Raw genomic sequence first — 144,179 nt, forward strand, 5'->3', positions numbered from 1 at the left:
ATGTCTTGCTTCTGGGTCAGATATCCCTATTTGTACAGCCTTAGTTAATCTTTGTAAAAAGTCACTAAAGGGTTCTCTCTGACTCTGTTTAACTCTGACAAATGATTCCATTCTCTGTCCTGGGTCTTGTACCCTGTCCCAAGCCCTTAAGGCTGCTGTAGTACACGTGGAGAGTGTGTTTTCATCCAAATTAGCTTGTTCCTGAGGGTCAGAAAAGAGCCCTTCACCTAGAATTTTATCTAGGGAAATGTCAATTCCCTTTGCTTTTTCCTGCTGTTCTAAGAGTCTAGCCTCTTGCCTGAATAAGCATTTCCATTTCAATTGTGGTCCACTCTCGAGTACCGCAGAGCTCAGCTGGACCCAGTCCGAGGGGGTTGCTTTGCTTGTCGTGGCCCAAGATCTTAGCATCTCTTTAACAACAGAGGCTTGCATCCCAAAAGTCATGACAGCCTGTTTTATTTCCTTGAGATCATTCATACGGACAGGCTCCCATGTATCCTTCTTGATGACCCTAGGGTTTTTGGAACCAATCACCTTCTCTGTTGTTATTACTGGAAAGGCAGGTAGAGCTGTAGGTAGAGCTTTGTGGAAATTGTCCCGGAGAGATTTACCCACAGATGTAGTTAAAATTTGCCTTTCTACACTTTGCTCTTCTTCATCAGAATTTAGAAATTCCTCAATCTTTTCAGTTCTATTCACCATTGCCTTCTGCAATGTCCGAATCTCCTGTCCAGAATTATGTTCCAAAGCCTTCATTGAGGATTCTAAAGTATGAAGTTTGTCCGTTAGAGATAACATCTCATCTTTGGACATACTTTTTATGGCATAAACTGTGCCTTCTTGTATTGACAATCTTTCCGTCAATCTGTCATAAGCTTTAGACAAAATCCGATTGTCACATTCAGCAGTTTTGATTCTCTCAGTTAATGTTTCATTTCCTACAGAAAGGGACTGAAGCTTACCATCCAGGTCAGCTGTTCCCTCTTCCATAGTAATGAATTTCTCCTTAACATCAGCCTGGAGAACTTCAAACTGATTCTTGAGAAGATTGTTGTCATTCTCAATTGTTTTTAAGCGTTCAATCTCTGCCTTAAGAATCCTGGATTCGTCTCGTAAAGACTTTATCATATTTCTATTATCAAACCATTTAGTGCCAATGAAAACTACGAATCCCAGAAGGATCCATAGATGTGGGGAGATAGATACCTCTTGTAAAATCTCCCACATGGTGCAATTAAAAAAACTGTTAAATTCTTGAATACTAATGTGTTCAGACATTTTATTTATAAAAGAAAATTTTTTTACCTGCAATGATCGGTTCCTGCCAGTGGTGGTCTCTGTGTTTTTGGTGCCTGTCCTAGAACTAGCTCTTGTAGACCAGGCTGGCCTCGAACTCACAGAGATCTGCCTTTCTCTGCCTCCTGAGGCGTGCACCACTACCGCCTGGCTGGTCTCAAACTCACAGAGATCCGCCTGCCCTTGCCTCCCAAGTGCTGGTATCAAAAGCGTGCGCCACCACTGCCTGGCCAAGTCACTTTGTATCAGACCAAATCTAACACTGTGGCAGCTTTTGTTGCAAAACCGCAGGTACTTGAGCTTCTGCTAATTCAGGCAGTGGGGTTCCACTGCAAAACCTAGCCAAGGCAGGCAGAATGGGCCTGTGTCACCAAGTATGTCTCGGACTCGGCACTGGGGCCGGAGTCTCGAACTGAAAAACAGCACCCGGGTGCTGTGTTAGCTAGTGGGCTATCCGCTTGAGTCAGGGGCAAAATAGCCCTACGTTGGACGCCAAAATGTAGCGGCGTAAACGAATGCAGACAGATTGTAAAAATATATATAGTTTTAATGTAGAAATAGACTTACAGAACCACCGTTCCTGCGGAGACCAGGAAAGCAGAAGAGACAGCTCAAGCATGCTCGCCAAATTTATAGGCAGACATTAGCCTGAGGCGAACACGGCCCCCTAAGGGGCGGGACTTATCCCTACACTAAGCCTATCTGGGGCAGCATTTTTCCTGGCCTGCAGCTCCCACTGAGATACTCCCTGCACACACTATAGCTCGCCTGTGCTCAGCACTTAGGAATAGTAATGTCTTCCTACCGTTGTACTTTTACATTGGGGATTCCTCTTTGGCTGTTCTCTTAATTTTGCTCAGAATATTGTAGGTAGACCCTGTCTGTTCATTTCAGTTACCAACTTGGTTGTATTAAGGCATTAGTGAGGCAGCCATTTGGGTATGACTGCGAGGGTGTTTCCAGAGATCAACTGAGAGGGTTAGACTTGCCATGAATATGGAAGGCACTATCTTGGGGATTAGGGTCCTGGAGTGAATGACACCAGAAAAATAAAAAGTAAGCAGAAAGACAGTATTCCCCTTTCTCTTGTTTCTAGTCAGCTCCCTGAACCAAAACAATGTGATACCTTCCCTGCCAGGGTGAACTGAATTCCTTTGGCCTGTGGGCCAAATGCAACCCTTTCTAACTTAAGTTGCTTCTTGTCACCTATCGGCTGTGGCAGCAAGAATATTAATGAATATAGTCCATAATTAAAGCCTCTTTAATTGAGCTACATGGGTGAATTTTTTCCTGTTAGGATCTGCCTAACACAAACTGACAACATCCCTCATCTTGGCCATGTACCTCAAGGGAGAGCCAGAGTCTGCTCTGCTGTGGGGAAGTGATTTTGCCTGGTTGATTAGTACAGCAGTCCTCACTGCTGAGTTAGTGTCCCTGTCTAGGCTTTCTTTAAGAATAGTTTATCTCTTTCAACTGTGAAATCATCCTCAAGTCAAAGACATGCTCTATGTCTTACTCTGACATATATGGTACAAGAAACCAGTAAGGCTCTTTATACCGTCTTTTAGTAAAACGTGAGGGAAACTGCTTTTTAACATCTCTGCTGGTATCTAGATCAATTGCTTCTAAAAGGGAGTTAAAACAGCTTCTGCTTTCAACTCACAGTATTAGAAGCACGTGTGAGTCTAGCTTATAAGGTTTCAGTCTGGATAGGAAACCATGACACCAACTTTCAGTATGGCTTTTTATAGTTGTCTTTTGAGAAGCGATTTCCAAATATCTTTTCTTACCACCCAAAGACTCTGTACCTACTAACATTTTTTCTTCTGAGAATTACAGAATAAACTAAATTTTTATAATTGACTCTACACCAGGTTGACCCAAAGCTTTTTAAAGAAACAAAAATACTTGTTTTTGTTTTTTACATTTTAACTGTACATTCCTTGCAAAGTATTAGCTACAGAATACAAACTGGATCAATGTGGGTTACTGGAGCAATGACATTAGAAAATGGGAAATGTCTAAGTATGGGAGTCAAGACACACTAGGACCCTTGATTTGTTTCTTATCTTTCTAGTATTTGGTTGTAATATTTCAAATTACCTATGTAATAATTAAATGAATAATTGAGTAGGTGCTCTACCTATAAAAGTGGTGATTATTAATAACGTTATTTGTATATATAATAAATTAACAATTGTTAAGACTGACTTGTAAATACAACATAAATCTTTATAGTTTACAAAGTAAACTCATGCATCATTTTTCACTAATCCTCATAATCATGTGAGATGAATGTTATTAATTGCAACTTTACAAATGTGGCAACTGGAGCTGAATTATCTGCTCAATGTACGATATGTAAGATTTCAAATCGTTGGTAGGATCAAGGACAGTGTAGCATTTGCGGTTGATTGGAGGGGCCTGCAACACGCTAAATCAAGAGCTTGGCAAATTGAATTACCTGCAGAGAATGGTCTCAGCAAGAAAGTTTTCACAGGCTTATCCTAGCAGCTAGCAGGCTTCTAGTCAAAATCAACATGAAGGAAGAGAACATTCCTGCAGATAAATAACAACCAGCAAGAGAAATAAATACTCAGCTATTCTGCAGTGGTTGGCAGAGTCCCAAGAAGCAGCTCTGTGTCATTGAATAAGTCAAGACAGGAAAAGTGAAATGCCCATTAGTGCTGTTAATGCTAATTTCCACCTGTGGTGGTGCCTAGGCTTCTGCTGCGTTCTGCTTTTGTCCCACAATTGACTCTGTGCATGGAGACTTTCGGTGGATGACAGGGATAATGAAGGTGAGACATTAGACATTGTTGAGCTGAAAGAAACACTTCTTTGTCCTTTGTTTCACTTTCTGTAATACCTCGTTACCAATTATGACTTTCTTAGGTAGGGCAGAAAATAAAAGGAGAGATAAAAATATAATACCAACTGGTATATAGAAGATGGATATAAGTAAGAAAGATGCTGGGCAGTGGTGGCGCATGCCTTTAATCCCAGAACTTGGGAAGAAGAGGCAGACAGATCTCTTTGAGTTCAAGACCAGCCTGATCTACAGAAGGTAGTTCCAGGACAGCCAGGGCTGTTACACAGAGAAACCCTGTCTTGAAAAAAGAAAAAAGAAAGAAAAAGAAAAAAATTAAGAAATATTTTATGCAGCAAATGAATTTGTAGCTTCTTTTAGAAGGAAATGAAACACATAACCTTATAACGGCTGTTAACCATAGCACATTTAATTAGTAATATCAATAATATATTTTACCATCTCCAAGGGAGTTAGTTTGGCCAGCTTTCCTCCAATATCTTCTCTTCTATCAATTCTTCATTTCAAATGCTAAAAGGAATGGTCCTAATCTCCCATTTTCCATAAAAGCAAAACTTCTTTAGAATTGCAGTATGCATTATGGTTGTGATTAACCACTATGGCTATAAAATATTGAAACACAGCTTTCTGCTACCTGAGATTACTGTAGGAAAAGACTTAATATGAAACAAGTTTTTGCTATTAACTTAATGCTGATTACAAGTTGAGGTCACACTATTTTGAACACATTGGATTAAATCAAATATTGAAATTAATCCTGACTCTTTCTTTACTTTTTAAAATGAGACTGCAACTATGGGTATTTCAAATCATGTGTGTGGCTCACATCATATTTCTGTTGGAGAACACTTCCTTCTGGAGGAGCACGAGGTTCCTTTCAGCCTTTTCCAAATGATTCTCTCCCTACTAGGCCAGTTTGAACATGTCAAATGATGCAGATTTTGTAGATGGAAGGAAGGCTGCAAGTCATTTGGAAATTAGGTGATGAAACCGCAACGGGAACATAACTCTAGCACTGCAATTTCCTTTTCTGAGCCTCTATTATTCCAAATGGAATAGGCTCTGCTCTGTTCTCTCCTCTAGATAATTTGCATCTTATTTTCCTTCTGTCAGAAGTGTCATTTCCTGTGATTGATTAAACCATCTTTGCTAAGTGCAAAAACAAGGCCACCACATTATTCAAACTGGATCCACTACAAATATTTTCATCCTCTTGCTTGGGAAGAATTCATGTAGTTGCTTAGAAACCCCTTTTAAAAACCACAGTGTTTGGTTACTTTCAGAAATTAAAGTCAAGACTACAGGAACAAAAATATTACTACTCTCCCAAATGTTACAAAATGGACACACTGGGAGAACAATGTGTTTTTAATCCCAACACACACACACACACACACACACACACAGATTCAGAATTCACTATTCTAAATATATTTTGTTATTTTTAAAATTATTTATATTTGTGCAGCAGGATATGTGTGTAGGTGTGTGCAGGTGCCCTCAGAGTCCAGAAGAGGGTGACTGATCCCCTGAAACTAAAATTAAGGTTGTTGTGAGCTTCACAATATGGTTGCTGGAAATGGAACTTCTGTCCCTCTACGAGAGCAGTGTGTCCTCTGAACTATCCAATCATCTTTGAATCCATTAATTGGTTGTTTTTTATTTTTAAGTATTTTAGTGCCATCTTGATGGCTTTCTACCAAATTAATTACATTGACTATGCAATATAACACATTTAATCCACTTAGAAAAGAATTGATTCCATTTTAGAAATGATTTTCACAAGTCTTTAGTCTTCATTTTGTGAACAGCTCTGAGTTAGTAACAGCAATCGTAGAACTTTATCATAATTATTAATTAAGCATATCAATCACACACTAAACAAAAAGAAACAGACCTGTTCCCTTTAAGAGACAGCTGGGACCAATTATGTTGTCACATTTGCTCCTATGATATCTCATTCTTGCTTTAGTTTCCTTTTATTGTATTTTAATTTAGTTTTCTATAATGTTGTGATGTAGTATAGAAGAGTTTGATACATTTATTAACATATCAGTTTAGATTTGCTAATTATTGCTTTTTATTATTGTAAGTCACAAACAGTAAGGTTAGCTTAAATTTTAACAAGTGAGTAGATTTTGTGGCTACTTTTAGCAGGATATAGAACACTCCTTGGAATTCCATTAGCTTCCTTTTCACAGGCCGACATTCTTTCTACCCTCATCAATGGAAAGCACTGGCCTGTTCTCTTTCCTTATAATGTTGCCTTTCAACAAATGTCATGTGAGTGGAATCAGAGTGTGCAGTCTTTTGAGATGGTTTCTTTTACTTGGTGTTTTAGTTAAGTTCCTTGGAGGAAAGAAGCAAGAGGAAAGCCAGGAAAGCAAGATGGACTTCCTTTTAACATGCTTTTCTATCTGGACTGCGATCAGCAGGTGCTAACCACAGGCGGGGTGGCCCTTTCCACATCAACTGAAGCAACCAGGACAGTTTTTCTGGTGAGTCTCATCGCTCAGGTGACTCTAGCCCTGGCAAGTTGACATTTAAACCAGCCATAATGCTTAGCATAATGTGCCTTTGAGATTTATTCACAACATTACATTTGCCATAGGCATCGGTGCAGCTGTCATTTTGGTTGCTGGCCACCACAGTATGTTTATACACTCACTTACCGAAAGTCAGGTGTGTTGCTTCTTGGTTTTTCTGGCTACAGATAATGGTGCTATAAATGCTCATGTACAAGATTGTGTGATGGTGTGAATGTAAGTCATGCTTACTGAAACAGGTAACTAGTAGAGGAGTTGCTGGGTCATATACTAAGTGCATGATTAAATTGATAAGAAATTGAAAACCTATTAATTGAGGGAAGACAGCATTTGGGGAACACATGAAAGGTCCAATTGCTCCTCTGAAAATTTATTCTTTATCTCTTTCTGTCTCTGTGTGTCTCTCTATGCATCTGTGTATCTCTTTCTCTGCCTCTGTCTCCCTCCATGTGTGTCTCTCTCTCTTCCCTCCCACCCTCCCTCCTTTCTTCTGCCTCCATGCCTGCCTACTTGCCTCCCTCCTTCTCCTTCCTTTCTGTTTCTCCTTCCTTCCTGCCTCTCTGTCTCCGGCCCTGCCTGCCTGCCTCCCTGCCTCCCTCCCTTGTAGTGTCATTTCATTTGTATTTTGATGAATAAAGCTTGCCTGAAGGTCAGAAAATTAAAACAGCCACACTGGCTAGCCTTACAGACCAGGTAGTGGTAACACACACCTTTAATCCCAGTAGCCATAGAAACCAGGTGGTAGTGGTGCACTCCTTTAATCCCAGAACTAGAGAGGATTATAAAACAGGAGGAGACAGCTCTCAGTCACAGTCTCAATCTGAAATTCCTGGAGAAAGGATCACCATTTCAAACTGAGGTAGAGGTAAGAGCTGGCTGTTTTGCTTTTCTGACCTTCAGGTTGAACCCCAATATCTGTCTCTGAGTTTTTATTAATCGTGCTTTACTCCCTCCCTCCCTCCCTTCCTCCCTCCCTCTCTCCCCTTCCTTCCTTCCTTTTTTCCTTCCTTCCATCCTTCCTTCCTTCCTTCCTTTCTACCATCCTTCCTTCCTTCCTACCATCCTCCCTCCTCCCCTTCCTTCCTTCCTTCCTTCCTTCCTTCCTTCCTTTTTTCCTTCCTTCCTTCCTTCCTTCCTACCATCCTTCCTTCCTTCCTTCCTTCCTTCCTACCATCCTCCCTCCTTCCCTTCCTTTCTCCCTTTTTTCCTTCCTCTCTTTCTCTACTTGTCTCCAGGATCAGTATCTCATCTTGTAGATTAGGCTAATCCAAACTCACTCGAAAATTTGCAGCAGCTTCCCAAGTGTTTGGGATTATAGCCCTACACCACCACAGCCAGAATCAGTGTTTTTCTAAGACATTATGATAGAGGCATAACAGCATGTCATTGTGGTTTTAAATGCTAGTAATCTTTAGCATTTTGTTGTATCACTTATTTGTTATTGTGTATGTTCTTTGATAGAATAGCCATTAAAATCTTTTAACTAGTAATAAAAGTTGGGCTATTTTCTTATCAGTTCAATATTTTTCAGATACATAATTTTCTAATATTTCCTTTAGTCTGTGGTTTGCCTTTTCACTCATTGTGTCCTTCAAAGAGCAAAAGTACTTTGACATTGTAATCCCTTATATAGATTATACTTTTGATGTCATATTTAAGAAATCTTTGCCTGCCTTATGGTCACAAGGAGTTTTATGTACATGCTTCTAATGGTTTTAGCATTTGATCAATTTTTAAATGATATTAGTATGCAGTATGAGATACATGGAAAGGTTTTCCATATGAGCAACCAATCTGTGGCATTATTGGTTGAAAACTGTTATTTTTCTCTTGAATTTCCTTTCCATCTTTGTAAGAAATCAATTGAGCACATTTATATAGATCTAGAATCATCTTTTTTTCCTTTGGTCTATGTGTCTGTCTATCTGGCCAATTTTACCCTTTTCTGTTTATTATAGCTTCCAACAGTGTCAACACTAGGTAATGTGAGTCCTTCAACTTTGTTCTCATTTACAGTAAACACTGGACTATTCCAGCTCATATTTAATTTTTAAAGCTTTTAGAATCAACATGCAAAAATGTCTTGATACAATTTTCACTGGGCTTGCCAAAAATAGATCAATTATGGAAGAATTAGCATCTTAAATACACTAAGTCAAGCAATACATGAACATGGTAGTTTTTCCATTTACTTAGGTCTTTGAAATTTTCTCATTTGAAATTTTTTCATGTAGAGATCATATATTTTTATATCCATTTAGCTGCTTAATATGGTTATAAATGCCATTTTCCACTAAACATCACATCTTAATAGTTTATTACTTGTGTATGGAGACATAGTCGTCTTTTGTATGTCGATCTTCTGTAATGTTACTTTGTGATTTTGAAAGAGATTCTGGGGCAAGGTGGTGGTGGCTGGAGAGACATCTCAGAGGTTAAGAGTACTGGCTATTCTTTATATATTTTGGAGATCGGTCCTCTGTCTGATGTGAGGTTGGTAAAGATTTTTTCCTATTCTGTAGGCTACTATTTTGTCTTGTTGACTGTGTCCTTTGCTTTACAGAAGCTTTTTGGTTGTTGCTCTCAGTGTCTGTGCTACTGGGGTTATATTTGGAAAGTGGTTTCCTGTGCCAATGCGTTCAAGTGTACTTCTCACTTTCTCTTCTATGTGGTTCAGTGTGGTTGGTTTTATGACGTCAAAAGAACAAATAATCCAATAAAAAAATGGGGTACAAACCTAAAGAGAGAACTCTCAACAGATAAATCTCAGATGGCTGAAAGACACCCAAGGAAATGCTCCACATCCTTAGCCATCAGAGAAATGCAAATCAAAACAACTCTGAGATTCCATCTCATATCTGTCAGAATAGCCAAGATCAAAATCACTGATGACAGCTTATGCTGGAGAGGATGTGGCTTAAAGGGAACACTCCTCCATTGCTGGTGGGAGTGCAAGCTGGTATAGCTGCTTTGGAAATCTGTATGGCAATTTCTCAGAAAATTAGGAAAAAAATCTACCTCAAGACCCAGCAATACCACTTTTGGGTCTATATGCAGAGGAAGCTCAATCACACCACAAGGACATGTGCTCAACTATGTTCATAGCAGCATTATTTGTAATAGCCAGGGCCTGGAAACAACCTAGATAGCCCTCAACTGAAGAATGGATAAAGAAAATATGGTACATTTATACATTGGAGGACTACACAGTGGTAAAAACAAACAAACAATGACATCTTAAAATTTGAGGGCAAATGGATGGATCTAGAAAAATCCATACTGAGTGAGGTAACCCAGACCCAGAAAGACAAATATAATATGTACTCACTCATAAGTGGCCTTTAGACATAAAGCAAAGAAAAAACAGCCTACAATTCACAACCCCAGAGAACCTAGACAACGAAGAGACCCCTAAGAGAGACTGTTATGCCCAGGTTAATTATTCTTAAAAAGAAATGAGAGACACAAGATTTAATTAAGCCTCAATTTTACAGGGATTCTGTTTTCCCTAAAGACCACCTGGTAAATAACCAAGCCTTGACCCTGGCTCCAGAAACATACAGCAATAGTGAAATCTGAACACAAACCCTAAAACCAGCCAATTAAGTTGTTAGGGAGCAGGGCCATAAAATTTAACGAGGTCCAGATGTTCTTGGGAGGCATCCTGTCCTTGAAGACACCTTGTCAGTTACTAATGGCTCTTCATGAGGGTTTTCATGCTCAAAAACTGACCAATGGCTTCAGAAACTACCTTATCTTATGTACTCGTCATGCAATTACAAGACTACAGGACATGAACTTCCCTGATTACAGCATTTCCCCTTTAGAAGTTTGCCCCTTCCCCTGGCTTGGGGCTGCACTTCCCTCTCCCACTGCATTGGCATGGTGGAGGTATACTGCAAACTTGAGTTTGAATATTATTAAAAACTCTTATGCTTTACATCAGAATATGGTTCTGTGGAGTTTCTTTTTGGGGATAATTAACCTGGGTATATCAAGACATACATGGATCTAAATAAGAAGGAGAAAAAGACAAGATCTCCTAAGTAAACTGAGAGTGTAAGGGTCATGGGAGAGGAAGGAAAGGGAGAGGGGAGGAAGGGAGGGGAGCAGAGAAAAATGTATAGTACAATAAAAAACAATAAAAAGGTAATTTAAAAAGAATTATGGAATAAAAGGGGAAAAAAGAGCACTGGCTGTTCTTCCAGTAGACCTGGGTTAAATTCCTAACATCCACATGGCAGGTGACATCCATCTGTAACTTCAAGTCAAGGTGATCTGATGCCTTCTGCTGCCTCCTGTGAGCACCAAATGCATGCAGAGCACAGACATACATGCAAACAAAACACCCAGACTCAAAATAAAATACAAAAGTCATAAAAAGTAGATTCTTTTAAATTTGTTGGTTTTAATCATATGCATTATAGTTTATTTCTTTCTTTATAATCTACTACATTTGTTCTTTATTATGTCTTTTTGTTCCACCCAGAATTAAATCACTTTGCTTTGCTTTTGACCTTGGGGGAAAGCACCCACATTTAAGACCATTATTAAGTGTAATATTACCTCCAGATCTTTTAATAGACATTCTTTATTGAGCTGAGAAACTTATCTTAAATATCTACTTTGATAAGAGTTTTTAAAATCACAAATCAGCACTACACTTGTCCAGTGTTCTTTTCTGTATCAATTATTATGATCATGTGGCTTTTCTTATTTATCTTGCAGTTTTGATGGACTATATTGTTTGAATTTTCACAAGGATTAAAGCGACATTGCATGACAGGAATAAATTCCATTTGGTTCTGGCATATTATCTTTTTTATTTATCCTTGGACTCAACTTCCCAATATTTTATTGCGATTTGCATCTCCGTTTACAACACATGCTGTTCTGGAGTTTTCTTTTCCAGAATGTCTTCACTTCTTCAGGGTTATGGTAATTCTGACCCTAGAGAATGAGTTGGAAATTATTCCCTCTGATGCCATTTTGTGAAAAATCTTGTGGAGAATGTTGGAGACCAGCTTTGACAAAAATACCACTTACCAGGGTAGGGACATGGGGATCAGAAAATAAGTAACACACTAAATAAATACTCACTTTTTCTAAATGGTGTACCTATCCATCTCTGTCTCTCACCTGCCTTGGCTCCTCGTGGGACCAGCTGCCCCACCCAGGTCTCTCACCTGTGGTACAACTCCCTCATGGCCTGCTGTCTACTGCTTCCCCTGGGACTCACTGCCCCTCGTGGCCCACTGAGCCTTTCATGGAGCCACAGTGTTTTACCTAAACCATTGCAGTATCCTTTGATAAAATTAAGGTTTTTCTTTTTTAGCCTGTTGACAAAATGGCTTACATTAGCTAATTTTTAAAAATGTTGGTCTGGTCTTTTGTAACTGGAATCTATCACACACACACACACACATGGGCACTGTTTATGATTCCTTTCTGTTGAGTTTTTCCCACCTATGTTTATGAAAGAGCTCCCATAGTTTTTCTTCCTTGTGATGTCTTACTTTAATATTAGGGTCATACAGGCCTGATATAGTGAATTAGCAAGTGTTTCTTCTATTTTTATTTTTTTGGAAGAAAGTGGAAAATTGGAATGATTTCTTTCTTAAATATTAGATAAAAATTGTCAGTAAAACTCTCTGGGCCTATTGTTTTCTTTAAAAAGTTAATAATTGTTGATTCAATTCTTTAATAGGATTATTTGGCAAATATGCTCATCTTTCTGGGTGTTTAAGAAGTCTGTGTTTTTTGAGGAGTTGGTCCATTTTTATCCATGTTATCAGTATGTGGCCATGGCTTTATTTAGTGTCTCTTTATTGGCCTTTTAAAGCCTGAAAGATCAAGGATGATGGCCTGCATTGCGTTTCTGACACAAGTAATGCATTCTCTCACATTTTCTTCTCTTGGTTAACCTGACTAGATAGTTTATTCTTTGTATTCTCAAAATAGAAACTTAGGTTATTGATTTTAGATATTTATCCACTTCTAATATATGCATTTTAATGCAATAAAATTTCCTGTATAAAATTATCTTATTGTATCCAACAAATTTGGGTAAGTTATACTTTCATATATATTTATATATGTATTATATGTAGATCCTGAATATATATTGTTAAATGTATGCTTGAATATGAGGAGGCTAAATAACCCAGAAATTCAAGCATGGCATGTATTCACCTATAAGTAGATATTAGACATAAAGAGAAGGATAAGCAGGCTACAATCCACAACTCCTGAGAAGCTAGATAACGAAAAGGACACTAAGAGAGACACGCATGGATGCTTCCAGGAAGGGGAAATAGATCAGGTTTTCTGAGTAAATGTGGGGGAGAAGTTGAAGGGGAGTAGGGAGGAGAATGTGAGGAAATGGGATGGTTGTGTTGGGGGAGGAACAGACAGGGAGAGCAAAAAAGAGAGATAGTTTGATAGAGGGAGCCGTTATAGAGTTAGGGAGAAATCTGGTGTTAGGGAAACTCCCAGGAATCCACAACGATGTCCCTAGCTAAGACTCCTAGCAATAGTGGAGAGGGCACCTGAACTGGCCTTCTGCTATAATCAGATTAATGACTACCCTAATTGTCATCATAAAACTTTCATCTAGTAACTGATGGTAGCTGATGCAGAGATCCACAGCTAAGTCCTGGGCCAAGCTCCCAGAGTCCAGTCAAAGAGAAGGATTATATGAGCAAAGGAGTCAAGATCATGATGTTGGGAAACCCACAATCACAGCTGACCCAAGCTAATGGGAGCTCACTGACTCTGGACTGACAGCTGGGAAACCTGCTTAGGCCTGAACTAGGCCCTTTGGATGTGGGTGACAGTAATATGTCTTGAGAATTCTGTGGGGCCACTGGCAGTGAGACTAGGATATACCCTCAGTGCATGAACTGGCTTTTTGGAGTCCATTCCCTATGGAGGGACGCCTTACTCAACTGCAATACAGGGAGGACGGGCTTGGTCCTGCCTCGACTTGATATTCCAGACTTTGTAGACTTGCTTTGGCTGAGGGTAAGGTAGCAGTGGAAGGGGGGAGAGCAGGAGGAGGGGAGAGGGAGGTATGTAAAATGAAAAAAAATTATTTAAATAAAATTTTATTTTCTTCATTCTTGTCTCTTTGTGGTGGTGGTGGTGGTGGTGGTGGTGGTGGTGGTGGTGGTGGTGGTGGTGGTGTGTGTGAGAGAGAGAGAGAGAGGAGGGGGGGAAGAAGGAAAAGGGAGAAAGAGGATCACTGAGTTTAGCCAAAACCATCTGTGTATCTGTGCAACTATGGGTTTGTATTTGTATACTGAAGCTTGTTGGTCTCATCAATGGGTAGCAAGTAAAGACAAGTGACTCTCACTCCCATAATACACCAGTCAATAGTTCAGCAGGGAGAGGTGATGCACTCAGAGCCCCTCCATGATCCACGATTGACTGCAGACAGGTCAGTTTTCTGCAAATCCATCATGAACAGGCACAGCTGTTATAAGATCATGACTATTTTGCTTATATCATACCCAGAAGGTAATATTTCCTATCCTTATTCCTTATCTTCCATCTCTTACATTCTTTCTGTCCCTTCTTACACAGTGTCCTCTGAGCCTGATCCCCCCTAAAAGTGGAGATGTCTGATAGAAGGGACTTTGAGGGACTGGGTAGGTACTCTATCAGTTATGAGGTAATACTTGAATTCCACAATGCTTATGGAATACCACGCCCACAGTTTCGTGAATGAACCTGCTGAAAGTTCCTGGAAGGTAAAGGATACCTCTAATATTAACATGGTTCTATGGATAATAAAGAACTATGGCTCTTTTATACCCATCACTCAGGATTGCAGAAGCCAATGCTCAGTTTGTAGATCATTCTAGAATAAATGACTTAATTTATGCTGTTCAAATTTGTAGTTAGGATTAGGGTTTGGTAAACTCAGTTGTATGAAGTGTTGATGGAAGAAGGTCATTGGCTAATAAAGAAACTTGCCTTGGCCCATTTGATAGGCCAGCCTTTAGGTGGGTAAAGTAAACAGAACAGAATGCTGGGAGGAAGAGGAAGTGAGCTCAGAAGCCATGCCTCTCCTCTTCAGGGCAGACACAATGAACCTCATACCCAGGATGGACATAGACTAGAATCTTCCTGGTAAGCGCACCTTGTGGTGCTACACACATTAATATAAATGGGCCAAGCAGTGTTTATATGAATACAGTTTGTGTGTCGTTATTTTGGGGCATAAGCTAGCCAGACAGCAGGGAGCTGGGTAGCAGGAACACGGCCCTGCAGCTCCTTCAACAAAGTGTGGTCCTCTGAGCATTTCTGTAGTCCCTCTAAATACCAAAGTCCCTTAACCAGTTTACATTAGAGGTCTCAGCACCCAATACATCACAGAAATCACCTGTAGTAACCACATGTGTGATTTGAAACTTATTTCTGCCCATAAGAAATGCAGTCTGATCCATACCCTAGCAGTCAATCTCAGACTTGTTTGTCATTTCAAGATGGTAGCAGTGTCCATAATCACGAAGAAGGCTTCCTAGAACAGATAGCTATAGTAGCTAAGTTTCCTTTCCTGTGAATGCTCAGGTACTGGGAATTCTGTTGCTTGGTAACAAGAACTCAAAAGTCCCCTGTTCTTTTTGTTTCCTTTTTGGTTCAGCTCTTTTAAACAGAATTATCCAGAACTGCAGTTTTCTCTGTTTCTTATTTGTCTTCTTTACTTTTTCTCTACATAGTTTGCAGTGATGACGAAAGTGGCTAAAGTTTTATAGGAAGGTCACAATAAATACATGAAAAGGTGATTGCAACAGGGTTGGGGTGCAACCCAGTTGGTAAGGTGCTTGCCTAGTGTGCACAAAGCCCTGAGTATCCTGGAAAAACAGGCACGATACTTCTAATCCCAGTACTTAAGAGGTAAAGACAGGAGGATCACAGTCCAAGGTCATCCTTGGCTACTTGCAAGTTCAGGCCAGCCTACATCACTATCTCAAAAACAAGTGAATCCAAGAGAAAATAAACCAAATGACTGTAAGAACATATAGCTAATGAATCTGTGAAGTTGTGCTGTGATATGCTAATGTCCAGAGGAACATCTGGAGAGGAGCAAATAACTGTGAAATATAAAGGTGCTAAGCCTTTATTCTATGTTCCTAGCAACTGTCAGAAAGTTGACCTAATAGAAAATAAAGGTTTAATATTACAGAAAGTTCCTGACCCCTCGATTTGCAGGTGGTTTGTACTCAAGAATCCATCACAGAGACGCTTACAGCATTTTACTCTGGCAGGTAGTGATTCACTTAGAGAGGTGCATATAAATATTATGACTGTTTTAAGGATTAACAAGACATTAATGCTGAGAATGCCAGACCCTTTCCATATTCCATTACTTAATACTGAAAATATATGCTCCTGGGTAGCTTGCTAGCTATTAAAATGTTTTAATTATTATTATTATTAGTAGTAGTATTTTAATAACTGGTAACCCCTCACAGGCTTCACTGTTTCTACTAGTAGATGTGACTCACATGATGTACTGTAGAAATATGGTACAGATGTAGACATGTTTTTCTTTCTTTCTTTTCTGTTTGTTGCTGTGGTGATGGTGGTAGTGGTGGTGATGATTTTGTTTGTTTTTCAAGACATGGTTTCCCTATGTAGCTCTGGTTTTCCTGGAACTCTCTTTGTAGACCAAGCTGACCTTAAAGTCAGAGATCTGCCTCCCTCTGCCACCCTAGTACTTGGATTAAAGGCATACACCACCACACCTGGCAGACATGTTTTGCATATACAGCAATTCCCTCTTATCTGTGGGAGAGTATCTTCCAAAATTCCCAGTGAAGGATATAAATTGCAGATAGTAATTGAACCATATATACACTATGTCTTTTCTTATGAACCTTATAATATTGCCACTGAATGAAAGTATTAATTTGTTTGTCCATGGTTTATGCCCCGGTATCTCCTTTCCATCACAGCCCTTGCTCTTTGAGCCCACTATTATGTAGTTAAATAGGAATTCTTTGAACATGATCACTATAGTAATAAAATAATAGATCTGATAACAAGGATGGTGGCTATGTTACTAAAGGAGGGGCACCGTATATAACATGGATACTCTAGAAAAGGGGATGATTTATATCCCAAGTGAGACAGAGTGAGATGGAGAGAGATTTTTGCCATATCAATAGAATTTAGACAATTTAAATTTTAGACAATTGAGACCATTTAAATCATATCATTTATATTTGAAATTTTCCATTTAATGTTTTTGGTCTGTAGTTGAATATAGGTAACTAAAACTTAAAACCATAGCCAGGACAACTGCACATAAGGAAGGGGGTTGCAGTATTTCCATTTAGCCATTCAAGGCTGCATTCTTCTAAATTCCAAGTTCCCTTTATATATCTCCTCCTCTTCAAAATAGTCTGGGCCTAGTCAGTGTACTGTTTGCTCATGCTCCTAGAAACCATGATACTTAATTGTTGAACACACTTTCTGGACACTGGAGAGACTTATACAATGAGGAATTTACTAGATTCTGGAAACATATTCCATCATCCCATTTAGGCAAAACACACCATTATCACAATGTGGTTGTTCATATTTCATGCATATTTATAATCTTGTTTTCAGTGTTCATATTGATATAATTAGGATCAGGACTGTTTATCCATCCAATTATCTAATATAGCTTCCACTGTGATTCTATTTTATTATTTAAGGATACATGGTCTGGAAACTAGACATAGTTTACTACTAAACTTTCATAACACTATATATACATAGTCTTGGAGCTTCTGGCTATCTTCTAAGGGAAGAGTACCACTTTCAAGGAGATCCCAAAGTGATTACAATATTTTTATTCCTAGAAATAGAGAAAAAACTTCAAATATATATAATGCTAGGTAGTATAAATTCAATATATGTAGGTTGAAAAGGATTTTGATGCCCAGCAAGGTGGCATAGTTCATACACTATTATATTTATGGATAAATATGCCAAGGTCCAAATATTTAATTGACTTAAATATAATATGTAGAACACAGAATGCATCCTTTGTGGAGGTTTTATTGGAAATGACCACAACCTTGGTCACTTAAAACAACAAATGTTTATTCTTTTATAGTTCTCAAAGTCAGATATACAAATTTAATTTTTATGACACAAAACAAAGATATTGTCAGAATTATGCCCTGGTCTCTCTAGAAGTTCTATGTGTGAATCTATTCCTTGTCTCTTCCAACTTTAGGGGACTGCCAACATTCCTTGGTTCATAGACACATCAGTTCAAACTATGCCTCTGCAGTCACAAGGCCTTCACTTCTTATAGGTGGGTCAAATCCCTTTGACTGTCTTATATATGACACTCTCCAATAACACAGGATAAAGGCCTCATATAAAGATCAATAACCTAATCTTATCTGCAAAGTCTTTACCATATAAAGTCACACTCATGGGTTCTTGGAATCAGACAGTGGCTATGGTTCTCAGAGCCATTATTTAGCCTACCACAAGTAACTAAACTACAATTCAAGTGGAATATGTAATGCATATGTTCCACTTCTCTTTTACTTATTTGAAGAGGCTCACCACATCACTGAGAAAGACTTACCATAAAAATGTCAACTGAGAGTGCCATGGGAGCCACATGTCCCAACTGTACGTGGAGGAAGAGGTGCATTTCTAAGCTCCCAAACTGATAGCCCTGCTTTCTAGGCTAGCTCTGGGGGCACATCCCACGCCCCCACCCCCATCTACTGCAGCCCCAGTGACCAGGCAGCAGCATCTTCCTGCCCTCTACATAACAATTTGCCCCACATCAGAAAGTATGGGAGCCGCATGCTTCACCTCACCTGGAGGGAGAGTGACCACCTTAGGCACAGTTTCCACCTATACTCATTCAAGGAAGATGACAGTATAAGAATACATTCAATAACATAAAGAGCAATATGGCAACATCAGAGACAAGTGATTCTACAACAGTAAGAACTGAACATCCAGTGCAAATGAAACAGAAGGAAATGACCTTAAAACAACTTCATGAAGATGACAGAGGCCCTTAAAAATTTCTCTTAAAGAAATGGAGGAATAGACAAGCAAAATGGAAACAAATCAATAAATTCTTTAAAGAAAGCCAAGAAAACCAAAGCAAACAAACAAACAAAAAACAAAAAAAGCAATCAAACAAGTGAAGAAAACAGTCCAAAACTTGAAAATTGAAATAGAGGCAATAAAGCAAACACAAACTGAAAGAAATCAGGAAATTAAAAATCTGAGTAAACAAACAGTAACTACACATGCAAGCATTACTAACAGACCACAACAGATGGAAGAAAGAATCTCAGGCATTGAAGATACAATAGAGGTAATAGATTTATCAGTCAAAGAAAATGTTAAATCCAACAAATTCTTAACACAAAACATCCAGGAAATCTGGGACACCATGAAAAGACTGAACCTAAAAATAATAGGGATAGGAGGAGAAATCCAGCTCAAAGACACAGACAATATCTTCAACAAAATCACAGAAGAAAATTTTCCCAACCTAAAGAAAAGTATGCCTATGAAGGTACAAGAATCTTACAAAACACCAAATAGCCTGAACCAAAAGAAAGTCCCTTCGCTATATGATAATCAAAACACTAAACATGCAGAATTAAGAAAGAATATTAAGAAGTGCAAAGGAAAAATGCCAAGTAACATATAAAGGCAGACCTATCAGAATTACACCTGAATTAAATCTGAAAGTCAGAAGGTCCTGGATAGATGTTCTGCAGACACTAATAGACCACAGATGCCAGCCCAGACTAATATACCCAGCAAAGATTTCAATCACCATAGACAGAGAAAACAAGACATTCCATGAGAAAACTAGATTTAAATAACTATGCATAAATCTAGCCCTACTAGAAGGAAAACTCTAACCAAAGGAAGTTAGTTGCACCCACAAAAACAGAGGCAACTGATGACTTCACACCAGCATACCACAAATAAGGAAAATACATGAACACTACCACATCACAAATAAACCACAAATATAACAGGAATTAACAATCACTGGTCATTAATATCTCTTAATATCAATGGGTTCAATTCACCTATAAAAAAGACACAGACTAGGGGGTGAGTTTCTGACCCGCGGCAGCAGCCCAGGACACGGAACTCAGATGTTCCTCATCCCCCCTATACTTCCTGGTCTTCCTGCAGGGCCTATACTCTCCGCATATTGCCTCTCTCTTCCTATCCCACCCAGCTTGCATCCAGAAATCTCCCCCCTTCTGCCTCCCTTCTCTCTTTGGGCACATAACATCACCCAGCTCAGCCTGTCTGGGCGCTGGGGCCGAATCCTGAGGGCAACCGGGTGGGTGGGAGTTCCTTTGTCTCAATAGCCTGCCTGCAGCAAGCAAGGTAGGCACTTTGTTTACGAGCTACCCAACCAGCACGGAGATCTGATCTAGGCACCAGGAGAGCCATCACTGGGGCACACAAAGAGCCATCACGGGAGAGTGCCATCACTGGGAAGATACCTCAGTGGGCAAGGAGATCTGATCGTATAAAAGAAGATCCATAGGGGAGCATTCGGAGGAAGAGATGGGCAGGCGCCAATCCAAGAATTCACCCAACAATCTGAAAAACAACATGAAACCACCAGAACCCAGCAACCTCACAACAGGAGGACATGAACACGTTAATCAAGAAGAAGTAGAAAAAGTTGACTTTATGAAAGTGATTGACGCCCTTAAGCAGCATGTAAAAAATGCCCTTATAGAAATGGATGAGAAGTATAACAGAAAGTTTGAAGAATTGAATAAATCAGTGAATGACACCCTAGGAAACCAAGGAAAAACAATCAAACAGATAATGGAAACAGTTCAAGACTTGAAAACTGAAATGGAGGCAAGGAAGAAAACACAAACAGAGGGCTGGCTGGACATGGAAAAATCTAGGTAAACGAATAGAGACTACAGAAACAAGTATAACCAACAGAATACAAGAGATAGAAGAAATAATCTCAGATTCTGAAGATACCATAGAGAAAATAAACACACTGATCAAAGAAAATAGCAAATGCAACAAACTCTCATCACAAAACTTTCAGGAAATATGGGACACAATAAAAGGACCAAACCTAAGAATAATAGGATTAGAAGAAGGAGAAGTGCAGCTCAACGTTCCAGAAAATATATTTAATAAAATCATAGAAGAACACTTTCCCAACCTAAAGAAAGATATACCTATAAAGTTTCAAGAAGCATACAGAACACCGAATAGGCTGGATCAAAAAAAAATCCCTTTGCCATATAATAAACAAAACACAAAGCATACAGAATAAAGAATATTAAGAGCTGCAAAGGAAAAAGGCCAAGTTACTTATAAAGGTAAACCTATCAGACTTAAACCTGACTTCTCTATGGAAACCATGAAAGCCAGAAGGTCCTGGATAGATGTACTGCAGAAACTAAGAGACCATGGATGCAAGCCCAGACTAATATACCCAGCCAAGCTTTTGTTCACTATCAGTGGAGAAAACAAAATTTTCCAGGATAAAAACAAATTTAAATAATACGTAGCCACAAATCCAGCCTTACAGAAAGTAATAGAAGGAAAATCACTAACCAAGGAGTCCAACAATGACCACAATAACTCAGACATCTAGAGACCCTTCACCAGAACAACTCAAAGAAGGGAAACACATAAACTCTACTACTAAAAAAGTGACCAGAGTTAACAACCACTGGTCATTAATATCACTTAATATCAGTGGACTCAACTCACCTATAAAAAGGCACAGGCTAAGAGATTGGATAAGAAAACAGGATCCAAAATTCTGCTGTTTACAAGAAACACACCTCAACCACAAAGACAGGCACCTACTCAGAGTAAAGGGCTGGGAAAAGTCTTATCAAGCAAATGGACCTAAGAAACAAGCAGGTGTGGCCATACTAATTTCTAACAAAGTTGACTTCAAACTTAAATCAATCAGAAGAGATGGAGATAGACATTTTATACTCATAACAGGAACAAGTCACCAGGATGAAGTCTCAATCCTGAATATCTATGCCCCTAATATAAAAGCACCCACATACGTAAAAGAAATATTACTAAAACTCAAGGCAGCCATCAAACCGCACACACTAATAGGAGACGTCAACACTCCTGTCTCACCAATGGACAGGTCAATCAAACAGAAACCTAATGGAGAAATAACAGAATTAATGGAGGTAATGAATCAAAGGGACTTAACAGATGTAGTAATAAGGATGCCGGGGCTGCATCCCCAGCACCCCAGCCACCCGCACGGCTAGCTTTACCCGAAATAAGAACACACAAACTGTATTCATTTAAACACTGCTTGGCCCTTTAGCTCTAGCCCTTACTGGCTAATTCTGATATCCCGATCAGCCCATCTCTAATAATCTGTGAGAACCGGTCTTACTGGGAAGATTCTAGCCTAGTCCATCCTGGGTTGGAGCTTCATGGTGTGTGTCTGCCCAGGAGCGGGGCATGGTGTCTCTCTCAGGCGTCTGCTCCCGAGAGGAGAGCTGTCGAGTCTGACCTCACTTCCTCTTCCTCCCAGCATTTTGTTCTGTTTACTCCACCCACAGGGCCAAGCAGTTTCTTTATTGCTTAACCAATGAAATCAACAGATTGATATATGACACTCCCACATCAAACAGACATCAACAGAACATTCCACCCAAATAGGAAAGAATATACCTTCTTCTCTGCAGCTCATGGAACCTTCTCGAAAATTGACCACATAGTCGGTAACAAAGCAGACTTCCACAGTTACAAAAAATATTAATAACCTCTTGTGTCTTATCAGATCACCATGGACTAAAGTTAGAATTCAACAACAATGCTACCCCCAGAAAGCCTACAAACTCATGGTACTGAACCATACCTGGATCAAGGAAGAAATAAAGAAAGAAATTAAAGTCTTCCTTGAATTCAATGAAAATGAAGAAACAACCTACTCAAACTTATGGGACACTATGAAGGCAGTCCTGAGAGGAAAGTTCATAGCACTAAGTGCCCTCTTAAAGAAAACAGAGAAAGCACATATTGGAGACTTAACATCCCACCTGAAAGCTCTAGAAAAAAAAAGAAGCAGACTCACCTAGGAGGAGTAGAAGACTGGAAATAATCAAACTGAGGGCTGAAATCAACAAAATAGAAACACAGAAAACAATCCAAAGAATCAATGAAACAAAAAGCTGGTTCCTGGAGAAAATCAACAAGATTGATAAACCCCTATCCAAACTAATCAAATGGAGCAGAGAGAATATGCAAATTAATAAGATCAGAAATGAAAAAGGGGACATAACCACAGACACAGAGGAAATTCAGAGAATCATTAGATCTTACTACAAAAGCCTGTATGCCACAAAACTGGAAAATGTAAAAGAAATGGACACTTTTTTAGATAAATACAACATACCAAAGTTAAACCAGGATCAGTTGAACAATCTAAACAGACCTGTTAGTGAGAAGAATTAGAAGCTGTTACCAAAAACCTACCATCCAAAAAAAAATAAAATAAAATAAAAAGCCCAGGACCAGATGGTTTCAATGTGGAATTCTACCAGAACTTCCAAGAAGACCTAATACCTATACTCCTTAATGTATTTCCCAATATAGAAACAGAAGAGTCATTGTCAAATTCCTTTTATGAAGCTACAGTTACACTGATACCAAAACCACACAAAGATGCAATCAAGAAAGAGAATTACAGGCCAATCTCACTCATGAATATCGACGCAAAAATCCTCAACAAAATACTGGCAAACCGAATCCAAGAACACATTAGAAAAATTATCCCTTATGATCAAGAAGGCTTCATCCCAGAGATGCAGGGCTGGTTCAACATATGAAAATCTATCAATGTAATCCATCATATAAATAAACTGAAAGAAAAAAACCATATGATCATTTCATTAGATGCTGAAAAAGCATTTGACAAAATTCAACATCTCTTTATGATAAAAGTCTTGGAGAGATTAGGGATACAAGGGTCATACTTAATACAATATAAGCTATTTACAACAAGCTGACAGCTAACATCAAATTAAAAAGAGAGAAACTCAAATCCATCCCACTAAATCTGTCCACTTTCTCCATACCTCTTCAATATAGTGCTTGAAGTTTTAGCAATAGCAAGAAGACAACATAATGGGATCAAGGGGATTCGAATTGGAAAGGAAGAAGTTAAACTTTCGTTATTTGCCGATGATATGAAAGTGTACATAAGTGCCCCCAAACACTCCACCAAAGAACTCCTACAGCTGAAAAACAGCTTCAGTAATGTGGCAGGATACAAGATCAACTCCAAAAAATCAGTCGCACTCTTATACACAAAGGATATGGAAGCAGAGAGGGAAATCAGAGAAGCTTCACCTTTCACGATAGCCACAAACAGCATAAAATATCTTGTGGTAACTCTAACCAAGGAAGTGAAAGACCTATTTGACAAGAACTTTAAGGCATTGAAGAAAGAAATTGAAGAGGATACCAGAAAATGGAAGGACCTCCCGTGCTCTTGGATAGGGAGGATCAACATAGTAAAAATTGCAATTCTACCAAAGGCAATTTATAGATTCAATGCAATCCCCATCAAGGTCCCATCAAAATTCTTCACAGACCTTGAGAGGACAATAATCAACTTTATATGGAAAAACAAAAAACCCAGGATAGCCAAAACAACCTCATACAATAAAGGAACTTCTGGAGGCATTACCATTTCTGACTTCAAACTCTATTACAGAGCTACAGTAATGAAAACAGTGTGGTATTGACATAGAAACAGAGAAGTCGACCAATCGAATCATATAGAAGACCGGGTTTTTAACCCACAAACCTATGAACACCTCATTTTTGATAAACGAGCTAAAAGTATACAATGGAAGAAAGAAAGCATCTTCAACAAATGGTGCTGGCACAACTGGATGTCAACCTGTAGAAGAATAAAATAGACCCATATCTACCACCATGCACAAAACTCAAGTCCAAATGGATCAAGGACCTCAATATCAATCTGAACACACTGAACCTGATAGAAGAGAAAGTGGGAAGTACCCTACAACAGATGGGCACAGGAGATCGCTTCCTAGGTATAACCCCAGCAGCACACACATTAAGGGCAACATTGAATAAATGGGACCTACTGAAACTGAGAAGCTTCTGTATAGCAAAGGACACTGTCACTAAGACAAAAAGGCAAACTACTGACTGGGAGAAGAGCTGCACCAACCCCGCAAAAGACAAAGGTCTGATCTCCAAAATATATAAAGAACTCAAGAAACTAGACTTTAAAATGCTAATTAACTCAATTAAAAAATGGGGCACTGAACTGAACAGAGAATTCTTAACAGAAAAATTTCAAATGGCCAAAAGACACTTAAGGTCATGCTCAACCTCGTTAGTGATCAGGGAAATGCAAATGAAAACAACTTTGAGATATCATCTTACACCTGTCAGAATGGGTAAAATCAAAAATACCAATGATAGCCTTTGCTGGAGAGGTTGTGGAAGATGGGGTACCCTCATCCATTCCTGGTTGGAATGCAAACTTGTGCAACCACTTTGGAAATCAGTGTGGTGGTTTCTCAGGAAATTCGGGATCGACCTACCCCTGGACCCAGCAATACCACTCTTGGGAATATACCCAAGAGAGGCCCTATCATATGACAAAAGCATTTGTTCAACTATGTCCATAGCAGCATTATTTGTAATAGCCAGAACCTGGAAACAACCTAGATGTCCTTCAATGGAAGAATGGATCAAGAAAGTGTGGAATATATACACATTAGAATACTACACAGTGGTAAAAAACAATGACTTCCCGAATTTTGCATGCAAATGGATGGAAATAGAAAACACTATCCTGAGTGAGTTAACCCAGACCCAAAAAGATGAACATGGGATGTACTCACTCATAATTGGTTTCTAGCCATAAATAAAGGTCACTGAGTCTATAACTTGTGATCCTAAAGAAGCTAAATAAAAAGGTGAACCCAAAGAAAAACATATAGTTATCCTCCTGGATATGGGAAGTAGACAAGATTGTCGGGCAAAAAATTGGGATCTTGGGGGTGGGTTGGGATGTGAGTAAGGGGAGATGGGGAGAGTAAAGTGTGAAGGGGAGGATGGGGGGAACTTGGGGAAACCAGATTATTGGGATAAAGGAAGGTTGGATAAGGGTGCAGGGAAGCACATATATCGTAAATAAGGGAGCCATCTTAGGGTTGGCAGGAGACTTGAACCTATAGGGGCTCCCAGGTGCCCAGGGCGATGTCCCCAGTTAGTTTCTTGGGCAGCTAAAGATAGGGAACCTGAAATGACCCTATCCTATAGCCATATTGATGAATATCTTGCATATCACCATAGAACCTTCATCTGGCGATGGATGGAGATAGAGACAGTGACCCACACTGGAGCACAGGACTCTGCTCCCAAGGTCCCAATGAGGAGCAGAAGAAGGGAGAACATGAGCAAGGAAATCAGGACCACGAAGGGTGCACCCACCCACTGAGACAGTGGGGCTGATATAATGGGAGGACACCAAGACCAGCTGGACTGTGATTGAAAAAGCATGGGATAAAACCAGACTCTCTGAACATGGTGGACAATGAGGGCTGATGAGAAGCCAAGGACAATGGCACGGGGTTTTGATCTTTCTTCATCTTCTGGCTTTGAGGGAGCCTAGTCAGTTTGGATGTTCACCTTCCTAGACCTGGGTGGAGGGGGGAGGACCTTGGACTTTCCACAGGGCAGGGAACCCTGACTGCTCTTTGTACTGGAGAAGGAGGGGGAGAGTAGTGGGAGGAGGGGGGAGGAGTGGAAGGAGGGGGAGGGAAATGGGAGGCTGCGAGGAAGCAGAATTTTTTTTCACTAAAAAATAATAAAAGAAGACACAGACTAATAGCTAATCTAATATCTAACAAAGTAAACTTCAAACTAAAATTTATGAAGGGATGGAAGAGTACATTTCATAGTCCATCAAGATCAAGTCTCAATTCTGAACTTCTATACTCTAAATACAACATCACCGACATTTGTTAAAGACGCGTTACTAAAACTTAAATCACACATTAAACTCCACATACTAATGGTGGGAGCCTTTCATACCCCACTCTCACCAATGGACAGGTCTATCAGATAAAAACGTAACAGAGAAATAAAGGAACTAACAGATGTTATTACTCAAATGGACCTAATAGACATCTATAGAACATTCTACCCAAACACAAAAGAATTTTCAATCTTCTCAGCACCAATGGAGCCTTCTCTAATATCTACCACATACTCAGTAACACAGCAAATTTCAACAGATACAAAAAATATTGGAATAATCCTTGCATCTTAACGGATCACCATGGCTTAAAGTTAGAATTTAACAACAACCTTAACTGCAGAAAGCCTGCAAATTCATGTAAATTGAACAATGCTCAACTGAATCATCACTGGGTCAAGGAAAAAAATAAAGAAATTAAAGACTTCTCGGAATTCAATAAAAATGAAAACAAAACATACCCAAAGTTATCGTACACTGTGAAAACAGTGCTAAGAGACAAAGTTCATAGTAATAAATGCCTACATTAATAACACAGAGAAATTTTTCACTAGCATCTTAATAGCACATCTGAATGTTCTAGAACAGAAAGAAGCAGAATTGCCCAGGAGAAGTAGGTATCAGGATATAATCAAACTGAGGGCTGAAATCAATAAATAGAAACAAAGAGAACAATACAAAGAATCAATGAAACAAAAGAGCTGATTCTTGGAGAAAATCAACAAGGTAGACAAACTCTTATCAAAAATAATCAAAATAGTGAAGAAATGAAGAAGGAATACCCAAATTTGCAAAATCAGAAAGGAAAGGGGCGACATAACATCAGACACTGAGGAAATCCAGAGAATCATTAAATCATACTTTGAAATCAAGTACGCAACAAAATTGGAAAACACAAAAGAAATGGACAATTTTCTGGATAGGTACCATATACCAAAATTAAATCAAGACAAGATAAACAATTTAAATAACCCTGAAGGAAACAGAAACAGTCATCAAAAGTTTCCCAATTAAAAAAAGCCCAGGGCCAGATGGTTTCACTGTAGAATGCTACAAGAATTTCAAAGAAGATCAAATACCGATACTCCTCAAATTGGTCCACATAATAGAAACAGAAGGAGCACTACCAAACTCTCTTTTGCAAGGTTACAGTTACTCTAATAGCAAAACCAACAAAGATACAATTAAGAAAAAGATTTACAGACCAATCTCCCTCATGAACATTGATGTAAAAAAATATTCAATAGGATACTGGCAAACTAAATCTAAGAACACATTAAGAAATAAAATCATCCACGAAGATCTGGTAGGCTTCATCCCAGAGATTCAGGGATGGTTCAACATATGAAAATCTGTCAATGTAATCCATCACATAAATAAACTCAAAAAATATATGATTTCCTCAGATGTTGAATAAGCCTTTGACAAAATCTAACACTCCTTCATGATAAAGGTCTTGAAGAAAGCAGGGATACAAGGAACATACCTAAACATAATTAATGCTATATACTACAAGTCTACAGACAACATCAAACTAAATGGAGGCAAACTCAAAGTGATCCCACTAAAATTAGGAACAAGACAAAGCTGTCTACTCTCTCCATATCTATTCAATAACTATATTTGAAGTTTTAGTTAGTGCAAAAAGACAACAAAAGGAAATCAAGGGAAACTGGAAGGAAAGAAATCAAGCTTGCACTATTTGCAGATGATATGATAGTATACAAGAGTGCCTTCCAAAATTCTACCAGGGAACACCTATAGCTGATAAGTACCTTCAGTAATGTTGCATGATGCAAGAATAACTCAAAAATGCCTTATACACAAAAGATAAATGTGCTGAGAAAGAAATCAGAGAAATGTCACTCTTTACAATAGCCACAAATAAAATATCTTGGGGTAACTCTAACCAAACAAATGAAAGACCTGCAAGACAAGACCTTTAAGTCTTTAAAAAAAAAGAAACTGAAGAAGATATCAGAAAATGGAAAGATCTCTTATATTCTTGAATAGTTAAGATCAACAAAGTAAAAATGGCAGTACTACCAAAAGCATTCTACAGATTCAATGTAATACATATCAAAACCTCATCACAATTCTTTACAGACCTCCAAAAAACAACAATCAACTTCATATGGAAAAACAAAGAAACAAACAACAGAAAAAGAACAGGATAGTCAAAATGATCCTGTACAATAAAGGAACTTCTGGAGGCATCACCATCCTGACTTCAAGTTCTACTATAGAGTTGTAATAATAAAAACAGCTTTATATTGGCATACAAATAGACATGTGGATAAATGGAATCAAATTGAAGACTCTGATATTAATCTAAACCCCTATGAATACATGATTTTTGACAATGAAGCCAAACATGTACATTAAAAAAAGAAAGCCTCTTCAACAAATGGTGTTGGTATAACTGGATGTCAATCAGTAGAAGAATGAAAATAGATCCATATCTATCACCATGCATAAAACTCAAGTCCAAGTGGATCAAAGACCTCAACATAATTCCAGTTACACTGAACCTGATAGAATATAAAGTGGGAAGTAGCATTGAACACAATAGTACAGGAAACCATTTTCTAAATATAATATCAGTAACACAGACACTGAAAGCATCACTTAGTAAATAGGACCACCTAAAACTAGAAACTTCTGTACGGCAAAGGACATGGTAAATAAGACAAAATGGCAGCCTCCAGAATGAGAAAAGATCTTCACCAACTCCACATCTGACAGAGTATGATCTCCAAAATATATAAAGAACTAAAGAAACTAGGTATCAAAATACCAAATAATCCAATTAAAAATGGGATACAGATCTAAACAGAGAATTATCAACAGAAGAAACACAAATAACTAAATGATATTTAAGGAATTGTTCAACATCCTTAGCCATCAGGGAAATGCAAATCAAAATGACTTTGAGATACCATATTATACCTATAAGAATGGTTAATATCGAAAACACTGATGACAGATGATGCTGGAGAGGACGTAGAGTAAGGGGAACACTCCTCTACTGCTGGTGGGAGTGCAAACTTGTACAGCCACTTTGGAAATCAGTACTGTTTCTCAGAAAATTGAGAATCAATATACCTCAAGACCCAACATGCCACTCTTGGGCATATACCCAAAGAATGTACATTCATACCACAAGGACATTTGCTCAACTATGTTCATAGAAGCCTTATTCATAATAACAAGGTCCTGGAAACAGCCTAGATGCCCCTCTACTGAAGAAGGGATAAAGAAGATATGGTACATTATGCAATGGAGTACTACTAAGCGGTAAAAAGCAATGAAAAATTTGAAATTTTGAAAAGAAATTTTGAAATTTGCAGGCAAATGGATGGAACTAGAAAAAAAAACATCCTAAATGTTGTACCTAAGACCCAGAAAGAGAAATGTGATATGTACTCACTCAGAAGTGGATATTAGATGTAAAACAAAGGGTAGCCAGATTCCAATCCACGACCCCAGAGAAGCTAGGTAAAAAGTAGGACTTTAAGAGGGACACACATGGAGGGCCAGGAAGGGGAAATAGTTAAGATCTCGGTTACTAGGAGGAGGATGTAGAAGGGTGGGCATGGGTCATGGGACCATGAGGGATCAAGTAGGCTGATTTGGGGGAGCGATGGAGTGGGAGAGAATCAAAGAGAGATCTTGATAGAAGGAGCCATTATGGGTGGAGGAACTTGGTGCTATGAAAATTCCCAGGAATCCAGAAACATGACCCTAGCTAAGACTTCAAGCCATAGTGGAGAGGGTGTCTGAACTGACTTCCCCCTCTAATCAGATTGGTGACTACCCTAATTGTATCGTAGAGCTTTCATCCAGTAATTGATGGAAGCAGATGCAGTGACCCACAGTGAAACACTGGGCTGAGCTCCTGGAGTTCAGCTGAAGGGAGGGAGGAGGAATCAAATGAGCAAACGGGGGAGGGGGGCGGGTCAGGACTTATCCCAGGTACATGAACTGCCTTTTAGAGCCCATTCCCTATGGCAGGAGACCTTGCTAAGCTGTGATACAGGGGGAGGGACTTTGTTCTGTCTCAACTTGGTATGCCAGACTTTATTGACTCCCCAAAGGAAGCTTGCCCCCCTCTGAGGAATGGATTGTGGTTGGGAAGGGGGAAGTTGGAGGGGAGAGGAGAAGGCAAGGGAGGAGGAACTGGGTTTGGCAGAAGAATGAAAAATAATTAAATAAAAAAACATGTCAACTGAATGGAAATGTAAGTGAAAAGTGAAATGGCATCCAACAGGAAGATACTGGTAACGCCACCATGTGGTCTAGACAGAAAGCTGATCAGCGATGGCTGTTGAAAAACATTGGAAGGAACTGCAAGACACTTTTGGTAGCTCTGGAAATAATTTCTTCTTTTAAACAACTCCAGCAAGCAATAAATCTACAGTGAAATCTACAAAGTGTTTGGAAAAAGTAACTGCTCTATGGGCGTTACTCGCTTTCTTCCTGCTTTCACTTCCAGCACAGCAGAATGTGTTGCAGAAGCACATTTTGAATTCATGGTTCATAAAAGGGTCTTTTGTCAGTATAATGCAAACTACACTGGGGGAAAATAAATAATAAAATGCAGAATCAGCGCTCCCAATTGCAATGGCTGGAAGCAGGGCGGGGCAGTAAAAAATTGAAATGACACTTAAAAATAAATGCTTGAGTGCCTTCCAGCCCATCTGATCCCTATTTCTTCAAGCACTGATCATTTGCTGTCCCAGCTGAAATGGATGGCTTTTGTCTTGCTGGAGCTCACACACATGTACATTTGTTGATTCTCTGAAGGCAATTCTTCATCATGAGGTATTGGAAACAGATACTCCAGGGAAAACATCTGTTTGGCTGCAATGCTAGCATCTGCCCCATAAGGTGTGTTAAAGAAAATAACTTTATCCTGGTGGCTCAGAGACCAGAACTCTCCAAGTAGACATGGTACCAAAGGCACACTGTGTTTAGAGTACCAGAGTAGCAAACTGAGAATAAATTGCCCCAGAACCACTGATTTTCAGAGGATAAACAGCTGCTACCCCGAGACTTAGTTATCTGAGGTTACTTGCCCTGCCTTTTGCCCCAGGAGATCAACACTTTGTTTCAGTGCATGTCCGTCAGCTTGCCTTCAATTGGTAGCTCTGTATCTGTTTTACTTGAGGCCTTCCCCTGGCTTCCATTTGAGCAGCCTTGGCCAGTTTTAGTAGGGAATTACACCTGTGTTAGGTTTCTGTCACTTTGAAAAAATACTTGACACAAGCAACTTAAAAGCAAGGAGAATTGATTTTGTTTCAGTGTTTCAAAGATCTCTGTCCATGGACGGTTGACCTGTTGCTTTTATGGGCCAATGTGAAGCAGTGTATCACATGTGGTAGAATGAAGCTTAGAAAATGGCAGTCAGTAAGTGAAAGTGAGAGAGAACTGACCAGGAGTCTTCTCTTCTCTTCAATAACATGCCCCCAGTGATCTCATTTTCTTGCAGAACACTCCCCACCTACTAAAAGCTCTTCTTACTCTTACCAATTCCACAGTCTTTTAAGCCAAGCCTTGACCATTTAGGTCTTTGGAGAATGTTCAAAGTGCAGACCTGAACAATGTTTCTTGCTTTGGCAGTTCTCATGTAAGGGCTGGAGGGAGAAACCACTGTTCATAAACACCAGCAACCTTTCCCCTAGGCTTGGATAATTGCAGGGGCATGGTATGCTGGGTCCTGGAATTTGGTTGAGTAATGTGCCACCTCCATTAGCTTTCCGTACTCTGTGCTGGCATCCCTGTCTTCCATAGTTACAAAGGCTTCCAACTTGCCTATAAGATTTACATGGCGGAGGCATGTATTTTAGGAATAAATTCATTTCGTGATGGCATGTTCGGAGAAATGCATCATTAGTTGATTTCTTTGTTGTGTGGATAGCATTGGTCTCTGGTTTAGTGTTGTGATGCTATAGGCATTTTCCTGAGCTGTTTTAAGAAAAATTGCCTGAACCTGACCTTGTACCAATAGAAATCTGCAGTAATTAAAACTGATTGTTGTGGAGATGTATTTGTCCACGGGTTTCTTTTGAAAAGAACTCCAGATCTCATTCAAATTTTGATATTCAATATATCACATCATCTAGTTTTATTTTCCTATTACAGAAGTATCTTTTAATAGTAACGGAAATGTAATTAATTGTACAGATATTGTACTTCAACTTCTCCACGATGTGTTTTCACTTGGTATGTGCCTCCCTTTCTTGGTTCCCCTTTTTGATTTGGGCAGTTCTAGTCATCCTTTGTCTTCATTTAAATAAGCAAACCACGAATCTCCAAGTGGAGGAAAAGATAAATATTTTCTCTGATAATAGTTTTCACTGCATGCAAACAAAATGGCCTTATGTGAAAAACTGCTGTAAGGAACGGCTGCTTATTGGTGCTTGTTTAAAACATCTCCAGATGTTGGCTTCTTTTTAAAAAAGACTTGAAGCTACTAACTTCATTGTTTTTTAAAAATCTCTTCTCAAAACACTGGGACAACAGACTAAAGGTGAAGTCAGCAAGTTTACAAATGAAGGGTAATAAGCTTGAGAGAAGTTTTAAAACGAACAGGTTTTAATGCACATAAGCCCTGGGCAGCTGAAATGTTTGAACCTCAGAACTACCTGGAAATAGCCGAGCAGCTCGTTCCCTGGAGAAGAAATTACATTTTTGACCTTTTAAAAATGCACTGCCCACATTGATGACTTTTTTCTTAAGAGAATGCAGGAAATTATGACAAGTAAATAGGCTATTTCGAGTTTGCTAAAGAAGAGGGCAGCTGACCATGGAAAAGCTTGCTCAAGTTACACAACTAAGAGAGGGCTGCTTTGCTCCTTCTCAAAGCAGCAGACTAGCTTTAAATTCTTAGTGCTGTTTCTTTACAAAATTCTATCAAGAAATCTTTATTGAAAATTCCTGAGATCTTCAAAATGAAGTAGATAATCCTTGCTTCCATTTATTCATTTATTGTCAAAAACACCATTTACTAGAAAAATATGAACGGAGTTTATATTAATATAACTAGATAGTGCGTTAACTTTAATCTTTAATAAAAACTTTCAGAGTGTAACAACAGGCAAGTGATAATGTTTGAACTGAATGCTCATTTCTCTTTCTCTATAGCAGAAAATAAAGCATGTTTTTCTGAACAGGTGATTGTTTGCTGACATGTGGATTTATATGCGATTTTAAATGAGCTTGGAAAGCACAAAACCTTGGGAACAAATATCATATAAGAAAATTAAACTGAAATATTTTGTGTTGGAGTAAGATCCTGGAATTAAGGAATTGAGTGACCCAAAGATGAAGACTAACATTGTGTCTGCTTCTGAAGGCTGAAAAAAATTCCTTCATTTAGAGTTCATCAAATGTACAGGTGCAAATAGGTTTCCAGTTGAGGTTATGAATTGAATTTGAAGAGCCAAAATACCTTATAAATAACTTTTAGATATTTTATTACTTTTAGCAACAATCAGTTCAGATATAACCAAAAGATAAAGGAAACCCATAGTGTTTCTTTGCTGCAAAAGTGATTTCACATGACTTTTTTCCCTACTAGACTAACCTACTAACAGAATGCCTCTGCCAATAATCTTACCGTGGTTTCCTACATTTCCTACTTCGGGTGTAAGGACATGACACATCTTCTCAGTCAGTCTCAGGAATGGTGGGACTGATAGCCTATGATAATCAAATAATTCATAGAGCACTTGGCAGTGCATTATGCTGCATTCTTACACAGATCTGTTTAATTGGGTTGCGTGTTCTTAGTAAGACTGTGACATCTAAACTTGACCTTTCAGAGTGGGGCTATGGGTGCTAGCTTGCATGTGTATAATAAAAGGCCATGCCAGTGAAGCACGGAAAGCTGGCAAGAGAAAATGGTTCAGAAAGAACTGGTGATTCCAACCATCTGGATTCCCAATTTTTGGCTGTAGATTTAAGAGTAGCAGGACTCATCTAGCCACCTAGCAAAAGCGCTGAGATAGCAGGCAGGATCACCGTTCTCCACTGTCTGTTACCTTACCAGGATCAGTGCGTTAATCAGAATTCTCCTGAATTTGGGCTCTAAACACAAGGCTCTTGGGGGCCATTCTATATTCAGTGGCACAAGAAGGGAGACTTAACAACCTCTCAGAGTAATGCACATTCTTTTATGTAGTAGCCTGGCTTCATTGTTTCTGTGATGATATTTTACAGGGGAGCTAGTGTACATTTCTTTGCACAAAGAAGACCATCTTGCCTGACTGTGAGAGATGGAGGCTGCAGGGAATTGAATGGACAGCTTAAGCTTGATTTTCCACAGGACTCTGGTTTTGAAGTCGTGAATGAGGAAGAAAGGCTTCTTTCTGGTCAATACTCAACACAAAAATCTCACTTCATTTTAAGTAGGCTCTTAAGAGCATTTGAACCATCACAAGTGTCTGAATGGGATTTTGTCACTGTGTGCCACTTCTCAGAAGGTTTGTGAAGAAGGGAAAATGAGCAGGAAAGCTAAACACACCTGTGCCCTAGTCTTTGGCAGATGGCAGTGATAAGCACCCATCTTTTCAGTAGCCCCTGGAGAGAATGGCAGGGTGGGGATGGAGAGAGCTCTGTGTTCTTGTCATCAGCTTTGCTCCTCTGTTGAATGCCATGCCCCAGTCTCCAATAGAGCAGCAAAGTTGGGACGAGTTTGAGCATAGAAAACGGCCTTCAGGGAAGTGGTGGCGGCGGGGTGGGTTGTCTGGGAGATTTACTCACAGCTCCCGTAGTCAAGTAAATCTGTTTGTAAAGAGCAATTGATTTTTGAGCTAGTGTGGCATACCACTATTCAAGGCATTTCCAGACACAAAATGGATAAGAGCTTAAATAAGTCAAATATACATGAATCTTGTTCCACTATAAATTTAAGCCTTTTGATACTAAACACATCAATACCTGTGTTTGCTGAGAGGTATTCTGTCCACAACACTATGATCGATGACATTTTTATAATACTACCTAGCCTGGCCAGTGTCTTCCATATTTCTTGGGGAGCTGAATTGCTAAACAGTAGAAACTGTACCCAAATGGCAAATGGTGTGTATGGTGGCCCTCATGACAAGGCTCCAAGTTCTGTTTATCCCCAGGATCAGACAAGATAAAGTACTTTTGCCTCACCAAACTCTGAAAATACTGTCAAAGTATAATTTTAATATGAACACATGTTGAAGATTTATTAACTTATTAATAAGAGAATCTGTAACGTGGTAAAAATGGGCTGAAAAGCCTTTTGCAGGCTTTAGTATTTATAGGTCTTTTAAAAGGATATTAAAATAAATTTCTACTAGGTATAAAATTGATTTATGTCCTATAGGAAAACTATAACATTGGGGATTAAAAAACTGGCTAGGAATAAATTTTCTTTGTTACCTGAAAAGATCCGCAAGGCGACAGATAACTTCAGACAATCTGAGCCAATAATTACTAGTAAATAGCAACTCTAAACAAAGCTATATTTCTGTAGATAATTAATCCTTAGTGAAATTTTTCCAACATTATATTGAAAGGACTTTTTTAAAGTGTGTGCGGTTTGATTTCTTCTCTGGGGAGATCCTCCTACAATAATCCATATTTTGGAACTTACAAATTAAAAAGTTGAGCTTTCGCCTCATGAAACGAATAAGCCCCCTGTGTGCCCTAACTCAGACCTGTAAAATAAAAAATAATGTCCATAAAACCCACATAGACCCTAAGATATTTTTCAATTGAAATGTAAAACTTTTCGGCTGAAACATAGATAGTAGCAAAATATATAATTAGTGGTATAAATGCAATTTGTGGTATATTGTAAATAGTAGTATTGAAATGTAAAATATTTATCTCACCTTTTTGAATTAACCTGAATGCTACCTAAATCTCACAGTGGCCTTCCACCAACCCCCACCTATTGAAACAATACAGGTAAAAGCTCATCGTCACCAGAGAGAAATTTTACATCTTCGTCTTGTTGAACTTCTTGGTCCATTCTGCTCTTTTGTTCAAATGTTTTGTATTTTAATGCTTAGAGGAATTTTATGCATCACTGTATTCTTCTTCTTCTATATAACAAAATATACAAAAATTGGCATTGTTATTTTATTTTCTCTGACTACAAGTCTTGAAGTACTTACAATATCTTCTGAATTGAGTAATTGTTACCAAAAAAATGAGTTGTTCTGAACTGATTATAATGATAAAAGTATACTAGAAATTTTGATATTCATCAGGAAGAAAATTGAAAACACATTTTAGTAATGATGCATGCATCTTTAGCTAAATATCTTTATTGCCGGAATGAAAGACTGCTTATGATGACTATATTCTATTTTTAAATTGATGTGAACCACAAATAAGAAGATAAAGGGAAGGTATTTATTATCTCAGTTTCTCTTTGCTTGAATTACTTCCAAGTTACATACTGAATACCCACCCAGGAATCTGTTTTCATTGATAATCATTTGATTACCCATAATCTGAATAAAAGATCTGACCACCCAACTTGCAAGATTTTTGAGAGTCCTTCACTTTTCCAATACCAATCCTGCATAGTTGAAGGTTGAACCTTCATTTATCATCGTAGAGCCTTTCAAATCCTGCGGTAATGCACTCGAGAAAGATTCAGCAATGAAAGAGGTACCTATTTCTTTTGTAAAGCAAGGAGAAGTGATGTTTTGAGGAGAAGTAGGAGAGAGATTAGTTCTATTACTGGCTTGTTATGAAGTATATCATATTTTTCAAAACGAGGTTTCAGTTGTTGTTCCTCTGGTCCTGTGTCTCATGAATTATGTTCATGGTAGCCCAAAATATGTCCCAGTTTGAAGGCTACCGTGCCTGTTAGGTACAGTTACCTCTAGATTTAGAGATTAAAGTCCCAGACATTTAAATCTGATTTCACATACACAATAAATGCACAATTAGGATGTCTCATGAAATAACTCTGATATACATGCATCAAAAAAGTATTCATGGTTTATACGAAATTCAAATTTAATTGGGTATTCTGTATTTTACATGGCAACTCTACTTTCCCTTCTAGGGAAAATTGTTCCTAGGGCTCTTGGGAGGTGGCCTCTTTCTTTCAGATGATGAAACTCCACAAAAGCATTTCATATCTAACTCATCTTTTCAGTTTCAAGGAACACCTGCTAGATCAGTGGGTACTCACCAGGTGTTTCACAGGTGATTACTGAGGGATGAGAAATGACCTAACCTAGTCTTGGCTTCTGGACACTGTTGTAAGAGGAGCGGTGGGGCTGCGTTCCCAGCACCCCGGTTGCCTGCTAGCTTATGCCCGAAATAACAACACACAAACTGTATTCATTTAGACACTGCTTGGCCCATTTCTATCTAGCCTCTTCTAGGCTAATTCTCGTACCTGGACTAGCCCATTTCTAATCATCTGTGTGTAGCATCCCAAGGTGCGCTTACTGGGAAGATTCTAGCCCACGTCCATCCTGGGTCAGAGCTTCATCGCGTGTGTCTGCCCAGGAGAGGAGAGGATGGCGTCTCTGCTCCAGAGCAGAGCTGTCGAGTCTGAGCTCACTTCCTCTTCCTCCCAGCGTTCTGTTCTGTTTACTCCACCCACCTATGTTCTAACCAATAAAATGGGCCAAGGCAGTTTCTTTATTAGCCAATGACCTTCCTCCATCAGGACACTAGATTTCTAGGGTGGTCTTTCAATAACATTTGGCGTCCTCCATGAAAGCAACCAATTGTTCTTGACTCTTCTATTCATCTAGACTTCTGCTTGTGCACTTAATTGCAACATTCCTTTTTAAAACTTTCTCTTTATTTATTCTTTGTTTCTTTCCTCCTGAACCCACCTATCCTCTCCCCCCCAAAAAAACAAAACAAAACAAAACAAAATTTAAGAAAAAGGAGAGGAGGAAAATTCTTGACATGGAAGCTGCAGTGTGACACAGTGTTTCATGCAGTAAACCCCTTTATCCAATACATATTTATGTGCAGATGTTCATCACAAAGAATCATTGGTCTGGTTCGAGGCCCCTGGCCTCTGCTATTCCATCGACACTGGACCTTCATTAGGACTCTTCCTGTTGCTACTGAGTCATGAGGTCCTGTAGCCCCGGGTCCACAGGACCAACCTCACCCCACTTCCATGCTCCAGCAGATCACAGATGGGGTGGATGTTGGGGTGGGCCAACACATAATCTCGTTCTGGGCCTGGATTATTACAGAGTTGGTCAGCAGGCCAGCTCTCCCATCTTCACCACCAGGGTGAGCTCTCCAGCATTGCCCTGGCCAGTTCACCCCTTGAAGCAATGAGCAAGGGGCGGGGCCGGTTCTCCTACTTTCACATACTCAGGGTTGGTTCTCCTACACCTACATCTTCAGGGCCAGGTCTGCTGTGCTGCATAGGCGAAATGTAGGGCTCACTCCCGAGTGCTGCAGCTGATGAAGGGCAGGGATAAGCTCTCCCACCTGCCTCAGGCATTGGTGGGCATAGGGGTATGTCCCCGTGCCCATGCTGCCACATAACAGATAAGTAATGAAGACAGCTCTCCCGTGGTCACAAACATCGGGGCTGGCTCACCTACACCTACGCCAACAGGGTTGGCTCTACTGCGCTGCCCAGGTGAAGTACAGGGTTCATTATGGGACAGGTGGTAGGCACAAAGGGGGAACTTTTTTAAAAGATTTATTTATTTATTATCTACACATCTACATGTATGTCTGCTTGCCAGAAGAAGGCACCAGATCTCATTTCAGATAGTTGTGGGCCACCATGTGGTTGCTGGGAATTGATCTCAGGATCTCTGGAAGAGCAGCCAGTGCTCTTAACATCTGAGCCACCTCTCCAGCCTCTGCATATATTCTTATGCTCACATATTTTTTTACTTAAGTCTATGTAACTAGAGATAGTTATTTCACTTGATTTCATGCCCTTGCATATGGAGGAACTTGCCAGAGCCTTTCAAGCTCAGTCTGTATAAAATTTAGATTGTTTGCAACAGCGGACAAGGCTGTGGTAATCTCGCTGAAGTCGGCTCACTCCATCCTTACTTCCGCTCTCGCCACACTGATTTGCGCCTCAACATTTGCATTAGCTATTCCTTAGAACCTAAATATTTGCACAAGGTCTTCCATACAGTTCTTTGTCTATATGCTGTTTCCTTGGGGAGACTTTTTTTTAACATCCTAATGGGAATAGTTTCTATCCCTCCCAAGTTCCACGGAGTGTCTTGGATTCTTTTGATTCTGACCAAACAATGGCATTTTTTTGCTGCACATGCTTGGGGAAAAATTCAGTGACTCTCCATCTGAGCTTGGCAGCTGACGCAGCAGGGGGCTCAAAAGCATAGCTTTCCTTTTATTTCTTCCTTTTAAATGCCATTTGAATAGTGACAATGTAACACTTAAATCCTAGCTGCAAGAAAGTCTGTGAAATGTAGGTAGATTTTCCCACTTCAGTTAAAGTAATCAAGATAGTGTTCCTACAGGCATGTCCATGGCGTACTGCCCAGGTGATTCTAAATTTTGTACAATTGTCAGCTACCACTAACCATCACACCTGCTTAGTCCTCTTTGAACATACCTGCAGGGACACTCAGAGGTGCATTGTGCTGACCTTCTAGGTGCTTCTCAATCCAACGAAGTTGGCAATCAAAATTAATCATAACAACTATAATCAATAAGAGTTTAGATTCTCAAATTCAATTGCCTCGACACAAATCCAGGCTACCTTACTAATTATAACTATATGACTATGTCTGATAATTTTGTTTTGTTTTTTCAAGACAAATTTTCTCTGTGCGACAGCCCAGGCTGTCCTGTAACTCATTCTGTAGACCAGGCTAGCCTTGAACTCACAGACATCACCTGCCTCTGCCCCCTGACTGCTGGGATTAAAGGTGTGCGCCACCACCACAGGACCATTTTTTTCAAGTCTACAGCTGAGGCAAAGGTTGTGTGTACGTCTAAAGAGATGTAAACAAGTATTTGCTTACCTCTCCAATGACAGCCCAAAGGAACAATTCCACTAAGGTACAGCTTGCTAAATCAGTGAATCTATTTGGCCTACTTCCAGAAACATAGAAGACTATAAGAGCCATGTCACAGAAGTCTCAACCCGATATGGAACTTCCCAGCAGCTCTCTGAGAATAGCAAAGTAGAGGCCTTCTTTCTACTTAAACACGTGACTTTGTGCCCAGTGTCTGCTAGGTTGTGGACTAAATGTGGAACCAGTAAAAGTTGAAACTTTCCTTTGTCTTCATATTAACTTGTTCCATCTAAGTCTTTTCATTTTTTAAGCCACAGAAAAGAATCTCTGTCACCAGAGCTGTTTGTTGGTAAAAGCCTAAAGGGAGGAAAGACACTGTTATTCTCACCATCATGCTGATGATTTAATTAAACATGTATGGCCCAAGAAAATCTCAGAGATTAGCGATGCTTAAAAAAAAGGTCTTGCAATTTTCTCTGCCCTTCAGTTTGCCTTGTTAGGGATTTCTTATTGTTTACTTCCAACATAGGTTGTGAGAGCTGAGAATTAAGACTACTTTTTGACAGAAAAGAAGTACACTTCTCATAGTGGAAGCGATATGGTAATAATGGATGCCAAGAGAACCAGGTATCAAATAGACTTATTGAGTCCTATTGTACTTCTTAGGCAACACCCCGTGGCTACACAGAAGAGCCAGAATATGCAATTAGTAGCAGCATATGATGTCTGCCCATCCCTGGACCTCATTGTTACTAATTTGGTGCATATAACTCTTACCCCTCCATCATTAATCGACACTTATACACCGTTGTCAGAGGTCTTCATCTGGCTATTAGAGGTTGGTGGTCAGCATGTAAGGCAGTGTGGACATGCTGGGGAACTCACATTCCCTAGCAACAGCCATCAGCCACTATTGATAGAATCTGGATCTCTTTGTCTGGTCCTGGAGGTCCTCATTGGAAGTTGAAGTCCCAGCTGCCCACAATAGTAAATATCTTGATCATAAGCCTCTGATTGGCTGCCAATATCTTTCCTGTTTGCATTTCCTACTCCCTTGTGGATATTTTCAAAATCCATTTCCCACATAAATGATTGCCACTCTGGCCATGAACTTTTCTTCTAGAGAGCTGGAGCTAAGATTCAGTCTGTTGGGAGAGGAAATTGCATTAGCAAGTGAAGAAGGCTACAAGAAGACACAATAAGCTTCCAACTACAATCTTTCTGCATAATTTCTCTTTGTCGTATCCAGGATCCTCTGTGATGAAGAAGGGATATTAACAATAAATTGACTTGCTACAGAAGCAGAGAGCTATTATATGGTGGATTCAATAACCTCGGGTACTTACTAACTTGATATGTTAAGGTTTTTGTTAGCTTTAAAAATGAAAAAGATCCTAAATAAAAAAATTGTGACTGTTTTCCAAACTGTCGATGGCCATTACAAAAGTGCTCTCTTGTGTTAATAGTAAAAATCCTCCCAGTTCTGTATTTGTGTAAAATCTGAACTGTATGGTTGTGGGTATATTCCCTAAAATCCCTTAAGTTTATTTTTGCTTATTGATTTTATGAACATCAGTGATTGTCTCAAATTGAGCCCTGTTCATTCTCTGCAACATCCCTTGGCATAGAGAAATTCCTAGTGGCTGGACCCAGAGGAAGTAGGCGCTAAGAACATCTGTGGTAAAGTGCACTAAAAATCTGACTGAACTTAAACTTGCCAGGCCATTCAGCTGTCATGGACTGGCATCTCATTCTCCTCTCTCTCCTCTGGAGGAAAGTATTAGTCTCAGGGTTCCACTAGGTACTGGGAAAGAAAAAAAAAACACTGACTTTGAACCTCTATTTCTTGTCTTGTCTCATTGTAATCAGTTATATGGCAGCTTCACGGCATGTTCAGAGAAACAGTAAGGATCCAACACCAATAGTGTGTTGGTGTTGTTTCATTCGCCATGTTCCTCTTAGAGTTTTCCTTTCTGACTAAGAGTTGTTGATGAAGTACATTTTTTACAGGAAAAGTCATAGACATTTGAATGTAACAGATTTTGAGTAATGAGAACCCTGGCTTGGACCAGAGCCTGTTGGCATTGCAGAAAATAATATGATTTCTGAAATCATTGTTTAAGAAATGAATAATTTTTTTTAAATGAGGACTCTACTTGTTATAAAAAGAGAGTGGAGGATTTGTGCCAGGAAATGAATGGCTAGTGAGGGAAATTAATGGTGAATATGTATTCTTAAGAAGCCACATCTAACAGTGGGCATAAAGCTGGCCTTGGAGGAGAGCCAGCTCAGAAGAAGGAACTGACTGTACTCTTCGCCAGTTCCAGTGGGCAGAGCTCATGGAAGAGAAGCTGAGAGAGGGCAGTTGGGGAGGAGAAAAGTAGACAGAAAGGAGACTATTAATTCAAAGTCTTTAAGAATAATTTGTGCTTTCACGCTGCAGCTGTTATTTAAGTTAAGGGAACCAAAGAACGGAAAAGAAAGGACAGAACGACAAGTCAGCTTCCAGAAGCGTTAGTAATAAAGAGCACAGATCTTCCTGTGGCGTTTCATTATGAAGCGTTACTTGTCCATGGAATGATTTAGTTCTGGCCCTTGTTTCTCTAAGAGCATATCTGATGCATCAAGCTATACTGCTGTGTTCTTGGGTCATGGACAGGTAGTGTCTTTGTGTTTGAAAGGAAGCCTTGACTTGAAGAGCTTTTTCATCACAGGGGGTAGAAAACAATTAGCTACCAGGCTTTCTATCTCCTCTCCTGTTAGAGATGTGACAGTTTCCAGTTAAAAAACTGCTTTTTTAAATCTATATTTCTGTTAAACTGATCATCATCTTGTAAAAACACATGGATTATAAATGCTGCTTTGTGGGAGCCTAGGCAATTTGAATGCTCACCTTACGAGACCTGGATAGAGGTGGGCAGTCCTTGGGCTTCCCACAGGCCAGGGAACCCTGATTGCTCTTCGAGCAGATGGGGGGGGGACTTGATCGGGGGAGGGGGAGGGAAATGGGAAGCGGTTGTGGGGACGAGGCAGAAATCCTTAATAAATAAATAAATTAAAAAAAAATAAAATAAAAAATAAATGCAAAATATTAGAAAAGTATGAGTAAGTGACACAGGAAAAGATGCAAGAGAGAACAGCAGAGGCAATATGAGGTTTTGGACACCTTCATCTGAACAAGCTCCATGCTTGGGTAAAGGTATCTTAAGAGGTTGCTGGTTTTAGTGGAGCATGATGGTACAGGCTGGCAAACCCAGCACTGAGAGACAGAGACAGGAGGATTCCAAGTTTAAGACCAGAATGGACTACATTGTGTGACAATGTGAGACCCCATCTTAAAAACAAAGCAAAACAAAACAAGAAGAAAAATTTACAAAGCAGCTGCAAGCTTGGGGAGTGTATAAAATTTGAATTGATTGTCAACTGAAGATCTAATGAGAAAGTTGTTCAGTTCTTGTAGGAATTTTCTAGGATGCAATTGGGATGTCCTGGAAATTCCCTGTGCTTGTGGTGCTTTGTCATGTGACCACCTAACATAACTTATACTTCCTGGTACTAAGCAAGGCACAAGGGACACCAAATTTAAGTGTGAGGTGAGCATTTTTATTTAAGATGCTTTTAGATAGTTCTACATTGCTAATATAACTTCTGTAACACTGGGGATACACTAGAGCTGTGCTTTTCAATAGATACCCACTAGCGAAATGTTTTTGAGCACATGGAATGAGGCTAGGTTAACTGAAGATGGAATTTAGATTTCATCTGATTTAAATTTAAATTGCCATATATGCCTATAGGCTACTGTGCTACCCAGTACTGAAGTAGACCTTGGAAAATAGCAAAATAAAATAATTGACAATATTTATCTTTAACTTGAAAGAGAAGTCCATTAACTTAGGGTCATCCACTATTCCTTTATAGCTCTTATCCCATTGGTGGAGTTACCTTGTCTTTTTTCTCAGCCTCCAGACAGTAGGCCTCAATTCCCAAAGCTTTATCTTTGCTTTGGATAATAGTGAGTACCTGGAGTTTATCCAAATAACAAAAGATTTCCTTGAAAAGAAGACATTCTCTAGACACTGGTGCATAAATAAGACTGAGTTGCTTAAGCAGCAATAACAGCAGCCTTTCCTTCAGCTCTCCCTGGAAATGGCGGCACTAGTGGTTGGAATATATTAAATGTCACATCATTCTGTCCACACTCCAGGCAAACCATATACATATATTTAATTCTTTGTCTTTGGTCAATAGCAGAAGGGAACTGGAATGATATCCCATGTGAGCATCCTTAGAATTTAAAGCCCACTTTCCTGAGACAGGATTAGGCAAGATAAAGGCAAAAGCAAGAAAATGAGCACAAACACAATTAGACCAGACCAGCCCTTGAGTCAAGTCATGTGTAATTTCCAATAGAAAAAGATTTAATTATGCCATCATGACTAAAATCGCTTATTAAGTGCCCATTTACATGTGTTGCTGGACTGGGAAGATATACAGAAAAAGCCAGACTTGGTCTCAGCCCACTAGACAGAAAATAATGAAACAGAGGGATATTCAGGATGAGAATTAAATACATTAATGAATATTTACATTCAGTGAAAATGCAATCCCCACAGAGCAATCTTGAAATTCAAATTCCAGAGAACAAAGCTCTGGACTGTTCTTCTTTAGATATACTGGATTCAGAGAGTAGAGGGAGGATGAAGAAGGCTCTTTGGATCTGTTTTCTCTCTATGCTGAATGTGAAAATAACACATATGGGACAAGTGTGTGCATTTTGAGAGCTGTGGGACAGGAGAAGAGGCTACAGGTTATACAGTCTGAAAGCCATTCCAGAAAAACCCAGTTCAGTGTGTATTTCTCTCTGCAGCATGCATTAATATAGGTCACAAGGGGTGTGTGGAAGGGGAAGGGAAATAAAATGACCAAGGCAAGCAGCACATATGCATCATCAGAATCTCAGCTGGGAGTGGCCAAGGGTTTTCCTAAGTAACAGTATAGAAATGTATGATGAAACATAATAGGAAAGGGAAATATGAGGCTGAAGCTAAAAGAATGAATCCAAAATTTTGCCTAAAGCAAAGGGATTAAGAGTACAGGGTACCTACGAAGTATAGAATCAAGTATCAAGAAGCTAGGCAGCTGGGCAGTGGTGTGCACATCTTTAATCCCAGCACTCAGAAGGCAGAGGCAGGTGGATCTCTGTGAGTTTGAGGCCAGCCTGGTCTATGGAGAGAGTTCCACTACAACCAGGGCTACCCAGAGAATCGCTGTCTCATAAAACAAAAACAAAAGACAACAAACAAACAAAAAGAAGAAACTACGTAGATGGGAGAAATAAAGGTTGAACAAAAATGGAGAGCTGTTTGGATTCACAGTATAGAGCAGCTTCAGCAGTTTGAAGTTCGTATTTAAGGTGTCATGTGCACGGCTGCACAGATAGAATCTGGGAATAGTAGCTGGTGAGACAAAAACTGCTGACCACGTGACAGCAAAGAAACCGGTAGTAAAGAAAGAGTTAAGCTTATAGAAGCAAAGAAGTGAGTGGTAGCTGCAGTGACTGGGAGACAAGGCAATGTGGAACTGCTTCTTTATAGTTAGGAACCTCAGTTTTGGAAGAGGAGAGAGTTCCAGAGATCAGTACAATACGATGTCTACAGTGATACCACTGGCTTGTATACTTCAAAATTTTAAGAAAGTGAATCTCAAATAATCTTTAAAAAGTTGAGCAAAGAAATAAGAAGATGAACCCAAAGAAAAACATATAGTCATCCTTCTGGATATTAACCTTCATCAGGCAATGAAAGGAGACAGAGTCCCACATTGGAGCACCGGACTGAAAACCCAAGGTCCAAATCAGGAGCAGAAGGAGAGAGCGCACGAACAAGGAACTCAGGACCACAAGGGGTGCACCCACCCACTGTGACAATGGGGATGTTCTATCGGGAACTCACCAAGGCCAGCTGGCCTGGGTCTGAAAAAGCATGGGATAAAACCGGACTCACTGAACATAGCGGACAATGAGGACTACTGAGAACTCAAGAACAATGGCACTGGGTTTTGATCCTACTGCACGTACTGACTTTGTGGGAGCCTAGGCTGTTTGGACGCTCACCTTACTAGACCTGGATGGAGGTGGGGGTTCCTTGGACTCCCCACATGGCAGGGAACCCTGATTGCTCTTTGGGCTGATGAGAGAGGGGGAGTTGATTGGGGGAGGGGGAGGGAAATGGGATGCGGTGGCAGGAAGGAGACAGAAGTCTTTAATAAATAAATAAATAAATAATAAGTTGAGCAAAGATTAATGAGTGATATAGAGCACTTCATAATACAGATATATGGAAGCACTAAGTGTGAGAGTTTCTCAAAATGGAATTAATTTTACGACTATGATCATGAACATACAGAAGCTCTGGCACCAATTGGAGATCTGCACACATAAGACAGGAATATAGGCAGGGAAGCATGGGTCTGTATGCATGGGATACATGGAGTATGGATAAAATAGGGTAAGAGGGTAAATGTGATTGCAGTTCTTTGAAATATATATATATATACATATATATATAATATTGTCAGAATTAAACATGTGTGCACGCATGTGCACACACATACACACATATTCTATAGGTCATAAAATGTGATAATTATCTTTCTTTCCTCCAAAGTTATACCCCTGTAGACTCATTTCAAATATTTTGTTTTGCTCTCATTTTAATCAATTCTTTTATAATTTTATACAGTGTATTTTAATAGTATTCATTACACTCCCCAACTGCCTCCAGATTCCTTCCTTCCTTCACTACCTGCTCAACTTTGGATCCTCTTTTAAAAATTATATATATATATATATATATATATTAGTTAAAATATAATAAAATAATTTTCCCCCTTCTCCTTTCTCCCACTTTGTGTAAGTACTCTCCCACACCTTCTCAAATCATGGCCTTTTTCTTCATTATTATTGCATATTGTATAAATGCATACATGTGTAAATTTGATAAATTTGACCTGTTGAGTCCACTTAATATTGCTTCTATATATGTATGACTTCAGCGATGCCATATATATATATATATATATATATATATATATACATACATACATACATACAAACACATATACAATTGGAACTATGAGACCAATTGGGAGGTCTCATATTTGGATTTGGGGATGATGAATTCTCTCTCCCACCACCATCCCCAGCAGTTTTTAGCAACCTGTAACCCCATTAGAATTCTCCCTTCCATGTTAGCAAGTCTATAAGTGTTCAGGTCCTGTTTAGGGACCCATATTGTTAAGTATCAGGAGTACAGAAGTATAGCTTCCCTGTCTTTTCTAGGAACAAGATACCACATTGGACTTCCTGTTCCTCTGGCTCTCAAAATCTTTCTGACCCCTTTTCAGATATGTGTCCTGAGCCTAGATGTAGAAGCTGTGTTGTAGATTAATCTAGTTACCTCTGATTAACTCTTTATATTTTGACCAGTTGTGGTGTTTTGCAATAGCTCACAAAAGCTGGGAAGTGAGAGTATACTGAACAGCCTGGAGGCAGCTCAACAAGTTCAAGTTTTCCTTCTAGTGCCTTAAAGACGATATGAGTAAATCTGTTAATGAAATCTCTGGAAAAAAAACTCAGACAAACAGTGGAATGAAGTGAAAAAAAAAGCTGATTAAGACCAGGAAGTAGAAACAGAATCAATGTAGAAATCCAAACAGGGGGAAAATTGGAAATGAAAAATTTAGGAACTTAAAGAGGAACCTCAAAGGGCTTATCAATAGAATGCAAGTGATAGAAGATAGAATCTCAGGCACTGAAGACAAGATAGAGAAATGGTTAACTCAATCAAATAAAATATTGAATAAAAATCCAGGCATAAAACATCGAGGAAATCTGGGACACTATGAAAAGACCAAATCTAAGAATAATATGAATCAAGGAAGGAGAAGAAACTCAGGTCAAAGGCACAGAAAATATAACCTAAAGAAGGAGATGCCTATCAACTACAAGAAGAATACAGAGCAGCAAAATAGACTAAACCAGAAAAGAAATTCCCCATGACACATAATCATCAAAACACTACATATACAGAACCAAGAAAGACTGCTAAAAGTTGCAATGGAAAAGACCAAGTAGCTTTGAAGATACAGATATAAAATATACATGATATCTCAGCGGAGAACCTAGAATCCAGAAGGATCTGGATAAATGTTCTACTCTAAGACACCACAGATATCAGCCCAGACTAATAGCCCAAGCAAAACTTTCAATCACAATACATGGAGAAAATAAGATATTCCATTAAAAACAAATTCAAGCAATATCTATAAGTTCAACTCAACAGAAGGCACTAGAAGGTAAACTTCAACTTAAAGAGGTTAGCCACACCCAAGAAAACAAAAGGAATAAATAATCCCAGATCAGTAAATTAAAAGGGTGGTGGTGGGGGAATCCACAACACAACAATGACATAATGGAAATCAGCAATCCTTGTTCATTGATATTTCTCAACATCAATGGGCTCAATTGTCCAATAAAAAGGCACAGACTAACAGATAGGATGTGAAAACAGGATCCATCATTCTACTACATTCAATATTAACATCACAGATAGACATCACCTCAGGGTAAAAGAATGGAAAAAGATATCCCAAGCAAATACACCCAAGAAATAAGCCAGTGTAGTCATTTTATTATCTGACAAAATAGACTTCAAACCAAAACTAATCCAAAGAAATAAAGTCGCACTAAGTATTCACCAAAGGAAAAATCCACCAAGAGGATATTGCAATTTTAAACATTTATTCACCAAAAGAGGGTACCCACATTCATAAAGGAAACACTACTACAGCTTAAATCATATATTAATAGTCACACACTAATTAATGGTGGGAGATTTCAGTTCCCTATTCTCACCAACAGACAGATCATACGAACAGAAACTAAACATTAAACTTCAGGACTTAACAAAATGACATAAAGCAAATGGACCTAACAGAAATTTATAGAATATTTTACCCAAACACAAAAGAATATACCTTCTTCTCAGCACCTCATGGAACTTTATGCAGAATTGAATATGTATTTGGATAAAAAGCAAGTCTCACCAGATACAAGATAATTGAAATAATACCCTGTATTTTACTACCTTGTATCCAACCACCACAGATTAAAGCTGGGCATAAGAAACAACAGAAACAACAGAAAGCATACAAACTCATGGACTGAACAGTTCTCTACTGAATGAAAAATATAGCTGGATATGAAATTAAGAGACAGAAATTAGTAGCTTTCCTTTATATAAAGAACAAATGGACTGAAATCAGGAAAATAACACCTTGCACAATGGCCTCAAATAATATAACATACCTTGGGCTAATTCTAAGCAAGCAAGTGAAAGGCTTATATGATGAAATTTTAAGAGATTAAAGAAAAAAATCAGGTGATGGAAAGATTCCCCCATGCTCAAGAATCGATAGAATTAATATAGTGAAATGTCCATCCCATCAAAAACAATCTACAGATTCAATGCAATCACCATCAAAATTCCAACAAAATTCTTTATAGATCTTGAAAGGAAAATTTTCAGTTTCATATGAAAACACAAAAAGTCCTATGATAGCCAAAATATTCTGCATAATGAACGAACTGCTAGAGGTACCATCATCCCTGATTTCAAGTTGTACCACAGAGATAGAGTAACTAAAACAACATGATATTGACACAAAACAGACACATTGGTCAATGGAATAAAACTGAAGACACAGACATAAATCCACACATCTATGAACACCTGATTTTTGATTTAAAACAGCCAGAAATATACTCTGGGAAAAAGACAACATCTTCAACAAATGGTCCTGGACAAACCAGATATCTGTGTGTAGAAAAATCCCAATAGAACCCTGCATATCACCTTGCACAAAACTCAACTCCAAGTGGATCAAAGACTTCAACTTTAAACCAGATAGACTGAATCTGATAGAAAAGAAAGTGGAAAATAGCCTTGAACTCATTGGTACAAGAGAAAAATTCCTAGACAGAACACTGTTAACATCAGGCACTAGGAACAATAATTAACAAATGGGACCTCATGAAATTAAAAAAAAGATTCTGCATGGCAAAGGGCATAGTTATTTGAACACAGCAGCAGGCCACAAAATAAGAAAAGATTTTTACCAACTACACATTTGATATACAAAATCCGTAAAGAAATAAGTAAAACTAGATATCAAGAAAACAAATAACTTAAAAATGGGATACAGATCTAAACATAGAATTCTCAAAAGAGCAAACTCAAAGATCTGAGAAACACGTGTTCAACATCCTTAGTCATCAGGGAAATGCAAATCAAAACTACTTTGAGACTTTAGCTTATACCAGTCGTAATGGTTAGATCAATAACACAAGTGACAGCTCATGCTGGTGAATATACTGACTGAAAGGAACACTCATCCATTGCCGGTGGGAGAGTAATCTTGTCCAGCTGCTATGGAAATTATTGTGGCAACTCCTGTGGAAGATGGGACTTGATCTACCTGGAGATCCAGCATTATACTTCTTAGCATATACTCAAAGGTCACTTCATCCTACCCTACCACAGAAGCACTTGTTTAAATAGTTTCATTTGCTGTGCTAGTCAAGATAACCAGAAATTGGAAACAACTTACATGTCTCTCAATTGATGAGTGGAAAAAGAAAAGATGGAACATTAAAAATAAAATCATGAATTTTTCATATAAATGAATACAACTACAAAAAAATTCATCACAAGTGAGGTATCCCAGACCCAGAAAGACAATATGGTTTGTATTTGCTTGTATGTGAATATTAGCTGTTAAATCAATGATATCCAAGCTCTAATCCAGAGAACCACAGAAGGTAGGTATAGAGTAAGGGACTAGAGGGACCAGATAGATCTCCTTAGGAAAGGAAAATAGAATAGATCATTGCACATGGATGGAGGAGGACTGGAACAAAAGAATCAAGTGAGGAGGGGCAAGTAAGAGAATATGGGCTGAGCTGGCTAAAATTAACTGCTATTTAAGGAGTAGTATGGACACTATCTTAATTATTGAGCTGTTGTTGTGAAGACACACCATGACCAAAGAAACTCTTGAGAAAGAAAACATTGAATTGGGGTTTGCTTACAGTTTCAGAGATTTAGTCCATTATATCATAGTGGGCAGCATGGGAGAATGATAACTTGTAGGCTGAAGCTGGAGCAGTAGCTGAGAGTTCTACATCCTGATCCATATGTAGACAGATGCAGTCCTGACACAGGCTTTTGACACCTCAAAGCCCACCGCCAGTGACGTGCTTTCTTCAGCAAGGCCATACCTACTCCAACAAGGCCAAGCCCCCTAATCTTCTAATCTTTGTCAAATAGTGCCACTCCTGATGACTAAGCATTCAAATATATTATCCAATATGGGCCATTCTTGTTCAAATCACCACAGAAACCTAATACAGAAGAAATTTCCTAAAATTATTCACATTTGAAGATGATCTCAATGAAACCACCAAATAATAGGGGAGACAGAGCCCCACTTGGCCATCTCTTCACACCCAATGAAACTTGATTCCTAGGATTGGGTTGCATCTAATTGAATTGTTGGCCTAGCAGGTACCATGGGAATCCTCAAAAAACACAGGCTGTTCTGAAGAATATAAGTTTCTCTCCCCAAACTGATGACATGGCCCCACTGTTGAAGATAACACCTACACAAATCATTGAACACGGAGAAATTGAGCTTGTGCCTATATAGAGCCTTCACCCCTATTCCCTCGTGTCTTTGGTACAGGAAGCTACTCAGCATGGTACTAAAGGAGAAGACAAAGACAAAACTATCCACAAACCCTTTGATCGACACTGGTGTCCTGCTTGCAATATTTGCTAATTCAAAAAAAAAAACCCACAAAACTTGAGGGTGTAACCAACTACTATCTAATTTGACTAAAGACCCACTTCCTGAGATAAAATCCTCCCCAATACTGCTTGGGTGGCCCAAAACCTGAGACTAGAAAGCCCAGGGATCCAGGGAAAAACCAAATACTACTGCTTTAAAAAAATGTAGCAATAAAATGACTCATAATGATATTCTGCTATACTTATAGATCAGTGCTCTGCTCAGCCACCATCAGAGAATCTTCCTCCTGAAGCAGATGGGACAAAATACAGAGACCCACAGCTAAACAATATGAAGAAAGTTAGAAACCCTTGAATACTCTGCCCTAAATGTGATGTCTCTATCAATTCCCTCCCCTCACAGCTTAGGGAACTCCTCACAAGAGGAGGCAGAAAGATTCTAAGAGGCAGAGGGCATAGAAGACATCAAAGACTGATGAATGTATGAATTCACAGAAACTAGCAGCACGCAGAGGTCCTGCATGAGTCTGAGTCTGATGGGGTAGAAGTAGACACAAGCTGACATCCCTACCTCAGAAGCTATCTCCACTGATAATGACTCACAAATGAAAAGAATTTTTCCCCAATGAAGTCTTGCTGGGTATATGAACTACTCTTAAGATCAAGCTCATCCTCAGAAAGAGATGCCAACACAAAATGAACTCAGTGGTATTTTTGGTGAGTGTTTTTGTTATTGTTGTTGTTGTTTTTCTAACAGTGCTTTGTCTGGGCTTACTCCCCCTGAAGATCTTTTGCTATATATTATGTTTCTTTCAATTTTGAGTTTTTATGGAATTTCTGCATTTGCCAATGTGTGTGTCGCAATGTCTATATGTGTTTCTTGTGCTTTTTCTGTTCATTTATTTTTGTCTTATTCAATTAGTTTTATTTTATTATTACATTTTAAGGAACTTATTTATTTTCTAATGAGAGAGAACAAAAAAAGGATGTGAATTTGTGTGGATGGGGAGTTGGGATGATATGGGAAGAATTGGGGAGGGAGAACCATAATCAAAATATATTGTAATCTATTTTCAATTCAAAAGTTTAAGGATATTATATAATTCATATAGATGCAACTATGTAATAAAAATAATGTAATAAATATGAAAATTAGACCTTAACCTTATATATAACCATAAATATAACCATATATATAACCACATATATAAACATAGTAACCTTATATATAAACAGTTAAATATACTAATTAACTAGTATAAATACAAAAATACAATAATTAAAATATATACATTTAATTAGAAAAATTAAACACAACACCATGTATATATTGACTATTAAAAGCTAGAAAAAGTTATACAATGCAAGCATGTTATTAAAGAGCAGAAGTGATTGTATTGTTGTCAATTAAATTGAAATTCAAATAAATAAGAGGGAGATAATAAAAAAAAATCAATCTATCAAGAAGATAGAATAATTGAATGAGTATGGAGAAAATGATAGAGATTTTTTAAATGTGCAGTAGAGAATGATTGAGATGAAGGAGAATTTAAGAAAAGTCACGATGAGAATTGTATACTTCATCACTCCACTCTCAAAATCTAATAGAGCTGAATTAAGAGGTTGATAAAATACTATGTGTCTTATAGTTCTCTGGAGAAATAGGACCAATAGGGTCTCTCTGTCTCTGTCTCTATCTCTCTGCCTCTGTCTTCTCTCTCTGTGTATGTGTATAAATGTAATAACTACATACACACATGTATAGAAACTGAGAAATTGAGATCATGTGATTGCAAAGGCTTAGGAACCTCAAAATCTGTGGTTAACAACTTGGAGACCCAAAAAAGTTTGGAGATGAGATTTAAAGTCCTGACTGCTGGTGAATTCTTGTTGGAAGATTCAGTATAGATGTGGCCCAGTTCAGCAGCTAGGCAAAGAGAGCTGGAATTAATTCTTAAGCTGTCTTATTCTTTATGCTCTTCCCTCTGTGGTCAGATGATGTCCACCTAACTTGAAGATGGCCATTTACTATACTTACTCCACCAATTCAAATAATAGTCTTTTCCACATAGGCATATCCAGAAATAATGTTTAATCGGATAATTGTGTATTCCATGGCCCAGACAAATTTTATCCCACATAAAATTAACCATACTATTGTGAAAAACTATGAACTCATACATATGACAGCTTAGATGACTCAGTTCATCAAAAGCACAGAAGTCTTTGAGATGAGATAGTGTGAGGAGACTAAAAACCACTAAAGAAATAAAATTCATAATTGAAGCCTTTTAAAAAGAAAACCTGCAAACCTATAAGTTTTCATTAAAGAATGTTGCCAAACATGAAAAAGAACCAAGACAAATTTTACATGATTTCTTTAGGACACCAAATGGTTACAGTTGTTTTAAGGCTCGAGCTTTGGCATATGATACTAGATAAGAAGAAGTAACTGAGACATTGATTGCATGTATCTCTTGTCAAGGTGCTGTTCAATTTCATAACCCATGCAAGTCCGAACTGAGAGACTTGGCAAGAGAGCTAGGATTTAATTTTAGAATATTAAGATGGTCTATCTCTTACTAATATCTATGCTTCTTGTCCCTTACCCTTCTCTGTTACTTCTACTTCTAAAGGGCTTATTTATAAATTCCTATGATGTACATAATTAAGAGTTAACCTGAAAGTTTATCATAGCTACTGTCATCCAAATTCCTTTGTCTGTCTGTCTTATCTTTCTGATCTACTGAGTAGAATTTTTGCCACATAGTGTATCTATACATGCATTCTTTTATTACTTTTTTGTTTCACTGGGTGACTCTAGGTTGGTGGTTTCTGCATCTGGAATGTATTGAAGGAAATAACGAAACACAAGAAACTCACTGCTGGTTCATTCCTCAAGTTTAAAAGTCATTTTAAACTCTATCTTTGTTTCATCTGAGCCTTCCTTTACATGGTCATTATATTATGTTATACAGTTTTTAAATTTTAATTGTAATATGAAACACCTGGGTTTATTGGAGCTACTTCATTTTGGTCAGAACTAGAAGTCTGTTATTTATTTTACAAGTCTATAATTTAATGAGGACTCATTAAGAAGGAAGACTGCTATCTTAACCTGTGGTATGCACTGGGGAAATTCAAATGGTAGTGAAGGAGCCATTTTGAAGACAGTTTACTCCCATGGCTGTCAAGTTCATACTGGCTTTTAACTAACACCTGAGGGATCAGGAATGATGCCCCATATGGGCCTGTCCACATGAGCTGGGCTACTTCAATCTGCTTGTTTTATTCTAGGGGCAAGAAAAAGTCATATATAAATTTTCTATGAAAAAAGTTGGGTATAAACTGCAATTTATCTTTAAACTAATTTTTATTAGTATAGAGGTATTTGGCTTCATTATGGAATTTTACAAGAAATTTTGCTTTTGTGCTTTCATTCTCAGCCATATCTCATTCTCTTCCTTGTATACTTCTATTCCCAGTAACCTTCTTTCAGTTCATGTAACATATGTCCTTTTGAACTCTTTTCTCTTTCCCTAGCACTGGTATTTCTCTCTTTTCACGGTGTCCTATCTAACTTTTCAGCCCATACTCTTCCCATTCTACTCAAGAGATGAATGAATAATGCAGCTACATACATAATAGATTTTTCTGAGCTATAAATAAGAATAAAATTTTGATTTGAATGAAATGGTTGTATTTAGAAAAAAATTATCTTAAATGGGGTGATCCAGAGTCAGAAAGACAAAAATCACATTTTCTCTCTCATGAAGATTCAAAATCAATGTTTATACCTACACATAGTATCTTTATAAAACACAAAACATGGCCTTTGACACAGTGAAAAGTAAACCCTGATGTGGGATGTGGGAATCAGAGAATCCTATTTGTGAAATCTTATTTTAAAAGGTAAAGTGACATTGAAAGATATTGTTGTAACTACTTTTGGAACAGAGTGATAAAAAGAACAGATACCTTGGCAAGTCAAGGACTGAAGAGACTTCATTCATCCCAGCCTGCCAGAAAAAACCCTTAAGTGAGAAGCACTTACAAATTATTATTAAAGTACCCATTAAGAACACGGACTTCATTCATCCCAGCCTGCCACAAAAGATTTTCAAGTGAGAATCACTTACAAATTATTATTAAATTACCCATTAAGAACAGGGACTTCAGAGTTATATATCATGGATTCAAATCTGTTCTTTATCACTCTTTTATTTTATATTTGTCATTAAGAAAATTTATTTATCTTTCTGTGGTGTGGAAAGGTTTTCTGTATATGTGTTGCTTTTATTGGTTAATGAATGAAGCTATTTCAGCTAGTGGCTTAGTATAATAGAGCTAGGTGGGGAAAACTAGACTGAATGCTGGGAGAAAGAAGGGTAGAGTCAGGGAGAAGTCATGTAGCCCCACCATAAGCAGATGCCAGATGGAAACTTGCTGGTAAGCCACAGCCACATGGCGATACACAGATTAATACAAATGGGTAAAATAAGATGTAAGAGCTAGCCAATAAGAAACTAGAGCTAATAGGCCAAGCAATGATTTAAATATTACAGTTTCTGAGTGATTATTTCGGGTCTAAGCAACTGGGAACAAATGAACAGCCTCTCCTACTACAGAGTGGTACCAACTTGGACAACTAAATCCACTTAAAACCTGAGAGAGTTTGGGAAGTAATTCTAGACACAAAAGAATTCTAGACACAAATGGTAGCAGCATTTTCTCTTGTGGGCTCTGTTTGCTAAAGGCAAGCATGTCTCATTTAAGAGAGGTTTCCTGGCTCAGCTTTAGCTGAAAAACTTTGCAGTTCTTTTTAAGAGACCCTGTCACAAAACAATTAAATGTTTATGAATAGCTGACAGCATGTTTCTTGGTGGTAGCAGGGACCTTGAAATGCCATAGAGTTGTGGCAATAAACATGGTTCCCACCAGTACATCTGCCATGAAGATAGACTCTCAGAAAGACAAGGAATCAGGTAGATCCAGTCATCAAAGCCATGACTTTAATCCTAGCCATATCACTTAGCAAGTTAGACTCAACGTCAGAAAAAGATAGATATACAGTAAAGATTGATACAGATGAAAAAATCCTCCAAATGGTTTGCAGTGTGTTTAAAAATATATGCAGTCTTGGAAGAGAAAAGAAAAAGGATGAAGTTCTTTAAAGAGAAAGAGAAAGAGAGAGAGTAGTTGGGTGTGTTAGCACACAACTTTAATCCCAGCACTTGGGAGGCAGAGGCAGGCAGAAGTCTGTGAGTTCAAGGACAGCCTGGTCTACAGAGTGAGTTCCAGGACAGCCAAAGATACACAGAGAAACCCTGTCTCAAAAACAAAAAATAATAAATAAAAATAAAAGAAATAGAGCTTAACATAGAGCCATGTAAACATGGAAAATATACTGAGAATCTGGGTACTGTATGTAATTGTGTTGTCTGTGAATTGTTTGAATACTGAGGAAGGAGCAACAGCTGCTAAAAGATATTTGATTATAAATGTTGCTGGATTAATCCAACATATATATTTTGAAAATGCTTGACTTCAAAATTTAAGTCAAAAGATATGCTACTTTGGAGAAGAGGTTTTGCTTTTGTTTCTGAGGAAAATGAGAGGCTGTGGATTCATTCTGGGTTAAGAAAAATCAGGTTTGCTCGTGCTCTCTCTCCTTCTGCTCCTGATTTGGACCTTGAGATTTCAGTCCTGTGCTCCAATGTGGGTCTCTGTCTCTGTCTCCTTTCATCGCTTGCTGAAGGTTAATATTCAGGAGGATGCCTATATGTTTTTCTTTGGGTTCTCCTTATTTAGCTTCTCTAGGATCACTAATTATAGGCTCAATGTCCTTGGTTTATGGCGCGGGGGTGCACCCACACACTGAGACAATGGGGATGTTCTACTGGGAACTCACCAAGACCAGCTGGCCTGGGTCTGGAAAAGCCTGGGATAAAACCGGACTCTCTGAACATAGTGGACAATGAGGACTACTGAGAACTCAAGAACAATGGCAATGGGTTTCTGATCCTACTGCACGCACTGGCTTTGTGGGAGCCTAGGCAGTTTGGATGCTCACCTTACTAGACCTGGATGGAGGTGGGGGTTCCTTGGACTTCCCACAGGACAGGGAACCCTGATTGCTTTTCAGGCTGAGGGGGGGACTTAATTGGGGGAGGGGGAGGGAAATGGGAGGCGGTGGCAGGGAAGAGACAGAAATCTTTAATAAAAAAAAAAAGAAAAATCAGGTTTGATTAAGAAAGACCCTCTGAGAAATCTCTGATAGCAGTAGATGGCCCAGATGTCTACATTCTACATCTAAAAGTTTCAAGACTGCTGGCTGTGATGATCAAGCCTCACAGAATACTTCACTCAGAACTTAATCACAATTCTAAATTTTCTTTAGGTCCCCATAAGATATCAGCTCTTCCAATCAACAGGAAGTAGCCTAGAAAACTACACCCACATCCCTCCCCCCGAAATGGATTATGGATGTTTGTCTTTGTTTAGAGTGTTGGTTACAAGTTGTTATGGATAATGGTCAGGAAAAAAAGCTAAAAAAGGAGATTAGATTCTGAGTTTTTGTTTTGAAAAAAAGGGGGGGGGTGCTGTGGGACAACGGTTTTGTATCCTGTAAAGATTTGTCAGTTGTATTGATTTAATAAAATGCTGATTGGCCAGTAGCCAGGCAGGAAGTATATAGGTGGGGTGACCAGGTAAGAAGTAGAGGCCGAGCAACCAATGTAGGCATCTGTGTGCTTCTTTGGGACTGAACAGGGGACTGGGCAGGACGGAAACCTCTGTCAACATTTCTTGGTCTCATTGTCCATTGTTTTGCAATGATAATTCTTGTATAAAGACTTGATAATTTTAAGTGAGTTGATAAATGGAAACTATTTAGGTTAGATCATGATACACACAAATTAATTTAAATATAGTGGCTATCAGAAATTTAGATATACATATTAAATGTACACATCTCATGTGCATTACTAAGATTTTATACATTAATTTGTGAATATACAAAGGAGTACATATTATATTTTAATTTATATTAAAGTTGGATTCTGTTATTTTCAGTATACATTCTTGTGTTCCTCATAGTATTTACTGTTGATGAATCCTTTTGGGTGTGATTAAATATAGCTAGCCTGAACAAAAAGTTCCAGGATAGCAATTACTTCCAAATTCTTGATGCACTGAGAGGAAGTGATGATGTAAAGCCCTTGTATAAAAATGCCCACCTTTATATAATCACCTAGGCATTCATGGATGTCTTACACCTTCTACTATTATAGCAGCTACAGAGAAAAGTTGTCTCATTAAATGTGCCTATGGCTTTACCTGGATTCTTCTTGATGATAATCTTGTAGAAAACTCAAGGTTGGAGATTGTTGACATTATAATTTCCCTGGAATTGTTAGTCAAGTAAGTTCTTTTCTCCTTAAAACAAAAAAGAAAATTATGATCACTTAAATGGATGTTTTAATTGCTAAACACACACACACACACACACACACACAGAGAGAGAGAGAGAGAGAGAGAGAGAGAGAGAGAGAGATACCATTTGTTTGTGAAACTAAGTCTCAATTTTTATCTAATATATACAGAAGAAAACCTCAGCAAATGGTCACTCAATGAGAAGGAAAGACACATTGAAACATTCACCCATACACCAGAACAGAATGGCTATTTTCCTTCAAATAATGGTCATAGCATCCACTACAGATGGCTTCTGATATGTTATTGCAGTTAGGACATCTATTTTCAAACAAACAAACAAACAAACAAATAAACCACGAGGGGTGCGTCCACCCACTGAGACGGCAGAACTGATCTAATGGGAGATCACCAAGGCCAATTGGACTGAAACTGATGGAGCATGTGATCAAACCGGACTCTCTAAATGTGGCTGATGTTGGAGGCTGATGGGAAGCCAAGGACAATGGGGCTGGGTTTTGATTCTACTGCATGGATGGGCTTTGGATGCTCACCTTCCTAGACCTGGATGGAGGGGGGAGGACCTTGGACTTCCTATAGGGTAGGGAACCCTGACTGCTCCTTGGACTGGAGAGGGAGGAAGAGGGGGAGTAGGTGGAGGGGAGGGAAGTAGGAGGAGGGGAGGAGGTGGAAATTTTCAATAAAAAATAAATAAATTAAAAAGAACAAAAATGCTAGAAGGTTATATACCTATTTTTATCCCAGTGTTTAAAGGCAATGCCAGAACCACTCTTCCCCAAGGATGAATAAAATCACTATATTAAGGAAAGCAATCATTGGGAAGCTTTAAGCCTGCATTGGATCAACCCCTCTGATACACTCCTGTGGGTTGTTTGTTTGTTTTGAGATGATGTTCTATAAAGTTGTGTTCTTCCTTACATTTAGATTCTTCTCAGGAGGCCAGGATTGGGTAGCAGGGTTGATGGAAGATACTCAGTTGTATCTGATGTAGATAATTCTGAGTGATGAACAGACAGCATCATACATTGTGAAAGGCAGTGTCTCACATAGTATGTATGCTCACCAGTAAGGTGAAGTCAAGTTAATCAATTTAATACTTAATCTTTGACTTAAGTAGCAAAGAAAACAATTCAAGCAGAGATAGAAATAATTGAACTAATAATCAAGAGAAATATTTAGCTATAGAACATGCATGTCAATATCACATTGCCTGGGAAAGCAAAAAATTAATGTTAAATTCTGTGATGTCAGTAGACTTCTCTTATTAACCTCTGTCACTTAGAAAGTATAAACCTTATGGCAGAAACAATATAAAATAAACAGATATCTCCATAAAATTATATGTTAAAAAGTGAGAAATCATAATCTATTTAGATGAGGGGAGTAAATCCTTATGATGTCACCTGGATTTCTGTTACATGATGTCTCACAACATAATAAGGAATATAAAACTATTAGAGCTAACTAAATAAAATTGAAGTGTTGTTATTATTTTCAGAATCCAAAAAATTCTTCATAGGAAAGATCTGGGTAATAAGATTTTTTTAATCAGAAGAAATCTATAACCCAGCTATGCCTGTGTTTGCAGAAGGCCCAGTGTCTCGGCTTGCAAGATAAAACGAATACCTGCAATTCACATGCTCTGAATAAGGAGCTCTCTGGGCACCTGGTTATTCTATTGCAGGCCAGGATAAGTCTCCAGAGCTGTTTCCCTTTCCTGCAAAATAACATTCTCCTTCCCCACCTCTCATCTCTCTTGCTGAGTGGAGAAAGTGATATCTTTATGCCCCTAGGAAGCAATGTATGATTTAGAATTGCTAAGTAACAAGAGCCATAAACAATGGCTGAGATGCACTCACCACCTTCTAATTTATTTCTTCTCCATATAATTGCAGACAGAAAATGAAAAGTTACTGTTTATTTGAAGGAACAATATTTTTATAGCTCAAATTTACCAAGGTAGATTTTGAGTCTGTTTAACATAAATTTCTCAGAGTTTAAACTTCAAGTCTATCTATGATTTCCAGTGTAGAAGTATAAATTATGTGAAAGTTTCAAGGTAAGAATTTTCCTAAATTTATATATTTTGAAGGTTCTGTTGAAGCATCAGATCCGCTGGGCTAAAATACTCAGAAGAAAGTGATAGGCTCTCTCTTTAGCCCCTCATCCTGAAGCAGGACTGTTGATCCTCCAAGCTCTTCATGTTATGGGATGTTTCCTTCCACTTCTAGACTTTTCCCCCTTGTTAAAATTACTGTATATGTCTAGCCTACAGTTGTAGTTTGGGTCACCCTCCTTCTATCTACCAGAGACTCTCAAAGAAGGAGATTTAGAGAAAGCTTAGTTAAGATGTGACTAGGAAATTCTGCGAGGTAAACAAGAAGTAAGAAGAGAGGATACCCATAAAAGGAACAGTAATGAGATGGTTATATCCATGAAGACATGGAGTGCGAACAGCTACTGTAGGCAGACATACAGCCATAAAGTAACTGCCCATCTGAGAAGGTCAAGGGGATCTGAGTGGAACACCAACAGGATATTGATACTGACAACACAACTTTTCTTCCTTTATCTTCTCGCCATTACATTTGCTATACCAATATCATCTCAGATCATAATTTGCCTTCCAAATCTATTTGAATTATTTCAACCTTATCCAGAAACATTCCCCTATAGTCTCCCACCACTGAAACTCACATGTTTAAATTCATGTTACTTGCTCAGAGCCTTATAAGGAGTTACTCTGTTATCACTGTAATAAACACAAGTGTGGGCATGGTTACTACATGATAAAGTTTGAGGGAGGCAGAAGTAAACGGTATGCTGCCTTTGGCTAGGAATAACAGAAGTTGAAACTATGAAGGGATATTGGGAGCACACCACGAAGCTTTGGAAATGATGGGAGCTGTTCAGTGTGTACCAAAATAGACCATAGAGTATGATGTTTAAGTAGTGTGGACAGAGGAGCACTAAAAGACATAATTCTGGAGAAATATGGTAGAGAGAGTGGTTTAATAATCTCTCTTTCCCTCTCCCCCTTTGTCCCTCTCTCCTTCCTTCATCCAAGTTGACCCTTATTTGAGATCTGTGTATACACAGAGAGAATGAACACGTTATTGAGGGAGATACCACAGATAAACTATAGTGGATAATTTCTTGCGTTATTTAGCTTAGACTGAAGTCAACAGTTATTTAACCATAATCTAGGTTCTACTATAAAGATGGTTTGTATACATAATCAAGTTTAAAAAACAGTTGGCTTTGAATAAATGAAAGTGTTTTTTATAATCTGGATGATTTTGACCCAATTAGCTGAAAGGCCATAAAGGTAGAAATGAGGATTCCGTGGAGTAGAAATTCCGCCTGTGGACAGCAGTATAGCTCCTGTTAAACTGCTCATGAGTTGTGACTTACCAGTTTTCATAATTTAAGCTGATTCCATAAAATAAAAAGCTACCCACCCACTCACTTATGATGCTCCTACGTAGCTAGAGGTCTTCCAAGGTTCTCGCATTGGTTCCCTTTCCTTTCTGATTTGGTTATGGAGATGCTAGTAGCCTACTCTTTTTATGAACACTGAAACACAACACTATCCTTTGTTAAATAGGTTATTGTTTAACGTAAATGACCAATTTCTCCATTGTTGAGACACAGTCTAGAAGTTGTAACTCTAACTCTGGAATAAGAGTATTTCAAAATACCGGTTTCACAGTAACTAGCTAAACAACCTTTGAAATATGCGTAGCCATTTTGAACTTCAGGGTTTTTTTTTTTTAATTTGGAAAATAGAGGTAATAATTCAGTGCCTCAGAGCACTTGGCCACACTACCGATTAGATCATAATAGTACCACCTATTGAAGCTATTGTGAAGATTAAGTAAGTAATTCTAAGTGAAATGCTCACAACAGCTCAATGAAGGGGTCACTAAAAATTGGCAGCTACAACCATAGTAGTTATTAATCTTACTTCGTCCCTTTCTCTTACTTGATATGGAAAAAGCAACGTGACTCAGCACTGCGTTTAGAACATGAAAGACAACTTTCATTATAACCAGCTGCGTTTTTGACACCCTGTGCAAAATTATTTAGCTGAACAAAAAGAAACTGAACACTTTAATCGATGCTGAGATATTCCCATGTTCCTTCCAGTGGCTGCACCCAGAGTGCTAGTGCCAGGAATCTTAAATCTTCTTTCTCCTTTCCAATTCTCAACAGCCAAGCCAAAGATTAAATTATGCTCTCTACCCTCCAAAAGGCAAACAGGATTTTTGTTTCTCATGCTTGAATGCGTGAGTGTGTGGTTGAAGGAGAGACTTCTAATCTCTGCAATCTGGTTTCATATATGGCTGATGGTTTTTGCAAGTCCATTTTCTTCTCAGCATGTTTTGTTTCATGCCTGAATGAGATGAAAAATCTAGGGGTTTTACAGTTTGCAGATCTGACATTAAGATATTCTGGAGACAGTACACATAAGGGATAATAGACTGGGAATCATGGTTCCTACCCAGTGATGGTACCAGAATAAGAATCCTGCTTAGTTGAGGTTATTTTAGTTGAAAGTTACAGAAAGCCACTAGAATTTGTTTGTGCTCCAAAGAGGAATTTATTGTGAGAATACATGGATAATCATAAAGTTCAAAGGCAAAGTAGACCTAAGCCTTTTGGAGACTTAGATTCATGAGTAGAAAGTTATAGCAACAGGTTGAGGTAGTCTGTCCGTCTGTCTCACTGCCAGGTCTCTCCTGGCTTCCTCACTCTGCCATGTGCATGGCGTCTTGTCATCATGCAGAGTCGTAAGGACTGATTTGGAGTTCCCATGTTTACCTACCCTCCATTCTAGATAGAAGAGAAGACCATCTTGTGTTATTTGAACTCTCAATTGTACCTTCCAAAGGAAGAGACTGTGATTTGCCCAGCCTGGGGGTAGTGTCTCCCTTGTACCTAGTAAAACTTTTGTTCACATAACACAAACATGTTAATGCCCCACATCTGTTGATTAAGGAAGTCTGTCTTAGAAAGCCAAGGGAGGTTAATTTTGCCACTAAGAGACATCCTTAAATGTCTCTCCAGCTTATTTTCCCTCTTTTCTCTATTTTCCCCCGATTTTCTCACTGTAAAAACCAATTTGTCTGAGTAAAACAGGGATACTTTTTGCTTCATTTTAACAGTTTCTCCATATTCCTACAGTTAACTAAACTAGACTGATCATAGCGTACACTTTAAATTCCTTGGATCTTGGCAATGTATTGAACTAAAGACTAGATGTTAAGGGTTTCTTGTAATTTAAAATCAAATTTTGTGGTTGTCAGGTTGAGATCTAAGTGTGCATTACAAACACTATTGTCTTTGTGAAGAGTTCAATAATCTTAGACTTCACTGCATATTCCAGAATTAGCCCGAGGGCATGTTTGTAGAGCTACTGACATTGTGCAGTCTGAAGAGAGAGGTCGGGCTCCCATTTTGAATTGCAATTACCTTCTGAGTCTAGGATGTTGTAACCTATTAATGGAATTATTGTAGTGTGCTCTTAGGAGTTGGCATGAGGAATCTATTCTTGGCCAAAGAAGCAAATGAAAATTCCTCAGTGGTGAAAGCAATGATAGCAGCAGCAGCGGAGACAGCAGCAGGGAATAGGGAGAGTGTCTGTAGGATGTATCAGATGCTCAGAAGTGCTGGCAGTATGGGGTATTGTGTGCACTAATGAGAACCTTACAAGAGTCTAGAGAAATGACAGAGCTTTTCAGATGAAGCTTCATTTTCTATTTTGACAGAGCACAGTGTTCCTGTTATTTTGCTAAGTATGAAGTCCAGAGCGCTGGTGTTGTCCTAGAAGGACAATCTCTTTCAGAAGAAAAAAAAAGGCCTAGGATATGGCAGGATAACAGCTCTGATGGTTCGCAGCAGTACAGCTGGACATCAGAGGCAGAGATACTAAACATTTTGGACAGAAAAACAAAGAAACCACTGTGATCTCTCTATGGGGACACTTTTTCATTTAGAAGCTTTCCCTTGATAGAATCATCTACAGTCTAACAAATAAGGCAGATAACATTTAGATACTATGCATTCAATAGATATTTTATTTTTGTCTTTCCTTATTCATTTTCATTGTTCAAATAACAAGCTTTGAAATATCATCAATGTCAGAGACATATGCCTTGACCTTCACCGATGTTCCTGGAAGCCCACAGGGAGAGTAGAAAACACTGTAGGCAGAGGCTCAAGCCAAATCAGGAATTTCACTTATCCTTTCTGGAACATGAACTGCACTGGACGCTAAGGGTAAAAGGAATGAGTAGGTGTGGATGTTTCTTGGTGACTTATATCAGATATGTTTTTTTACTGGTCAAACAAGTAAAGTCACCATCCAGCACATGTAAGAAAATAAACTCTAAGTTGCCAGGAAAAACAATGAAGTATCGAATTTACTTTCTCTTCTTACTTTCCACATTTTCTTCACTAAGCTTGGGTAGGAGAGTGTACAAAAGTTGTATCATTCACCTCATTATTTAAACACATTTTATTGATCACCAACTCTGTGAGCAAAAGATTATTTTCAGTCTGATGTTAATGAACACCAGGAAATGGGATGGTGCAAAAAAATGGAGACATAATATTCTAAATAAAGGCAAGAATATGGGTATTTTTACTTCTCCCTCTTTTATCTCAGACTGATTCAATGTCTTCACTTATCTGAATGCACAGACTAGTAAGCAGACAGCTAGCGGCAACCCACCAGGTCTAGGCATAACTGAATTAGAAAAGTCCCCTTTGATGCAGGAAGCATTTGAGTTGAATCTTGTGTGTTTACACCTACTTCACTAATGCACCAGTCTCTTGAGCATAGTCTTTGAAAAATCTTATCCATGAAGGAGGCCATCACCTGTTGATCCCATTTTCTTACTCTTCCAAATAATGACAGAACTATCTGCAAATGGTTTTCATCAAGACACAGAACATCTTCAGCTGTTGACTTTTTGAAGCTTATTTCCATTGGAGAATACTGCCTTGACCAAGATCTCAAATCCTTCCTGAGGAATTCTGCATCCTGCAACTGAACTCTCAGAACAGCAAAGGCCTTAGCATTTCACTCTGTCTTGAGGACATACTGAAGATGATTCTGTACTCAGAACTATCTGAGTGGATGGCCAAAGCTTTGTTGAGCTTATTTTACAGTCAAGGAACTCCTTCTGCTCATCCTGGATTATTTTCTCTCTCCTTCATGGGCACGGATTTCTACAATTATCCCAATGTATGTACCAGCATGTTAATGTGTGTATCAAATTCTGCTTCCTTGGATCATAAACTATAATAATAGTACTCCAAAACAAAGCTTAACCTCAGAGTCAGAAGACTATGACGCTGCAATGGTCATAATAAACTGTCTACACAGAGGGCTTGGGGACAGGTGAAACAAAATGTCACAGAGATAGATGATCCCAGTGGTGTGATCTGGAGGAATGCCAGTGTCTGTCTCTTACTCTCCTCTCCCCAACCCCATATAAGTGTGTAAATGGTGCGTGGTATGCACACGTGTGTGTGTGTGTGTGTGTGTGTGTTTGTGTGTCCTAGAGAGTGGTGAAACATTACTAAAGCCTTTCTCTCTGTAGGAAACAAAGGAATGCACTTATGTAAGGTCATAAATGCACACTTTCCTGGTATAGTTTCAGACATTCTGCATGCAGGCTGCCTACCAAAGGTCAGCTCTCTGTGTTTACCTTTCTGGCTGATATATTTGACAGCTTCGAGCATTGTACATATACATCCTGATATTGGCATGGAGAAAGTGCCTGTCAAAATTATGACTTCTAAGAGAGCATGAAGGATTCCTGGATGCAATGACAAATGATTGAAAGAAAGAATTGTTCCAAAACATGAAAAAAGTCCAGAGAATATCACAGAAAACAAACTCAAACATGTGCTATGTTAATAACTGCCTTAAGGCCAGAATCAGAAAGTATATGATGGGCTCTTAAAAGAAGAGATATACATGTGTGTCATGGAACATGGAATGAGTCCACACTGTTGGGAAAGTAGAAGCTAACTTGCATCTTCTCATTTCTCCATGACTAGTGTATGGCACTGTGTCTGGTGTATGACTAGCTCTCATTGCATGTGTATAGTGTGAATCAATACTGAGAAAGTATGGATGTATAAGGCCTGAGGGGAAGACAATAACATATAGTGGGGGTGATTCTATAAGGCTTTGTAGACTTTGAGATAGGCATATTTGAAATAGTCAGAAATGGGAGCTAGGGACGCAAAGAGAGAGAAATTTATAGTTCTGAAAACTGAGCCAGGAAAAAGAGGGGGTAAAGGGCACAGAGAGACCAGTTGACGGGAAATCTTATGTGTTCCATCTGACCTAGCTCTGATGGTCAGAGGAACCATCTAGGGCTCTTCCATGGGGAACATAAAATGAAATTCTTAAAGTAAATGTATCTTTATATTTCCCCTTAAGATTTGTGTTTCTAGCTATTGTTCTTGTCACCATAGCCACTTCTAACTGATAGTTGATATTCAAACTATAAAAAAAGTTAAATTCTCCTTTAAATTTGATGAATTTATCACATGTATTTGCAACCTTTTCCTCCAAACACCGAAATGATGTGATATAATAAGATTGTGTAAGCTCATCACAATGGAGAAAATGGTACAGCAAGTACCATTTAGTAGATGAGATAGTTCAACAAATTTCTAGGAGACAGAAAACAAACGCAAGGGTTCACACTACCAAAACAGGCAAGTGGCACCTAATCCATAGCGTGCATGGAGAGGCCACAGGTGAGGAGATTACAGTCTGTTATTGGGAACTACTGACATGATGGTAGTAGATGAGGAGAAGATAAGAGAGTGTAATTGGAAATATGACTATAAATAGAAAATTCACTTTCATTGTGAATGTTAAGGATATAGGATACACATCACTCATGAAAACATTAAAGGATTTTTCTAAATAACTCGAATGTCCCAGAGAGAAAGATTTCTGCAGTTGGGTGTGGTGGGACACTCTTGTAATTTCAGTATTCTGGAGACTAAGGCAGGATGGTGGTGTATTCAAGGCCAACCTGGCCTGAAAAGTGAGACCCTGTCTTAAAACAAAACCAAAACTAAAATTAAATAAATCTGACATTAAATGTCCATATAGTGAGCAACACACAACTATAATGAGCTCATATAATCTCCTACAATGCCATCTCCTCTATCTCCAAACATATGAAACTTCAGTAATTTATTCACCACCTCCCATTGGCATTTAAAGGAAACTCTTCATTGTGAGACAGAGAAATTTAGATAAGTAAATGAAAAAATGTAATTCCAGAGGTCAGACATAATTTTAAGGAAAATGAGTTTGAAATCAGAAGGAATAAATATTTTGTCAGCAAACTAAATAGAGGGTATTGTAAAAAAGAGAACAACATTATAATATGAAAGAACATTTAAAAGTTTAAAAATTGTGAAATGGACTTCCCACGGGGCAGGGAACCCTGACTGCTCTTTGGACTGGAGAGGGAGGGGGAGTGAGGGGAGGCGGAGGGAAATGGGAGGAGGGGAGGAGGTGGAAATTTTTAATAAAAAAAAGATTAAAAAATTGTGAAATAATTTTAAGAGTTAGAAGATTAAGTGAAGAAACTTCTCTAAAGTAGAGTGCATTTTTCATGATTCTACTGAAAATGCAGAATCAGTAGGCAATAACTGTATCTATGTACCTAGGGTATATCTATGGGACTGTGAGGTAGCTAGGCAAGTCTAGCATCTCTAGGGCAAGACATGAGGAAATTGAGACTGGTACTCGTGTGCAGTTGCTGTCGTTGTTATGCGCAGGTGTGACTTTATTTTCCTTTCTTTTGCTTGTTAGGACTTTAAATGAGTTGGATTAGGGCCACACAGATTATGAAAGATAACTCTCATTGCTTAAAGTCAACAAACTAGATGTTAGCCACATCTGCAAAATGCTTTGACAGATGGATTAGCATTGGAGTGAATACTGGAACATTATAATTTAGCAAGTTGTCACCTAAAGTGCATATCACAGATAGAAACAACAAGATAAATGGCAAGAGTGTGGCTGGTTATAATGGCCAGTGGCTAAATGGGTTTGCTGCCCAGCCTGATGACTAGAGTTTGATCCCTGGGATCTGCAGAGTGAAAAGAGAAAACTGACTCCCTTGGTTTCCTCCTTCCGTGCCCTCCTATCTGGGCTGCTGCTGGAAGGGGCTGCCTATATTTAGGTTGGGTCTTTCCATTTCAAATCATCAGACCAAAAGACTACCTAATCAGAATGCCCAGTGGCTCGCATTTGAATTAATTGCAGATCCAGTCAAGTTGACAACCAAGATTAGCAACACACCAAGGAAAGGAAATGCCAGGCCAAGCAAGATGAAAGGTTGAGAGAGGAGAGTTCTTTTGAAAACACACAAACAATACTATGCAGCACCATAGGATGGAGATTTTCAATTGTTTGAGTGAAGGACACAAGACAACAGAAGTGGGGTGAGGAAGATGTCATTTGTAGTACAGTTTGGTTTTGCTTTAAATGTTCATGAAATATGATACATACTGCAACACAGATGAGCCTTGAACACTGCTAGCCACTGATGATTGCATAATGTTTGATTCTATTTATATGAAATGTATGATTCTACTTAGGTAAAAAAAAAATCTTGGATAGGTAAATCCAAGCATACAGAAAGCAGATGAGTGGTTTCCTTGGATGGGCAATGAAATGGGGAGTGATTGCTGACGGGTTTAGGGTTTCCTTCTGAAGTGTAGAAAATCTAAAGTTGACTTTTAGTATGTATGTATACACTAATGATCATTGGATTGTACACCTTAATTTGGTAAATGCTACAGAATGGTATGTAAATCATATGTCGCTAAAACTGTTTTTTAAAAGCTTATAAAGACTAAACAGAAGCTTGTTAAAGAGGAAAGCATGCTATTGTCTTACTAGACTCAGACAAATTTTAGAAAGAGCTTTTTATGTCTATCACCTTTTGTTTTAACCTAGGCTAGTTTTCTTCTCTGAGTCCCTGCCAGCAGTTGTTTTGGCTACTCACAACAGATCTGCCCCTTGGCTGAACTCTCATATCGCAGCCAAGCCTTCCCTCCAGCTTGTCTCTAGATCCAGGCCATGTTTTCTCATAGCTCACAGGAATGCTGTGGTCCTGCTTCTCTTCTCAACTGAGCCCACTGCTGCTTATGCTTTTCCTGCCTCACTCTGCCTGGCAACTTTGAGCTCATTGTGAAGCTGGGTTCCTTCCAGCCAATGCAGACTATGTGCCTCCAAGAATAACATCCACCTCTCTTGACACAGGTAACTCAAGGAGACAACTGGGCAGAGATTCTGGAAAAGGAGAGTCCCCTACTGAGGACTTTGATTAGAATGGGCGGTGTTGCAAACTCCCTGTGCCCTTGAACCAGCACTAGCAACAGGAGTGCCTGTCTAAAATGGGGTGCTGATTCAGCAGCCTGGGATTCCAAATGTCTAAAAAGCTCCCAAATGCTGCTCTAGCTGCTGCTGCTGGGCTCCTACATTGAGTATCAAGGGGCTGAGGCCCATTTTGACTCCAGCATTCCATTAGACCTGACCACACTGACCATAGGCGGCCTGGCTTGCCTATCACCTGGCACGGCTAGCTAGCACAGATATCGAACTGTTCCCTGCAGAGTGCTCTCTCTGGAGGTCCTTCAAGTGCAAGTTACAAGTAACTGAATCGAAAGTAACTTTTCCCATATGCAGGGTAATACTGCTGGCACTGAGAAGTCCATCCGTCAGATACAGAACATGAAATATAATCAAAGTCCTATAGGGTCATCTCTGTCTCTCCAAAGTGGATTAACTTCTAAGGAGTATTTTTATTTAACATATGTTTTATCTCTGAGTGGATGGTCTATAAAACCTATTTCAGATGTTGGCAAATGGTGCCAAAGGAAGCGAGAACTCAAAAACACTATGATCATCTTGATCTCAGCCATTGATTCACAACATTTGGAGGTCAAAAGGATAATATCTTTAACTTTACACAAATTGATAGTATCACTGCTGCTGTTAGTTTTATAATTTCTTCCCCCCCTTGAAGACAGTGTTTCTCTGTGAGTTTTATAATTATAATTTCTTTAATTGGACTAATTCAGTAAGATGGTGTAAAAAGTCAATTATTTGAACTGGAAAAATATGCAACAAATACTGTCCCAATCACTACTCTTCTTCCATGCTCCCAAATCCAGTAGAGATATTTTATAACTCCTCTCTTTCTGGATGCATGTTTATGTGGATGCACCTATGGGTTCAGGTACATGTGGAAGTATGTGCTTGTGTGTGTGTGTGTGTGTGTGTGTGTGTGTGTGTGTGTGTGTGCCAGTGTGTGTGTGTGTGTGTGTGTGTGTGTGTAGACCAAACGAGACAGCTTTGTGTGTCATTCTTCATGAATCATCCACTTTTTTCATAGAACAAGGCCTCTCCCACTGGCCTGGAGCCGGCTACTTAGGCTAGGCTGACTGACCAATGAAACCACCTATCTCCACATCCCTGGAGCGGAGATTACAAGCCTAAACCACCATGCCTAGCCCTTTTTCCATGGGTTCTGGAGATTAGAATCAGGTCCTCATGCTATATTGCAGGCACTTTACTGACTGAGCCATCTTTCTAGGCCCTCTGCCATTTCTTAGTGCAAATTAATTATACAAAATAATGGATTTAATTGTGAAATGTTCATACATTCATATCACATACTTGGGTCCTATTTATTCCTCATTATTCCCTTAACCTCCCTTCATTCCATCCCTCTCTTCCCATTCCTCTTCCTTAACTATTCCTCGAGTACTATCGTGTTTCTTTCTTCCCCCTGGATTCCATAACTGAGAGAATATACATGCAGTTCTTGGCCTCTAAGTCTCATTTGTTTCACTTAACATGATTTCCGGTTTCATTCATTTTCCTGAGAAAACACATGATTTTGCTTCTTGTAGTGAAATAGTACTCGTGTATGTGTTGAAAAAGTACATACACACACGCACGCACATACACACACACATCACATTTTTTAAACTTTGTTCATGGATAGTAACCTGTGTATCAATTGTGTAAATTATATATTGATTTCCTGCTATGGTAAATGTGAATTTCGCTCAGTTCTGTTTTTCTTTCTTCATCCAACCAATACATTTACATCCCTCTTTCACTTCCACTATTAGTCACTTCTGTGGCATTCAATGCTGCATGTAAATTATTTTCTTGTCAGCCAAAGTATCATATTTTTAATGTTAATCTTAAGTACAGTAGCCTCCTCAGCTCATCTACATGCCTACTTACTAACTCTGGGCACCATACAGTTGTTTCTATTTTTCTCATCTTTGAAGTTTGGCAATAGCTTTGAATACAAAACTTAGTGAAATAAATCCTTGTTTTTCTGTGTCTTGATTCTGTGAGAAGAAAATGATGATGTTTACATTATTATCACTATGCAAATACTGTGTGCTATTGGGTATAATAGTATACTATACCACTTCCTCTCTATAATGCTATTCCTTGAACTTTCTATGGTCTTTTTATTGCAGTGATAAATGAAGTCCTATACTGGAGATATCCTCAGTAAAGGTACACCCTACTATTTAATAATGTCAAAAACAATTGTATATTTGAAAATCAGCTAGTAGGGAGAATTTGGAATATTCCCAACAGAAGGAAGCGATACATTTCCGAAGTGATGCACAATTTCCAGGACCTGAACATTGCACATTCTAAACATAGTTCGATGCTGCATTATACATCACAAAGCTGTATAACTAATCTATGCCAATCAAAATTTAAAATGAATTGAATATGTTAAACGTTTCAGAAAATTCTCAGGTAAGGTAAGATATAAAATGGTATTACCTTACCACAGTGTTCATGCATGAGGCATCCTTGTCTCTGACTCCTAGTAAGGTCAGAGCACAGGTTGCTTCAGGACACGGAATAATTAGGAGTCCCTGGCTCCTCAGAGTTTTCTTCAGATTAAAAGACCAACAAACAGAAGACTTATGTAAGTGTCAGAAGGTCAAGGCTCCCCTTTCCTATGCCAGTATTTTTAAACTTTAGCTCACAACTCAACATTGGACCATGAAGTCAATTGACTGGATCACAACTAACATTTTTAATGAAATAGAATAAACATACCTCATTATTCATAGGAATTCAAGCATTTTTATATTAATGTGCATGTGTCCCAGTTGCATGCAACATAGATCTTTTACTTATTTTATTGTGTGTTGCTCTAATGAAGTCTTGGCTGCTCTAATCTAGTATACTTAATGGTCTCCTTTGGAAGTTGCCTTCCTTGTCCAGTGTATAACTCTCTTTAATATTAAGACTATGAGGCCTTAGTATGTCTAACGGGGCTTCAGGCTCTTCTCCTTTTTGCTTGGCACACAGCTCCCCAAAGGGTCTCCACTTGAGATTCAAGGGTGTCAGCAAGGTGGATTGCCTTTTTGGTAAAACATTTCTTAGAAGAATTATTTACATCATCAAAAGACTGCATCATCATAAAGCATGGTGGGGGCTCTGAGTAGAACTCAGGCACATATGGCAAAGCAGGAGTTCCTTGGAGGTATCAGAGGAAGCAGGGATATGCCTCCAGGCTCCTGGGTAGTCCAAGGTTCTGCTTGCAGTCAGGCTGTCTCTGATTCCCCAAGGGCAGGGGAATGGCTGAGGCAGGGTGATCTTACAGTGCCAGGAAGGAAGGAATCTTGTTAATGTGTAACTTAGAAGTTGCGGGAAAGTGGGGGATAGATGTAAGTTTCATTGTATCCATTATACACATGGGGGATATACCCAGGATAGCCCTCTGATGTCTTAGAGTCTTGTAGCTGGGTCTATAAATTTCCTTGCAGAATATAGATTTAGTGTGCCATCACTTCTTGAATCCAGGCACCTGCGGAACTTGTTAGAGTGTTTTAGATTTACAGACAGGTCCATGGGGGACTTACCATTCCTCACTCCCTGCAGAATTTAGAAGGTACTGCAAGTGGTGGCTCCAAACCCAACACTTCTCAGCTAGGATACTGAGAGATCTTATGTCTCAGGCTGTCCCTGGATTTCTAGGACTAGCCTCTACTGGGATTCCTTTGAAGAAATCACTGCTTGCCCTGACTCTTTTGCCTGCCATATTTATAGTAGCTTGTTTCCTGACCAAATTATTTTCAAAATAAAAAATAATACCCTCTAGAGAAGAAATACAGACATTGATCAGTTTCTTGAACTTTTTATATATTATTGTAGTAAAATAAATAAAATATAAATGAAATATGAAAATCAGATGATAGCACACAAAATCTACAGAATAGCTTTTAGTTACATTTCTGTCATGTTGGGAAATAAAGTGGGAATACATGGAAGCATCAGGTTTAGAGAGGGATTTCACTGGTTGATTGACAGAATGGAAATGATGTGGGGGTCCCCTCCCCTATGTGTGCTGTAATTACCAATAATGAATAATGAAACTGCCTTGGCCTGTTGATAGGGCAGAACTTAGGTAGACAGGAAAGACAGAACTGAATGCTGGGAGGAAGAAGGGTGGAATCAGATAGACACCATGGAACCGCTGGAGATGACATGCTGAAACTTTAGCTGGAAAGCCGCTATAATGTGGCAATACACAGATTACTAGAAATGGGTTAATTTAATATATAAGAGTTAGCCAATAAAAAGTTAGAGCTAATGGGCCAAGCAGTGATTTAATTAATACAGTTTCTGTGTGATTATTTTGGGTCAAAGCTGGCCGGCCGGCCGGAAATGAACAAGTAGCGGATCCCCCAACATGGAAAGAATTCTTTCTGTTATTGTTTACCTTTTTAAAAACCATTTGAAACATTTAAAACAAAAATGTACTGTTTAAGTGTTGAGATGAGCCCAGACACAGAAGGTAGAGACAACAGTTTTCTTTAATGTGATTTCCAATGAAATTGCCTGGCATGAGTGAGAAGGAAGCTTGGAACATGGAACAAATCCACTTAGGAGTTTACTAGAGGAGACATGTACAGGCTTGTTGAAGTCTGTGTGCAGAGAGGGCTGAAGATGGCGCATCCACTTTTAAAGGCTGCCTAGCACATGAGCACAGGGGGATGATGAAAACAGCTTGGTATTGGCATAAACACAGAGATGTTGACCAATGGAATCGAATCGATGACCTGGATATTAACCCACAAACCTATGAACACCTGATTTTTGGCAAATGAGCTAAAATTATATAATGGAAGAAAGAAAGCATCTTTAACAAATGGTGCTGGCATAACTGGATGTCAATCTGTAGAAGAATGAAAATAGATCCATATCTATCACCATTCACAAAACTCAAATCCAAATGGATTAAAGACCTCAACATAAATCTGACCACACTGAACCTGATAGAAGAGAAAGCAGGAAGTAAACTGCAACAAATGGGCATAGGAGACTACTTCCTACGTATAACCCCAGTAGCACAGACAATAAAACAACAATGAATAAATGGGACCTCCTGAAACTGAGAAGCTTCTGTAAAGCAAAGGACACTGTCACTAAGACAAAAAGGCATCCTACTGACTGGAAGAAGATCTTCACCAACCCTACATCAGACAAAGGTCTGATCTCCAAAATATATAAAGAACTCAAGAAACTAGACATTACAATTCTAAATAACCCAATTAAAAAATGGGTTACTGAACCGAACAGAGAATTTTCAACAGAAGTTCAAATGGCCAAAAGATACTTAAGTTCATGTTCAACTTCCCTAGCCATCAGGGAAATGCAAATCAAAAGAACTTTGAGATACCAACTTACACTTGTCAGAATGGCTAAAATCAAAAACACCAATGATAGCCTATGCTGGAGAGGATGTGGAGTAAGGGGAACACTCATCCATTCCTGGTAGGAATGCAAACTTGTGCAACCACTTTGGAAATCAGTGTGGTGGTTTCTCAGGAAATTGGGAGTCAACCTACCTCAAGATCTAGCAATACAACTCTTGGGAATATACCCAAGAGATGCCCAACCATAGGAAAAAAAGCATTTGTTCAACTATGTTCATAGCAGCATTATTTGTAATAATCAGAACCTGGAAACAACCTAGATGTCCCTCAATGGAAGAATAGATAAAGAAAGTGTGTAACATATACACATTAGAGTACTACTCAGCAGTAAGAAACAATGACATCTTGAATTTTGCATGCAAATGGATGGAAATAGAAAATACTATTCTGAGTGAGATAACCCAGACCCGAAAGAATGAATATGGTATATACTCACTCATTAGTGGATTCTAGTCATAAGCAAAGGACATTGAGCCTATAATTCATGAACCTAGAGAAGCTAAGTAATAAGGTGAATCCCCCTAAAACATATATAGATCCTCCTGGAAATTGGAAGCAAACAAGATCACCAGGCAAAAGTTGGGAGTATGGGGGTGGGGCGGTAGAAAAAAGGGGAGAGGATGAGAGAGAAAGGAGAAGGGAAGGGTTTGGGAGAGGTTGGGGAAGTGGGATGGTTGAGATGGAGGAAGGACAATATGGAAGTAAGGAAGGAGATATCTTAAATGAAGTGGTAGAATGGGAGGAAGTGGGAAATTTGATTGGTATTATTTATTACATTTATTATTTATTATAAATTAATAAAAATATATAATAAAAGAAAAATCTTCTAACCAATAAAAGTTTGGACACAGGGCAAAACATTACTTTTGTCTTTCACATAGTAGATATAACCAGAGAACAGGATTAAAGTTTACGTTGACAGTTATTGGTCTTGTCTCGTTGACATTTGACTTCTCTAGTAACATCATTTGAATGAGGCCAAGTTAGTTTATTTGTACATTTAAACTAACTAGTTTGTTAGATTTGAGTCATGAATTAAAAGGAATTTAGATTAAATTTTCACGTTTTTTTAAACATAGAGACCTATTTGAATCAAACCCTTTTGTGGAACTTTATCATGTTAATATATCATATAATATATATCTAAAGGGAGCAAGGGGACAGCTTCCTAGCTAGGCCACCAAACACTGAACTGGGAAAATGGAGCCCAAGGAGGAGTCTGGGGCAGGGGAGGTTTAGTAGACCAGAACTGAAATAAGAGTTTAAAGAATGGACACTGTGTACAGAGACACACACACATACATACAGAGACAGACAGACAAAGAGACAGAGAGAATGAGTGTCCCCTCCAAGCAGAATAATTCTGTTCTTTTATAATAATAAAACTCCCTTAAGGATCATTTGTGTGGATGTCTTATTTGGATTAGTAAGAGATAAGTGAGGGGAGCTCACTATCTTATTATGAAATAAGTTTCTTTGCTAAAAATTTATGTTTATTTGTTACCTATATGTAAGTGGAGACCACGAGACAACTTTTCAAATCTGCTATCTCTTTCTCTTACCACACGTGACCCAGGGATCTAACTTAGCAATGCAGGTTTACCTACAAATATCTTGATCGGCTGAACCATCTTACAGGTATTAGGAAGCAAGTTTCGTGACCCACCAGGCTCCTTCTTGAGCCTGGCCATTTGATGTTAGGCAACAGAGTTCACTAGGAGTTAGGCTTTTACTGTTTATATTAGGCATCACGGGTCACTGAAGTCAGGCTCCAAGCAGTTAGGGTTCGATTGCCTGGGTGCTTTTATCTTCAGCTTTTTTATCTCTACAGGCTGTACTTGACCAGTCTCTGGCTTGATCAGTACAAAAGGGGCATGAGGGATTTGTGCTTGGTAGAGAGGCCTGATCGAGGGAAGGAGAAAGACAGACAGATGAGAACATGTGCCCGCTTTTAGGTTTAGGAGGGCACAGAGGAGGAAACTATTCCTAAGTGGGCTGCCATCTCTTCCCAGCCTTCGTAATGAGTAATGCCCATTGCCTAAAGGGCAATTCACTCAAAATGACTCACTGCTTTGAACAAAACTGGGAACATTTTCTGCCTTCTATCCAGAGGACATCATCAGCCCATCTGAGTCTCTTAAATAAGATTTCCAGAGCCCTGGCCTTATGCCTCCTAACAGGGTTGAGGCCCTACATCTTTCAAAGGCATAGACAAGCAGTTTCTTTGCTCATACTCTCTCATAAAACCCTGTCCCAAACACACACTAGATTTTGTCAACATGATGTTTCAAGGCTATTTCAGGACCCACAGTCACAGTACTGGAAAAGGCAATCTTGTCCTTATAGATAAACAAATCAGATATTTACAGCTTTGCGGGCAGCATAAGACAAAACAGAATCTGGCTTTCAGTTTTAAAAACTGATTTTATTTCCTATCTGCCTTTTTCTTTGTCCTTCTCTTCCTTTATGTCCCCTAAACAACAAATTATATGAAGGAAAATTCAACCATTTTGGAGCCTTGGACTATAAGATTTGACAAACACAAGTAACTACCATGATATAGCATGTCTGCCAGTCCAATAACTACTGTGACTAACAACATACACATTTCTAGTGCCACAAGAGACTCCTTTCTCTCCCATCCCTTCCCCTGTCTCTTGCTTCTTCCCCCACCCCTCTCCCTATCCTCATCCCTTCTTCTCCCCTTTCTCCCATCCTCCTCTTTTTCTTCCTGTTTCAGGCCCCTAAATGCTGAAATAATAGGAGGACACCACCATGTCCAGCTTTTTGTTTGTTTTGTTTGTTTTTTCAGTAGTAGGGATGGAACCCAGAGATTATGGCAAGCTAAAGCAAGTGCTCTATCACCAAGTTGCATCCCCAGAGTCCTGGCTTTGATATAACAGTATTTTTGTTGTATACTAATTTTATAAAGTAATGGGTTTCATAAAGATGTTTGTATACAAGTTTTTTTTTTTGAATTTTCGAGACAGGGTTTCTCCATAGCTTTTTGGTTCCTGTCCTGGAACTAGCTCTTGTTGACCAGGCTGGCCTTGAACTCACAGAGATCCACCTGCCTCTGCCTCCCGAGTGCTGGGATTAAAGGCATGCGCCACCACCGCCCAGCTTGTATACAAGTTTATCATGTACTTTTGACTTTTCTGCTCCCCTCTGTCTCCTACTATTCCCTTTTTCTTCTCTGGAAGTTTCTTTTCCACTTTTGTGTCTTTTGTTTATTATTATTATTATTATTATTATTATTATTATTATTATTACTGAGTTGGGTCTCATATTGAAGCTCATTTAGCAGTCATTCTGTTTCCCAGGCTGGTCTTGAACTCATGGCGATCTTCCCTTAGCATCTAAATTATTGGTATTACAGCAGTAAGTCATAAACTTCTGGGCTGGGCCCCACCACCAGGTTCTAATTATCCTCTTTCTTAACCCAGCTCTTGACAATAAAATCTGGTTTCTGTTATTGGAGTTTTTCCTTTTTCAGAAAGTCATGTAGGGTAGCATTGGGCAGTATATAGTCCTTTAGGCCTGGCCTCTTTTATCCACCATTCAGGACTCATTCATATTGTGGCATTTCTCGGTTGTTTGTCTTATGTTATTGCCAAATTTGGAGTCATGTAATTATTTTCACCCCTCTAAAAATATGCAAACTGTTTCCTGACATCAAAAGCCCACAACATAAAGCAAAATAAAATTTAGTTATAATAAGTTAGTAGTAAAATCACATACAGAAAAAATTCTTCAAATAACTTTAAAGCAGGTTAGTCTGAGCATATATTCTTACTTTCCCTATAGAAGGGAAAAGAAGCCAGAAAATTCAACTGTGTCTCATGGGTCAGAGTTGGGTCATCTAGTAACTCTACATATCAAGTAGCTATAGAAAAGCATTTACTTTCTCTTCTCTGTGATGTCAACCAGCAAAGGGTTAGAACAATTGCAGATCCAGCTTCTGCTGTCTACTAGGACCAGCTTGCCTTCTTTCTGCTCCCTTTGGATTGGGCTAGGAAAGCTCTTTTCCCACTGTCACTTAACATAGTTAAGTTTGCTGAAGTTGAACAGCAAATCTGGAACCGTTTCTACTCTCTGAGCCCGAGAAGAGAACTCCCAAGTGTATTATCAATGGTTATTAAGCTGGCCTCTCCAGGTTAACAGTGGAGCCTTTCTCCCATCAATTAGGCTTAGAGACTTGCATTTCCTAACAAGGCTTGTGATTCTGAAAGAAAAAGTCATGGAAACCTGAAGTCTTGGAGGTTGCATGATGCTGTGAGAACTGAGGCTCCATTGCAAAAATACATATGCATGTTATACATCCAGAAATGTCTGAAAGACATTTTAAAATTATGATAGGCCAATTATTTCAAACATCCTACAGGAAGTGGGTAAATTGTGGAATATATATTACAGCATATTGGGTAGCTGGTTACACAAGACATTGTTTTCTAGGAAATGGTTCCAAGAAGAATACATCCATCGGTGTGTCTCTGGCTTTATTCTTTCCCCTTGACTAAACAGGCACATCTAGTAACTGGTCTAAACAGTCAATAAGCATTGTGAATATGAGGTGAGGTTGAGGACAGCTTCATAAGCATGATATCATTTGATATTTCCCAAAGACTGTGAACTGTTTCAATCACCACTCCTGGTCCCACTTCACAGATGAGTGATCAGAGGCTCTTGGTGTGTCATGGTTTGCATCAAGTAATGCAGGAGGCAAATATGGTCTAGAACCACCTGTCCTTTAGTGTCTTTTGTACTCCAACCCTTTCTCCCACCCCTTTGTCACTGTTCCTCTTTGGATTTAGGGTACCTGGGTACCCTCAGAAGAGTGGCCAGGAGCATAGGTGGTACCATATAGAAAGACAGGCAGCAATACTGAAGGTCAGAGGGACATATTTACCTGATATTTGGGTGGGAATTTCTTCAGTGAACAGAAATGAAACCTTCCTAAGACATTTTCTGTCACTGCCAGTAGCTTTAGGTGACTAGGGAGACCGATTCTGTTCAGAAACGCAGGTTGATGGCAAGGAGTCAGGCTGTCAATGCTGTAAAAGTATCTAGGACATTGATGACTTTTGGGTAACATGAAATAAAACATTTTACCTGCCTGGGCCTGAGAATAGATCATTTGTAAAGCTCATATATAGTTGACATCACACAATTCCTTGCTTGGGTTTGCAGTACAGATGGGAAAACTCTAAAGCAGGGGTCTGGTAAGAGGTCAGCTATTTAGGTTGTAGATTCCTGCCTTGGACTTGAAGGTCTCACCTGTCAGATTTGAAGACTAATAGGTTTTTCAATTCCCATTAATAAAAGGAAAGGACTGGAAAGCTGAATTAATGAAGGTAATAGCCTCCATAGGAATTTTAAATGATACACATATGCATTCTCTGTTGGCCTTGGTCCCAAGGAGGAGCAGAAGGAGGGAGAACATGAGCAAAGAATTCGGGACCACGAGGCGTGCATCCACCCACTGAGACAGTAGAGCTGATCTACGGGGAGCTCACCAAGGCCAGCTGGACTGTGACCGAAAAAGCATGGGATAAAACCGGACTCTCTGAACATGGCGAACAATGAGGGCTGATGAGACACCAAGGACAATGGCAGGGGGTTTTGATCCTAATTAATTTGCTGGCTTTGTGGGAGCCTAGCCAGTTTGGATGTTCACCTTCCTAGATATGGACGGAGGGGGGAGGACCTAGGACTTAACACAGGGCAGGGAACCCGGACTGCTCTGTGGTCTGGAGAGGGAGGGGGAGAGGAGTGGGGGGAGGGGGAGAAGGGTGGGAGGAGGGGGAGAAGGGTGGGAGGAGGGGGAGAAGGGTGGGAGGAGGGGAAGGGAAATGGGAGGCTGGGAGGAGTTGGAAACTTGTTTTTTGTTTGTGTTTTTTTTTTCTTCTTTTCGCTGAGGAGTTAAGAAACTTGGTGTAGGTAGGAGAACCAATATGCTGTTAAACAATTGCCTGATAACAGTGATCCTTAATTGGCCACACAGAAGAATTTCTTTGGAGGACTTTATGCGGTGCTAGGGATTAAACCTAGCATTTTGTACATGCTGCAACAGAATCTTTAAGCTCTATTCACAGAACTCTTCTTACTTTTTCCAGATGAAGGGTCCCCTAAATTGCTCTCTAAGTTGCCCAGTCTGGACTAGAACTCGTGATCTTCCTGCCTCAGCCTTTCTTACTGGCTGGGATTACAAACCTGTGTCACCAGACTCACCTAGACTTTAAAAAAATCTTTGTAAATTAAATGTACCTGGTGCAGCTTACGTCACAGCCAGGTGAAGGGGTGATGGGCTGGTTGCTAAGGAGGCCTTTGTAGTGTGGCTATCCACTCCGCAGTGACAACCAGCTAGGCAGGCAGCGGTTCAAACACAGGAAGGCTGCCGGCGGAGCGGAAGGGACCCCATTACCATGAGCTTCGGGTCTGGTGGACTTTGAGGCCCATGAGAACAGAGCAACACCCTTCATTTGCTGGGTTTCCACTACACCAAAGCACAGTCAACTGCGGGACAGAAACGGACTGAAATTGGACCACATGGTGCCACCCCTCTATAGCAGAGAGAGGCAGTTTGACCTGAAGCACCACTTGGAGGGTCAGAGGGAATCAAGCTCCAGGCTGCCACCGCCACCTCTGCAGCTGTGAGTTGACAGGCGCCATCACTTTGGGCCTCCGCCTCTCAACACCATGGCAGAGGCTGAGTCCGCCTCCACACCTTACATCGAAGATGATTTCTACTGTCCGATCTGTAGAGAAGTTTTCAAGATACCAGTTCGGGTTGCCGCCTGTCAGCATGTTTTCTGCCGAAAATGCTTCCTAACTGCAATGAAAAAGAGTGGGATCCGTTGCCCCTTGTGCCGTGGAAATGTGACTAGACGAGAAAGATCACGTCCAGAGAGGGCCCTAGACCTAGAGACAATCATGAAAAGTTTTCATGGTAGTTGCCGATACTGTTCCCAACGTATTGAACTGCGTCACATGAGACAACATTACAAAACTTGCAAAAAAGTATCAAGATGAGTTTGGAGTTTCTTCAACTCTTTCAAGCTTCCAACTGTCTCATGACTCCGTGGGCAACAGTAAACAGCGAGACAACCACCTCTGAAAATGCCGAGGCTTATCTAGAAGACAATACAATCCCATCTGATCAGCCTTCTTTTCATTGTCCTCTGTGCAAAGCAAACATGACCAGACAGCGTTTGCATTGTAACAGCAACCACAGAGCTCATATTGTTCCAGCCATTTGCCCAAGTTGTCTGTCTCTTCTATGGGGTGACCCTACTCAACTTGCCAGAAATTTCATTAGTCATCTAAGTGAGAGACATCAATTTGATTATGGAGATCTGATGAATCTGTAACTGGATGAGGAAACACAGTACCAGATTGCAGTTGAGGAATCTCTGCATGTCAACATCTAGAGACTCTCCTCAGCTCTACAGTCACTCCTAAGGGTCAATTTACATGAAACCATTCTTTCAACAACTTGGTGTGCTTTAAATAAAAGCACACCAAGTCTGACCTGTTTTAATATTTCTTTTATTGAAAATCAAAGGTGCGCTACCTTAAAACTTAATCCTTTGAACAAGAAGACCAGGGAGTGTGGGTGGAGGGATGAAGACTATGGAAATGTGGGAGAGTAGAAAGGAGGTTGGGGACCAGGAAGGGGGAGGAACAGAAGAAGGAATGGGAAGGGTGAGGGGAGGAGGGGTAGAGGAGGATGATGGGAGAGGAGAGGAATATAGGAGGAGGGGGAGGGACAGAGAGGTGGGAAAGGAATGGAAAAGGGGAGGGGTATTGGGAAGAGAGATGAGAGGAGAGGAAAGGGTGGGGAGGGAAGAGGTGATTGGAAAAGGAGGAGGGTGAGCCAAGGAGGAGGGAGGGAGATGATTGAGAAAGGAGATGAGGAGGGATGAGAAAGAATGCGGATGAGAGGAGGAGGGGCAGGAAGGAGAAGGAAAGGTGGTGGGTGGAAAAGGGGAGGAGGATGGATGAGAAAAAATAGGGATGAAAGGAGGAGGGGTAGGGAGGACAGGAGGGTAGTGAGTGGGAAAGGGGAGGAGGAAGGTTGAGAAAGAATAGAGATGAGAGGAGGGACAGGGAGGAGGGAGGGAAGTGAGTGGGAAAGAGGAGGAGGAAGGTTGAGAAAGAATAGGGATAAGAGGAAGAGGGGCAGAGAGGAGGGAGGGAAGTGAGTGGGAAAGGGGAGGAGAAAGGGTGAGAAAGAATAGGGATGAGAGGAGAAGGGACAGGGAGGAGGGAGTATGTTGAGTGGGAAAAAGAAAAGAGATGAGAGGAGGAGGAAATGAAGCTGTGCAACAGCATACAATGAGTGATACTCATAGCTAGGATCTTATTTTCTTTTGCTGAGCTCTAAATCAGGGCCCAGGTTTATGTTCATAGAGGGTTGACTGTTGGCAGGATGAAGTGAACACAGGGAAAGGGATTTGGGTACACATGTTCAAGCATGCACATAGATACCAAGGAAACCATACCACTCTCCAATGCCCTTAGAATAGATGAAAGCCTAATCCGCATCTTGGGGTGTGTTCCTCAGTATGGTTGGAATTTCCTTGACCTGCTCACTCCTCCACTGCCTCTCTCCATTTTCAGCTTTCCCCCCTAGTTATAAAACAGCTACTGAAAATCTACATTCCTCGAAATCTTTCATTAAAGCTAAGACTCTCTTTTGCTTTAGTTTTCCCTCGCTTTTCACACAGAATGCCCTGAGACTCACTTAGTCTGTCCTTGGTATTGACATATGCCATCCCAGCTCACTTCCTTTTAAACAGCGAGTCCCCTGACTTTGTGCATTTGAAGATTCTTCACTTAGGTCCGACAACCTGAGCTGCTATTCAGAGTCCATAGGTCAATTTCTTCCTGGATTGGAGGAAAGACTTTTACAATGGTACAGGAGCTTGTTGCTGTTTAAATCATGTCAACGGTGACTCTCTTGACTTTAGCCCACTTTTTCATCTTATTTTCGCTTAAGACTCTCCTGCCTCCATTCCACATAATAAGTGAGCTGGGCTTCGTTAGTTCCTATATGCTGCACCTCCTCTTCTTTTCTGTGCTTTGTACATTGCTCCCTCCCCACCAACCCCCTTTCTGTCGTAGTGCCAGCATGACCCTGTGCTTCCAATTCAGCTTCAACTAGTGAAGAAAATCCTACCAGCTTTCAAGCTTCAGTTCACTTCTGGACTTTCAACACAACCTATTACTCCAGCAATTTTTGTTCGTTTTTCTTCTTCAGTCCTCAGTCTCTTACTGTGTTATTGCCCATGTGGCTTGTGTAGTCACTGAATATTCACAGATAGTCACTTGGGGGATCTATACAGTTGATAGAATAGAAATCACTTGTGGAGAGAGTCTCCTTCTCCTCCTCTTTCTCCTCCTCCTCCTCCTCCTCCTCCTCCTCCTCCTCCTTCTCCTTTTCTTCTCCTTTTTTTGTTTTCAAAACAGGGTTTCTCCATGTAAACAGCCCTGGTTTTCCCAGAGTCTAGTAGACCAAGCTGACCTCGAACTCAGAGAAATCCACCTACCTCCTGAGTGCTGGGATTTGAGGTGTGCGCCAACACTGCCCAACTGAGTTTATATATTGTCATACCATAGCATGCAGCACATAGGATAGTAGATGTGTGGCAACTTTGTTTATAACTGATTATAGGAATAAAACCTGAGACACAAATCATAAAGTTTTGACCAAAAGTTTTATTGGAAGTAAGATCCTGAAAAACTATAATTTCTTGTCTCCATGATGGTTTCTATTTCAATTTCAAATATACTTGAGCAAAATATATGTCCAGTAAAATTGATTAGTGAATAAAAATTAAAAATAGAAATCTCAAAACATACTCTTGAATTAATTTGAGCATATGCATGTTTTCAGAACTATTATTTAAAAATCTGCCTTGATTTCATTAATATAAAGCAAAGCCTTCTAAGATAATCAGAACAAGACGAATATTCCAATAGCTCCAATTTGGAAATGATGTGAATATTTTTAAATGCTTAATTTAGCTTATTTAGCTATCTTTTATATGAAGTTCTTTGACAATCAAGAAATTCAAACTGAAACAATAGCAAGAAATTATTATTATTATTTTTGCCTAAGTGGTACAGTTTTGTTTATTGTTCTCTTTTGTTTGAGGCAGGATCATTCACTATGCAGACCAGGCTGGGATGAAAGTTGTAGCAATCCACCTGCCTCAGCTTCCTTGAGCACTATGACTGAAGGTATGCAACCATGCCTCGATTCTTTTTAATGAGTTATTCCTACTATAGTGAAAGGTTCCACATGGAATCTCACATGCTGTTTGGGTTATAGGTTGGGTTGGAATGCAATCTGTGTTGAAAGTAAAAATGTGTATAGTCTATGAGTACTTTGAAAATCCTTCAAGTCTCCACTGAAGTTGAACATGTGGCCATCTTTTGGGCCTGGCAATTCTCCCCTTAGCTACATGCATATTTAACAGAGTGTTTATATATGTCACTGAAAAACATGTTGTAGAATCTTCATAGAAGCATGACTCTTAGTGACACCTAACTGAGAAGTGCATAAAAAAATTCCTATTGACAGCAGAGTAGATAAAGAAGCATAGCATGTGTACAGCATGGAATACCACCCAGAAATGAGAATGAACACATGATCACTACCAGCTACAGGAAAAGTTGCACAAATAGCAGTGTTGAGTAAAATAAGCTAAATTAAAAAACAAAAGAGTACATGAAATATGAATTTATATTGAGTTAAAACATGAGTAAAATAAATTTATTGTGTGAAATGCCACTTTGATGACTACTTCTGGGGTGGTTAATAATAGAGAAAATGGCTTCATAAGGGTTGTTGGTGTTTTGTAATATAATATTTTATGGATTCGTAGAGACTTTCATATAGCATATCTGGATTGCATTCATTTCCCAACTTCCTGCTCCTCCCAGACTCTCGTCCTTTTCTTGTTCTCATTTTTTGCTGTTTGTCTTTGCCTTTTAAAGAGACTATCTTGCAGCAGATGTCTAGTCTTCCATCTCTGAGTTGGGTAGTAGGGATCTGTTCCATAGTTATGCTCATCTTGTAAAAAGTTGTCAAGCACTCTGCTTATGGTTTGTATACTTGTCAGTGGAAACCTTTAAAAGTTTGAATATTCTTTCACTAAGTAAATTTACTAGTATTATTTTCTGTGAAATAATAAATGTCATCAAAGAATTTGTATTCAGTGCTTTTCATTAAAAGTTCCTTCCAAAAGTAAGAAATTAAATATGGTAACAGTTTCAGACATAAGTGAAGTGGTCAAATACAGTAAGACAAGACATTGCATCCCTAAAAGATCATTTTCACACAATGATAAGTTTTCATGTAATATGAAAAAAGTGCTAAACTATATACAGAGAATGATACAATGGGAAAACAAATAAAACAATAACAAGATACATTTCATCAAGAAATTTTATAATTTCATAAAAATACATCTATGTCTAATGCTAGCATTGTTATTCAGGAATGATAGCTTATCAGGTAATTTTATTGTCTTCTTTAAATTTTAATTTACATTCCAAATTATACATAATGATTATATGATTATTTTATAAACTATTATATATATGTATGTATGTGTGTATATTACTGTATCACAGTTCAAGTGAGTTCCTCCAGTATCCACTTATGGTTTTTCAAAGCTAATAAAAGCAGAAAAGTCAAAGAAGAAAAAGCTATCCATGTGACCTTGGTATTTAAGCCAGTTCTCTCAAACTGTCTCTCTCCTCTCTCTTGATCCTCTCTGCACTCTCCCATCTCCTCCTCGATCCCTGGCATACTGCTGAAAGAAGTACCCAAAGTCCAAGGAGACCCTCACACATTCTGAAGAGAAATAAAATAAATTCACATTCATTTTGAACAGTGACTGTGAGCTCGCTGTAGGAGATCAGAAGTGTGGGAAGCAGGGAGCTGAGAGAGTATATGTTCCTCCCCTTTTCCAGGCTTATAAAGAAATTATTGTACACAAATTGGCAGAAAGCACTTCTGTGCCAACTCCAAAGCTTGATAGTGATAGTGGAGGGCAAACCCTGAGTTTTCTTTATATTCATGGAACTAATGTCTTTTTTAAAAGAAAGAAATACGTGTATGAGTGTTTATTCCACGTATATCCCTGTGTACCATGTTCACAGAAAGTCCTGAGGGTCCAGAGGAGGGTGTTGGAGCCTCTGGAGCCTGAGTTATAGATAGTCGTAAGCTGCCCTGTGAGCAGGATGGACCAAACTCGAGTGCTCTGAAAGAGCAAGTATTCCTAACACTGAGCCATCACTCCAGACCCATAGGAGGTTTCTTCATTTAGATAACATTCTCAGTACCCATAAAGGCAATGGACATTTCTTAGACTTTAGCCATCATTATGTTATCAATTGGTCTATGCTGTAAGTGAAACATTCTATTTTTAAACTATGACATAGTTTATTTTAGTTCCAGAAACTCATCCACCACCTTTAATATCAGTTGAGAGCAGTGCATAACTGTTTTTCAGGGAGCACATTGTGCATAAACATTTGTTCTGTGGTCAAAGAGACACCACATGCAATTTACTTGAAAGAGTTCAGGTCGCAGTTCTTTTGCCAAGTAGTGAGTCTTAGCCAAAAGTGCCATAAAATACCCAGACCAGCTCTGTTCAAATGTCCAGTATTTGTAATTTTGCTTAATAATGGCACTATAACATTAGATGTTGTTGAAAAGATGTAGTTATGTGAACTGTACCTCAAGAATTGGCTAACTCTCTACTCTGTGATAGTTGAGAAAATCTAAACACAAGGCTGTTACTACATATGAGCAATGAGAAACCTCACAGGCCCTAGAAAACCTCAAGTATGGTCAGTTATCTGTAATAGAGAGGCTGTCCTATAGCAGAAGCAATCATCTCATGGGTTTATGATTGCTCCCCGCAAGGGATGACAATGGCAATAAATTTTTCAGATCACCTTTCAGTGACAGATTGACTTAACAATCAATGACACTACACCTTGACAAGAACTACCTAATTATGCCTATCTCTTCTGCTCCTGCTCCAGTTCTTCCTCTACTTAAATATAACGCTGACAATAGTACCTCAAAGACAAACTTGGGGTCACTGGATTGCTTTATCTGTTCTTTCTCACATTCCCCTTTCCACTAGTGTGAATCTTTTCAATTGTTATATTGAGACCAAGGCCTAAACTTAGCTGTTGATTTCAAAGAGACTGATAATTTTGACCTGAAACTTCAATTACATCTTACTAGCTGGTTACAGCAAGGACCTGGTTATGTCACTAAAACTGTGTAAGCCTTTGCAGCTGTAAGACACAACAACCACCAGCCTAACATTAGCGGGGTAAGGTTGCCAATGGTAATTTTCTTCTTTATTACATAATATAGATCGAATCTCCACTTATTGAAGTTTGGCTAAAACAACTAACTCAGCATTTTGCCTTGCAACTCAATGCCAGACTGCTAAATCTTAACACTGAGAATATCCTAATGGCCTCCATTTCTAAGCCACTGCCTAAGAATAGAGCCTCTGGAACAGCTCTTATGTCAGAAAAAGACCTAAAGTTCCCATGCATTAGATTTAAATTCTAGTCAGCCTCACTTGTGGTTTATCATAGTTATTTGGGGTCTTGAATCTACTTCAGCACTACGTGAGCCATAGCAAAGCTCTCAATTGTGGGCTCAGCATGTGACACAAGTTTCTTGTATTGGTAATCATAGGTATGCTATAGGGGACTGGGGCTTAGCAGAGTCATACAGTGCATGACTCCAGTCCAGTGACTCAAGGCAAGCTGTATGGGCCTATCTAAGCATCAGGGAGCTATTGTCAGCACCGTATGACTCATTTGAAGCATTTTCTTTCATCCTTGGTGAAGCCACTAACTAGGAAATTGGTTGTCCTCTACTGCTGAAATTGTGACAACACACAAAGGAAGATTTTGGGAAAGATGGACACAGAACCACATTTGTTTGGGGGACACTAGAAATATCCTGAAATACTTCAGGCTCAGAGGTAATCTCCTTTGAATTTTCTGAAAAGAGAGGTGCCAATAAAGACAGATTGTGACGACTGAAATATATAAATTGAATAAATAAGTAGGAAAATATCGAATCTTTTAATTTCCAAATGATGTCACTCATTAAGCATTATGAGTATACAGGAGACCTAAGGGGCAGAGTAGAAATCTAGACACTGACCCAATAGTAACTAGTACAAGTAAACATGGAGTTTAAAATCGCTATTTTAACACAATTCAGAGTTTCAAGAAAATATAGTTAATGTGTCAGTCCTTAAACACAGACTTAACAAAAAGATGAAAGCAATTTTTAAAAGTTAACCAATGTAAATAAACCAGCTACTTGGACAGCAGTATGGAGGGTTCTTATACCACTCTCAGGGATATAGCTGAAGGACTCCAAGACAATGTATCACATGGATACTTGTGCATCGTTGTTTATTGCAGCACTGTTACTTACAGTACCTAATTGTGGGACTGACATGGGTATCTATCAACAGAGGAATGGACAAAGAAAATATGGTACACATATACAGTGACTGTTCAGTCACAAAGAAGAAGAAGCAGTTATGTCAATTTGTACGAAAACGGATGCAACTAGAGGTAATATTAACGTAATTCAATCTCTTTCAGTAAGACAAATAACACATTGTTTCTTTCCCTTTGGGCTCTAGGTTTATATAGATACATAAAATCATGTATGTACATATGACATGAAAGAAGAAGCAAAGCAGTCTAGAGAACAAAGGCAATTACTGAGAGGAGCAAGCAAGGTAAGGATAGTGAGTGCAGTGGTTTGCTCAGAACGCATTCATGCTTTCATATGTGTACTTCTTCTTTCTCAATAAGAAGTAGAATAGAAACAGAGTCACCACTTAGGATTATACAGACTTAGGATCCCTTTCACTACAAGAAAGTTTCTTTGCCTCTAAGGACATACATGGCCTGGAGTGAAGGGACAGAATAAGACATTCATGGAAACAGAATCCAGGAGAAAATAAAAACAATGCTGTACTTATATCAAATAAAATAGACAAGATGAAAAATATGGAAGATCTTTTTATTATGATAAAGGGCTCAATTCAATAAGAAGTAAAAACTAAATATATTTATATATAATATGTGTGCATATATAGGTACACACACATATACACACATATACACACACACTCTGTATCACAGCATCTAGATATATACTGAAAATCTTAGGATGTAAAAGAAGAGGCAAATTCCAAGAACTATTTGGGGACTTATAAAGCTCACTCTCATAAGAAAGCTCTTCCAGTCATTTCTATGATGGATGATGCAATAGGCCACAAAACAAATCTTAACAATTTTTTTAAAATATTGCATTTTTTGTGAATCCTTTCAAATGGCAAAACAATATTACCTGTAAAAATTAAGCAATCTACTCTTGAAAAATCAATGGTAAAGAAACAAAGAAAGAACATTAAAAAATTATTGAAACAAAAATAAAATACAACACCCTAAAGCCTTGGAATATAGAAAGAGTAAGTACAACAATAAAAGTTCATATGCATTAATGAGTACACCAAATAAGCAGAAATAAAAAAAATCATTGTTGTATTGTTAGGAACTAGAAAAGATAAACATGAAGCAATTCTAGATTAATAGATGTAAAGAAATAATAAAACCAAAGAATAGGTAAGTATAATAGAGACTATAAATAGGAAAGACCAATGAAACTATGAGAGCAACATAATCAAGAAATCAACAGAGGAGGCCAGGGAGATGGCTCAGTGTGTAAAGACACTTCCTGCTAAATCTGCCTACCTGAGTTTGAGCCCTGAAGGTCACCCACATGCTGGGAGGGGAGAACCAACTCTCATGAGAACTTATACTCTGACCCCCTCGTGTAAACTTTTCACAAATATGCCCACACCCACACCCACTCCTAATACATAAGTAAACACACACATAATGCTACACACACACACACACATTTAATAATTGAATGTAAAAAGTATAAACCACAGGAAAAGTACCAGCTAATATTTTTGATGAATATAGATACCAAAGTTCTCAATAAAATGACGTTAAATTGAATCCTATAGTTTATTAAAATGATCATGTACTGTGTTCAAGAGGGATTCATCCCAAAGACAAAAACATGTTTTAGTTTACACAAATTAATAAACTTGATATATCACAACAATTGAATAAAGTAATAAAACCATATAGTCATCTTAATAGTTGCAGAAAGGAATTTTTAGTAAGATGCAACTTGGTAAAAATGCTGAATGAATTAGGTATAGAACGAACAGAATAAGGACCAAATAAAATAAGTCAACAACAAACATAATGAAAAGGGAAAAGCATTTTCTATAAGATATAAACCAAGATGATCATTTTGTCATTATTTTGTTTTGCTTTGTTGTGTTATGTTTGTTTTGTTTGAGACAGGGACCTCACTCTGTATCCCAGGCTGGCTTTGAACTCACTATGTTTCCTAGGTTGGTATTCACGTCATGGTGATATATCAGAGAAAGGCTAATCTTTTTAGTAAATGGTACTGGTAAAATTATATAACCACATGTGAAAGACTAAAACTAGACTTGGGATTTTTACAGTTACAAACATCAATTTGAAACAAAGAATATGTAAATATAAGAGCTGGCACTATGAGACTAATAGAAAGGAACATAGAGAAAATATTCAGAACATTGATATTATTAAGAAATGTTTGAAGGGAATCCAAAAAACCACATGGAAAGAAAAGCCATAGTGAACAAACGGGATCCAGGAAACTTAAAGCTGCTTCTAGCAAACAGAACACCGGAAGGAAGAGGCATAATGGCAGTAATATTTGAAAATTATAAAGTTGAAGAGGGGTCAACAGTCAGAACATAAAAGGAACTCCAAAATGTAAAAACAAAAGTCCCAAAGAGTATAACAGCAACAACAAAAATCTAGTAAGCAATTGTAAGGGTAAATGATTATTCATCTTACAAACCCAGGTTACAGTCTACTGTTGAGTGGAAGTTAAGCCAGTAGGAAATTGAAGCAGCTAGTCACACTGCCTTCACAGCCAAGAACACAGATAAATGGATGTGTGCATGGATGTTTGTTTACTTTCCTGTAATTGCTTCAATTCTCTACTCTTGTCACTCCAGGATATCCTACCTAAGGAATGTTATACCCACTGTGGGCTGCTTCTTCCCACATCAATTAACTTTAATTAAGGCATGTCCTCACAGACATATCCATAGACCAACCCAATGTAAATAGTACTTCCCTGAGACTCTCATCCACACTGATTCTAGGTTGTGACAAGCAGAGAGTTAAAATGAACAACTAACAACCAAACGTCTGAAAATATACTAATTATAGAACTAGTAGTTGAACTAAGTAGACATGCCAGGAGTAAAAACAATCCAGTGACGAATATATATATATATATATATATATATATATATATATATATTCATATGTATATGAAGTGATATTTAACATAATTAGTAATCACATAAATACAATTTTGAACCAGAATGAGATGCTATGTCACTCAATGAAGTAAGAAAGGCTATTAACTGAAAGACTAAAGAAAACCAGTGCTGGAGAGGATGTGAAGAAAATGAAACATTTCACATTGTTAGTGTGAACATAAATTAATACAGTCATTATGGCAGCTCCTCCAGCAAGTAAAATTAAAACTATCATATGATTCATTAATCTCATTCCTAGGCATGCAGCCAAAGAATATCAGTATGTTAAAAGATGTCTGTACTCTAATATTTATTGCGGCAATATTTACAAAGCTAAGAATTGAAGATTGCAGAAGTATCTATCAATGATGAATGAGTGAAGGAGCTGTGGAATACTATTCAGCCATAAAAAGAATGAAATCTTGTCATTGGGGACAGAAGTGATAGAACTAGATGGTACTCAGTAATGTGAGACAAGAATAGGCAGTTACTGTGTGATCATAGGTGGAACACAGAATAGTTGATCTGTTACCAGAAACTGGAAAGAGTATGTGCGGCAGTAAGATGGGAAAGGTTCCCTGATCTTCTTTTGCATCTTCCCTGCTGATCTGGGATGAGGCCATTCACCATATTCGCTCCTTTTCCTTAGGGCCCTGGGTGAGTGATTTTTCTTGTTACTGTCTTAATACCTGGACTTATCTTAAAGAGTGATCGTTGAGCCCTCTGAAGCACGTACACTGAGGTCCTTGTTATCCTCTCCATAATCCTGTCCTTTGGGTTACAGGGGCTGTGAATACTTATAAAGGAAGACATGACACCATCCCTTGCCCTCAAGTGGACTTAAGCGTTTTGCATCTGTGTCTGTCAACCAAGACTCCTTGTTAATCTTAAAATCTAAACATTAAATCAGACTAAGGGAAAACACATGTGATATATAGAACCTGAAGTCACTTAAGAGCACTTAAGGCTTAAGTGGTTTTCAACCAATGGGTTGCAACCCCTTGAGGTTGGGTATCAGATAGCCTGCATATCAGATATTTACATTATGATTCATAAGGGTAGCAAAATTACAGTTATGAAGTAGCAACGAAAATAATCTTATAGTTGCAGGTCACCACAACTTGAGGAACTGTATTATAGGGTCTCAGCATGAGGAAGGTTGAGAACCACTGCTGAGGGCTTTTAGAATTATCTGAGAGAAAAATTGCTATATTCACTGTGGCTTTAGCAGTCAGTATACATTTCTTAACAGTCAAAACCTTTCAAAATTTGTAACCACCAAATGCCATATCCCACTGTTTGGTTAACGAAATTGTCACTGAAGTATGAGAAAATTAGATGTGTAAATCTTACCCCAGATCCAAGGGAATAAGGTGAAGGCAAAAGTTCAGTCTTAATCTTAATCTCTCTCTCTCCATCTCTATTTCTCTCATTCATTTCTTTATCTGTATATCCCTAATCCAACTGTTTCTATTTCTTTATCTCACACTGTTGCTGTATACAACATATTTATTCATATGTATATATGTAGTACACTCATTTAAATGTATTACAAAAATTTCTAATCATATACAAAAATAGCAAAATAGTATCCTCCATATGCTTCCTCATCCTACTTGAACATTTATCAATGCGCTGTCATTTTAGCTTTAATTCATCTCTACCCCTTCTTTTACCTTCTTTATTCTCCATTGGCATATTTTCATAATGAAATTCAAGGTCACAAATATAATCTTAGCATTTGGGAAGCTGAGTCAGGAGAATGTCATAAATTTGAGGCCAGCCTGGATTATAATGTGAGATCTGGGATATATTTGAGATATTCTTTCAAAGATAATAAGCTCTTATCTCAAAATTTTATGAAAAATAAAAGAAAAGGAAAATCAATGTAATTTCTTCCTGCCAAAGTCTATCAAATTTCTAGACAAGGACATGTTAAGAAAACATGACCAAACTCTTGTTTCACCTCAGCAAAGTTAGCAGTGATTCTTTATTACCTAATGTCTCATCTGTATTTAATTTTCCCTAGTTGTCTTAATTATTTTTTGTATAGCATATAAGGTGAGAATCTAAAGCACCGCTTTTATGGATGTATTTCCCAAGTCTCTTCCATCTACGATAGCACTTCCTACCTTTCCTAACATAACATGTATATTTTATCCAATTAGCAGTCTATGATAATATTGTTGTTCCTTTTCACAACTGTGTAGGTCTCTTTTGGGTGGATATGTCAAATTTTATTCAATCCTTCTGCTGGGAGTATATATTTCAGTTATTCCTAATCTTTGACTATTCAGAATAGCACAGTAATAATTAGCCTGGTGGTGTCTTATATTTTTCCAGTGTGTTTTTATTTCCTATAGATAGGGTGGTTAAGTCAATTGTTCCATATACATATTTTTTTTGTTTTATCTATATTTTGCTTCACCATCAAGAGATTTTGGTATTTTGATTATACTTCACGTTCATCTCGACTCCAGTACTCTTCTGTGGAGAATGATGTCATCTGATACTTTTCTGCATTCTCATCAGTTTTCATTTTGTTCTTTGTGACTTCCTTTTATTGGGAAATAACTAGCTTTAAAATCTTGAGACCTTTTTTCATAGAAAATGGGCTAGCTTTTCTTCAGAACCTGAAAACCATATTGAACCAAATTCCAAATTCATGCATAGTGCAGTTTACTGGCACTGTTGCATTACATGTGTTATATATTCTGTTCGAAATTTTCTAAACCCTAGTACCTAAAATTATTGTTTTTAATTTTTTGTCTATAAATGGCAGTCCCATGGGATCTCTTACAAGTAAGTTAATTGCTCCCAGGAAATCTGTAAGAATACTAATCATTTCTACTTTGCAGTTCTGATCAAAATAGAATGGTCCAGCAAACTCAGGGCGGGAAGGTACTCACATGTCTATTGTACAAATTAAAATGATGATTGACAGCATGCAGCAAGCATTGCTTGACTGTCATCACAGACTTAAGTGCAGGAATGGAAGAATATGGAAGAACTGTAGTAGTCATTAAGTTATGTAACGGCGTAAACGAATGCAGACAGATTGTAAAAATATATATACAGCTTTAATGGCGAAATAGACTTACAGAACCACCATGCCCGTGGAGACCAGGAAAGCATAAGAAGAAGGCTGGGAGCACGCTCGCCAAATTTATAGGCAAACATTAGCCCGAGGCGAACACGCCCCCTAAGGGACGGGACTTATCCCTACAAAGTTATTTAACAATACAAACATCTGAAAACAACAACATACATGTCAGAATCTCCATGTCAATTTTTTTCAAGTCACACCAGCACTTTCCCCAGAGCTATAGCAGACTGGGCCAAGTTACAGTTAAATGGGCTAAATAATAGACACATAGGTGGATGAGTGGGCCTTGTCATGACCAATAGTGGCAAAGAGTCTGTGGTGAGGTTTTTCAGGCAATGGTGATAGCTTTGGGGCATAAGGGACAGAAACATTCTTTTCTAAGTTGCCTTCAGCCGGAAAATGGTCTATTGTTTCCGTTCTAGCCTCATTCTTTACAGAAGTCATATTGAAATCCTGGTTCCAGACGGAATGTGAACCCTTTGTAAAGTAAATGTGAGTTTGAGGTCAGAGGGACCCTGAGTTAACCTCATGCTCTTGGCAGTTCTGCGAGCTTGTCCACAATTTTAAAACTCTCTGCTCAAAAGGAGATACAGAGTGAGAAGTGTAAGGCAAGGCTCAGTATCACACCCTGTTCTGGTGTCTATTCTGGTGTCTAAAAGGCAAGGCTCAGTATCACACCCTATTCTGGTGTCTGTAAAGCCAAGAGGACTTGGAATGGACTTCCTCCAATGATGTGGGAGTGTCATATATCAGTCTGTTGATTTCATTGATTAAGCAATAAAGAAACTGCTTGGCTGGCCCTCATAGGTTAAAACATAGGTGGGAGGAGTAAACAGAACAGAATGCCGGGAGGAAGAGGAAGTGAGCTCGGACTTGACAGCTCTGCTCTCTGGAGCAGAGAGACGCCATGCTCCGCTCTCCCAGGCGCATGTGATGAAGCTCCGACCCAGGATGGACGTAGGCTAGAATCTTCCCAGTAAGCGCACCTAGGGGCGCTACACAGATGATTAGAAATGGGCTAAATTAATATGTGAGAATTAGCCTAGAAGAGGCTAGATAGAAATGGCCCAAGCAGTGTTTAAATGAATACAGTTTGTGTGTTGTTATTTCGGGCATAAGCTAGCAGGCGGCCGGGGTGCTGGGGACACAGCCCCGCTGCTCATATTACTACACTCCAACCTTCCCCTCACAACTCACCTAGGCATGGTCACCTAGAGAAACACTTCTCAACGTAGGCATAGCTCCTACCTTAGTGCCAGGGCATGGGTTCTTCTCTGTCAGCTCACAAAACTGTTCAAGTAGCCCAATTTTACAATCCCTTGGGAACCAAGGGGTCCCCGTTATAAATGTGATACTACAAAACCTGTCTTTTATAGCCCTAGTGTTCACTTTGTTCATGGCTATAACCTTCATATGATCTTGCACAACATAGCGTACTTCTCCCCTTGCCTATGAGTATATATAACTAATGAACTGTTGCCAATTTCATTTTTCTACTTCTCAGGTTTCATGAATTTGGTCATCCTCATTACCCTAAGTGAAATATTTGGGAGAAAATATTTGAATCATTAGTTTTGTTGGTAAATGCATTCAAAGCACTGGAGTTCATCATATAATCTACAAAATGGGAATAACACTGCCTACCTCTAAAGGCTGCTTAGGACATTTATATAAACAATGCATACATCTCCCATTCCAGCCTCTGACATGCAGAAGAAATAATAGGCATTTCCAGTTAAGAAAAAAACTATTTTATGAACTACAAAGCTTCTCAATTTATTTCGTAGGATTTCCATTCGTGTTCCTCTTCTGTCCAGGAATATCTTTTCCAGGAGAACTCAGCCAATTAAGATAAAGTGGATCTCTTTCTACTGCACTATGCTTCTCTTTCATCTGGTAAGTGAGCATATGCTACCCAAATAGCCCCTCTGTGTTACACCAGTGGCAGGCCCAAAGATCACCAAGGGAGCATACAAAATTGTGTGGAGATAAACAATGTTGCCAGCCCTGACACATTTCTTAAGCAGTTATGACTGGTTAATCCATGGATTTTATCTGCTTTCTTCTTTGTTTTATTTTTTTCTTCTAAAAACTTCTCTTAGAGATTGTGTCCTCTTGTTGATGAGGAAAAACACATGCAGTGATTGGAATGCAATGCACTAAAAAACCACCCCTGTCTTGCTCTTGTGATGTTGTCTCAAAAATGATCCACATGCCATGGACTTCATGAAAGAATCATGTTACTATGAATTTGGGTAGAATTAGCAATCATCTGCTAGTTTGGTTTGTACATTCTCACCAGATGAAAGAGAAGCATGATGCAGCGGAATGAGACCCACTCAGGTGTGAGCAATTTACAAAATGCCACTTAATCTCTAGGAATATTTTTTTTTTCTTCTGTGAAACAAATGGTTGGGTTTAACAGAAAATAAATATTCTTCAAATTTCTAACAGGCTGTGAACAGCAAAGTCAGTTAAAATACTGGTTTTCAGGTTTCCTTTGCCACTCGGCTCAGCACCAAAATGAGCTCTCTTTGAGGAGAAGATGCTTACACTTCCATGAAGCCCATGGAAGTTATGGTCATTTACTGGGGCTCAGTGACAAAGTCGTCCTCCATTAACTTCTTTAAAATGATTATAAAATCTGATCACATTTCATTTTTTCTAAGGAACCATCATCTCTGGCAGGGACAATTTCAGTGGTACCTTACACAATTTCTGTAGCTTCTCTTTTGTCCTTCCTACTTCAAACCATCAGCTTTCAGTGCATTAACTTGGATGGTACTTTGGAAATCTGTCTGATCGTAGCATTTTTTTCTATTGAAAATTCTCCCAATGGGTTCCATCCCACTTAAAAGCAGTGTTCAGTTCCTCTCTATGACAGTCTAAGTATGTTCCCAAAGTACTTCTTCACATATCCTGTGAGTACATTTCAATTTCTTTTAGAAATTTTCTTTGAAATTTCTATCTTCATTCTGGGGATTTTTTTTTTGTTTTGTTTTCTTGCTTGCTTGGTTTGTTTTGTTGTTGATTTACTCTAAAATAAAATCCCCAACATGTGTATTATTACTCTTTGTTGCTCTTATTCAGTTTTATTTTATCATAACTTTCTGCCCTTCTCTGCATAGCTTGTAAGCTTCATGGAAGAAGGAGCTTTCCTTTGTTCACTGAGGTAATTACATTTTCTAGGGTAGTACCTGGACACTAAGGATGCAAAGTTACATAGAATTCATGTGAGTTTATATATACATATATTAAATGAACTAGCTTCAGTTGGGGGGTGATATTACTTCCCCCCTGAGAGACATAGATTATTTGGCAAAAACCCTAGTAACAGGCATGCAAATCCTCCTCTGAAGTTGTTGATCAGTGGCGTCAAGATGACTGAAAAAACAATATGGGCTATTGCTGCTGACTTGGTTGCCTCGTAGAAGCTGAAAGCAAGTCTGTGTTGCTGAAAAATTTGGGTGTAGGGCACAGAGAATTGGAACTGGAACTGACCAGAAAGATTCCTCTCTGAGGACTAGCTTTCATAGAAGGTGCTTTGCAAGATGATAAGGGAGAAAAGCAATCATTAATTCTAGCCAGTTGCGACACACCTCTGAAGCACAATAATGAGCAGTGTGAAAAGATATCCCAAAAGGTGCAATAGTGACACTCCTATCTTGGTGGTAACCAACAGCTCTCTGATTGGATTTGAAAATCACCCAGCAGGAGGGAAAGCATAATTGCTACTGAAAACCTAGTTAACTACCAATGATGAGAGAGGCCATAGACCAGGAGAACCTCTTACTGCCATGTTCATAAGCCAAAACATTTTCTCTTTTCTAAATCGTCTTGACAACACATAAGTGTAGATCTCACTCCTCATCATAGAAACTTCTATGTTGTGTGCAGCACAAGAAAACCACTATGGAAAACCAAAACTTGCAAAAATGCAGAGAACAACTGATCATGGTGGTCCTGTTGCAGTTATACAGCTACAGCACACCTCCTGTACCTAAGGCTTAGGGAACATTGCAGAAGAGTAGTCAGAAAGATTTTAAGAGCCAGACGATCAGAAAGTCTGCTGTGAGATAGCACCTTTTAGCTATGACTTTGTAGTTATAACCTTGAAATCACAACAACATTGCTGCCTAGGAAGACCCGAGCAATTCTAACAACAGTTTGCATCTCAGTGTAGATGGGAGTAATTTCATGGGCCCTCTCCCTCTTATACTAAAAGCTACCAGCAATTAACAACTGCTGAGAGAGGGAGAATTCGTTTTTCTGCAGGGAAGAGCCCCCTGCTGGATTATCTCATATAAAATGCCCTGCCTGAAAAATATACATACAAACAAGAGAAAATGAACTCAAAGGTTGCATTTGTACACAGGGAGAGTGGGGAGGGCATAATTAAAGAAAAAGACACTATGAATTTGAGTGGAAGCAAAAAGGAGGGAGAAACGATGCAATTATACTTCAAACAAACAAATAAACAAACAAATGAATAATAGTATCTGGTGCCTCGTGGTCCCATACTTATTTGGCAACCAAGATAATATTTAGCATAGTTTTTAGACACTCAACATGGGCAACTTTTCAACTTACCTCTTAGAATAAAAGTATTAGGTATCTTTTAGCCATGTTATTTGACTAAACATTAGTGTAGGGCAGATACCTGCTGCAGATCTGATGTGAAGAGGTGATTACTAATTATTATTAGGGAAAAGACCTAGAAAAGTTGAAAACCAGCAACTATTCTTGAGTGCACTAGAGAATGGCTTTAGGACAAGTTGTCACCCTAGAATCTGGAAACACAGGCACATCTAAAGTTGCAGTTGAGCTATGCTTTCCTGGAGCAGAGGCCTCTGGAGAGAACAACTGAGAGGAACATGTACACAACAATTTTTAGAATTTTGTGAGGCTAAATGGGGAACAGCATGACAGTAAGAGACTCGTGGAAGGACAGCATTCAGAGGGGTTTACCTCTAGCAACCCACCAGATTTCCTGGCAAATTTATAGAGAGTTCACTTGGTGCTTGGATCTAGGAATGAGGTACATAATCACTCTGGCTTCCTCCCAAGGCCTTCAGCATGAAAAAGCCCCATTCTCCCAGAGAAGAAGCTTTCCAACATCTTATCTCAGCTAGTCAAAAACTATTCCTTCTACCATAGCCAGCCCCTAGACAAGAGGCTGTAACATAACATGAGTGGAAAATAAACAAAGAAACAACAACAAAAAAAAAACAAAAGAAGAACGAACAAGGTATACTATTTGACCAGTGTGTCTCACTCATATATACACCTCATACCAATCTGGCACCACTATAGTTAATAATAGCTCATATCTGGGAAAAGCTTCAAGATCCAGACTCTGTCTCAGGGGAAGTACTTTACAATTTACTAAGTCCAGAGAGTAGACAAAGACAAGGCCCTGGAGGATTTAGAAGTCTCAGCAAATATTGTTACCCCAAATTCTAACTGCATATTTCCAATCAATTTAACCACAATTCTTAAACTAGAGACTTACTTACCTCAATTCCAATTCCCCAATATAACACTCTGATCTTTAATATATGCACAAATGTATACCTGTATGAGTATCTGTATACCATGTGCATACAACTGACCACAATATGTACTGGAACTGTAGTGAAGGACAGTTGTGACTTGCCTGATGTAATTATGGTGCCGAACATAGGTCCTCTACAAAATAGTAAGTGCTCTTAACTGCTGAGCCATTTCTCCAGCTCTAATATTCTGATTTTTATCAGCAAAAGATAAGGAAATCACATTCTGGAGAGAGAAAGACATCATTGGACAGATCCAGCTATGGAACTTTTGGCCAGTGAATTAAAATGATTAACAAAAGAAGACAGACAAATGTCCAAAATAAACATGAGAAATTGCTGAATATCACTGATCATCAGAAAAATGCAAATCAGAAATTACTTTGAGACATCATGTCAGCCCATTAAGAAGGTATATTATTAAAAAGTCAGATGATTTTTTTAAAGTATTTGTGAAGATTGCTGGCATTACTGGTAAAAAAGTTAATACAGCCATTATAGAAAATGGCATGCTTGTTCCTGAAACAACCAAATTAGAATCACCTTCTGATCTAGCCATCTTACTGAGGAGATTTGAAACCATTATGTTGAGATGTCTGAACTTCCATGTTCATTGCAGCACTATTCACAATAGCCAATAAGAAGAATCAACCCAAATGCCCTTCTCCAGATGAACAGGTAAAGAAAATAAGACATGCCTCTGAGATGAAATACTATTCTAGTCTTTTAAAAATGAAGATTGGTCATTTGTGATAATATGAATGAAATTGGAGTACAATATGCTAAGATAAATAGGTCAGATACACAGAGAAAAGTCTGTGTTCTAACTTGCGTGTCTAATTTAAAACAACTAAGCTCAAAAAAGCAGAGTTGATTAGTGGAATGACTGGGATGGGAAGATGATAAGCAGAAGACACAAGGCTACATTCGGAAAATGGTTGGTTTGTTTGAAATATGGCATATGGTGTTGTGAGTATGCTAAGCAATAAAGTATATTTCAAAAATACTAAGTTAATTTCTAATGTTCTCACCATAAAAACAAGTGTTTGAGATGATGGATTTATTTTAATTAGCATGGTTTAATTTTTCCATATTGTGTTAATACATCATAAAATCACTTTGTACCCCAGAAATAGATGTGCAATTTGTCAACTTACAATTAAAAGCAAAACTTAAAAATAACAGTATGCCAATATTGGCTCATTAGTCTTGACAAATGTGCTGTGTTAATGTATGATGTCATTAATAGGGGACACTGAATGCAGAAAGTATTGCACCAGAGTCCCAATTTCTCTGTAACTTTAAAACAATTTTAAAGCTTAAAAAGGGTTCTTTTAAATTGCAGTGCTGAAATAAAATATTCAATTCTTTAGATATGAGACGTTCATTTTTGAGCTCAGAGGAGTCTGCTCAGGCATCTACTGTCTGGGCCAACAATTGGCAATTCAAAGGACTGGCATTCTTCATTAAAGCCCAGATTTTATCAACAAAGTCTCCCCCATTTTGTTCTGCTGCCTTTATTAGTACTTGCAACTCTCTCAATTTAGCATCGTTTGCAATGTCATTACCATGCTGGTTATTTCCTCTTCCAGATCATTAAGTTAAAATAGACCATCTACGATGCCACACCCTGTGGCAATTGTGAGACCTTGTCCTCAAATGGCTGCAGAGCTTTGAAGTTAGAAACTAGCTAAATAATAATTATCTGCAAATGGCAATTTCCTAACTTAATTGGTTGAATTTCATTCTGCAGGTGGTGATATTAAAGCAAACACTTCCCTGCTGTCCAAACAGATACACTGCGCTGCTGAATTCTTCTGGCAAGGTAACCAAGCGAACTTATTGTAGGGTGTTATTCGTCACTCTCCAGGGATAATTGTTTATATTTATGAAAGAAGATCATTGTCAAATCAATGTTTCCATGGTTTTTCTTTATCATTTTGTGCTACTTTTCTGTATGTGGTTGGGTTTAATTTCCCCAGAAGTAGACACTAAACCAGATGTCAGACATCAACTACTATAAAAGGTTCCTGAAAGATACGGTAGCATAAAAGTGATATGTATTTATTAGATAACAAACTTCAACATTTGAATTTTGATAGTTTGAGGGGGGTGCCACCTGTTTGCGGTGGATCTTGTATCTGTGTCATGGTGCTACCAGGCAGTGAGTGACAGAGAGTCACAGCTCACAGTCATTTTCTGCAGTCATGCAAAAAGAACTCTATAGTATGATGTGTCACTAAAGTTGGGAGTTTGCATTTTGGAGTCTCAATAGATTTGTATTTATGGAGGGTATAATCTCATGATAAATGGAGGACCGTTTATACGTTCTACCCCTGACTTATTACTCATGTGGAAAAGCATGCCCATTCATCACAGTTGTACATACCAATGAACTCCCATAAAGTGAACACTATTGTAATCTGGACCCAGGCCAAGAAACAAGATTACAAACATCTAGATGATTCCCAGTGCTGCCTTCCTCTTGACCTCAAAAAATAACCACTGAAATCCCTTAGTCTATTTATTTCATGTTTAAAATAGAAATGTTAAAAAAGTTACTATGTATATCTTAGGGGTCAGGGTTCTTTTTCTTGGCACAATATTTGTGTTATTTATCTATTAGTTGCATGTAGCTGCAGGCAACTTATTCTCGCCCATGTACGGCATTCGCACGCCACGCATCATTGTATCACAATTTGCTTATCTGTTTATCTAATGGTGTGCATTTGGGCATTTTCTAGTTTGGGATCTTATGAATAGTACACCTACTTTACATCCTAGTGAATATGTCTCCTTTGGGGACCATGTGAATGCACTTGGTGAGTATTGTCTAGTTGTAGTAGACCACATTTAAGCAATCTATTATTAAGTACATGGAACTTAAATCCAGGTAAGCTTAGCTTTAAATTTTAGCTCTACTATACTAGGAACTTGAAAAAGTTACTCACACGCTCTGAACTTCATCTTTAAAAATCTGTCAAATGGATGTTCAGATAAAGCTGTTGCCATTCAGTGTAAAAGAAATAGCTACATTTAAACTTTTCTACAAAGTTATTTCTTTGGTTATTTCTTTGCCTCCAACACTTTGTGGGTTTTTTTGTTTGTTTGTTTGCATATATATCAACCAGACCCAGTGGCAGACTCTGGAACACACACACAATGATGAACATGATAAATACCTTAAGCTCCAGTAGGACAGGGGCCATCTCCTTGCATATGTGTTACCATTCCACTGATTCCAGTTCCCCTTCATTTATTACTTTTTATTTTATTTTTTTTTTTTAATTTATTTATTTATTACTTTTTAAAGTTCCTTTTCTTTCTCTCTACTCCGCACATGCCCACCATCGATTCAGAAGCCTTTAGAAGACAGGAAACAAGTCTTTGCTCATTTTCTCTTTCATGGTGTGTTTTCCAGCACTCCAGTGAAGCTATATAGCTTGTGAAAAAAATCAGTCAAAATGGTGTTGAGCTCCTTCCCTGACTTAGCAAAAGCTGACTCTCCTTTGCTGCAGCAAGTGAGAACATTAAACTTGTAGGACCCAGTCAGGACAAGCTCAATAGAGGCGTGAGTCTCAGTAGTTTTCCCTAAAGCAATACCTGGTTGCAAGAAAGACCATAAACTGAGACCACCCAGGCACCACCCAGGAACAGACCATCCAAAGGAAATCCTATCATTCCAACCATTGTAGATAGGATCACCTGCCAGCACACAACCTGCTAAAATAACTTTTCTGGGTTTTGCCTTTAAATAATGCCCTCTAGAAGGGCAGGGCACATCCTCTTGCCACTTCTGTACCAATGAGGTCCCTACAGGCTTGTATGTGCACACAATAAACCTTGCTTTTGCATTTCGGTGAGTCAATCTCCCTGGTGGTCTTTTGGGGTCCCCACCGACTGGGCATAATAAAACCTGAGCCAGATAATTTGGTTTTGGATAGTTCTTAGGTGTTAACATGAGGTTAACAGCCTTCCAAATGTATCTTTAGTTCTTGGAGCCTCAGTTTTTGCATCTTTAAAATGGAGTTGATAGTACTGAACTTTATCAGCATCTTTGAGGATGACAAGAGGTAAACAGTAAAAGTTAAGAAAGCAGAAAATTTGATTATTAATTTTAGTCAGTCTAAAGTACAAATAACCTGGAAGCAAGGCATATCATATTGCCTTTGTGACTCCCCCTTTCTGAAGCTTGGTATGTACTTAGTACTTATTCTTGAAAGAAGTCCTTTATAAATATTTATTGAATTTGTAAAAAATTCTCCAGCTTAGATACATGCTGTTCTAATATAGTCTAATGGACAAACCCCCTGACCAGAAAGTCTAAGCAAAGAACTCATTATTTGTTATGGATTTTGTTTGTCTTTGGTAGCTTATATAAGTATCATGATACAATTTGGAAACTGTCATAAACACTGTTTAAAAGAGTAGAAAGGATCATTAAACAAGCACATTAATCCTGGAATATTTGAGAGAGAAATATTCCTAAACCCTCACAAAGTTACAAATTTGCAAATGCTGTTGTGAAAGAAAATGGAGTAATTAAGGATACTGATTTCCAAAGTGCAGTAGGGACACTGTGAGGGGAGCTTACTTTTCATACTTGCTAAAGATGGAACCAAAAGATGTCCTAATCAACTTGGAGAAATAATCGATGTTGACATCTCTTAGGCAGGAGACTGACTACCTTAATTGATAAACCAATAGTAAAGGGTTTACAATTTGGAACTCTCCTGTCTTTTTAATAGACTGCCTCGGGAAAGAACTTGCAGGAATCTCTTATTAAAAACTTCCTGCAAGTTGAAGAGGTGATTCAGCAGATAAGAGCACTTGTTGCTCTTGCTAAGGGCTAGGTTTGGTTCACAGCATCTGTGTGGTGACTTAGAATCATCCATAACTCCAGTTCCAGGAAATTTAATACTTCTGACCTATGTGGTCTCCTGCATGCCTTTGGTACACATGCGTACATTCAGACACATACGCATTCTCTCTGTGTGTGTGTATACACAAACATGTATATGTTCCAATATATACATGGTCTTTTTATATAGAATAAGTATGTATGTATGTATGTATGTTCCAAACTTTTTTAGCCCTTGACTTTCCATTCCTATTCAGGGGCACCCCATTTCAACATACTTGAATGTTATTCTTTGTTTCTGAAATAAATGCTGTTTCCTTTGACCACTATGTTAATCCTATTTTTAAACTAACACTGTGATAGTATACATTTTTATCAGTGAATATGTGAAGGTTTAGCTACATTTTTTTGCAACTAGATTTTTAGTGATTCTGTAATTCTAAAGACCTTTGCTTTTTGTTTGGTTTTTTGTTTGTTTGTTTTTTTCCCTTGGCCTGCCAGGGGATAAATCCCCAAAGTTCTGACTTGTTTGAACACTAAACCTGGATGAACAGAGCTTATGTATAAGTTGATACCCATCTTCCATTGTAAACATTTTCTATTAGAACAGTTAGAAACTAAACCAGTGCTTGAGAGGTGGCTCAGCGATTATGTGCACTTGCTGTTCATTCAGAGGTCTAGAGTCCAGTTTCCACCACTCACATTGGGCAGCTCAAAACTTCTGGCATCCTCTTCTGGCCTCCTCCATACATGTGTCAGGCTTGCACGCGCGCGTGCGCACACACACACACATTTACAAAGAAAGAGAAAGAAAGAGAAAGGGAGAGAGAGAGAATCTGTGAACAAAGTTGGTGAGGTAAAATGAATAGCTAGGACATTAGGGAAACTGGAAGGCTATAGTTTAGCAGAGTTGAGTAACATATGTCTGTACTTCCCATCTTAGAGGTAGAGGCAGGAGGGTTGTGAGGGAAGACCATCCTGGACTATGTAATGAGACCATATCTCACAAAATGATTTGTAAACCTTAGTTTACAGATGAGGAAAATAAGCATCAAAGGAGATTTGATAATTTACCCAACATTAAAGAGCTGAAAAATTCATATTCAGGACTTTAAATCCTTTTGGAAGGTTGACTCCCAGTTCCTGAGAAACTGCCACTCAGGAAACTGGGAGTCAACCTACCTCAGGATCCGGCAATTCCACTATTGGGAATATACCCAACAGATGCCCAATCATACTACAAAAGCATTTGTTAACTATGTTCATAGCAGCACTATTTGTAATAGCCAGAACCTGGAAAAAACTTAGGTGCCCCTCAATAGAAGAATGGAAAAGAAGGTATGGCTCATATACACTTTAGAGTTTTACTCAGCAGTAAAAAACAATGACGTCTTGAATTTTGCATGCAAATGGATGGAAATAGAAAACACTTTACTGAGTGAGATAGCCCAGACCCAAAAGAGGAATATGGTATGTACTCACTCATAAATGAATTCTAGCCATAAACAAAGGACATTGAGCCTATAATCCATGATCCTAGAGAAGCTAAATAAGAAGGTGAACCCAAAGAAAAACATATACTTATCTTCCTGGATATTGGAAGTAGACAAGATCACCAGGCAAAAGTTGGGAGCATGGGGGTGGGAATGGGGTGGGGGGAAGGGGAGATGGGGAAAGAGAAGGGAGAATGGGAGTATTGGGGAGAGCTTGGGGGAATGGGATGGTTGAGATGGAGGAAGGGTGGATATGGGAGCAGGGAAGAAGATATCTTAACTAAGGGAGCCATTTTAGGGTTGACAAGAGACTTGGCTCTAGAGGGGTTCCCAGGTGTCCAAGGGGATTTCCCCAGCTAGGTCCTTGGGCAGCAGAGGAGAGGGTGCCTGAACTGGCCTTCTCCCATAGCAACACTGATGAATATCTTGCATTTCACCATAGAATCTTTATCTGGGGATGGGTGGAGATAGAGACAGAGACCCACGTTGGAGCAATGGACTGAGCTCCCAAGGCCCAGATGAAGAGCAGAAGGAGGGAAAACATGAGCAAGGAAGTCAGGACCTTGAGGGGTGCATCCACCCGTGGAGACAGTGGGACTGATCTTATGGGAGCTCACCAAGGCCAGCTGGACTGGGACTGAACAAGCATGTGATAAACCGGACTCTCTGAATGTGGCTGACAATGAGGGCTGACTGAGAAGCCAATGATAATGACACCGGGTTTTGATTCTACTGCATGTACTGGCTTTTTGGGAGCCTAGTCTGTTTGTATGCACACCTTCCTAGACCTGGATGGAGGGGGGAGAGCCTTGGACTTCCCACAGGGCAGGGCATCCTGATTTCTCTTAACACTGGAGAGCAAGGGGGAAGGGGGGGAGGGGAGGGGGAGGGAAATGGGAAGATGGGAGGAGGTGGAAATTTATAATAAATAAATTAAAAAAATAAATAAATCCTTTTGAAATCCATATTTTAAATTCCCAATCTTATCTTGTGGCAGTAATTCTTGTGACTCTTTTGAAGACTATTATTGCTCTTACTAGATGCCCAGTAAATGCCCAGATAAATTCAGGAACTGTGAGGGAACAAGTCAAACTTCCTATGCCATTGCAAGATGAGGTTTATTCTTCCTTCACTGTCTCTGTGAACAATAGGAAGAATTACTAGAGAAGCAGCTCGTCATTTGGACAGCTGAGAATCAGACTGAGCAGGATACACAGACTGACAAATGGCTATGAGCATGAACCTGGGTATTTAACGCTAGCTCTATCTGACCACTTGGTGACTCCACAAGTTCTGATCCTTGTAGCTCCCAGCATGTCCACTAATATCTTTAATCATCCCTAAATGTATCCACTGATTCCCAAGTATTTCCAGTCATTGTGCATATAGACATTTGCTCTGAAGAAAAATATGGAATGAGTAATGCCTGATTTAAAGTCCCATCAAAGAAGGGGCTTATTTTTTTCTTCAGTCCCTTAAGATTCTTTTGTTTTTCTTCTTGTGACCTTTTTGTCCTGTGGAAGATATGAGTATATGTATCCATTGCAATTCCCCGCTCCTTACCCCTTGTCCTATGTCATGAGTTCACTCATTCTATTACCTTACTTAGAGTAACTGTGGTAGGACCATTTTCCCACTAACTCCAGCTCTAATGTTAGGAAACAAAACCCTCTCAAACATAGCTTTTTTTTCAAATTTGGAGCCACAGTATTTTCTAAATATTGCAGGACCTATTTCTAGACCATCAAGATCTGTGTGTGGTCTTTATTGTGGTGCACTGGATGCATATCTTACTAAATGCTAAAAGGCAAGTGTAAAAATCACATTCAATCAAAGCTAGGGCCATGGCTGAAAATCACCATAATAGAATGAATTTCTACATCATAAAGATATATTTGAAAACAGAAAATACATATTATTAAATGTCTAGAAGAATAAATCAGAAACATTATTTTCTCATGTATTTACAGGGTTGGTTGTGGGGCTGACTCTAGTGCATATTTGTATTAGCAAATGGGCACTTACTTTCAAATGAGACTGATAGATAAAAAGATAGTTTGAAATGTTTTCTGTCAATATAGAATTCTGTGGCTAACATCACATTATTAAGCCTTCCTTTCTGTCTACTGGAACCAACTAAGTTTAAGGATATTTCTTCTGTAAGTCTTGAACTTAAACAATGGACCATGGCTGAAACAGTTCCTTCCAAATGAAGTTCTGTATTTCCTCAGAAAAAAGCTTTCTTAAGATTTCTAAGGATCAGCAAGTATTAAATGTTTTAGAGTGTATAATAGAATTGTTGCCATGAAATGGTCTTCAAGGACTAGCTCATCCCTGGATTCCAAGTAGTCAGTCCTTGACACATGTCTGTATGAGCAGCACCTAGGGGTGTGTGTGTGTGTGTGTGTGTGTGTGTGTGTGTGTGTGTGTGTGTAAAATTCATGGTGAGGCCAAGCATTTGGGAAGGAAAAACATGAACATGAGAGGAGTTGGAGAGAGAGAGGGAGTGAGAGTGATGTAGATTCAGCACTAATGTACAAAGTTCTCAAAAAAAAGAAATTTAATTAAAAAACTTCTGCAAGATATTAACACATATTATACAGTCTCTATTACTTGTGCTGTATTGTTGCTAATTTAAGGTTTAGGAAACACTTACTAGGTTTAGAGAGGAGTTCTTGTTCCTCTTAATCTTATCCATTACTAGTTTCTTTTCTATTTTTTTTTTGATTTTTTTGAGACAGGGTTTCTCCGTAGCTTTGGTTCCTGTCCTGGAACTAGCTCTTTTAGACCAAGCTGGCCTCGAACTCACAGAGATCCGCCTGCTTCTGCCTCCCGAGTGCTGGGATTAAAGGAGTGTGCCACCACCGCCCATTGAGTATAAACTGTCAATCTATAGTTCTATGCATTTAACTACTTGGAATCTATTAATAATTGTTTTTAAATATAAATTTAATAGCTTTCACACCATCATTAATTCTAGTAGTGTTTTAGTTGTGCAAAGATAAATATATGTTCATAGTTTATGGACTTTCAATATAGGAAACATATGAGGCTTTTTAACTCTAAATTATACCTGGAATGTCTACCTCCAAGTAATTAGATTTTAATGAGAACATTTTGATAATATCAATGAATCAGTGAATACACCTCATTCATTTCGTAAATGTTATGTTGAGTGAATCTAAGAGCAGCCTGCATGTCATATGATCATTGATCCCTTATAAATATGAAGACACCAGAAATTGCTTAGCTGCTTTATGTCCTTCCAATGATGCGAATTTTTGTCTCAACTGCTCAGTTATCCATATTTGCTTCCAAGTTTAGATGGTTGCAGAAGCAGATTCAGTCCAGCTCTCCATAAAGGGTGGTGTAGGAGGTTCTTCTGTCTATGTGTTGCTTTCATTGGTTAATAATGGAACTGCTTTGGACCTATAGCAGAGCTGTAGGAGAATAGAGCTAGGTAGGGAAAACTAAAAGGAATGCTGGGAGAAAGGAGACAGAATCAGAGAGAGATGCCATGGGGCTGCTAGAGTCAGACATGCCGAATTTTTACTGGTAAGCCAGTGCACGTGACAATATACAGATTAATAGAAATAGGTTAAATTACTATAAGAGCCAATAAGAAGCTACAGCTAATGGGTCAAGCATTGTTTTACTTAATATAGTTTCTGTGTGGTTATTTTGGTTTTGGGCAGCTGGGACGAACAAGCAGCCTCCTCCTACAAAAGGGTTATTTCAGTCAAGCTCTACTTCAAAGGGTCATTTCTTCACTTGTCCTTAATGTTCTTGCTAACTAACTCCAATTCTACTGCTGGCTTGCTTTCACAGGACAGAAATTTCTTTCTTGATGGCATGGAGCTAAGGTTTCTAAGTGCATATGAGCACTCCTGAACATAAACTGAGGGCACCTTTTTTTTTCTTGGATCTAGGTCTATTATCAAACTCTCATCTCCGTGTCCCATCTTACTGCATTTTATGTTAATTGACACAGTTCAACAGGTACCTGCCCATATACTGGAATTAGGCTTGTTGGTGCAACATCTTTGGCCCCAACCCACTTCTGTACCTTATTTTTTTTTGTTTTTTCTAACAAATGGAATGAGGGATTTCTTTTCTAAAAGTAGTCTTTGATAGGATTCAGGCATTATGCTGGCCTGCCCTGTTTGGCACGATGTATCCAGGCACACCTTGGCCCTGCCCCTGGAAACCTGGCACCTAACCTCTGTGCATGGCAAGCAGATCTCTGACTGTACACAGGTACAATCAAAGGTACTTTTAAGAGACAAGCTCTACCCACTCCCCCCCTTCTTCTGCCTTTCTGCCATCTTCCCTCCCTCCCTTTCTCTCTTTCCCTCTTTCCTTCCTTCCCTCCTTTCCTCTTCCTTCCTTCCCTCTACTCTCCTCTTCTCTCAATAAACTCCACACTCAAGCTCTGTCTGCATGGCATATTCTGTCATCTGCCTTAGTATGGAAAAATTCGCTATAAGGCACCACTAAGGTTCAACTCTAATCTAATCTCCTGGGTGTCCCTTGGGATGGTTGGGTTAAAGGAAGGGTGAATATGGGAGCAGGAAGAATATATCGTAATTAAGGAAGCTATCTTGGGGTTGGCAAGAGACTTGACTCTAGAGGGGCTCCCAGGTGTCCAGGGAGATGTCCCCAGTTAGTTCCTTGGGCAGCTGAAGAGAGGGAACCTGAAATGGCCCTATCCTATAGCCATACTGATGAATATCTTGCATATCACCATAGAACCTTCATCTGGCGGTGGATGAAGAAAGGGACAGAGACCCATATTAGAGCACCGGACTGACCTTCCAAGGTCCAAATGAGGCGCAGATGGAGGGAGAACATGAGCAAGGGATGCACCCACCCACTGAGACAGTGGGGCTGATCTATTGGGAGCTCACGAAGGCCAGCTGGACTGGGACTGAAAAAGCATGGGATAAAACCGGACTCTCTGAACATGGCAGACAAAGAGGGCTGATGAGAAACCAAGGACAATGGCACTGGGTTTTGATCCTACTGCATGAACTGGCTTTGTGGGAGCCTAGCCTGTTTGGATGCTCACCTTCCTACACCTGGATGGAGGGGAAGGACCTTGGACTTCCCACAGGGCAGGGAACCCTGACTGCTCTTTGGACTGGAGAGGGAGGGGGAAAGGAGTGGGGGGAGGGGGAGAGGAGTGGGGGAGGGGGAGGGAAATAGGAGGCGGGAGGAGGCGTAAATTTTTTCAATAAAAAAATAAAATAAAGTAAAAATCAAAAAAAAAAGAGAGAGACAAGCCTTGCCCACTCCCAACCTCACCCTTCCACCAAGGCAAACAGATCTCTCTCTCTCTCTCTCTCTCTCTCTCTCTCTCTCTCTCTTTCTCGGCCCTTCATCTGAAGAGGCAGCTTTTACCATTCTCTCTTCTCCCCCACCCTCCCCATGTCCCCATGTCCCCTTCCCCTTTTCCTCCTTCCCTTTCCCCTCCATAACCCACTAAATGAATTAATTCCATACCCAAATTCAGTCTGCATGTCTATTCTATCTGTCTGTCTCCCACTGAGGCCTCAGGCCATCCACCAGGGGACCCCTGAGGCCCCAGGTGACCCTCCACTGCCCCTCATGGTTCTGGTCTCAGGTCACTCACCTCTTTGTAAATGATAGCACCAACTTCTGCCGGTTCATAATAGTCATAGTGTGCTATAACTTATTCTGTTCTAACTGAACTTTTGAAATCTTTTTGCTAGACCAGATGGTAAAATTCAAGATTAATTCCTCATGTCCAGACTCACTCACTGCACTATATGTTGATGTAGGATTATTATTATTTATTTAGTACAGCATGTTCTGGATAAAATGGATTTTTCAGACTTGTCTCCAAGGATGAAACATCTTGAGGTCTGTGAAAATTGGGAAATCACCAAAGTTAGATATTTCCAGGAGAGACTGGAATTTTACTAGTGTCAGAAATAATTTCCAGATGGAAAGTTTAAAAATACCTAAATAACAAAAGAAACCCCATTTATTTTCTTCTCTCATGTCTATCAGAGTCTATTTTGAAGCAAAGCATATGAAGAGCTGAGGTCACTTCGCCATGGCACTCATACCCATTTTACTCCATGGGCATGTAGATTGCTAATTGCACAGAAAGGTTGTGAGAACAAGTTGCTTTCTTTGATGACAAATGATTAGTGTGATAACTGGAAGGTTTCATTTCCAGAAATGACCCAAGAGGTTTAGATACAAATTAGATATGACCCAGTTATGGTGGTATATGCCAGTAAAATATGACAGAAAGGCAGAAGCAGGAGAACCATGAATTAGATATGAATTCCAAGTACTGGGTTAATTTGAGAGGTTGTTCTGGGCTCATACATGGAAGCAAATAAAACATCATTGCTGAGTAATTTCCAAAATCCCAATGGTGCTTTACACACAGTTCTAGTAGTTTCAAAGAATGAACTACAACTTGTTTTCCTTTCCTCTCTCCTTCTTACCTTTCTTGCTTTCTTTCACTACATTGTTTATTTCCTTCTTAGCAACAACATAAGATAGCCAAAATGCAGTTGCTGAGAGGGTGCACCAGAACACCAGGGAAAAGAACTATCTATTTGGCACCATTAAAGAGGTCAGAACATTAGTAGGGACAGTACTATATCGGATGGTAACTTTCATTGAGGGGCAACCTATTAGGTCTCAGGTGGTCTAAATATCCAGGACTATAGGAAGGTTTCTGGTGATTAGACAAAATGAGTATTCCTCAGTGAAATGGATTTCCACCCACCAAAAAATGTCATTTCCTTTCTGGCAGAAGAGACATACGGCCCTCCACCAACACTTACCTGTGGCTGCATATTAAAGTCCATGCTAGCCTCCAGGATCCCTCAGCATGTATTCACGAGTACTTATCGTCTATTTCCAAATGCCAACACCAATCTCCTGGCCCTCCCCACCATCATCTACTCATCCTCATGCCACAAGTCTCACTATTCTCCTCTCTCTCTCTCTCCTCTCTCTCTCTCTCTCTCTCTCTCTCTCCTCTCTCTCTCTCCTCTCTCTCTCCTCTCTCTCTCTCTCTCCTCTCTCTCTCTCTCTCTCTCTCTCTCTCCTCTCTCTCTCCTCTCTCTCTCTCTCCTCTCTCTCTCTCCCCTCTCTCTCCTCTTCTCTCCTCTCTCTCTCTCTCTCTCTCTCTCTCTCTCTCTTTCCCTCTCTCTCTCCTCTCTCCCCTCTTTTGATATCTCACTCCCTCCACTATTATCTATTCCTTCCCTCTTTCCCTAGCTCTAACTTTCTCCAGCACACTGGCTATGTTCAGCCCACTTCTTTCGTTCTCTGCTCTGGACATTTTCAGATGCCTCTGAATGTTCTCTCTGTGTCTCTGTCTCTCTCTCTCTTATGCACAATAAGAAACCTTCCTTAATAATGGGACAGTTATGTCAGCAGTTTCTTTACTGCTCCCCTTACATACACAAACCTCAGTAGTAACTAATGTAGGTAAAATGATCTTTTGAGCATCCATTAAGACTCCCTGATAAGTGTTAAAAAGAATGAATTTCCTGGTTAGCCCCAGTAGGGAGCTCTGTGCTTCCCTGACTGGGACCCTATTTAGGCAGAGCACTTGTCCCTCCCTAAGGGGACTCAGCTGGTTCTGCTCCATATCAATCACTGCTTCAGCTTAGTCCTCTGCTCACTCTTTCTGCTATCTGGGAACCCTCTATTGTTATACCCACTTAGTGATTGATTAGTCTATTCTTGCTGCAATTCCTTTCTCTACCCAGAATCTTTCAATCAACGTTAACTATTGAAAGCTATTTCTTCTGCTATTTACTGCTTCTAGTTTTTCTTCAGTCATAGTTTCTATCCATAGTAAGTTTGCTATGATATTTTTAAAAGGAAAATTGCCCTTGTTAGCAGAGACCCATATTTAGCAAATGTTTCTCAAAGACAACCGAAATGATTTCCCACTCTATACATAGTTGTATTGTAACTTTTGAAATCAGGAGTTATTTTGACATGAAATTATGGTGTAGATATTACATTAATGGGGGAAAGCTTTAGCTCAATGCCTGGTTATTTAGTTATAATTTCTGTCATATATTAGGTCATATTTCCATGGAGATAATGCTGCATAAGAAACTTAATCATCAATAATTATTTGCCGGCTGCCTGAGAGAACAGTAAGTAGGTGCACAATATTGAAATATATATATTGTGGGTACCAGCAGAGGACAAGTGGAGCAGGTAGCAGGTCTAGAAGGCTCTCATACAACAGTAATGGGAAATCTGGAAATTTTTAACTCCAATATTCCCCATCCCCACCTTACCCACAGGAAGATATGTTCTGAGTGTCAGTGGAGACTGAGGCAATAGCACTGGACTCTCTATATACATGTGTGTGTGAAAAATTCTAATATACAGATGCATATGAAGCATAGATACTCTCAACAAATGAATGATTCATGCCTTGTTTAAGATGGAGCAGGATGGTGTCATGAAACTCTGAAACACATGCAATTTAAAACATTTGAGTTGTTATTTCTGGAGTTTTCCAATTAATATTTTCAAGTCACAAGCTGACTGGAGGTAGCTGCCATCTCAGAAAGTAAAATTACAGCTCAGGAAATTGTAAATAAACAGCCTGATTTTGTTCTAGAGGACAACATAGATGCTATGTGGAGGCTGGACTGGACTATGAGTCTACTGAAGTCAGGTATCTACCCACCTGTATGATTATCTCAAGATTTGAGACAAGAACTAGGGAGCTAATGAAATACAGCCCCACAGCACATTATTTATTCTAGAAAGACAAATATTAGTAGTTGAATGTGGAAAGTAAGGAGACAGAGAGGCTAGGATAAAACAAACATTCCAAGGCCATTTCAGAAGAGGACGGTGCAGCCTTGGGAGAAAAACATGAATATAACAGAAAAGGTGAGAAGGGAAGATCACTGGTATTCTACACTGACTCCTCCATAGAATGAAAAGTCAAGCATAGAAATTATTTCCTGAGATACACAATTAGTTCAGGATACAGAGCTGTGATGATGAAACCAATGATGACGAGAGAAATTCTCATTGATGGTGTTGAGAATGGTCCAGGTATTACTGCACACGTGTCCTACATTCTTTTTTTTTTTCTGTTGTGGTAACAAAATACTTTAACACAAAAGCAACTTAGGGGAGACAAGGCTTGTTTTCCCTTACAGTTCCAGGTTACAGTTCAGCATAGCAGAGAAGTCAAGGCAATGGAAATGTAAAGCATAGGTCTCATAGCATCCACAGATAACAGCAGAGGACAGTGGTTTGCATATATGCTAACATTCATGTCACTCTCTTCTTTTAATTCACTTTAGAGTCACGCATGTGAAATGATGTTGTCCACATCAGGGCAGGCCTTCTCATCCCAATTAAGAAAACCTCTCCCAGGAATGCTCACGGGTCAATCTGGCCTTGCTAACCCTCATGGAGACTATTCTCAGGTGAGTCCAGGCTGTGTCTAGAATTGTGACAATAGGCTCTGCTCGCTTGATACTCCCAACAATCCTATAGCATATTCACTTCAGTATTACTGCTCCATTTTGCAGGGAGAGAATCTAAAATGCAAAGTTGGTGAGGATCCAAAAGCACATAGCTGATAAATGAAGTAGAAATTTAATCTTAAGTACGTTACTCCACAGTTGGGCTGATACTCAAGTAGGGAAGACTGGCTTAGACTTACAGAGGTTATTTCAAACTTCATTGATATTGGTTTGGAATCATCTTAGCAATAAAATGCATTGTCTTTATTTTGCATAATTATTAATGGTTGATTGTTTGCAAAGTTATCATGACAATCATTTTTCTAGATAACATGAGTAGAAGTTCACACCCTACAAAAATCTTTGGCATGCGTCATCCTATTCAAACTGCTGAGGGGAACTTAGGCAAGATATGATTGTCACCCCTTTCCCAAAATATTAAAAGGCTTTTTTTCTTAAAGGGCCATATCAAAATATTTTAAATCTTGTGAGCCATGTAGTATATGTGGCATTATTTAGTTCAGCTGCTGTAGTGTGAAAACAGTCATAGACAATACGTAAGTGATTGAGGTTGGTTATTTACAAAAATAGGTGACATGGTAAATTTGATATATGGACAATAGTTTGATAACACTTGTTCTGGATGAGCAAACTTCTTTTCAATGTGGTGTGATGATCATTCCAGTTTCTCATATCTTCTAGAAGAATGGAACTCAGACCTCTTGTCTTATCCACTTAATAAATGTTTAGTGAATGTGTAGTTTATGTGAAGCACTCTTCTAAGTATTAGGGGAGACATTCCTACTTCTATTTACTTACTTCTTTGAGGGGAGAAAAATGGTGAAATGGGGCAAAAAAATTCAGGAATTTATAAGTGTTATGCAGAAAACAAAGCTAACAGAAGATGCCTTTAGCTACAAGAATCAAAAAAGACCAGTATGAAATAGAAAATTTTGAATTGAAATTTGGAGGAAGAGAATATTAGTTACACAGAGACTTGGGAAAGATTATTACAAGAATAGAAAACCTACTGTGTGGTGGGAAACAGATATGGCTCTATCAAAGAAATGGGGCACAGATTAAGGAAGTAATTATGTCATATATATGATGGTCAATATTGATTGGCAATTTATCTGAACATTGGGAAAGCATATACCTGGGTGTCTGTGAGGACGGTTCCAGAAATGATTATATCAGAAGGGATCAGACTTTATTAGCAAATTAATGAATTGATTAATCAGAATAGGCTATGGGTACATTGTGGCAGGTGGAAGCTAATTGGGGGAAGTGAGTGGCTGGAGACATCATTTTGAATGATGTGTCTTGGTCCTGGTGTCTTTCTGTAGCTCCTTTCTGCTTCCTGGTTGCCATGAGATGAACAGCTCTGCTCAACCATGTTCTTCTGCTAGGATGTTTTGTATTACCACAAGCCCAGAGACAATACAGCCAGCCAGCATGGAGTGGAACCATTGAAATGGTGAGCCCCAATAAAGCGGCCTTTCTTTTCATTGTTTCTTTCATGTTTTGTTTTTATAGCACCAAAAAGTCTAACAGACAGAGTGGCAAGGGATTTGGATTTTGTTCTAAGTGAAATAGGAAGCCAATATTTCCTTAATAATAACATGCTGTCCTTAACTTTCTCTGTGTTGCTGAGCAGTGGTGGCATGCACCTTTAATTGCAGCACTTGGGAGGCAGAGGCAGGAAATCTCAGTGAGTTTGAGACCATCCTGGTCTACAAAGAGAGTTTCAAGACAACCAGGACTGTTAGACAGAGAAATCCTTTCTTGATTAACAAAAGGAAAAAAAAATTCTGTGTTTCCTTTTGCCTAAAGCATGTATGAAATGATCTTATAATGTATTAGTTACTTGGTATGTTCTGTCATTTTGTTTCCTTGAAAATACACAAGATCCATCAACATGCTTAGATAATTCAAGATCCTCGTGAAGGAACCATTTTAATAGATCTTTCATTGATTTGCTCCCAATGACTCCATTTAAGGCTTTTGTCCATGAACAACATGGAGCCCTTTCTTCTCTCCTAGGGGGATTCTGGGCACTATCCAGACCATCTGCCTTGGCTGAGGCTCCCTGAACATAGTGTCTGCCACTATTTGTCAAAAATGCTCCAAAATCCAGGAATGAGATGTGTTTGATATCACAGCCATTTGGTCAGAAAGAACCATCATAGTGAGATAACAGTTTTATGGTGATCCAGTTCCACATGTCCAATTTGTCATCTGTGGGTAATTTGTGTGTGTTTGCATTTTCTCACCTGTAAACACAAGTAGTGTTGAGATGGCGAAATGAAACCATGGAAGCTGAAGCTCTGAAAAGCCTCACTGGTTGCTGGTGGTACAACGGCCAGTGAGAGTCAGTTCTCTTTCTTCCTCAAATGCTGTGCTATTTGGTAATTAGTGGTCCTGCCCATAGAGAGCAGGGATTCCCTTTAGATTTCCATTTTATTAGAACTTTAAAAGAACTGAAAAAAAATTACAGCAAGCCTTAAAGTAATTGGAACTATAGGGAGGCATTTTGACCACCTCAGAAATAATTGAGTTTTCACAGCAAATTGCCATCAAGGATACTGGAGGCTCACCTCCCCATATCCTATTTAAATGAAAATTGGTTGCCACAGTCACCAATGCTGTTGTTAGACTTCAGCCCTTCACGTCAACTATTTCAGAGATTGCCTCAGGCTGTAGAGTGTCCTTAGCAAGTCACCTCCCTTCTCAGCAGGCCCACTTCTAATTAGTGACTGATGAAGGGCTATAAATATTTTACTCTTATGGATCAGTTTGAGACAACTTCAAAGGCCCTAGAGCCTCTGGAGGATCTTGGTCAGATAAGGCCGCTATTGATTCAATAGCATAGCTTGACTTCTCCATCTTGCTAGCTCCTTCAGTGGGAGTATCATTCCAAAAGCCCTTCTCTAAACAGCAATGTGCATGCTAAACTCCATCCTCCAGTCTCCTTTGTAAACAATGTAACCTGTAACAACTGTGCTCAGATACTTTGCTTTCTTTAAACGTCTATTAATGAATTTAGTGTTTATGCAAAATCCTTCTCTACAACTGTGAGAATTTATGTCTTTAACTGTCAGAAAGTATGTGTATGACTCAGGGTTTTTTTTTTTTTTAAAAAAAAACTTTTCTTCTATAAAGTTTAAGAAATGACAGAAAGAAATAAAATATTCACTCCAATAAGTAGAACATATAACCTCTCTGACTAAAATACTCTTAAGGGATCTCTGATGCCGAATGCCTATAAATTGAATGTGGATAGCATGAAAATGTTCTTCAAATGAAAGATTAATTTCAGAGTTATCTTTGAGATCATATATCATTTTGGCCTGCAAGGAAAGGAAAATAAAATACTAGCATTTAAAAAGTTAATTACAGATTAGGGCGATCAGTAGATTTAGGAAAGTATTATAAAAGATAGAACACTATTTGTTTGGATGGCACATAGTTCAGAAATTAAAAATGCTTTTAAATTCTTGTATATAAAACTATGTGTCCTTAGCAAAGAGTGTCTTCTGGCAAATTTGCCTTAGGTAAATTGAGAGTTCTTTTGTGATTAAATGAGAAAATGGATGGGTGGAACAAGTGTTCAGTAAAAGTTAGCTACTGCTGTTGCTATTCAAAGTGCTATCTGGTTAGTATTCCCCAGAGAAACTTCACTCAACATCTACCAAAAACAGTTCTAATGTCAATGTGAGTGGAAGGGGAATCAAACTCCTGCAAAGGAAAATAAGACTGGTGGTACTTGGTCGGGATCATGCAATTATGGGGGACAGAATATCAAAGTCTATTAAACCAGAAACAAGCTTTATTCCAGAAAAAGGAAAAAAAATTACTGCTGGACACACAAAGCTTATCAGCTATAGCTGTGACCACAGCCAGGGATCGGGCTTCTGAAATGGTGGCAATGGGGGTTGATTTGAACTTCCTCTTATAGTAAAGCACCAGGTGAGGGTCAAAGAGCTTTTACAACATTGTGGTCAGGCTTAAAGTCACATTACATTTTAAGTTTTACAACTTTTGCTTATAGGATGTTAGGATGTTAAGTTAGGATGTTTGTGAAAGCCTGTGGCTGACACAGTCACTTTTCATTGTCTCTGACAGAATGCATGACAGAGAGTAGAATCACATAGGGGGACAGTTGAAAATTAAGGAAATACAAGCAGAGGGTCCCATAGAAGTGATAGTTAGAAGCTAACCTTTGTCTGCAGTACCTGCCTAGCTGGGAAGCTAGAGGACAGGAGACAATTGTTAAAAGTTCACCTCTGTACACAGTGGCTGCCAGGATGTCTGCTCTTAAGACAGAAAGTGTTTGTTAAAGGTTAACAGTGGTTGCCAGCTTTTTTTTTCCAAAATGTGTTTGGGCTTACAACATTATATTTCAATATTCTTGGACCAGACCCTTTATTTCTATCTTCTCTTCTTGGACTCTTCAGTGGAACATAAACTATCACAATCTTGAAAAACCTGGAATGAATCCCAAGATAAGATCTGGGTTCAGACACAAAGAAAATGCCATAAAAGACTGAAAAATATTTGACACCTCAGTCACTAAGAGTTCAGGATAAAGTAGTTACATATTGTTTAAACAGGGCTGTGGTAGGAAGACCCCTGGTAGCAATGACTGCTGGGATTGTGCATTTTTGTAAACCTGAAGGTCAGGTAGAAAGGGTCAAGTCCTAAAGAAACTCAGGACAAATGGCTCCCTGTGGTGCCTATTAGCATAACAAAGCCTGCAATAAACTCTAAACTGTGGTGTGACCAACCCTTCTTGTTCCACCCCCACCCTAAACTGTCCAGGTCAAGGACTTCACTCTCTCTTTCTCTTAGTCTGCTTGTCCTCTCTCTTCTCTCTCTCTCTCCTTCCTCTTTCATTCTCCACTCTCATCCCTCTCATGGCTCCCTTTAGTCTGGACTCTACTAGATGCCTCTGGCTATACTCTCTCATATCTACAATACAATCCTTCTCTTCAACTATACCTTGGAGAACTCAAGCCTCATTTCATTTAGGAAGAAGATGGTGGAAAAGGACATTTCACCACCAGCAAGGAACAGTTTGCATGACCAAGAACTAACTAAGATGAATAGGAAAAAAAAACTGCAATGGAGACTACAAAGCATATTCTAAATAAGGGAAAATAAACGATACCTAGAAGGATAAGCATCTTTTGTCAACTAAGTAAATTCACAGGGAAGTTTCAGGAAATTATCTGACTTTTGCAATAGAGCACAACCAGATACACTCTTCATGAAATACCTATAAACTTTTAGAAAAGCAATATATTATTTGAAAAATTGATTATAAAATTAAACTACAATGTCATTTTTTCCAAATAAGAAGTTTTAAAAGTTTTAAAAGAAGATGATTTAGCTGTTTAATTATATTATTATTAAAAGAAGAATGATAAGACTTCTGAGTGAGGGTCAGGTAGTAAGACTGTATTATATTACTTCTTCACACAGGGGAAACTCAGATAGCTTCCTCATTCATGCAGAAAAGAAACATGGCAGAAACCAACTCAGTAATAATGAATGTATGTAAATGAAATATTTTAAAATTTAAACACCTGTATCTTATTGTCAAATGTTATACTGCTCTTAACTTCAAATTCCAAAACAATTTGGGTTTCTTGATTATAAAGTCAATTCATGTGGGAAGAATCAATGAAAAGAGCCTCCATTATGTATATAGAATTCACTTGTGCTGTCAGTTTTCCTGTAAATATGGTCAATTCCATTCTAATGAAAATATAATAAAACTTGCTATTATTTGACAAAATGACTGTAAAAGACATTTTGGGAAAATAAGAAAAAACCAACAACTGGTACAGGAGAATTATCTGTATTCTGTCAATCATGTATTTTAATAAAACACTGATTGGAAGGGGGAAGCCCATTCCTACCATTCCAACCCAGACCACCGAGAAACAAGATGTAACCTGCCCAGTTGACAGGTACTGAGCCATGTGGCTAACATAGATAATGGGTTAATATAAGCTACAAGAGCTAATAAGAAGACTGAGCTAATGGGCCAATCAGTTTTATAACTTATGGAGATCTCTGTGTGATTTTCTTTGGGGCTTGCCAGCTGTGGAGTACTAGGCGGGACAGAAACCCCAACAAGCAGGCCCCTCATGTTACAAACAACAAAGAATTAAAAAATAGTATGAGTCATTTTCTAATTTTTATTTTCTGAACATTAGTTTTTCACCTGCATGCATGTTTGTGTGAGGGTGTCAGATCCCCTGGAACTGGAATTGCAGACAGTTGGGAGCTGCCATATGGATGCTGGGAATTAAACCTGGCTTCATTTGAAAGAACAGTAAGTGCTCCTAACCTTGTAGCCATCTCTTCAACCCCCAAGTATGAGACTTTTGAAGTTACAATACTAGATAATAAATTATTCTGAAAATTTCTGACAATTAGAATCATATTAATATTCCAAGAACATAAAGAGAGCTTTAAAATCCAAGTATGTATGTTGCTACTTATTTTTTTTTCAATTTGGCAATGATTGTAGTCCTACTTACTCATGAAAGTATGTATTGTTAAATAAATGATGTTAAATCACTTGAGGAACACAGCTAATTATAAATTTATTGAAACTGAAATTTAAAAGTAAAGTCACAGAAGAATATAGAAAAGAATTGAAAAAATAGAGTATAGAGAACAATTTACACATGTATTGGAAGATAATCTCGAAAATGTGGCACCAATGGCTTTACATAGAAACTTGTTCTAAAATTTAGAATTTACCATTCACTGAAATACTGTCCACAACTGTTTTTGTCTAAGAACATAGTAGAACAACAGAGACATGGACCATTTGGCTGAAAAAGCCTAAACTATGTATTTTCTGATTTTCTACAGAAAAAGTTTGCTGACCCCAAGTATAGAGCAAAGTAATTTTATGTGGTCAAAGCTGAAAATGTGGACATGGAAAATAACACTGTAAATAATAAACAGGAAATAAGATTTATAATAATTCTTACATGGCAAAAATCTTACACTATATGGTTGTTATATACAGTTTTTGCAAATTATTAAGAAATGTTATATTCTAGAAGAGAAATAGGCAAAGATAGAAACAGACTGTGCACAACACAGGTGATGCAGTATTATAAATAAGCAACAAGGTGATAAAAATGCCAACTCTCTTCTAGTCAAATAATGCATTTCAATGTCACTAAGTATTATCAGGAAAATCAAAAAAAAAAGAAAGAAAGAAAGAGAAAAGAAAACTATTCAGCCAAAATATGGAAAACCAGATTCTTATGGACTTTTATTGGATGTGAAAGGAGGATTTGTAGCTACAGGAAAAGCTTTAAAATTGTTGCCCCTTGATATCCCAAGTAGATTGAGTCCAGAACACCTCCCTCCCTCCCCCCCACCCCCCCCCCCGCAATACCCAAGTCCAGGAATGTTCAAGTCTTTTAAATAAAATGGTATAGTATTTGCATAAAACCTATGCATTTTCTTCTGAAGGCTTCAAATCATTTCTAGATTATTTATATCATGCAATATAATGCAAACACTGTGAAAGAAATCATCACACCGAATTGTTTAATAAATAATCACAAGAAAGAAAATCTGCATGTTTTTAATACAAATTCACTTTCTCAATATCTTTAACCCATGCTTGTTGACCTGTAGATATAGGGAGTTGTCAACAATTGGAAAAAGTAACACTATGATTCTGACTGATCCTAAGAAAATAATTAAGGAGTACCAAGATTTAGTTCTAAGGATTCCATCACAAGATTGCATGTAATGGTTAAAACAGAACAAATAACTTTAAATATAGAAGGATGAAGCTTTGGCCAATTGGGGTAAATTGCCTACTCCTAAAGGAACACATTAACTTTTGAAAGCTATGATTTATATTTTGTTAAATGCAAAAATGTCTAGAACATAGCATTAAAGATAAAAAAATTTGAAAACATACATACAACATAATTGCATATTTGAAAAGAAACTCACTTTAAAAATCCCTGACAAACACTATATTAGTTAAAACTATCTTGTGAGATGACTCTTGTTTTTTTTTTTTTGCTTATTCATGTATGTTTTTTTGAAATCTCTCTTTGCTCTGATATACAAAGGGAAAAAAATAAGTTTTATTTTCTCACTCTCAGACCTCACTTTCACATTTGTGGCAAAGTCCATTACTATTGGGTCGCAGACAATGAAATTTTGAGAGGATTCCTTACTTTGCTTCTGTATATGAAGAATCTCTATCCGTTTCTCTTATCCTCCAGGGCAACTCTCTGGACTTGAGGATCTGCCACTGTTGTGGTTTGACAGGAATGGGGTGAGTACATGGGATGTGGCAGTCTCCCCAGGCAGGTCCTTGCACTTAGCTCCTTTCTATTTGACCTAATGTGGGTGGAGGCTAGGAAGAAGGTCTAGGAAAGGCAGCCAGTCAGTTGCCCAGCTGTGCTCCCTTGTTTTAGACTGTTGCTACTTTTGTGAAAGGTTATCGCTACCTACTTTTCTTTTTATGCTTCTCTTTCAACCCACACTTCCTCCAACCATCACCATTATGGTTCTGACACGGGCAAACTTTATTATGCTTTGCTTCCTTTGAAGCCCTTCATAGAGCCCATGTGAAACTCAAGTATGAATAACAAATCCAATGGGGAGGCAGTGCTTGCTGGCTAGCAGGTTCTGCAGTCTTCTATACTGCCTTTCTCACTTCAGAAGGGGCTGCAAGTCATTTCAATAGCTACATCTCAAAACAAGATCTGGCAATAGTCCTCCTCGCTCTCAATATCCTTGCCCTGACCCCAGCCAGTGTCTCTATGGTGTGCTGCCCCTGGAACCTTTCTTTTGCTTTCATTTTAATTGTGCTTTTGTTCAGGTTTGGCAAAAGAAAGTGCTTTGCTCCATTACTGTGGAGGGAAGGAAGCTCTCTATTTCTTCTGCTGGTTACAACTCTTTTTCCCCCTCCCTGCCCCCTCCTATAAACTGGGAGTAATGGAATTGTTAAAATATTAGTAGATTTTTCCTATGGACGTTAGAAGAAGTTCATTCTTAAGAATAAATTAGTAATTAATGCCATGAACTGTGAAGGTGTGGGGGTGTTAGAATGACTTTATCAAATGTCAAAATATTTTAAAATTATTGCTTATTTATGACTAGAAATACATAGTCATCAAGAGAAGAGAAAAGAAAGCTCTCAACAGATTCTAGTGTGAAATAACTCAGTACACTCTCGATGAACTATCACAGACTAATAAGAAGGGGTGCCATAGTCAACAAAAGCATTGAGAAAATTGTTTGGGAAAACACTGTGTTACATTCTCATATTATGCAACAAAATGGTTTGGTCTTATATAAATATATGACTACAAAAACACTCAAAAATCAAATAGATAACTTTAAATTGATCTTTAGTTGGAAAAATATTTTGTACCCTTGAAATCATTGGAAGAGAAGAAAGAAAAAGGTGCTTACTTTGTGTTAAATGAACAGACACATAAATAGGTCTGGAACAGAAGTAAATGAGATATGTTGAATAAATCATGCTAGAACAGGACAAATAATATGCTCAATTAGCAACCAAGGAATTAATGTCTCCAAAAAATATGAACTGTGAAAATGGACACTTATTCACTATTGAAGGGAGTGCGAATTATGTTGTGTAGCCATTCTGAAACCACTTTGAAAATTTCTCAAGAAATTAAAAATTGCCATATGACCCAGATATTTCACTCCTGGTGATATATTCAGAGAACCCTATACCCTATCATAGAGATATTGGCACCTCCATGCTTATTGCTTTTTTATTTACCATAGCAAAGGATGGAATCAATTTCATTGTTCATCAACAGATAAAAATAATGAAACATGAAATTTTAGTATAGATACATATATGTGTGTGTTGGCTTGTGTCAAATATATATATATATGAATAATACTCAGCTATAAAAAATGAAGCAAAAATTTTTAAAGAAAAGTATGTACTTAGAATATATAATATTAAATGAGGTCACACAATCTCAGAAAGAAAACACCACATGTTGCCTCTCATATGAGGAATCTATACAAAATATATATGTATATATAAAGAAATGTACATGTTGGTACATAACATTAAGAAAAGAGAACAAAAAAAGCTAAATATAAAAGGATGAGGAAGGACATTAGTCATGAAAAATTATATAAAATTACTTAATTTTCTAGTTTTAATTATGTCACAGTTTTTTTTCCTTTGGAGTAACAGATAAATATGGAAAATATATTGGATACTGAAAGTATAAGATTAAATGTGAACCATCACATCTTCTATTCCAAATTCCCATTCCAAGTTTATGAAAGCTTATTGAATTGTATTGATTTGGGGTCTGGTTAATTTTAATGTGTGATGTTTTTATTTCCTTGCATTTTGTTAAATAATAAAGTTCATAAATTTAAAAAATAATGGCATATGAAATAGTAAAAATAACTTCATTTTAAAAAAAGAAAAATGGACCATGACATGGACAGTTATGAAAGATGAACATATTCTACATAAATCATACAAGATCTCTCTAGTAATAAAATACCACAAATCCAAGAAAAATATAAGATGGCATTTTACCAATAGAAGAAGAAGAGATATTTTTAAATGTACAAAGATGATGATACTACAGTGGGAAAATAATTTGGACACACAGCAGGCAATTAAGCAGACTGGACAAACCTTGTAGATAAATGGCTGAGGTTAATGGAGGCTGATCTTCTTCCACTTAGCTACGCAGATGTACAGTGTAATATACACACTAGAATATTAATAACATGCTTATTTACAATTTCATTTGAAAATAAATTATTGCAAACCGATTGAGAAACTGAGCACAGTTTTAGTATCTGTGACACAGATCAAACTCTCCATGTGTTAGAGAATTTGAAGTGGCATGAGGAAGCTGCCTGTGCAAGAAGAAGATAAATAGAAGATATTTATAGCATGACTGTTATTTCTTTCTTTGTTAAACTTATAAACATGTCTCCAATTGCTCTGTGCATATGCCTGTTAGATTGTGCTTTTTCCGTATGTACAAAAAATCCATTCTTTCTGAGGCATGTGTGTTTCAACCCCTGAAAAGAAACAGTCTACATGACAGCTACAAAGTCACTACCACCCCGTCACTCTCCCCACATTGAAGAAAATAAGCATAGCACAATTGGTGTATTATTATGAAAATATATGGTCTGGACAGAATGATGCCACCAAGCTCAGATTACTTATATTTAGTAAATTTGCTTTTACTATTTTGAGTGTGTTCAAAACTTGCTACAATGTGTGCATGTTGCTTTTATGATCAGATAGTCTTTGACGGAAGGCTACTGGAAGAGACTAAGGGTAGGTAGTAGATAGGTTAGAAGTTTCTGTTGTTTTTTTTTTTAAAGAAATACTTTCTCTTGAGAAGATTTGAAGTATACCAAGAATAATTCAGGGCAGTGTATGTGTGTGTGTGTGTGTGTGTGTGTGTGTGTGTGTGTGTGTGAGAGAGAGAGAGAGAGAGAGAGAGAGAGAGAGAGAGAGAGAGAGAGAAGGGAAAGAGTGACAGAGAAAAGACAACCTTGAGTAGTATTCCTTCTCAAGAATTTGGTGTAGGATGTCCTTCTGCCTTTGTGTTATTTCATTGGTTAATAAAGAAACTGCTCTTTTGGCATGTTAATAGGGCAGAACTTAGGTAGGCAGGGAAGACAGAACTGAATGCTGGGAGAAAGAAGGGCAGAGTCAGAGAGACGCTATGGAGCCTCTGCCAGAGTCAGACATGCTGAATCTTTGCCAGTAGGCCACTACCACATGGTGGTATACAGATTAATAGAAATTGGTTAAATCAAGATGTGAGAGTTAGCCAATAAGAGGATAGAGCTAATGGGCCAAGCAGTGATTTAACTAATACAATTTCTGTGTGGTTATTTCTGGGCTAAGCTAGCCAGGTGGCCAGGACCAACAAACGGGCCCTCCTTGCAATATGAGCCGACCACGTTGCTTTATTTTAATTTTTATTTGCTCTTTGAAAACTTTATACATATATACAATGTATCTTGATTATATACATCCCTGGCTCACACCTCCATCTACCCTCAGGAACCTCCATCAGATTACCCTCCTTCTCATTATTTGTTGGTTTTTAAACCATTGAATCCAGTTGATGCTGTCCATATGTGCATGGATGTTGTGTCATCCATTGAGGCATGGAATACCTTCCAGTGGCCTCACCCCTAAAGAAAACTAATTCTTCCTTTCCCAGAAGCTATCAACTGCAATAGCTCCATAGATAAGGGTGGTGACTCATAAGCCTCTCCTCCAGTCATGCTGGAATCTTTAACTGGCTTGATCCTGTGTAATTAAATCAACACTGTTTTGATTTCATGTGTGCAAAGCCATGTCATGCCCAGGGGACAGCATGTCACAATACTCCTCCCCAACCTCTGGATATTACATTCTTTCCCTTCTCTCTTCTTCAAAGTTACCTGAGCCTTTGGTGGAGGGTGTAGGGAGATGAGGCATATGTGCCATCTATTGATGAGTATCCACATTGCTTATTCTCAGTCCTGTGAGAAGTTATGGGGCTCTGAACTAACCACTGTGATAAGAAACTTCTTGGACAGAGGTTGAACACTAGCACAAATCTATGGGTATTATCATAAATATGTAGAAAGCAGTTTAGCAACACAGCCAATTAGAAAAAGAATAGCAATAATAACCCATAAAATAAGGGTTTATGTCTTCTCTAGCAGTGAGCTTTGATCATGGATTCCATGGAGCATGTCTCAAATCTAATCAACAGAGTAGGTGGCTATCCTTATAATCAGTCTTTCTATTTTTGTACCAGTGGGTGCATGTCTGTACCATAGTATGCATAGTCCTATACCAAATGAGACACTCATATGTTTTCTTCTCAAACAGCCTATGTAATGGCACCTTCAGGCACCATACAAGTTAACCAGTGGAGAGAGGTTCCTGGTTCAAGATTGATTTCTCTGTGTTCGGGAGCCAAAGTGTGGTGTCTTCAACAATAAGATCTTATTATCTAGTTGGTAGGCAACTAAGAACAATGGAAATAGCCTGCATTGTTTTGGGTGTCTCTGGGACCGCTCTGAACAATAACTTACAAGGGGGTAATTCATGGGCACTGGGATTTTCATTTAACAAGCCTTGTCTTCCAACTTGCAAATTAATGGGACTTCATAAGGCTTCCTCATCCATCTTCAATTTTGGTTAACTCCTCAACTGTAATGAGAACAGTGGGCTGCATTCCTGCCACCTGGCTCCTGGCCACCTGGATAGCGTATGCCCTGAAATAATTACATAGAAACTGTATTCTTTTAAACACTGCTTGGCCCATTAGCTCTATCCTCTTACTGGCTAACTTTCACATCTTGATTAACCCATTTCTATTAATGTGTGTAGCACCACGGAGGTGGTGGCTTACCAGGAAAGATTCAGCATGTCTGACCTGGTGGCTGGCTCCATGGTGTCTGCATCACTTCCCTTCTTTCCAGCACTCTGGTCTATCTACTCTGCCCACCTAATTTTCTGCCCTATCAAAAGGCCAAGGCAGTCTCTATATTAACCAATGAAAGTAACACATAGACAGAAGGCCCACCTACATCATTTCCCCTTTTTCTGTTTGAATAACAAAAGAAAGGCTTTCACTTTAACATAGTAAAATTACATATAACAAAACAGTTATCAAGCAAGAATTAGTTACAATATTTATACCTACTTTACCTTTTATCATAACCAAGGAAAACTATAACTATCTATTTATTCTTCAAACACATCAAAGACTCCAGAAAGATATAATACTATCTAAATAAACAAGAAATAAGCAACTTCCAAAAGGAGAAATGATGTAGGTGGGTCTTCTTTCTATCTGTTGCTTTCATTGGTTAATTAATAAAGAAAATTGCTTGGCATGATAGGTCAGAACATAGGTAGGTGGGGAAGACAGAACAGAATTCTGGGAGGAAGAAAGCAGAGTCAGGGAGACTGCCATGGAGCCAGCCACCAGGTCAGACATGCTGAATCTTTCCTGGTAAGCCACTGCCTCGTGGTGCTACACAGATGATTAGAAATGGGTTCATCAAGATGTGAGAGTTAATCGGTAAGAGGCTAGAGCTAATGGGCCAAGCAGTGTTTAAATGAATACAATTTCCATGTTATTATTTCCGGGGTTAAGCTAGCCGTGTAGGAGTCAGGTGGGATGAAAAGCAGGCCTGCTCGCCTCCTCCCTACAAATGGCACCCAGGGCGGGACAAAAAGCAGGTCCACAAATGGTGCCCATAGATGACTGTCCAGACAGCGAATGTCTCTGTCATTTCTAGAGTTTTGGAAGTTGCTTACTTCTTGTTTACTTAGGTAATATTATATCCTTTTGGAGTCTTTGATGGAGTTGAAGAATGGTTAGTTATACTTATAGTTTCCCTTAGTTATGATAAAAGATAAAGTAGGTATAAATATTGTAACTGTAATTCTTGCTTGATAACTGTTTTGTTTTATGTAATTTTACTATGTTAACGTGAAAGCCTTTCTTTTGTTGTTTAAACAGAAAAAGGGGAAATGATGTAGGTGGGCCTTCTATGTGTTACTTTCATTGGTTAATAAAGAGACTGCCTTGGCCTTTTGATAGGGCAGAAGATTAGGTGGACCGAGTAGACAGAACAGAATGCTGGGAAGAAGGGAAGTGAGGCAACCGTCATGAAGCTCCGTCCTGAGATGGACGTGGTTTAGAATCTTCCTGGTAAGCCACCACCTTGTGGTATTACACAGATTATTAGAAATGGGTTAACCAAGATGTGAGAATTAGCAGATACGAGGCTAGAACTAACGGGCCAAGCAGTGTTTAAATGAATACAGTTTGTGTGTTGTTATTTTGGGTGTAAAGCTAGCCATGTTGGAGCCAGGTGGGATGAAAAGCAGGCCTGCTCTCCTCATCACGACACTCAACCATTCTTTTTCCTAGCCCTCTTCCCCACCTCCATTTAAATTGTTACATCCCAGTGATCTTGACCTCTTTTTCCATTTCACATATGTCCTACTATCCCCTATTATTACATTGTAAGGTAATATTATAGGTTCCCAATTAGCTCCTCTATGCATACTTCCTTTTGGTTAAGCCTTCTCCTGACCCCTCATTTCTCCCACCCTCATCACTTCACCATTTACTTAAAATCATCTGTCCCCAGTTTTTCTGTTCTCTAAATTTCAGTTCACCTATATCATTATTATCCCTGTTCCTTGAATGCATTTTCTGCCAATGGCCTGGTTCTTGTTTTCCTGCTTCCACATGAAGTACATGTTAAATACTCCAAACAAAAGCTTTGAACCTAGGACACTCATTTGAGAGGAAAAAATATGGCATTTGTCTTTTGGGTTCTGGGTGACTTCAGTATATTTTTTTCCCTGTTCCTTCTTCCTAGGATCTGGAGCTTGCCAATTAGGATAGAGTTAGTAGCCTGCTGGCCATCCTCAAACACCTGCTTGCCTCTTGTTCCCTGGGAATGGAACCACAACCCCAAGCCTGTCTTTTCACATGGATCCTGAAGGATTGAACTTAGGTCCTCAAGCTTATGCGTTTACAAACTGAAGTATTTCCCCAGCCTTCAGAGACATTTTTTGTAACACATTGATGGTAGAGTTATAAAAGAAGTTATGGAATGAATGAATTTGGTAGGATGGAATAAGGAGGTCATGAATTCAGGTGAAAAGATATCCTTGACTTTTTCCAAAGGATGTCTCTTTCTTTGAAATCAAAAATCGTAAAGGAAGAGGGAGAGATGTTAGACAAAGAAGCAGTGAAATCAGTATACAAGTTAGATAAGTTACAGAAGCACTCTGGGATGTAAATTAGGAAAACCTGTTTGAAACAAAATAAATTGTGTTTTTAATTAAAGTTATCACCATTGGTAATATTTTGGTACATAGTTAATTTTTGTCATACTCCAAATTGGATTATCACACTTGTTCCATATAGTTCCTCTCTGAGGGAGTTTTCCTTGGCGTATTAAGGAAACACTCTACTACTGAGTTGTATCATCAATTCTCTTGCATGGAATTAGTTGCCAATATCATTCAGTTCCCATTTTGTGCACTTCTTGTAGTTTAAATGGTTCCCATGTCTCAAATCAAATATAAGAAGTAGTGACATGTTGACAAGGTGACGAAGTTTTCCTGTGCATACACAGTAGTCTGTGAAAGAGTGCATTACTAAATAATTAGTTTGAGATTCTTACAAGTAGAGACTATTCAGAAAAGGTGCTGCTAGTATTATCTGTAATAGATACTTGAGCAGAACATGATTTGATCAGTAGTCTAGAGTCTCTATAATGGAGTAAGAGTATACTCAACTAAATCATATGACAAATCTGGAGATGTCCTCAGTTCTATGCAGATTGGGTAACAGTCCTAAATGGGTGTTATCTAGTGGAAACTCTTCACCGTATTATGGTTGCTTCCTTTAGGCTCCTTTATGTTTTATAAAATCCCTAAATAAATTAACATTTCCTGTCCTTGTTTGTGGTATTTTCTAAAGTTTCAGAGAATTGCTAATTTTCAGAAAGGGCATGGAATTATAGTTTTCTTGCCATCACTATGCATTCCTTTGAGGACTGAGCTCCAGGGATAGTATATAATTGTTTTTCACTAATTGTGCAAGTGAACAGACATGATGAACTAATATTAAATAGCCTTGATATGCATTCTCATTAACTCTAGGTAGAGGATTTACCAGCTATGATAAATATCATAGTAACTACCATAAATGTGGTAATTATTGTATCATTCCTATGTCTGTTATCTTCATTTCAGCTAGCTTCATAATTGAAGCTGATTTCTCTTCTGGAAGATGGCAAGGTGCCATCCTGCTGTTGATTCACATATTTCTGTGCAGAAGTTTCATATCTTTTCAGAAGAATTCCTCTTCAAAGGCTTGGTAAGGGACTTTCTGTTGTTAATAGTGATACATCACTCAAGTCACTTGACACATGCCAAGGTGATATTATTGTGCCTGGCTTTATCTGTTGTAAGTTTTCAGAGATTCAAATGGATTTTTATGGCAATTCATTGTGATAAGTATTCCAAATGACACAAATAAAAGAGATTTTTTTTTCCTTTGGAAAAAGAAAGCGGTCTAATGGAAATAATAGCTTCCCCCTTCTAGAATGTTGCCACTGGTACTCTAGCACTGGTTTATTCAGTGTTTTAATGAAGATACGTACTTGAGTTCATCATGACTCAAAAAAATCACTGTGGATTAAAAAAAATTCACGTTTATTCTCTTACAGGTGCTACATTCCATCCTCTACCATGAATACATGGGGCAAAATGGCATCCAAGACTCCAATTCCTTGAGGAATTGAGAGTCGGAGCTCAGTAGTCTCCTATTAAAGGCAGAAAACCTTCTTTAGTTATTGGAGTAGGGTTTTTCTATTTAGTATGATTCCATTCTGATAACTTAATTGTTCCACTGATTTGTTTATAATATTGAAATTACCTCTCAGCTCTGTCAGTAATGATTTATTTTGATATTATAAAAAGTCATTAAAAGTAAGATAATACTCCTTCTTTTCCTTTGCTGGCTTCCTCAAGATAATTGCCTTAGAATTTATAGTTCTGCTATTTCTAAAATAGGAACATTTGCCCACACAAAGCTATTTGCTTAGCTCTAATAAAATATTATCTACTTAGACAGTTTTTTCCTTTCTGAAAAAAAAAAAGGTCTGTTTGAATGTTGAACATTTTAATCTCTACTGCAAAGGAAAGATAGTCAGTGTGAAGACCTGGAGTTAGTGGGCAAAGGCATGACTGGTGGTAGCTGAAATAGGTAGATTTTTGTATGAGGGTTAACATTTTAGTTCCTTTTTATTCCCACAGGCTACTGGAAGATCTGCATCACTAAAATTGTTACTGAATGGTTGGAACATGGGCATTGTCAGATCCTCATCCTCATCTCCTCATCTTTAATGATTAGCTATCTCAGCTTCAATGCCTGCAACAGTGCCTTGCCTGGGGCTATCTTTTGCTGCTAAAGCCAACTCTGTCCATAGAAGGACAAGAATATCCAGATATTAATGCTCCCTGGGAGTATTCTTCTCTTAGTGGCTGATAAAGATGGCTAAATACATTCCTCAGCCTCTTTTGTCCCCAGGATACTGTAACACTGCTTACTATACCTGCAGTTGCCAAGGGAGACTGATTTCACATTGTCCCCTGTGCTAACTTGAAGGCAATGTGCATTGTGTTGCATTTTTTCTGTATTATTCTTTCCTACACCCTTACTGGTCACTTCTGGAATCATCTCCAGAACTTCTGTCTGTACACTGGCCCCTGACTCAAGATTTGCCTCTGGAAAAATTTGAGCAATGATATCTGGGCATTGAGATTTTTTTCATACAAGTAGGTTAGGGAGGGAGATGAGAAGGTTTAGCTAGTAAAGGGATTATGGATTCAGAATGTACATCTTTCCTTGAAGGTCATATTTTAAGCAGAAAGGAAGATATGTTCAAGTGGTGGTAGGAGGGGAGATGAAAGAGAAGTTAAGTAGAACTTGTAGCAGTTGAGTGACGTTGCATGGGAACACAGGCTCATGTGCAAAAAGAGACAAGTTGCTTGTAGTGCATTGCCCCCTTCTTTTAGAGATGATACAGCAAGAGCCTTTGTGAGTTACCAATACTTCTGCCTCTTATCAGTCCTTTCACAGTCCTCTCTTCCATTTCCCATCATTACCAAGAGTTCATCAGAGACCGAGAGAAAACTGGTTAATACAGCCTTCCATCTATCTCTCCTTAACTATGATGTGTCAGGAAACAAATGTAGAGAGACCATTATAGTGAGAATGAGAAAACAGAAGGTAGTTAATATTCTCAGCTAAAACAGAGAGAACAGTAGAGTAAGAGGTGAAAGATGTTGTATGACATTTAAAAATAGAGTTAACTTGACCAATTAGTCTATTCTGCCCATGGTAACCTTATTCAGTGTCATGGTAGTAATAGCTTTGAGAGAGCTGTGACATGTTTTATAATTGAACTGCCAGGTTCATACTTAGTTATAATTCATTCACAGATAAGTGTGCCTTGTTAACCAAATTATGTTGACTCCCTTGGAAAGCTGGTATGAAGACTTTCCTGTTTCCTGTCTTTGTGTGCTATGCTTTTATAGGCTCATGACAGCAGACCATTAACATGGTGAAAGATTGATTATTGTCTTGGGTACCAAACTGTAATTTAGCCCTATTTTCGTTTTTCTTTCTCATCAACTGCAGAATCACATGCATTTATCAAAATGGGTGTCATTTGTTTTGAAATTCATGAAGTGAGATTGCACACTTGTCAAACTTTTTTTTTCTGATATTGACAAAAAACATCAACATCAAGCTTTATCTAAGTGGTTTGGAAATAGAGATGTCCAGGTGAAAGAATGGTGGAATCAAAATGAAAGACTAGGGGGTTGGAATGGCTCATTCATTCTATGAATGATTCTTTCAATGCATTCAGGGAATGCAGGAAATTGTCAGACTCAGGCTGTAGTGTGTGAAGAGCTGGAAAGACATTATGCTAATCCATTCATTCAAAAAGATTTCCTTCCCACTGGTCTTGACACTGTTCTCGATACTAAAGAAATTAATAACAAAGCAAAGTCCCTTCCCTCAGAAAGGATACATTCTAGGTAGTTAATATAATTTTAAGTATATATGATAAGGTAAGGACACTAAACTAAATTATAGAGCAATGAATAAACAATGCTTTTCAAAGGTAGGTGATTCAGGCAAATACTGTAACAGAACTGGCTATGCTAAGTACTTCATAAAACTTAGACCAGTGATTCTCAGCTTTCCTAATGAACTCTTCAATGTAGTTCCTCATGTTGTGGTAATCTCCAACTGTTAAATTATTTTCATTGCCATTTCATAACTGTAATTTTGTTATTGTTATGAATAAAAATGCAAGTATCTGTGTTTTCCAGTGGTCTTAAAGGGATCACGACCCACAGGTTGAAAACCACTGACCTAGAGGAAGTCACTTGCTTGCTCTTACCTGTTTGTTGAGCTGTGATTCAGCTGAAGTTTTGCTATTGATTCTAAATGCTGACCATTGATGCCTAGAACTTCTTCATGACTCCATGAAGAAGAACACTGGAGGAAGACAGTTGCTGACTGCAACCTTAGAAACCTGAAGAAACTCTCATACCAAAATGTAATGAATGTTTCTTTGAGATTTAATAATGAAATAAAACGTCTTATTTTTACTGTTTGGATTTAATGTGACATTAAAACATGTTCTACAGTCCAATTGAGATTCTTTTGTTTTGAATTCTGTGTTTAAAGCTGTATCCCATTTTTAATTGGATTATTTGGTTTTGTGATGTCAAGTTTCTTGAGTCATTTATATATCTTGGAAATCAGCCCTCTGTCAGATGTGGGGTTAGTAAAAATCTTTTTCCATTCTCCAAGCTGTTGTTTTGTCTTATTGACAGTGTCTTTATTGACAGATTTTTTTTAGTTTCTGTTGGGCCAAAATTTTCTCAGGGCTTGTACCGTGAGGCCTATAGGACAGAAAATAGCCTGGCTAGAGTTCAGAGCCTAGATTTCAGGGCCTGTAGGACAGAGAAAAGCCTGGTTCAAGTTTGAGTGAGAATGAGACAGCAAAAACTAGGTAGATGCCCCTCCAGTCAGGAAGAGGGTTTGACTGTCTCTTATTGGCTGAAGGTACCCTTACATCACAGGGTGTCACTTAACCTTAATAAGTGGACACTCACAGTAATAAACTGAGTTTCTGCTTTGACTCGACTCCCATCACATCTGATCGTCCTGCACTGTCAGGCTGGATTGTTCTGTGTTGTAGGACTTTGAGATGGACGGATAGTGCACTCACCTTTCCCTGGGAAATAAGGGGCTCAAGAAGCCTAGCAAATTTCACTAGGTCCCATTTATTAATTGTCATTCTCAGCGTCTGTACTACTGCTATTCTATTCAGGAAGTGGTCTCCTGTGCCAATGTATTTAAGGCTACTTCCCATTTTCTCTTCTATCATGTTTAGTGGGGCTGGATTTATATTGAGGTATGTGATCCACTTGGACTTGAGTTTTGTGCAAGGTGATAGATATGGATCTATTTGCATCCTTTTGCATGGTGATATCCAGTTATAACAGCACCATATGGTGAAGATGTTCTTTCTTCCATTGTATAATTTCGGCTTCTTTGTCAAAAAAATCAGGTGTTCATAGGTGTGTGGATTTATGTCTAGGTCTTCTATTTGATTATGTTGATCTACCTGTCTGTTTCTATGCCAGTACCATGATGATTTTTATTACTATATATTTGTAGTAAAGCTCAAAATCAGGAATGGTCATTCCTCCAGAAATTTCTTTATTGTACAGGATGGTTTTAGGTATTCTGGATTTTTTTTTTGTTTTTCCATATGAAGTTGAGTATTGTTCTTTCAAAGTCTGTAAAGAATTGTGTTGGAACTTTTATGGGGATTGCATTGAGTCTGTAGACTGCTTTCCATAAGATTGTCATTTTTACTATGTTAATCCCACTGGTCAATGAGCACGGGAGAACCTTCTGTCTTCTGATATCTTCTCCAATTTCTTTCCTCAAAGACATAAAGTTCTTATCATATAGGTCTTTCACTTGCTTGGTTGGAGTTACCCCAAGATATTTTCTATTCTTTGTGACTATTGTTAAAAGTATTATTTCCCTGATTTCTTTCTCAGTCTATTTATTGTTTGTATATAATTGGGCCACTGATTTTTTTTAGTCAATCCTGTATCCAACCACATTACTGAAAATATTATCAGCTGTAGGAGTTCCATGGTGGAATTTTTGGCATCACTTATGGGAACTTAAAGAATTGTTCAACATCTTTAGTCATCAGAGAAATGCAAATTAAAACAACTCTGAGATTTCATCTCACACCTTTCAAAATGGCTAAGATCAAAATCATTAATGATAAGTTATGCTGGAGAGGATGTAGAGCAAGAAGAACACTTCTACATTGCTGGTGGGAATGCAAATTTATACAGTCACTTTGAAAACCAATATGGCAGCTTCTCAGAAAATTGGGACTCAATCTACCTCAAGATGCAGCTATACAGATCTTTGTCATATACACAAATGATGCTCAATCATAACATAAGAACAATTTCTCAACTATGTTAATGACAATGTTATTCATAATAGCTAGAACCTGAAAACAACCTAGATGCCTCTCAACTGAAAACTGGATAAAGAAAATGTGGTACATTTACACAATGGAGCATCACTCAGCTGTTGAAAGCAATGACATCAGGAAATTTGAAGTCAAATGAGTAGAACTAGAAAAACATCATCCTGAGTGAAGTAACCCAGATTCAGAAAGGCAAACATGGTATGCACTCACTTGTTAGTGGATATTAGCTGTAAATTAAAGAATAACCATGCTACAATCCACAGACCCAGAGAGGTTAGGTAACAAAGAAGCCTCAAAGTGTATGCATGGATTTCCCTGGGAAGAGGAAATAAAGTGATCTCCTGAGTAAACTGGGAATGCGTGGGGGTGGGAACATGAGGGATGGTATTGGGGGCAGGATAGAGGTAGAGAATAATGAAAGACATGTCTTGATGGGGGTCATTTTGGGGTCAGGTAGAAACCCAGTGTAAGGGAAACTACCATAAATCTACAAGAATACCCCAGCGAGGACTCCTAGAAATAGTGGACAGGTAACCTGAACAGGCCATATCCTAGATCCAGATTGGTGACTACCCTAATTGTTATCAGAGAAGCTTCCTTCAGTAACTGATGGAAACAGATGGAGAAATCCACAGCCAAGTGCTGAGCAGAGCTCAGGGAATTCTGTTGATGAGAAGGAAGAAGGATTGTAGGAGTGTGAGTGTGTGTGTGTGTGTGTGTGTGTGTGTGTGTGTGTGTATAGGAGTGTCAAGGTCATCACAAGGGAACCCACAGAGACAATAAACCTGGGCTCATAGTAAGTAACTTATAGACATTGGACTGACAGACAGCTAAGGAGCCCACATGGAACTGACCTGGCCCCTCTACATATGTCTGACAGTTGTCTAGTTTAATCTTGTGGAACTCCTAACAATGGGAGAGGGGCCTGTCCCTGCCTGATACTTGGCAAGCTTTTGGGAACCTATTCCTCACACTGGGTTGCCTTATGAAGCCTTAATACAAGGGGAGGAGCTTATTACTACCTCAACTTGATATGCCATGCTTTGCTGACACCCATGGTAGGCTTGACCCTTTGATTGGGAGAGTCAGAAGGGAAGAATGGAAGGAGAGGAGGGAGGGAAAACTGTGGTCAGTATGTAAAGTAAATAAATAAATTTAATTAATAAAACATAATGGAGAACATTTAAGTTATTTAACTTATTTTGCTAGCAATTAAATATATTTGAATAAATATTATTCATATACAAACAAGTTTCTAAAAATTGCAAAAGACAAGGAAGTCAAGTTCAATTTTAAAAACTGAATGAAAGAAGTAAAATTGTCATAATTTACAAACAATTTAAGTGTTTACAAAGAAAATATAAGAGGGTCAACAAGCAATTAGAAGCAATAAGAAATATTAACATTAGCGACTGAAAATAAAATTTGAAATTCAGCAACAGCCAATTTTTAAAAAGTAATTTAAAGACTTTTATTCATAAAATGGGTTACTTTTACATATGAGTGTATTTAACAAATAATATAGATGCAACCTAATACAGAGAAGCAGACAGAAGTTGCTACCTGTCTGTGGATGTTATTTTCATAAAAATGCCCTACAGTTTCTTTGTGTGTGTAAGTAGTTTGATAAGATGACATTAAAATTCAAATGAGATGTTTTAAAAGCTGGAAATTAAAAGATGGTTTAAAAATAATAAGTAAAAGCCAGGTGGTAGAATGTGCCTTCACAGATATCTATTACATTATATTATACATACATTACTTGAAATTGAAAACAGACTGCCTATCATGGGAGGGTACATACATTTCTGTGGTGTGTGTGTGTGTGTGTGTGTGTGTGTGTGTGAGAGAGAGAGAGAGAGAGAGAGAGAGAGAGAGAGAGAGAGCTATTTTAAAATAGGGTTTTTCTAAACTCAGCTCTCATTGAAGCATGAAAACACTAAATCCTGTACTCCAAAGGCACCACCATGCAAACCCTTCAGAGTGAAACCATGAGAATTGTTTATTCAGCTTTTAAGCCCTTCCCTTTCACAGAGGATGTAGACAGCAGTGGGGACTTGCAGGGGGATTTGTGAAGAAATGTCTTTGACAGTTGTTGGCTGTCTCCCCACAAATGCCTTCTGTGGTAGGAGGATTAGGGCTGCTCTCCCTTTAACTCCAGTCCGAAGAGAGCAAATGATTATGAGACGCTGGGAAGCAGGTCCCACAGCTAGGAGGACGAAGTTGAGTGAGGTTAAGCCTCCTCAGAAGTCTAGAGGCGCTGTGAGGAACAGGAAGCTGCTTTGGAATAAAATACCGTTGCTCTGTAGTGAGCATCCAGCCCTGGAGTTGTCTGGTGCCCTGAGGTCAGAGATTTTTCCGGGGATTAGATGAGACTGCACGGCAGAAGAGATAGCCAGCCTGGAGCTATGCACATTTTTATCCTAGAGAAACATCATTGACAGCAAAAGAATGTGAGCCATCCGGGACCTATAAGGAGTGTCCTGGATTTGAGGCAGTAGACAAATACTGAAAGGAAGCAGTCAGGGGAGGAGCTACATTGGTCTGGTTCACAGAAAGTTCAGATTAATGCCTCAGGGGAAATCTCTGTAAATGTTCTGAGAGTAAAAGCTAACTTTAAGGGCCTGGCAGGCTTCCTGAACCCAAAATCCTCTTTCTCTTACTCTGCTCTCTCCAGTTCTATTGGAATCAGAAAGCCAGTGAGGGAGGCAGCAACCATGGTTTGGAAGCTTTAATGGGAAGACAACAAACAGAAGAATTGTACACTGTTCCCACAGCACAGCCTTCTCATCCACACAGGATCTAAGGAGGTAGGGAAAAATATGTCAAGATTCAAGTTAAATTTGACATATAGTTAAATATATACAAACTTCTGCTGAATTATCAAATGTGTATTTCTGAAATTTTTTTCATGCCAAAGAAAAATCACACACTATGAATAACTGGCTCCTTAGTGATATACAATTGGGTGAAACCACTTATGCCCATGGTCATTTCTAGCAAGACTGTGAGCAAAAACTATAGAAATCCTAATAAGAATGCTGGCATAGTTCAGTCTCCATTAAAATTTACAGTGAGCCTTATAACCAAGTGATCTTTGCCCACACTTTCACATTGTGCCT

General features: G+C 38.7%; 1 pseudogene; it reads left to right on the forward strand.

Moving 5' to 3' along the window:
• The first annotated feature begins 83,570 nt into the window (after positions 1-83,570).
• On the forward strand, positions 83,571-84,301 carry LOC121443483 (annotated as a pseudogene).
• Positions 84,302-144,179: the final 59,878 nt, after the last annotated feature.

Source organism: Microtus oregoni, unplaced genomic scaffold (assembly GCF_018167655.1).
Source record: "Microtus oregoni isolate MIOR12 unplaced genomic scaffold, Mior012 000108F_ref0000382, whole genome shotgun sequence".
Taxonomy (NCBI): Eukaryota; Metazoa; Chordata; class Mammalia; order Rodentia; family Cricetidae; genus Microtus; species Microtus oregoni.